This window comes from Zingiber officinale, chromosome 2A (genome assembly GCF_018446385.1).
Source record: "Zingiber officinale cultivar Zhangliang chromosome 2A, Zo_v1.1, whole genome shotgun sequence".
NCBI lineage: Eukaryota > Viridiplantae > Streptophyta > Magnoliopsida > Zingiberales > Zingiberaceae > Zingiber > Zingiber officinale.
This window is the reverse complement of record NC_055988.1, coordinates 100,436,230-100,580,408: the sequence shown is the minus strand read 5'-3', so window position 1 is coordinate 100,580,408 and position 144,179 is coordinate 100,436,230. Positions and strand designations below refer to the sequence as shown.

Below are 144,179 nucleotides of genomic sequence, written 5' to 3'. Positions count from 1 at the left end.
AGGGCTTCCCCTCGATATTAGGTCTTTCAGACCTATCGAGTCCAACTGCTAGGTGTTAGGTCCTTGACACACCTAGACTTCCTACCTGGCTTCCACAATCTACTAGGACTTTCCTGCCTAGCCATATCAGGTCTTTCAGACCTATCGAGTCCAACTGCCAAGTGTTAGGTCCTCAACACACCTGGACTTCCTACCTGGCTTTCACAATCTACTAAGACTTTCCTGCCTATCCATGACTAGGACTTTCCTGATTGAGTAAACATCTTGTACACTTAGTTAGTTCATCGGATCACAACAAGACTTAACTTGAACTTTTGACTACATCAAAACTCAAGTTTGATTCTGGTACACCTTGCACCAACACTACCAATACTGATTCCAACTATGCAAGAAAAACTCACGGAAGGAGGATGAAAAGCTACAGTGTTAGTATTGGTAGGTGTCGAGAAAATGGTTCTCTCATAAGTTTTGGGCCCTAATATTTAGAATGGCCCATCACTCCACACAATGATGCCCTATTGATATGTGTCCTTATAGCCAATTATAAATGTCTCGAGTGTTTGTAGACATAGAGAGCTCTGTCAATGTATTATACAAGGAAATTTTTGACCAGATGTAAATTTATTGATATGAGTTGCGACTCATGTCAACTCCCCTATTCATGTTCACGGGCCATGAACTGCAACCTCTTAGGCAGATTCATCTTTCCCTCTCACTAGGTGAAGAGCCTTTGAAGTAAACCAGAAGTACCATCTTCGTTGTGGTTGATGCTCCATCCTTTTATAATGTCATCCTTGGAAGACTAGCTCTAAGTTCATTCGACACAGTCATCTCCACCTTTCATCAAAAGCTGACATTCTTGGTTGTTGATCAGGTCGGCTCAGTCAATGGAGATCTAAGTGTTGTTTGTAAATATTGTGTGGGCACTGTCCAGACAAACAATTGAAAAAGACAAAGAACCCATAATAAGGAAGTACATTCCATAGAGGAAATGCCTGTGCCCCAATTGGCCAAAGAAAAAGAGAAAGTTTCCATTGTACCCAGTCAACCCAACTATGTTACTCAAGTAAAAAACCGATTTGGCACCAAAATTAAAGGAAAAATTACTTGCTTGTCTTGCCCATAATAAGGACCTTTTTGCTTGGTCGATGTGTGAGGTCACAGGAGTGTCACCCTTTGTAATGGAGTATCAACTCAATGTCTTCCAGAGTCTCGATCGGTCCAATAGAAGAAGTGAAACTTCAACATCTTACGGAGGTGTGGTCTCAAGTTGAACCCAACTAAGTGCTTAGTTGACATCAAGACTGATCGTTTCCTTGACTATGTTATTACCAAGCGAGGAATATAAGTCAACCTAGAGAAGGTTCAAGCTTTATAGAGCATGGTATCCCCGAGAAACACTAAGGAAATATAAAGACTAGTCCGGTGAATCACCACGTTACCTCAATTCATTTCCCAATTAACTAGTAAGAGCCTCCCATTCTTCAAGGTGTTGCACAAGGCCACGTGGTTCACATGGGATGAGAAGTGTGAACAAGCATTCATGAAATTGAAGGTTTATTTGATTAATCTGCGCATCCTGTCTAAGCCTGTGGCGCAGGAGACCCTATGGTTATACTTATTAGCTTCTAAAGGGGCTGTTGACTTAGTCCTTGTATGACAAGAAAGTAATACTCAATTATTGGTGCGGTTAGCACTGACGGTCTAACTTAGATTTTGATGAATGATAAAATAGGTTAAGTTAGTTTCGTTGTGATCTAACACTTTGACGAAGTGTGCAGAAGAAGCCCAGCTAGGTCGACGGGCTGACCTGATAGCTGGCACGAAGTCCAGATTGGTCGACGGGCTGATCGGATGTCTGGCACGAAGTCTAACTAGGTCGACGGGCTGACCTGATAGCTGGTACGAAGTGTAGACGGGTCGACGGGCTGACCGAATGTCTGGCAGGTAAGTTAAGGTAAGTCACTGGAGGAGAGTGACTTGGTGAGGATGCGTTACCAGTTAGGGAACTTAGGCGTCGATCCAACTTAGATCCATTTCAAAAATCTAAGTTGAGATCGTGACTAGATTCCGGTTCGAGGAGACGGAATCTAATTACTACTCTGTTTGATTATAAATTATGCTAACACTTTATTTTACAGAGTAACATAACTTTTATTTTGCCTTGGACTAATATTTTCTTGTAGGAAAAGGAGTTTTCTAGAAAATGGTGGTCTGGGCGCCTGGAAGGGATCCAGGCACCCGGAGTTGGTTTAGGCACCCGAAACTGGTCCGAGTGCCCGGAAGGCAAAAACTTATCTCGTCGTAATATGGAGCATGCTGATTGGTCGGGCCTACGTCACGGTCCGGGCACCCGAAAGGGATCCGGGCGCCCAGAGCACTCCTATATAAGGAGCCTACCTCTAGAGCTAAAAAATATAACTGCTTCCTACAATTGCTCTATTGCGCTCTACTCCTGCGACGCGACGACGCTTCCCCGACAACCTGTGGCTCAAGTTCTTTTTATTGTTGTCAATATTTTCTTTTTAATAGTTCATGTACTTACTATAGTTCATGTAATTACTATTGTAATTCGACGACGCTTCCCCGAACTATTAGTAATTTCCCAACGAAAGCACTTAACGAGTGCGAGCCTTGGAGTATGAGTCGACGAAGGCTCCGAACCAAGTAAAACTAATTTGTGTTAGTGTTGTATTTTGTGCTTTTTCTACTGCTTACTCTAATTTGATAACAAATTTTTGATCGCTATTCACCCCCCTCTAGCGACTTCTACAATCCAACATCAATAACCTGTCTATTTCTCTAGTCATTTATTAAAGGAGATTGAAACTAGCTACACAACATTGGAGAAGCTAGCTCTAGCTCTAGTGTTGACTATTTGCCGACTCTAACCTTGCTTTCTTTCAATCCTTTGCTCAACAATAGCATGTTAGGTTGGGTGCTGACCAATCTGGAAGCCTCTAAATGCTTGATCAAGTGGACCATTAAGCTTGATGAGTACGATGCCCAATATTTGTTAGGATCGACGGACGCGGCTAGAGAGGGGGGGTGTGAATAGCCGACCCCAAATTCGCATTTCTTTCTACAAATCTAGTTAGCGCAGCAGAAATACAATAATAGAAACGAGAACGAGAAGATCAAACCTTAGACGCAGCGATGTAACGAGGTTCGGAGATGAAACTCCTACTCCTCGGCGTGTCCGTAAGGTGGACGAAGCCTATCAATCCGTCGGTGGATGAGTCCCCGGAAAACCGGCTAATATAAACTCCTTATGGGTGGAGAAACCTCGCCACAAAATCTTTGCAACAGCAAAACAGAGGAGTACAACAATAGAGGAAACAAACAAGAACAATAGAAATTGTAAACACACTTGCTTGCCTTCTCGTCGGAGTCCGTTGATTAAGCAGCAGCTTCACAGCTCCAGCAGCTAGAAAACCAGCACGAAGCTCACGCGAAGCTTCAGCAAACCGAGAGCTCAGCAAAGCTCAAATCGCAGTAAGGAGGAAGAGCAAGAACTGTTTTTATAGAGGCCCTAGACCTCGATATATATCCTGCGAAGAAGAAGACACATAAACTAGCCGTTGTGTCGCAACGGCTAGGGCCTGGACCGATCAGGCACACTCCTGATCGGTCCAGGAGTGTTCTGATCGGTCTTGGGGACCGATCAGGCTAAGCCTGGACCGATCAGGCGATGCCCTGATCGGTCCAGGAGGAGTCTGATCGGTCCCTGGACCGATCAGCCTTTCTCCTTCTTCTTCTTCTGTTTGCTTTCTGACCGGTCTCCAGACCGATCAGATAATCCACAGAACGAGCTACCGAGCTACCGAGCTACCGAGCTACCGAGCTACCGAGCCCTCTCTGACCTAGTCCGGAGAACGAGCTGCCGAGCCCTCTCCGACTTCGTCCGGTCCAGAGAATGAGCTACCGAGCTACCGAGCTACGAGCTACCGAGCTACGAGCTACCGAGCCCTCTCCGACTCTATCCGGTCTAGAGAACGAGCTACCGAGCCCTCTCTGACCTAGTCCGGAGAGCGAGCTGCCGAGCTACGAGCTGCCGAGCTACTGAGCTACCGAGCTACCGAGCTACCGGGCTACCGAGCTATCGATCCCTCTCTGACTTCCCATGCCAAGCTTCCATACTTGGACTTCTCCCGTGCCAAGCTCCCTGCTTGGACTTTTCCGTGCCAAGTCTCCATACTTGGACTTTTCTCGTACCAAGCTCCCTGCTTGGACTTTTCACCAGATGTCTGGTCAACCTTGACCTATCAGAATTTCCCTTGCCTGGCTTCACTCACCAGGACTTTCCAATTGCCTGGCTTCACTCACCAGGACTTCCAAGCTGCCTAGCTTCACTCACTAGGTCTTTCCCCTGCCTGGCTTCACTCACCAGGACTTTCACTTTCACCTACCTTCACTCACTAGGATTTTCACCTGGCTTTACTCACCAGGATTTCTCGACTGCCTGGCTTCACTCACCAGGACTTTCCGAACTGCCTGGCTTCACTTACCAGGATTTTCCGAACTGCCTGGTTTCACTCACCAGGACTTTCCGAACTGCCTGGCTTCACTCACCAGGACTTTCCGAACTGCCTAACATCCCAGTTAGGACTTCCCAGTCAAGTATCCGGTCAACCTTGACCTACTTGACTCTTCTTCATCCAACCTGATCAGACCCTGATCAGTATCTCTCCGCATGGACAACTGCACCTGCATTGTCCATGTCTACATGTCTTTCTGTATTGTCAAACATCGAAACCATGACCAAGGTTTACGCTTGGTCAACTAGGTCAACCTTGACCTACTGGAAATTGCACCAACAATCTCTCCCTTTTTGATGTTTGACAATACCTTTAAGTTAGGCTAATCCAATAGCCTCAACTTTCTTCATGCCACTAGGTAATGAAACATAAGTTACAACCTTACATTCTCCTTCTAAGAAGGCAACCTCCTTCTTAGATAATGAAGGCCTAACTTAAACCCTTCATTCTCCCCCTATTGGCATACATCAACAAACTCTCCCCCTGAAGAGTAAGTTATCGTTGTTCACAACTTCACTCATCGTGATCAACAAACTCTCCCACTAACTCCAATGTTCTTCCTTGAACATTCTCTAGACATTCTTCCCCTCTCCCCCTTTTTGACACACATCAAAAAGAGTGAATCAAGGTCAAGAGTTTCTTCCTAATGAAAGTCCCATACCTTTCATCGAAACCCTTAATTTCCCCCTTGATACTAATGTCAATAGTCAATTTAGTGATAATCCCATATCACTCATGACAACTCCCCCTAAAGGTCAACTCCCCTTGACCAATAGGTAAAACTCTCCCTAAAGGTCAACTCCCCCTTGACCATTGCACCAACAATGTCTTGGAGAGTTTCAACCCTTTAGAAATCCAAAACTCCAACTTCATTGCTGAAATTTCAGAAATTTCAGACAGCACAGTCGAAACTGGTACGCCCTGATTGGTCACCAGACCGATAAGGTATTCCCTGGATCGGTCACAGTGACCATCCATAACTGCCTGGACCGATCAGACTCCCTTCTGACCGGTCCACAACCTCTGATATCAGTTTCTGAATTTCCTTCCGAAATTCAGAAACCCCTACAAAGTTCCAGAAAATTCCAGAAATTATAAAACTTTGAGGATACATTCCTCATAACATATACTATCAAGGAAAAATAGTTTTCTATGAAAATAGCTTCCGTTTTTCAATCTTGATACAAAGTTCACAAGTCTTTGAAATAACTCAAAGTTAACTCATCTTTGTATCACCTTGTTCAATGATGAATGCTATCACTAGAAAAGCTTCATCAAGGTTTTTCAAATCAATTTTGAAATGATTTTAAACCCTTTAATTTGGGACCACAATCTTAGGGCTAAATGTACATGACTTGTACACAAGCTTTCCCTATGATCCTCAATTAGAATTAGGCTCATCTAGGTACAAGAACTATGCACCTTGATCCTAACTCACAATCCTAATATCTCACACACATCTAAGGTGTATCAAACACATCCAAGTCAATTTTGATGTGAGATATGGGTTTAGGTTAGCTTAGTCTAAGTTCTCATGCATTTTTCTAAATAACAATTTGATCTCCATATCAAATTGTGTTTTAGTCCTTAAATCAATTTCATTGATCATTAATGCACAAGATGATGACATGGCATATAATTGTATCATAAATGGAAACATGTGCCAATGGCATGATGTCTTGGCATAAAGTATGAAACTTAAATAAAGCATGACATTTAACTAACCTAAGCATTATCATGACATTTTAAATGATCATAAAATAAATATGATGTCATGACATGGCATATGGCAAACAATACATGGCAAATAATATATAAAGGTATAGAAAATACCTAATTCTAGCCTTAGTTGTCATTTTTGATAATTTTGATCATTTTGCCATAGGTTCTATATTCCTAAGTGTAATAGACCTAGCATCTTATACCAAAGATTTTTAGATCACTATGTGCCAATTAGATTGACTCTAGAAAACTCCTCAAATTTGATTGGCACATTCTAACCACCTTAGGAATAATTCTTAATTTCATTTTCAAGGCTTGATTATACCTTGAAAAATCCTAAAGTGCCACCTTTTGCCATGATTAGGTTAACTACCTATTCAAGTAAGGTTGGCACACCCTAACTAATCTAGCGTGATGAAATCACGCTCCTAGGAACCCAATACCTATTGGAGCTCATTGGGTTCACTAAATATTCACTAGGGATGTCTTCCCTAGCAACCCTCCTAATGACCCTCCTAGGCTTTAAAGCCTTGGCCATTTGGGACTCATCAAGATCCACTCTAGGGGTGACTCCCCTTGTGACCTTGGTGATGGTCTTCCTAGCCCTAGATTTTGTTCCATAATCGAATGGAACATTATGATAAGTGGGCTTGACCACTTGGGACTTAGGTTTGTGACCCAAACCTTTCTTGTCCTTGGAGATTGGTTTTTGACCCTTAAACCCTAGAGATGACTTCTCCAAGTTCTTAAGAGCCTTTTCCAAAGTATCAAGTCTTGACCTCAAGACTTGATTCTCCTTCTCTAATACCTCAATTTTTAATTTGTCATTGTTCTTTGAGGTATACCTAGGCATATGTCTAGTTGTTTTGGGATTCCTATCTAGGTTTCCCTTAACCTTAGATGAGTTAATCCTAGGGTTGACATTTCTAGAGTTGTCCTTATTCAAGCTAACATGTTTAGCACCTAAGCACATATATTGATTCCTATAATTAACATGCTTATCATTATTAGCAATTGCAATAAAACTACTAGCATGTGTCTTATTAGAATTGCAATAATGTGCCTTAAAAGGTACCTTAGGGTTTGCCTTAGCTCCCCCTATCAATGTGCTCGGTCTCTTGTCCTTGTGAGGTTGCCTCCCCCTCGGACATTGACTCCTATAGTGTCCCCTTTGCTTGCATTGGAAGCACACCACGTGCTCCTTGCCCTTGCGTGTTGGGACTCCGGCTTCCTTGACCTTTGGCGCCGGTGGAGACTTTCTAATCCTCTTTGGACACTTACTCTTGTAGTACCCAAATTCCCTACACTCAAAGCACATTATGTGTAATTTGCTAGAAATTAAAATGCTTGAGTTACCTAGGTTTGAGGATGGATGAAAGCTCTCTTCTTCATCCCTTCCGGAGGTAGAAGCTTCTTCTTCTTCTTGCTCCGAACTTGAAAAGGAGCTCTCCTCCACTTCATCCTTAGATGTTGAGTGGCCCTCAACTTCTAATTCGACACTTCCATGATGTGAGCTACTTGGCTCACTTGACTCCTCCTCATGGCTTGAATTGGAGCTCTCCTCATGGAACTTCGCCAAGTTGTTCCACAACTCCTTGGCATCATTGTAACCACCTATCTCACACAAGACATCATTAGGTAATGAAAATTCCAGAATTTTCGTTACCTCGTCATTGATTCCGGATCGGTGGATTTGATCCTTCCTCCACTTTTTCTTCTCGATAGGTTTTCCTTCTTCATCCATTGGAGGAGCGAAACCTACTTGGACACAACTCCAATTCTCAAGATTAGTCATAAGAAAATATTTCATTCTTACCTTCCAAAACGCGAAGTCGTCGCGATCGTAGAAGGGTGGAATCGTGACGTCTTCTCCAAATAACTCCATTCTCTAGCTCGTGCTCCCCCGGGTGTTGATCCAACGAAGAGCGACCTCGCTCTGATACCACTTGTTAGGATCGACGGACGCGGCTAGAGAGGGGGGGGTGCGAATAGCCGACCCCAAATTTGCGTTTCTTTCTACAAATCTAGTTAGCGCAGCGGAAATACAATAATAGAAACGAGAACGAGAAGATCAAACCTTAGACGCAGCGATGTAACGAGGTTCGGAGATGAAACTCCTACTCCTCGGCGTGTCCGTAAGGTGGACGAAGCCTATCAATCCGTCGGTGGATGAGTCCCCGGAAAACCGGCTAATATAAACTCCTTATGGGTGGAGAAACCTCACCACAAAATCTTTGCAACAGCAAAACAGAGGAGTACAACAATAGAGGAAACAAACAAGAACAATAGAAATTGTAAACACACTTGCTTGCCTTCTCGTCGAGTCGGCAATTAAGCAGCAACTGATCCAGACTGGAAAGAAGCTCACGCCAAGCTTCGACAAGAAGAGCTCAAAAGCTCAAATCGCGATAAGGAGGAAGAGCAAGAACTGTTTTTGTAGAGGCCCTAGACCTCGATATATATGAAGAAGACACATAAACCAGCTGTTGTGTCCGCAGGGCTCAACTGATCGGCACACTCGATCGGTCAGAGGTTCGATCGGTCTTAGGGACCGATCAGGCCTAGACCGATCGGTGATGTCTTCGAGGTCCAGAAAAGGAGGGCTCCTGCTGCGAGCCTTCTCCTTCTTCTTCTTCATTTGCTTGTTCTCCGTTCAAGTGATTCAGAAAATCCAGCACGCTCGATCGGTCACCGGACCGATCAGCCGAGCCACCGAGCTACCGAGCCCTCTCGACCTAGTCCGGAGAACGAGCTGCCGAGCCCTCTCCGACTTCGTCCGGTCCAGAGAATGAGCTACCGAGCTACCGAGCTACGAGCCACCGAGCCCTCTCGACTCTATCCGGTCCGGAGCGAGCTCACCGAGGCCCTCTCGGCCTGAGTCAGGAGAGCGAGCCTGCCACAGAGCCGAGCTAGCTCTGCCACGAGCTACCAAGCCCTCTCGACTTCCCATGCCAAGCTTCCATACTTGGACTTCTCCGTGCCAGCTCCTGCTTGGACTTTTCCGTGCCAAGTCTCCATACTTGGACTTTTCTCGTGCCAAGCTCCCTGCTTGCTTAGCATCTCGTCAACCTTGACCTATCTGCATTTCCCTTGCCTGGCTTCACTCACCAGAACTGCCTGGCTTCACTCACCGGGACTTTCCAATTCTGTCTTCACTCACCGGGACTTTCCATCTGCTGGCTTCACTCACCATGACTTCGACTTGCCTAATCACTACTTAGGTCTTTCCCTTCACTCACCAGGACTTTCACTTTCACCTAGCTTCACTCACTAGGATTTTCACCTAGCTTTACTCACCAGATTTCCTTGCTGGCTTCACTCACCAGGACTTTGCCTGGCTTCACTCACCGGGACTTTCAGCTCTGGTTTCACTCACCGGACTTTCCAGACCTGTCACCAGGACTTTCCGAACAGCCTAACATCCCAGTTAGGACTTCCCAGTCAAGTATCCGGTCAACCTTGACCTACTTGACTCTTCTTCATCCAACCTAATCAGACCCTGATCAGTATCTCTCCACATGGACAACTGCACCTGCATTGTCCATGTCTACATGTCTTTCTGTATTGTCAAACATCGAAACCATGACCAAGGTTTACGCTTGGTCAACTAGGTCAACCTTGACCTACTGGAAATTGCACCAACAATATTAACCAAGGACAACTATCAAGGCCCAAGCCCTGGCAAACTTCCTGACCGAGATTCCCAGTCAAGAATTACAAGAAACTTGAAAGATTTTTGTTGATGGATCAGCTACCAAGAATGGGAGTGGAGTGGGGATTTTATTATGTTCTCCTTAAGGAGACAATATACAATTAGCAATAAAACTCCACTTTAAGGCATCAAATAATTAGGTTGAATATAAAACCTTGATCGCTAGCCTACATGTAGTCAAATATGTTAGAGCCACTTGAGTCCTTATTCATTTAGATTTATAGTTAGTAGCACAACAACTTGAAGGTGTTGGATCGAGACGCACGTAAAAGGAGAGAGGTGAATCATGTGGGGTTTAAAACTTTTCTTTTACTTTTAAAGAATAATGTAAATGTAGTGGAAATAAGAATAGAAAATAGAAAAGTAAAAGACAAGGTTCAGTTTTAGTTGGTTCAGAGATTTCGGCGACTACTGCTCCAAAGTCCAAGTCTCATGGACTGATCGACGGATAATCAACTAAAAATCTCTTCCAGAACCACCAAAAGAGGTGATCAAGTACAAAAAGTGTCAGAAGAGTGTAATAAGCTACACTTTATGTTTGAAATAATTAAGAATAGAAATTAACACTTCATTACTAAACACTTTCTGTATATAGTCGGTTGGAGCTCTGTGTTTAGACGGCTTCTCGGCGGTAGTTAGGCATAGTAGAGTCATAGCAGGACAGCAGTAGGAAGCCAGAGCAGTCGAGAAATCAAATGAATATATAGAAGCTCGTATGGAAGTTGATGTTGAATGCTTGGTTTAGATCCCCTTTTATGGAGGGTGGAAGGCGCCTTCCATAGCCTTGAAGGCTCCTTCCATAGGCAAAATCCTATCTCAAAATCGTTGCTCCTCATCTGCGATGAGGTCTAAATTTTATCCATTGGAAGGTGTCTTCTAGAACCTTCAATACTGTTCATAGAAGGCGCCTTCCAATGCTTAAAGGTACCTCAGGTACTGTTTACCTGAGGTCTTTTTGCTCCTTTTGCCTGCAAGTTAGGTTAGTCCAACACGATAATATCTAACTTGCAAAATAAAGTTAGTATAATAATAATAAGATTAATTTATGACTTAGATCCTATCCTTTATACCAGGATCTTGTCAAGGTCTCAATTTAAGTTTCTGAAATGGACCTAAATTAGATCGACGTCTATTGTTCCCTCAATCAGGATGTATCCTCACTTAGTCACTCTCCTCTAGTGACTTACCTCTACTTACCATATATCAAGTTACCTCCTTGACGTCAATCTAACCCACCAGGTCTTCCTACCGGAATCACATATCCAGACTTCACCACTCAGAAATTGCACATCCCGATCTCTTGTCGGAATCACACATTCAGACTTCGCCACTTGGGAATCGCATATCCCGACCGAATTTCCTGCCTGGTGTCAGGTCCTCTTGACACATCAAGTTAGTCAACCTGCACACTCAGTAACAAGGTTAGATCATGATAATACCTAACTTAACTCACTTACCATTCATCGAAATCTGAGTTAGACCGTTAGTGCAAATTATACCAACATAAGGTACTTTTGAAGTTCACAACGACTGGCTCAGAAGATATACTAAAGTTTTTGAGAAGTTGAAAACCGACTTCTAAAAAGTCATTATACAAAAGATATCTAAGGCATAGAACCAAAAGGCAGATGAGCTGGCTAAAATGGCTAACGCTTTGGCAATCTGGGATGTAGAAGAGCCTGTAATACAAGACCAACTGGTCTCTTACATCGATCATGGTTCTTACTCAAGTAACCTGACTGATTAGAGAACATCGCTTATTTATTTCCTACGATATGGGATCCTGCCCAATAATTCTAACCAAGCTTAGATTCTCAAAAGGTGTGTTGCGTGAATCACTTTGGAGGGTGATGTCTTATACAAGTATATCTTTTCTCGCCCTTTGCTTAAATGCTTAAGCTCCGAAAATGCTGATTATGTCATGAGGGAAACCCACCTAGGTTGCTGTGGAAATCATATTGGGGGTAGGAATCTAGCATAAAAGGTTTTCCTGTTGAGTTACTTTTTGCCTACACTGCAAGCAGATACAACCTGACTAGTGGGCATTTGCCTTAACTGCCAAAAATATCAACTTTTGACTCATCCGCCCACAAAGTTATTAAATTCCTCCACGGTGTTCTATCCTTTTGATGAGTGGGAATTAGACCTCACTAGAAGAAGTTTTTGTTGGTCAACGTGGACCATTTTTCAAAATAGATGGAAGTTGAGCCCTTAGCTCAAATCACAGAAAAGGTGTTGGTGTAGTAAACAAAAATGGTCAAACTCAGATTTTGATGAATGATAAAGTTAGATTTAAGGTTTAGGGATTAGGGTTTAGACATTCAATAGGCGTTTACCTAGGTCTATTACCCTTAGAGTAATAGTCAAATAGAAGTGATTAACTGAGAGCTAATATGAGGGCTAAGAGACAAACTAGAACATGTTAAAGGCGGTTGGGTAGAAGAACTTTCCAATATTCTTTGGGCCTATTAAATAACACCGCTCGATACATTCCAACTAGTCTATGGTGGAGAGGTGGTCATCCCAAGCAAAGTTATTCTTGAATTAGCCTAGGTCAGCACATACGAAGATGTTGAGATAAATTCAGGCAAGAGACTCCTAGAATTGGACCTAGTTACAGAGACCCAGGAGAAAAAAAATGTGACTCAAAGCCCACCGATAGCTCATGTGTTGGGTATATAACAAGTGTGTCATTCCTCAATCCTTCCACATTGGAGACTTCATCTAGAAGAAAGTAAAGCCTATGGGAGACATCAGTAAACTAAAGCCATGTTGGGATGGACTATACTGAGTCACTCACAAGCTCGAGAGAGGACCTTATTACTTGAATGATCCCTAGGAAAAAGAGCTCAAGCAACCTTGGCACGCTATGTATCTAAGGCCTTATCATATCTAATCTCGAGTACTATCGTTCTACATTTTTTTCTCTTTTTTCTATGATTCATCATTGTGTACCCACGATTTGTCAAGAAAAATTACTTCCCCTTGTTGACTTGTTCCTTCTCGCTAGGGCGACTTTATAGTCGGAGGAGCTCTTGGTATTTCTATCTCCTCATTATTAGTGTAGCTCACAATAGACTTTGTCTTATCTTTCATTACATGGTCGCTTAAATTATCATCTCAAGTCATATGAATGAATAAGCTTATCATCAATTCTATATAACATTTCAATTCACTACATTCTCTCTATCTTCTACACAGACTATTGTTATTTCGTGCTAGTATCTCAACCTATGATTGGCTTGGATTTCTCAAAGAGTAAATAACTCCCTTAGCCTTATTCGCTAATGGCTTAGACTCCCACTAAGTCTCAACGTCAGACTCTCTTACAATCTAGGTCACAAACCCACTCTAAGTCTCAACACCTTAGTCTCAATGCCATAGACTCAACCTTAGTTTCAACGACAAACTCTCTTGTAGTCTCGGCCACAGACTTTATCTCAGTCACAACGTCAAACTCTCTCATAGTCTTGGCCATAGACTCCCTCTAAGTCTCAATGCCAAACCCTATCACAATGTTAGCCACAGACTCCATCTTAGTCTTAATGCAGACTCTCTCATAGTCTCAGCCACAAACTCTATCCCAGTCTCAACGCCAGACTGTCTCACAATCTCAACCATAAACTCCCTTTCCGTCTCGACACCAAACCCTCATATAGTGTCAACCAATAACTCCATCTTAATTTTAACGCAAGACTCTCTCACAATCTTGGCCATAGACTCTCTCATAAATCTTAACACCAGACTCTCTGATATTTTCTACCATAGACTCCCTCTTAGTCTCAATGACAAACTCTCTCACATTCTCGACCATAAACTCCATCTCAGTTTCAATGTCAGGACCTCTCATAGTCTTAGCCACACTCCCTCTTAAGTCTCAATGTTAGACTCTCTCACAATCTCAATCATAGACTTTCTCATAGTCTCGGCCATTAACTCTCTCTCTATCGCAGTCTCAGTCGCCAACACTCTTAATGACTAATAATTTCTTATCTCAACCCTAGCCGCAATCTTAGACAATGAGCAAGAAGGGACAATCAACACATATAAATAAGACAAATCTCAAAAATGAATTCTATTCATTGTTGGTGTGGGAAGCATCCGACGATCGAACCTATGTTTTGATTATGTCAAAGGGATCAAAGTTAAGGTGTTTTGTTTTATGATGTGTTGAATAAGCTTTGCAGGAAAAGTCCTAGCTACGGTTAGGCAAGTGGAAAACCCTAGGGGGCAGTAACCATAGGTCCTGGGTGATAACCCTATGTGGAAAGCCTTGGCGGGTCGGATCTTCGAGCAAAAATCCTAGGGGGTGGAAACCCTAGGTTAAAATCCTGGTGTCGCAAACCGGGTAGAAGTCTGGAAGAGTCGTGGACCGGACGTCCAACATGAAGATCGGAAGCATCGGACGCTAAGTAAAAGTCTAGTCGGTCTGGAAGACCGAACTGGCAAAAGGTAAACTCTCCTGAGTGGAGTAGGTGAGGACGCGTTCCTTGGAAGAGGGAACAGTAGGCGTCGGTTCGACCTAGGATTTCCGGTAGAAAATCTGAAGTCAGAACCGGACAACTCGAAGGCTGTCAAACATTTTATTATGTTTATTCTGTTCTAACTTTGTCTTGCAGGGTATGTTGTTGTTTTGGGACTAACGTGTCTTGCAGGTACAAAAGGAACAAACTAAGCCTCAGATGAACAGTGTCTGAGGTGCCTCCATGGAGCTTGGAGGCGCCTCGGGTGCAAAGTAGAAGTTGGCTACGAAGAGGAGCTGGAGGCGCCTCGGACTAGGGCTTGGAGGCGCCTTGGAGTGACCATGGAGGCACCTCAAGTAGGATAAGAGGAGAAGATTTCAGCGCTGATCCACGCGGCTGACTCGGCAACTTGGAGGCGCCTTGAATGGGGTTTGAGGCACCTCAAGCAGGCTATATAAGGAGACTCGAATAACATCCTTAAGATAACAATACACAAGTGATCTAGTCATTGTTCGCTGCTCAAGAGACACCCTGAGTGCTGTTACAAGTCACCGACGACCCGGAGCTTCGAGATTCCTAATTTATGTTGTCGGTATAACTTTTTATTTGCACTTATTGTAATACACACTTGTAACCATTTTGTGCCATTATAGTTGTTGCCCACCGAAAGCGATCAACGATCGCGGGCCTTGGAGTAGGAGTCGCCCTAGGCTCCGAACCAAGTAAACCCTTGGTGTCTTTCTATGTTTGTGCTTATTTCGTTTATCATTTCCGCTGCTTTAACTCGAACGTTTTCCGAATACGAAAAAGTGAAAGCCACGAGCGCTATTCACCCCCCTTCTAGCGCGGTCTCAATTCAACATTCATCATACAATTTCTTAGTACAAGTAAGAACAACATAAAATTCAGTCCTAAAAAGCAAAGCAGAAGTTAAAGATATCAGGCCCCTTTTCGATGCATTGGTGGAGAGCGCCCTTAAAGACATACCTCAACATGTTGCTGCTCCTAGTCGAGACAAAGTCATGAAACTCTTCCGAGGTCAAGAAGGTTTTTTTCTGTTCTTCTCGATGACTCTCTTCCCCAACCTTATAATTACTTAGTTCATTTTGGCAATCTCCATCTTAGTCTTAGTGGTTTCTAATTAGTGGATATCTTTATCTCCCTCTCTTTAGCTTCATATACTTGCAACATCAACTTCTCCTTGGTTAAGATTTTAGTTTGAATATCACCTTCTCATTGGTTAAGATTTTAGTTTGAATATCACCTTGGAGTTGTAGGTGCTAAGTATATGAGGTAGCTAACTTCTCCATCACAACAACAAGTTCTTGTTGAGCTTGAAGTAGCTCCTCCTAGGCTTGTTTGCTCTATTCCTCTATGGCATGAGAAGTAGCCCGGGCTTAAGCCAAATCACCACCTAACTTTTGAATCCTATCAAAATAAATGTTGGCCTTAGTGAGTGTTGGCCTTAGTGACCCATTTTACTGCATCATCTTTGGCCTTTTTCTTCGTGATTATCAAATTGTCCACTAGATCCTCTAATCCTAATTGAGCAAGCTGCCTCTCCAACTTAGCCACTTGATTTTCCATCTGGGTATGCCTTTTGAGGAGATTGTCCACATAGCGATGCATCCCTTTTGCTTCCACCCCGCACTGCCGTTAAATTAGTAAACTACAAATGTTCCATAAAAGACTGAATTTAAATATAAAACTTACACACTGAATTGACTAGATTAGATTCTCGCTCAATTCCAGGTAATTCATCAGCGACATGATTTCTTTCTTGTAAACAAACAATTGCTTAGAGGGGTGAGGTGTCGCCCCATCTGAACTATCTTTAGTCCTAGGTTCTTGGGATGGCAGGGCTGGAATAGGGTTGGGTCTCACATTACTGGGTGTTGATTGCGCTTGATCAAAAGTAGGAGGAGCCATTAGAGCCTTTCCCTTGTCCCTTGAAACCCAGTTGTCTCCTTTTCACTCTCTTCAGGGGGAAACTTCTCATGGGTAAAGGCGCTAAAACTGTCTCCCCCAAATGTCGGACCAATTTCTTCTTCTTTAGAGATTTGGACCAAATGGACATTTTTACAATGTATCAATCTTGGAGATTGACTTCTATTTGCCACCTTGGGTTGTCTTAGAGGAACTGGCATAAGGAGGATACCTTAGGGGTTGTTTCTTCTTTTTGGATCTGACTTTGAATGGGGTCTCCATCCCCGCTAATTCAGTTAGATCAAAAACTAACCCTCATGTCCTTGTGGCTACTAGAGTTGGCACAGTAAGGGAAAAAGTCTCGATTGCAACTTCCAGGGTTGTAGCTGTTGGAGTGTATACTGAAAGCCTAAGCTTTGTAAACATTCATTATGAATAAAGAATCACATTTGGTCAAACTGTCTACATTTAGTTGTAGTTGTTCAATTAATTTATACTGTAGATAACATAGTATGTGGTGCCACATGCAGAAGATGATGTTATCAGTACCTTATAAATTATAAACAGTAGCTCACGACCAAAATGGAAAGGAACAAATCATTAGAAGGTCGTAGTGTAATTAGGTATCAGTTTATCTTGACTGTATAATTACACTAGTACACTTAGAGTGTAATGAGTAGGATCATTTGAGGTCGTTTCTTTTATATTGACTTTATAAAGAAACAAAGACCTCGGTTATTATGGAAGTGTGTGCTCTTAATCCTAATATAATAACAAGCACATATATTTGATATTTATTTCTTTAATTTATCAATGGGTGAGATTTAGTTCGATAAATCAATAAGCCCGATAAGTTGGGAAATGGTATCACTTATAGTGTGTGTTGTTGATTATAGAAGGAAACTGTGTCCTAGAGATACTAGGTTGATAATGTCCTCAAGAGGAGCTCATAAGGATTGTCATGTTAAACCCTGCAGGTGGACTTAGTCTGACATGACGATGAAGTTGAGTGGTACTACTCTTGGAGCTAGATATTAATTAAGCGAGTTGTCAGTAACTTACTTAATTAGTGGACATTTGTTATCTTAAACACAGGGAGACTAACACACTCATAATAAGAAGGAGCCCAAAATGTAATTTGGGATTGGTGCGGTAGTTCAATAATAGTTCTTTAGGGGAATGAATTATTATTGATGAAATTAAGTTGTGTGTTCGGGGCGAACACGGGATGCTTAATTTCATCGGGAGACCAAAACCAATTCCTCCTCTCGGTCCCTATCGTAGCCTTTTATTTATAGAGTACTATACCCACCTATACCCACTTTCTATACCTACCTAATAGGGACCGGCCAAGCTAGCTTGGGAACCAAGCTAGGGCCGGCCTAAGCATTAATTGGTGTGGCCGGCCCTAGCTTGAACCCAAGCTAGAGGGGCCGGCCATATTAAATTAAAAAGGATTTTAATTTTAATTTTTATTATGTGGAAGATATAATTTATTAAAGAGAATTAAAATTAAAATATCTCTCTTGTAAAAGATCTACAAAAGATTAAAGAAAGAGATTAGATCTCTTTCCTTATTTATAGATTAGTGAGATATTTTATTTTCTCTTTAAAAATTATTCACATGTTGTTAAATTAAAATTATAGAAATTTTATTTTATCAACCATGAAGAGATTTTTGAAGAGAAATTTTATTTTTAAAATTTCCGGAAACAAATTAGGAAGTTTTAATTTGTTGATTAAAACTTGTCTAATTTTTTTTTTTGATGTGGCCGGCTAATATTATTTTAATTGGAAATTTTATTTTATTTTTCTCAATTAAATCATGTCAAGGAAATTAAGGAAATTTTATTGTAATTAAATTTCCTAATTTGCCAAGGCCAAGGAATATAAAAGAAGGGGTGGGTGTGCCTTCATGGGTGATAACCTCTATTATTTCTCTCCCTCTTTTGTTCCTTGGTGTGGCCGACCATCATCATCCTCTCCCTCTCTTCCTCTTGTGGTGGCCGAACCTCTCTCTCCCCTTGGAGCTCTTGTGGTGGCCGGATACTACTTGGAGAAGAAGAAGAAGAATGAGAGAAATCTAGCATCTCTTGGAGCTTGGTTGGTGTTTTGATCTTCTTCCTTGGTGAAGCTTCCTTGTTGTGGCCGAACCTAGCTAGGAGGAGAAGAAGGTGGTTGGTGGTTTCTCATCTCGGAAGATCGTTACCCACACAACGTCCGAGGTTAGAAGAGGAATACGGTAGAAGATCAAGAGGTCTTTCTAAAAGGTATAACTAGTAATTTTTCCTTTCCGCATCATACTAGTTATTTATGAAAATAATACCAAATACAAGAGGCTTACGATTCTAGTATTTCGAATATGTTTTTCGATGTTGTGTTCTTTTGTTTTATTTTTCCTTGTGATTTGATTGTTCTTTTCGGTTAACCTAAAGTTATTTTAGGAAATTAAATATTAGCTTTCCATAAAAGGTTTTGTCTAGTCGGTGGTAGTTGCTCCCATATCTAAGAAGGCCGTGTGCCTCGCCACGTCAGTACTGGGAACCAATTATGGAAATTAATATTTAATGGAATTAATAACTTAAGGTGATTTGGGTCGAACGTGTTAAGTTCCGCAGGAGACCCAAGTCAAAACTTAAAAGAATGAATAGATTAAGTTTTGGATCAAACGTGTTAAGTTCCGCAGGCGATCTAAAATTTAATTTAAAACAACACATGGTAGCTGGGAAAAGGTTCAGATCTTTGTACAAAATTTTTGTACAGTGGAACCTCTAGGTTTTCCGAGTAGCAACCAACAATTGGTATCAGAGCTAGAGTTTTGCCTCTGTGTATTTGGTATTAGTTTAATTATGCACATGTCATATATAATTTAGGCAGGATAATAGTAGGATGTGCTAACTTTGTGGATGCAGGATCCAACTATTATGGCTTATAGTTTTATGTGTGTGATTGGACCCTTGGACATGTCAAGGGCATTTATATGTGTATGCATGATTGTATTATAAAATACAGCAGGAGTTGTATTTAGTTTTATTAGGATTTTATTTTTGATCTAGATACATGCACATTCCTTTTATGGAATATAGGATCAAAAATTGTAAAATTCTATTTATGTCGCGGATCGAATCTTGCAAAGCGTGGAACCTTCTGAGGACCAGAGGCGCAGCGGAACAAGGAGCAAGATGGATGCGACAGCTAGACCCGGTGGCGGTGGCCAAATATGGTAGTAGCTTGGGATGATAACACACGGAGGACAACTATAGATAAAAGCCATAATAGTTGAAAATTAGATTTTCTATTTATTACTTTTATATTGTGTTGTGTGTTCATGTTAGTATACATGACTAGTAGGCTAGCATAGTTAAAATTCCTCGTTTATAAATAACTAAGTGGGAGAGGGATTTTTAAATAAATCCCATGGTCTCCATTACTGGTTTGTAAGTGATGCAAACAAGCTTGCACGTTGGCTCTGAGTGCCTTCCTCCATAACAGATGAGCTTGTTTGTGGATCACTAGAACATACTTCCATTTTTGGATGGCTATAGGAAGTTAATTAAGAGCGTGTGATCTTCCCCAACGGAAGGGGCATAATCTTATTAATCGACTTAGTGTCAAGTAATGGTATACACTTAGACACATCTAATAGTATCCTCTCCATCGGAGCCACTGCTATTATTTGTGTGACCAAAAGACACCAACTATTAATTTTATTTGTCAAAAAGTTAGGTTGACAAGATAATAAAATTAATGGGTTTAAACCCTCCTTTTACAAATGTTGAATTTGTATACGTCCACACTAACGTGGCATACAAAATTCACGGTGTTTTGAGGTGTTGGTTAATTTAAAATAGTATTGTTTGAGGAATCAATATTATTCTAAATTTAGAGTTCTGACCAAAAGTTATTTGTGATTCTTAGGATGACTTTCAACCCACTATCCATCATACTTCAACAGAATAGACTTACTGGACCTAATTACATAGATTGGAAAAGGAACCTGGACATTGTCCTTATTGCTGAAAGCTATAAATTTGTACTGACTGAGCCTTGTCCTGAAGCACCTACTGGTGAATCTACCCAAGAGGAGATTGAATATCATAGGAAATGGGTAAAAGCATATGAGATGGCGCGGTGTTACATTTTGGCTTCAATGTCAAATGTATTGCAACATCAGCATCAAGATTTACCAACAGCTTATGATATTATAAACAATCTCAAGGAACTCTTTGGTCATCAGGATAGGGCTTCTAGACAAGAAGCCATGAGAAAGACAATGACAACCACCATGCAAGAGGGTACTCCTGTAAGGGATCATATCCTAAAGATGATGACTTATCTGAACGAGATACAGATCCTTGGAGGAGAAATTGATGGGGAAACCCAGATCGATATGATCCTCCAAACGCTACCTAGAAGTTTTGAGCAGTTCTGCCTGAATTATAATATGAATAAAAGGATTTATTCATTAGCGGAACTACTGACAGAACTTCAAGCAGCAGAAGGATTATTTCATCATAATTCTCAAATTCACTATGCTGAAAATGGTTCTACTTTTAAACCGAGAGGAAAGAAGAAGAAGAAACAAGCTGGCTCAGCAAAGAAAGTGAATAAAACTCAGAGTACAGGATTTAAAGCTGGAGTGAAGAAGTCGAAGGGCAAGTGCTTCATCTGCAAGCAGTCAGGGAATTGGAAGGCGGACTGTCCTCGTAGGAACCAAAACAAAGGTATATCTCATGCTCTAGTTCTTGAAACATGTTTAGCGGTGTTATCTACCAGCACTTGGTGTGTAGATACAGGAGCCACTGATCATGTCTGCAATTCCTTGCAGGGGTTCCAGGAAACCCGACGACTATCTGAAGGAGAAATTACCATCTACATGGGCAATGCTACTAAAGTGGCGGCTGTTGCAGTGGGAGACGTCTACTTATCTTTTAGTAGAAATAGAAATTTGATTTTAAGAAATTATCTTTATGTACCCAGTTTTAGAAAGAATTTAATTTCAGTTTCTAAACTGTTTTCAGATGGATATTCAGTTTCTTTCAGTAACGATGTAGTTATTAAGAGAAATAAAGTGATTATATGTTCTGGTACATTAGTTGACAATTTATATATTTTAAATCCAATTTCTCCCACAAAGCAAAACATAGAAATTTATAACTCATCTTCTAACTCAAATAAGAGAAAAGAACCTTTGGAAATGAACCAAGCATATCTTTGGCATCTAAGGCTTGGTCATATTAACTTAAGTATGATTCAGAGGCTTATGGCCGATGGACTTTTGGGTTCATTAGAGTTGGAAAACTTTCCAACTTGTGAATCTTGCTTGGAAGGTAAAATGACCAAGAGGTCGTTCAAGGCCAAGGGGTATAGAGCCAAAGAAGTGTTAGAATTGGCTCATTCTGATTTGTGTGGTCCTATGTCTGTCCAGGCAAGAGGTGGTTTTGAATATTTTGTCTATTTTATAGATGATTATTCAAGATACGAATACATTTACCTAATGCGCCGCAAGTCCGAGTGCTTTGATAAGTTCAAAGAATACAAGGCTGATGTGGAGAAACGACTAGGTAAAAGTATCAAGACACTACGATCTGATCATGGTGGCGAATACCTCTTAGGAGAGTTTAGGAATTACTTATCAGAGGCCGGGATTCAATCCCAATTATCTGCACCTGGAACACCCCAACAGAATGGTGTAGCAGAACGAAGGAATATGACTCTTATGGAGATGGTCAGATCGATGATGAGTTATTCAGAATTACCAAATTCGTTTTGGGGATATGCTCTGGAAACAGCAGTATACGTTCTGAACTTAGTACCTTCTAAATCAGTTTCTTCTACTCCCACAGAATTGTGGAATGGGAGAAAACTCAGTCTAAGACATATTCGGATTTGGGGTAGTCTAGCACATGTGCTGAAACCAGATGCTGATAAGTTAGAATCTCGTACAGAAGTTCGCGTGTTTGTGGGATATCCCAAAGGAACGAAAGGAGGTTTATTTTATAGTCCTAAAGACCAGAAGGTCATTGTTAGTACCAATGCCCAGTTTTTAGAAGAAGACTATATAATGGATCACAAGCCTAGTAGTAAAGTTGTTTTAGGAGAACTAAGAGAGGACACGTCTACTTTAGTACCAACAGTACAAGATGAAGTACCACAAGAGACTGCAACACGTGTCACACATGATACACAACCACAGACAGTGCCTCGTCATAGTGGGAGGGTTGTGAGGCAGCCTGAGAGATTCATGTTTTTGGGAGAGTCTTCGGACTTGATCCCGGGTAAATATGAACCTGATCCCCGGACATATGACGAAGCACTCCAAGATATAGATGCAGCATCTTGGCAAAAGGCGATGAATTCTGAAATAGAGTCTATGTACTCTAATAAGGTCTGGGAGCTTGTAGAACCACCTGATGGTATAAAAGTCGTTGGATGTAAGTGGATCTACAAAAGGAAAAGAGGGACAGACGGGAAGGTAGAAACCTTCAAAGCTAGGCTTGTTGCGAAAGGGTACACTCAGAAAGAGGGAATCGATTATGAGGAAACCTTTTCACCGGTAACCATGCTTAAGCCTATCCGGATACTCTTATCCATTGCTGCTCATATGGATTATGAGATTTGGCAAATGGATGTCAAGACAGCTTTCCTTAATGGAAGTCTTGAGGAAAACATCCATATGAGGCAACCAGAAGGGTTCATTGAAAAAGGCAAAGAGCATCTAGTGTGCAAACTCAATCGGTCTATTTATGGACTGAAGCAAGCTTCAAGATCTTGGAACATCCGGTTTAATGAAGTAATCCAGTCATTTGGATTTATTCAAAGTCCGGATGAGTCTTGTGTATATAAGAAGTGTAACGGAAACGTGCTGGTATTTCTTGTACTATACGTAGATGATATTTTGTTAATTGGAAACAATGTCAAGGTATTATCAGACGTAAGGGTATGGTTGTCCAAACAATTTGATATGAAGGACTTAGGAGAGTGTGCACACATTCTTGGGATCAAAGTAATAAGGGATCGCAAGAAAAGAATGTTGTGTCTGTCTCAAGCTTCATATATAGATACAATCCTTGCTCATTTTAGCATGCAGGATTCCAAAAAGGGTTTCTTACCTTTTAGGCATGGAATAGCTCTATCTAAAGAGATGTCTCCAAAGACATCAAAAGAGATAGAAGACATGAAAGCAGTTTCTTATGCTTCGGCTGTAGGAAGCCTTATGTATGCAATGCTATGTACGAGACCTAATATCTGCTTTGCCGTGGGCATGGTTAGTAGATATCAGAGTAACCCTGGACAAGGACATTGGACTGCGGTAAAGCATATATTAAAGTACCTGAGAAGGACTAGAGATTATAAGTTTACCAAGCAGACAATTTGCTCCCTGTGGGTTACACGGATTCAGATTTCTAATTAGATAGGGACAGTAGTAAGTCTACATCAGGCTATGTGTTTACTTTAGGAGGTGGAGCCATTTCATGGAGGAGTGTTAAGCAGAAATGCGTTTCAGACTCAACCATGGAAGCTGAGTATGTAGCAGCCTCTGAGGCAGCTAAAGAAACAGTATGGCTCAGGAACTTTCTAATGGACTTAAATGTGATTCCTGGTTTGCCCAATCATCACAATTTATTGTGATAATAGTGGTGCAGTCGCAAACTCGAAGGAACCACGAGCTCATAAGGCAAGTAAACATATAGAGCGCAAGTACCACCTGATACGAGATATCGTGAAGCGAGGAGAAGTTGTCATCGCCAAGATTGCATCAGCGGATAACCTGGCAGATCCTTTCACTAAGGCCCTTCCGGCGAAAGCTTTCGATCGGCATGTGAGAGGGAATGAGAATCAGATGTATGGTAGAAGATATGGCAGCTTAGTCATTAGTATAAGTGGGAGATTGTTGGAGTGTATACTGAAAGCCTAAGCTTTGTAAACATTCATTATGAATAAAGAATCACATTTGGTCAAATTGTCTACATTTAGTTGTAGTTGTTCAATTAATTTATACTGTAGATAACATAGTATGTGGTGCCACATGCAGAAGATGATGTTATCAGTACCTTATAAATTATAAGCGGTAGCTCACGACCAAAATGGAAAGGAACAAATCATTAGAAGGTCGTAGTGTAATTAGGTATCAATTTATCTTGACTGTATAATTACACTAATACACTTAGAGTGTAATGAGTAGGATCATTTGAGGTCGTTTCTTTTATACTGACTTTATAAAGAAACAAAGACCTCAGTTATTATGGAAGTGTGTGCTCTTAATCCTAATATAATAACAAGCACATATATTTGATATTTATTTCTTTAATTTATCAATGGGTGAGATTTAGTTCGATAAATCAATAAGCCCGATAAGTTGGGAAATGGTATCACTTATAGTGTGTGTTGTTGATTATAGAAGGAAACTGTGTCCTAGAGATACTAGGTTGATAATGTCCTCAAGAGGAGCTCATAAGGATTGTCATGTTAAACCCTGCAGGTGGACTTAGTCTGACATGACGATGAAGTTGAGTGGTACTACTCTTGGAGCTAGATATTAATTAAGCGAGTTGTCAGTAACTTACTTAATTAGTGGACATTTGTTATCTTAAACACAGGGAGACTAACACACTCATAATAAGAAGGAGCCCAAAATGTAATTTGGGATTGGTGCGGTAGTTCAATAATAGTTCTTTAGGGGAATGAATTATTATTGATGAAATTAAGTTGTGTGTTCGGGGCGAACACGGGATGCTTAATTTCATCGGGAGACCAAAATCAATTCCTCCTCTCGGTCCCTATCGTAGCCTCTTATTTATAGAGTACTATACCCACCTATACCCACTTTCTATACCCATCTAATAGGGACCGGCCAAGCTAGCTTGGGAACCAAGCTAGGGCCGGCCTAAGCATTAATTGGTGTGGCCGGCCCTAGCTTGAACCCAAGCTAGAGGGGCCGGCCATATTAAATTAAAAAGGATTTTAATTTTAATTTTTATTATGTGGAAGATATAATTTATTAAAGAGAATTAAAATTAAAATATCTCTCTTGTAAAAGATCTACAAAAGATTAAAGAAAGAGATTAGATCTCTTTCCTTATTTATAGATTGGTGAGATATTTTATTTTCTCTTTAAAAATTATTCACATGTTGTTAAATTAAAATTATAGAAATTTCCTTTTATCAACCATGAAGATATTTTTGAAGAGAAATTTTATTTTTAAAATTTCCGGAAACAAATTAGGAAGTTTTAATTTGTTGATTAAAACTTGTCTAATTTTTTTTTTGATGTGGCCGGCTAATATTATTTTAATTGGAAATTTTATTTTATTTTTCTCAATTAAATCATGTCAAGGAAATTAAGGAAATTTTATTGTAATTAAATTTCCTAATTTGCCAAGGCCAAGGAATATAAAAGAAGGGGTGGGTGTGCCTTCATGGGTGATAACCTCTATTATTTCTCTCCCTCTTTTGTTCCTTGGTGTGGCCGACCATCATCATCCTCTCCCTCTCTTCCTCTTGTGGTGGCCGAACCTCTCTCTCCCCTTGGAGCTCTTGTGGTGGCCGGATACTACTTGGAGAAGAAGAAGAAGAAGAAGGAGAGAAATCTAGCATCTCTTGGAGCTTGGTTGGTGTTTTGATCTTCTTCCTTGGTGAAGCTTCCTTGTTGTGGCCGAACCTAGCTAGGAGGAGAAGAAGGTGGTTGGTGGTTTCTCATCTCGGAAGATCGTTGCCCACACAACGTCCGAGGTTAGAAGAGGAATACGGTAGAAGATCAAGAGGTCTTTCTAAAAGGTATAACTAGTAATTTTTCCTTTCCGCATCATACTAGTTATTTATGGAAATAATACCAAATACAAGAGGCTTACGATTCTAGTATTTCGAATATGTTTTTCGATGTTGTGTTCTTTTGTTTTATTTTTCCTTGTGATTTGATTGTTCTTTTCGATTAACCTAAAGTTATTTTAGGAAATTAAATATTAGCTTTCCATAAAAGGTTTTGTCTAGTCGGTGGTGGTAGCTCCCATATCCAAGAAGGCCGTGTGCCTCGCCACGTCAGTACTGGGAACCAATTATGGAAATTAATATTTAATGGAATTAATAACTTAAGGTGATTTGGGTCGAACGTGTTAAGTTCCGCAGGAGACCCAAGTCAAAACCTAAAAGAACGAATAGATTAAGTTTTGGATCAAACGTGTTAAGTTCCGCAGGCGATCCAAAATTTAATTTAAAAGAACACATGGTAACTAGGAAAAGGTTCAGATCTTTGTGTAAAATTTTTGTATAGTGGAACCTCTAGGTTTTCTGAGTAGCAACCAACAGTAGCTACAATAACAAGAGCCTCGGCGACCACAGAGTCACCCACTACAAAATGATGAGAAGATGACGCTTCGAAAGATCTCCCGATGGCACCTTCTAGGGCGCATATGTCCTCCGTGGAGACTAGCTCTCACTTCAGTTTCTTGCTGATTAAGGCATTGTACATGACTTGTGTTGGTGCGGGAAGCATCCGACGATCAAACCCAAGTTTTGATAATGGCAAAGGGTTCAAAGTTAAGTCTTGTTGTTATCTAACATGTTGAATGAGTGTTTCAGGAAAGTCCGAACTGCGGTTAGGCAAAGGTGAAAACCCTAGGGGGTGATAACCCTAGGTCATAGGGGACGGTAACCCTAGGTGGAGGAAAGTCCTAGCTGCGGTTAGGCAAAGGGAAAACCCTATGGGGTGGTAACCCTAGGTCATAGGGGGTGGTAACCCTATGCGGAAAGTCTTGGCAAGTCGATGGCTTCAGGCAAAAGTCCTAGGGGGTGGTAACCCTAGGTGGAAAGTCCTGGTGTCGCGAACCAGGTGAAAGACTGGACTAGCCGGGGAAGCGGATGTCCAGTAGAAATTCCGGAAGCATCGAGTGCTGAGCAAAAGTCCAGTCGATCTGGAGGATCGACTGGCAACAGGTAAATCTCCTGAGTGGAGTAGGTGAGGGAACAGTAGGCGTCGGGTCGACCTAGGGTTTCCAGTAGGAAACCCGAAGTCAGACTCGGACAGTCCGGAGACTGTCTATACATCATTTATCATGTTTATTGTGCTAACTTTGTGTTGCAGGATATTGTTTGGGACTAACGTATCTTGCAGGTGCAAAGGAGCAACCTAAAGCCTCGGATGAACAGTGTCCGAGGCGCCTCCATGGAGCTTGGAGCCGCCTCGGGTGCAAAAGCTGAGCTGGCTGCGAAAGTTCATCGAAGGCGCCTTGAAGGGAGTATAAGGCGCCTTGGAAGGCGCCTTGAGCAGGGTATAAGGCGCCTCCAAGGGATGAAGTTCGACCAGTTCAGATCTGATCCACGCGGAAGACTAGGCAGCATGGAGGCGCCTTGAACAGCCTTCAAGGCGCCTTGAACACCCTTTATAAGGAGGTTTCGACCAGCACTTCAAGGAATCAAGTTTGAGGCTTTCCTTCTTCAATGTGCTGCTAACAAAATCATTCCGAAGCGCTGCTACAACATTCCAACGACCCGGAGCTCTGCTTTCTTCTTCTTTAAGTTGTCGGTATAAGTATAACTTTATTATACTTTCTTTGTAAGAAGCTTGTAATTCTTATCAAGATTATAGTTGTTACCCACCGGAAGCGATCAAGGATCGCGGGCCTTCGAGTAGGAGTCGATCAAGGCTCCGAACGAAGTAAAAATCCTCCTGTCTCTGTGTGCTGGTTTTGTTTTATTCCGCTGCTTAATTACTCCGATAATTCTTACGATTCCGATAATCGAACAAAATAGCCACGAGCGCTATTCACCCCCCCCCTCTAGCGCGTCTCGATCCAACAATTGGTATCAGAGCAGGGTTGTTTTGAATTGGTGCAACCACCATTCAAAACAGTTTTTTTTCGTGGTTTTGTTCGGAGTCAATTAGAATTTAGCCACATAGCTATATTCTAATTTTTTTTTCCAAATCGGAGTTGCTCAAAGTTGGTCAATACCACTTGGGCTCGTTTTTTTTTCTACCCGCACTACTAATCCAAGACTCAGTCTTGGAATAGATCTTATTGTTTCTGTTTCTGTAGATCTAAATGGCCCAACATGAAGGATATAGCACCGTTCGCCCCCCACTATTTTCCGGAGAAGACTTCGGATATTGGAAGGGGTGAATGGAGATATATCTAAAGATCCAGTTCGACACCTGGATGATCGTCAAAACAGGACTGCAACTACCAACTGATACAGACGGTAAGCCTACATCCTGTGAGAACTGGGAGCCAGCATTTATCAAAAGGGTGGAAGCAGACGCCAAAGCCACCTGCACCATTCAGTGCGGTCTTACCAAAGAAGAGCTCAACAGAGTCGGTCCATTCTCCTCCGTAAAAGAACTATGGGAGAAACTGATCGAACTTCATGAAGGCACCTCGGAAACCAAGGTAAGTAAGCGTGATTTGTTACTAAATAAACTATACAATTTGAAAATGAAGGAAGGCGAGACGACAAGCTCTTTACACGCCCGAATTCAAGATATCCTGAATTCTCTACATGGAATCGGACAGAAGGTAGAAAACAGAGATATAATAAGGTATGCCCTTAACTCATTCCCTAGGAGTACATTATGGGCATCAATGGTAGATGCCTACAAAGTCTCTAAGGATTTGTCCTCCTTAAAATTAGATGAATTATTTAGTGAATTTGAACTCCATGAACAAACTAATACACAGTCATCCGAGAAAGGGATTGCTTTGGTTGCAGGAACGAGTCGAACACGGGAATCAAGAGGACGGCGAAAAGTTGAATCGGAATCAGAAGACGAACCCGATTCAGAAGATTCAGAAGATGAACTGGCTAGCGAATTTGTGAATCTTGTAAAGAAACTCTACAAGAAGAAGAAGGGCTTCAACAAGAAAGATCTGAAGAAGGCAGTTCAATCTAAGGAGGCCCAATCAAAGGTAAAATTCGAAGTCACATGTTTCGAGTGCAACCAGAAGGGTCATATCAAGGCAAACTGCCCCAACCAAAAGGAAGCTAAGAAGCAAAGAAGAAAGAAAGTTCTAAAGGCAACCTGGGACGAATCTTCTTCAGAGGACGAAGACGACGAACTCGACCAAACGAGTTTACTCGCATTGATGGCCCGGGACCAGATCAGCGAATCCGAGAGCGAGTCAGAAGCCGACTCCGAGCAAAGCCACGGATCCGCATCCGTTTCCGAAGGGCCAAACTCCGCTGTAAGTATTCCTAGGCTTAATAATTTAGTCAATTATTTACTTCGCAAATTAGCCAAGTCAAATTTGAAAATTAAGTCACTTTTAAAAGAAGTAACCATTCTTAAAGGAGTAACTAACTCAAAATCTTCACCTGATCAAGTTCAAACTGAAGATTCAACTCAAGTACAACAACTTGAGAAAGAAAATTCAAATCTGAAAAATCAGTTAAAAGATTTAAAAATTACTTTAGAAAAGTTCTCTCTGGGCTCCAAGAATTTGGATCTAATTCTTGGGACACAAAGAGCCGTCTACAACAAAACTGGACTGGGATATACAAGTAGAAAGAAATATAGATCTTATTTATCATTAATAAAACAAAATAGTAAATCAGTCCAAGCATGGGTCCCCAAGTCCAAATTGATCAATCAAATTGGACTTGGCCAATATTGGGTTCCGAATGATCAAATACACTACCTCGACAGACCATATCGAGGCCATGATCCAGGAAAAGCTAAAATGAAAACGATCCTAAATTTTTAAATTCAAAATTAAATTACAAATCCAAAATTCGAAATTAAATTAAAAATTCAAAATTAAATTACAAATTCAAAATTCAACAAGTCGAAATTATAAAATTGAAAAATAGATGGAGGATCCAAACTAGCTGGCACCTCCAACTAAACTACCCGACAGGGTAACTGAACCTAATTTACCTAGAATGGGTAAAACATGAATAGATTACCCGGCAGGGTAATTAAGGTTAGATTAAAACGGGATAAGTTTAACTTGAACCACAGTACTGGTAAAGTTTTTGGATGATAGTACGTTAGGGAAGCTTGGGCATCGCATGTCTAGGAAGATATGGCTTCAACCTGGTGCATTTGGCCAAGTGGAACTGACCGAAGCTACCCTTAAATGGATCCTGACTAGTTAGACCAAGTCTTAGTATTAAGTTCAGTGGGTAGGACTATTTGGAAAACCTCGAAGGCATGGTTACTTTAATGAGTTCCTTATGACTCACCATAGCCCAGAAGTTTATCCAAAGAATGCATACTTGTTGAACCCAAAACTAAATATAAATCTAACACAAAGTTAAACCAAACCCTTAAATTGAACCTCAATTCATCTCACAAAAATTATAGGATTACTTGATTGAAAACTTAGATCGGGTGAGATGATTAAGGAATTTAAAATTCAAATTAAACTCATAACTATAATTCTATAATTAATTAATCAATTTGAAAAATCTTTTTTAAAAAAAAATTCTTTTCAAAATTCATTTTAAAATCTTTTTCAAAACATAATTTCAAAATCATTTTAAAATCTTTTCAAAATTTAATTTCAAAATCCTTTCAAAATTTAATTTCGAAATCATTTTAAAATCTTTGAAAAATCATTTCAAAATCATTTTAAACTAAATTTCAAAATCATTTTAAAATCTTTTCAAAAATCATTTCAAAATCATTTTAAACTAAATTTCAAAATCATTTTAAAATCTTTTCAAAAATCATTTCAAAATCATTTTAAACTAAATTTCAAAATCATTTTAAAATCTTTTCAAAACTTAATTTTCAAAATCTTTTAAAACTTCATTTCAAAATTCATTAAAATTTATTTGAAAAATATTTTCAAAATCATTTCAAAATATTTAAAACTTAATTTCAAAATTCTTTAAAATTATTTGAAAAATATTTTCAAAATCATTTTAAAAATCTTTTAAAACTTTATTTCAAAATCATTTTAAAATCTTTTCAAAACTTAATTTTCAAAATCTTTTAAAACTTCATTTCAAAATTCTTTAAAATTTATTTGAAAAATATTTTCAAAATCATTTTCAAAATCTTTTTAAACTTCATTTCAAAATTCTTTAAAATTTATTTGAAAAATATTTTCAAAATCTTTTCAAAATCATTTCAAAATCTTTAAAACTTATTTCAAAATTCTTTAAAATTTATTTGAAAAATATTTTCAATATCTTTTTCAAAATCTTTTAAAACTTCATTTCAAAATTCTTTAAAATTTATTTTAAAAATATTTTCAAAATCTTTTCAAAATCATTTCAAAATCTTTAAAACTTCATTTCAAAATTCTTTAAAATTTATTTGAAAAATATTTTCAAAATCTTTTCAAAATCATTTCAAAATCTTTAAAACTTAATTTTAAAATTTTATTTCAAAATTATTTGAAAAATATTTCAAAATCATTTTAAAAATCTTTTAAATTTTCATTTCAAAATTATTTGAAATTCAAAACTTATGTTTTATATCAACTGTAAAGACAACTCCATCTCACGTTCACTCAAATGTTAAACATGCTTGTTAATCTAGATTGAGTGAGATGGAAAATTAGGAAAATAATTTTTTAACCTCTCATGCTTGAACTTCTGAACTCAAAATTTTATTTAGGCATTAATTAAGGGGGAGTGATTTTGAGTTGATTTTAAAATTAGTTTTCCTTTAAAATAAAATTTTGACTTGACCACAAAATTAAAAACTATTTTTTACTTATCTTCAAAAATTCAGGTTATTTTTAATTTAACTTTAAAATTAAAATTATTTATAACCGGGCTTTTAAATTACAACTCTTTTAGAATGTTTTCAAAACTAAGCCTTTATGTAAAACCTCTTTAAGCTAAGTACTTAATCAAGTCTTCTTTAACTAAGCTTAATTAGACTATACTCTAAACTTAGCTATTTGACAAGAAGTTTTCTCAAGGCAATCATTTTTAAGCTAAATATATAGCTAAGTATTTTCAAACCTAGCTAAGTACTTGTTAAAGTTTTTTTTTTAAAAAAAAGGACAAAAATGAAGTATTTTCCAAACATTCTCAAAACTTCATCAAAATAATTTTTTTTTGAAAAACTAAGTCCTTTCAAAGTTAAATACTTAACAAAGCTATTATCTTCATAAGTTTAGCTAAGTCTTTGATAAAAGTATTTTAAAAGTAAAAATCTTAGTTAAACTGAGTCTTGATCAATTTTTTTTAAACTCCCTATTTAAAAACTAAGAATTTAAAGTGTTGTGATATCACAAAAATTTGCTTAGTTACTTGTTAAAGACAAAAATAATCTTATCTCAGCTAAAAGTCTCTCTCAAACTAAAGGAAATGGAAATATTAAGATTAAGCATGTTTGTACTTTAGGGCTCTGATACCTGATCAACACCAATTAGATAATTTGAAATCTATTGAACTTGACTCATGCTTGGACTTAAGAACCAACTAAATAACCTAAACCAAATTTTTAGCTACTTCACTCCCTCCTTGTCCTAAAATTTAATATTGTTTAAAATTATGCTAAGTTTTTTTAACCTAAGCTATAGTTTTCAAAATACAATACTTGCAAAGAGCTTAGCTAAGGTTCAATCTTTATTTTCAAAATTTTAAAACTTAGCCCACAAAAATGTCTTCTTAAAAATCACTTAGGCTCCAAATATTTCACTAACACAATCTATACATATAGTGTAACTAGCTTTTTCAACTTAGTTAAAGACTATCAAAAGGTTCCACCGTCTAGTGGTTTCCAAAGAGCTAACATCATCCATTCACTTAGCTAAAAGTAAGAAATGAAAAACTGTTAAGTGTTTTCAAAATCTTGTTATCCATCTTTAAAAATCAACTGCCTATTTTTGCTTATTTTTTGATATATGGCAAAGGGGGAGAGTAGGAAATTCAAAATCAAAAGTAAAAAGTGTTTTATTAAGGGGGAGAGTAGGTAATTCAAAAATAAAACTTTATTTAAAAAGGAAACCCTGTATTAAGGGGGAGCTTCACAAAAGTTTAAGTGTTAGCTTAAGTCAGGCGTTCATTTGAATTTACATACTTAAGCTTGCTCACTTAAAACTTTTTAATATACTTATGCATTTGTTTTACTTAACCTTGAATTTGGGTTGCCATAATCAAAAAGAGGGAGATTGTTGGTGCCGGAAGCATCCGACGATCGAACCCAAGTTTTGATAATGGCAAAGGGTTCAAAGTTAAGTCTTGTTGTTATCTAACATGTTGAATGAGTGTTTCAGGAAAGTCCTAACTGCGGTTAGGCAAAGGTGAAAACCCTAGGGGGTGGTAACCCTAGGTCCTAGGGGCAGTAACCCTAGGTGGAGGAAAGTCCTAGCTGCGGTTAGGCAAAGGGAAAACCCTAGGGGGGGTAACCCTAGGTCATAGGGGGTGGTAACCCTATGCGGAAAGTCTTGGCAGGTCGATGGCTTAGGCAAAAGTCCTAGGGGGTGGTAACCCTAGGTGGAAAGTCCTGGTGTCGCGAACCAGGTGAAAGACTGGACTAGCCGGGGAAGCGGATGTCCAGTAGAAATTTCGGAAGCATCGAGTGCTGAGCAAAAGTCCAGTCGATCTAGAGGATCGACTGGCAACAGGTAAATCTCCTGAGTGGAGTAGGTGAGGATGCGTTCCCCGTAGAGGGAACAGTAGGCGTCGGGTCGACCTAGGGTTTCCGGTAGGAAACTCAAAGTCAGACTCGGACAGTTCGGAGACTGTCTATACTTCATTTATCATGTTTATTGTGCTAACTTTGTGTTGCAGGATATTGTTTGGGACTAACGTATCTTGCAGGTGCAAAGGAGCAACCTAAAGCCTCGGATGAACAGTGTCTGAGGCGCCTCCATGGAGCTTGGAAGCGCCTCGGGTGCAAAAGCTGAGCTGGCTGCGAAAGTTCATCGAAGGCGCCTTGAAGGGAGTATAAGGCGCCTTGGAAGGCGCCTTGAGCAGGGTATAAGGCGCCTCCAAGGGATGAAGTTCGACCAGTTCAGATCTGATCCACGCGGAAGACTAGGCAGCATGGAGGTGCCTTGAACAACCTTCAAGGAACCTTGAACACCCTTTATAAGGAGGTTTCGACCAGCACTTCAAGGAATCAAGTTTGAGGCTTTCCTTCTTCAACGTACTGTTAACAAAATCATTCCGAAGCGCTGCTACAACATTCCGACGACCCGGAACTCTGCTTTCTTCTTCTTTAAGTTGTCGGTATAACTTTATTATACTTTCTTTGTAAGAAGCTTGTAATTCTTATCGAGATTATAGTTGTTGCCCACCGGAAGCGATCAAGGATCGCGGACCTTCGAGTAGGAGTCGATCAAGGCTCCGAACGAAGTAAAAATCCTCCTATCTCTGTGTGCTGGTTTTGTTTTATTCCGCTGCTTAATTACTCCGATAATTCTTACGATTCCGATAATCGAACAAAATAGCCACGAGCGCTATTCACCCCCCCTCTAGCGCGTCTCGATCCAACAACTTGATCTGCAAAGACAAAAAAGTTAGTGAAAAAGGAAACCTGATTGAAGAGTGTCTTACTCAAGGGGTTGTCTTGCGCCACTACAAAGGGGCTTAGTCCAGCCTGATACAACAAGGTCTTGCTCTTTACGAGTAGAGAGGCACTGAACTTTAGTCCGAACAAGATCCCAATTATCTTCAAGTATGCTGGTTCTGATTTATAGTTGCCCAGTAGAGGCGAAGCAAGCAGATCATCTAGCCATGGTGTGGGACAAGTATATGGTTGGGGTGACTTAATAAAAATGAAGAGACTCTTCCACCCCTTATGAGAAGAAGGATACTCGCCCAGGAAGGTACACCTAGATCTAGCTGCAAAGAAGAAAACTCCTTTTTTTTTTGCCGAAGGTAAAAAAGATAGTGGAAAGTGGTGGGGTCAAATGTAATTTGATATAATTGGAAAAGAATGACTGTACTACAAATCAAACGAAATGAGTTGTAGATTAATTGTGACAAAGAAATTTGAAAGTAATATGATAAGTCCCAGAAGAAAAGATGAAGGGGGAATCTAAGACCTCCGCCCAATTGGCCAAAGAAGCAAGTAATATATCCCGTGGGTGGCTCATAACGTCGGTGCTCTAGTAGGAGATCCTAATTTCATGTCTGAGGGTATAGCAAAGGTTTTATGGATCAGCGAGACTACGCCTTTGGTCAACATGGTCCATTGGGACTCATACCACCTATTCGAGAGTTCCCCAACAGCCATGATCTCAACAAGGAAGAAAAAGAACTAACATAAGAGGTCAAAAAATAGAAGGAGGCACGACAAACTTACTATATGGCTGGACGTGAAGAAGAAAATGAAGGAAAAAGGCTGTAGAAGACCAAACAAAGTGAATGAATGTGATGCTGCCTTTTGATTAACTTAATATACATTGGCGGCGGAACAGTAGGATTATTACGCCGACTCCCCAAACTGTTGGATGACAAGTTCTTTTCCTTACCGTTGGATTGTTCGGCTGAATGATCATGATCTCAACACAATCTTCACCATTAAAGCGTGGCAGCGATAAGTTATGAAGCATAACATCAATTCCTAAGGTGGTTTAAAAACAACCGTAAGATGTAAAGGACACACATGCACCAACACGCCTCCTTTGTTAGATGTAGGATGCCGCTAGTAGGAAAGCTTTGGTACACCTCCATAATTAATGTAGTATTGTATTCACACGGCTTGGAGTGGATAATGTATGCCCCCATTAATGGAACAGTATAGTGCACCAATCATTGACGTGATACATGACCCAGTGTTTTATGTCCCTAATTTCAAGGCTTTCTCTCCAGCAATTGATCTTCGGACAACTACCCCGATAAAATACAAACACATCATACCAACATTCTGAAGAAATAAGAGAGTGTAGGTGGTAAACAACTCAGCACAATCTAATCAATTGGATCATGCCTCCTTCAACTAGATTTAAAGGGGGAGATTTGTGATGCGAAAGTTCCTTTCTATACCTACATGTCCATAGATCAAGAGTCATATTGATATATCAGTTAAAGTAAAAATGAGTCAAACTTGACCTAAGGGATAACTAACTTTGCTTAGATGCGACTCAGATCTGATCAAATGGGCCCAGTACATTCATCCCCATAATTAAAGGATATACTGTTGATTATATCTTAGCCTTAGACTCCTCACACTACAAAAAACACAACATATAATGACGGAATTAACAACAACCATTAAAATTCCGTCGCTAAATAGCGATGGATATTAACATTCTGTCGCTAATTAACGATGGAATACAACATTTCATTGCTAATGCCTCTACATTTAACCATCGGGGTTGCTAAATCCCATTTTTGATGATGGATTAACAACATACGGACAAATATATTAACCGATACTATTAGTGATAGATTAGTTTAAAATTCGTTGCTACTAGTGACGAAATATATTAACAGATTAATCTATTTTCCGTTGCTACTAGTGACGAAATAGTTTATTTTCTATCACTAATAGCAACAGAATAATTTAGTTTCGATTGCTCATAGTGATGACTCAATTAATCTGTCACTAGCCCTTTGTATTTAACCAGTAGGAAGTGCTAAACCCTAATATCTGTATTTTACGATGGACTATATTTATCCGTCGCAATTAGCGACATATTTTTTAATTATTTGTCACTATTAGAGATGGATTTATTGATTTTCCTTCATTATTAGCGATGGATTATTTTAATTTTCGTTATTACTAGAGATGGATGAATTGATTTCCGTTTCTAGTCCTTAATATTTAGCTAACAGAAAATGCCATTTTCGACGGATTAGTGATGGATACTCTGTCACTAATAGCGACAGATTTGTTTATTTTTAGTCGCTAAATTTGGGATATTAGGTATCTCGTGCACAAAAACTATTCTCTACGCACAATCGACCATTTCTTCCCTTCTCCGGCGATTCGATTGCGGCAATATTTCCTTCCTCCTCTAGTTTCTCCTCTTCCCGCCTCTAGCTTCTCCTCCTCTGGCGTTGAGGTACTCCTCTTCTCCTCCTTCGTCACTACTCGGCTAAAGCTGGACGTAGCTAGCACTGCTCGACTAGTGCAAGCTATGACATTTCTGAGCAGTGCAGGCCACGATCAGCAAAGCAAGGTCACGACCGAGCAGTGTCGATCGTGACCCTTCTTTGCTAATCGCGACACTATTCGATAGCCTCAACTAGCACTAATCGAGCGCCGCTGACACTAGATGACATCCTATTTGCATAGTTCGATAACTTGATAGATAACTTGCATAGTTTCATGAGACCTAAATGATTTAAATATAATCATGCTTAGTTTGACATAATTAACCATGTTGAAGATTTTATTCCAATTAGGATACAATATATATGAACAAGGCTTGGATGTACAATAGGTTAGGTAATAGATTTATCAGTCAAAGATTTTTTACTAGGGTTGAAGAGTTTGTAAACTTCGCTAAGTCTCATCTAGAATGTTTGAATGATGCCAAGTAAAAGTGTCCATGTAATCAGTGCAGATGTAGAAATACAACTTTCCGTACGATCTTATGATCCGGAAACCCAAAATCGATCCAGGATTATACAGAATCACTTTTTACAATAAGATTGCAATAGGATCGGAACAGAATTAGTAGGATCATAACATGATCGGAGCAGAATTGCAACAGGATCGGTAGAAGCTTTGAGAGGACATAACTTTTGACTTGGATTGAACCACGAAGCATATAATATATCAAATCAAAGCTCGTTCAGAGATCTTTAATAAATTTCAAAGTTTATCCTTAACCACCCTATTTCAAACCCAAAAAATATCATTTAAATCCTTTTCGGATGTCTAGAAGATTTTATCTTTTTTTTTCATCTTATTAGTATTTTAAATTATTTAAACATATGTTTAATTATTTTTGAGTTAGTTTTTATCAATAATATTCTATCATTTCTTTTCCCCAAAATAATAAGTTTTTGGATGCCTATTGCTTAGTATTGTGTGACATCAACCTATCTTTAGAAGATTATTTCCGACGTTCATATTTGAATCAAAAGATTCAATAGCTTCTGTTATATACGTTAGGTGCTTTGTTGGCCTTTAAATTGAATTATCTTATAAACCAAGGAAATATTTTTGACATTGAATGTGTTATTATTATTGTGTTAATAGAAATTTTATATTCTTTCATTTTATGATATGAAAATATAAATATTATTACTATACGAGAATGATAGTTGAATTACAAGTTAATTTAAATTTGTACATGTAGTAATATAATTTGAGGTGTTGAGTGTAAATGATTGCATATATATACAAAATTAGTTATTTATTTATATGTAAATAAGTTTTTAGGTATTATTAATCATGTATAATAAGATTTTAAGGGGTTTTGGTAGGATCGTACGATTCTACGATCTAATCTTGATCGATCCGATCCTGGCCCTAAATCGATTCTGCGTAGGATCGTGATTCTACAAACTATGGTGAAAACCCATATATGTAGGTATGAGTTTATTCCAAATTATTACAACTGATATTGTCATAGAGAGTCGTATGTATTTAACCAAATTGGACCTTCCATTGCATCATCATCCTACCTAATTGCTCTAGAGGAATCATTAAGGTATGTGAATGCAATGCAATCAATGGTTTACTACACAGTGAATGCATATGATAAATCTAATATAGAGGAAACACCAAGCCTAAAGGTTAAAAAATGTATGACATGTTGAAGGCTAGTAAAAGAGAATTGTGGGGAGGCATTCCTTTTGACTATTCTCAACTATCAATTACTGTAAGATTATTGAACATAAAGGCAAAACATTATTTCTCTAAACGATATTACAATGAAATGTGTCAATTGATATCAGAGTTGCTCCCTATTAATAACTACATGACTGGTAACTTCCATAATACAAAGAAATTGATTAGAGATTTGGGGTTACCAGTAAAAAAGATTCATTATTGTATCAATAATTACATGATTCTTTGGAATGAAACTAGTGAACTGACTAAATGTAGAATGTGTAATCACCCTTGTTATAAGTAGAGTAGTTGCATGCTTGGGAAGAAGAAGAAAAACATTTTCGTAAACTGCTAGGCTACAATGTTTGTATGCATCTGCCATAATAACAAGTCACATTAGGTGACATCAAAACCATGTACACGAACGAGATATAATGTGTTATTCATGTGACTCACCTGCAATGAAACATCTTGATACAACATTTTTATCCTTTGCAATTAAACTATATGTAACGCCCGAAAATTCTCAAAACTATTTTAGAAATATTCTATAATTATTCTTGAATTTTTAGATATTTTTCCGGAATTTTTAGAGTAGCGGAAGTAGCAAAAATAATTAGAAAAGCAAAATAACTTAAGCGGGAATCGAACCCGGGACCCCTCGGGTCCGTTAAACCTTTAGACCGCTTAAGTAACCGGTTGAACCCAGCAGGGTCGTGCTGAAAGGAAAGGGAATCAATTAAATTTATATTGGAGTTAGGCGAATTAATTCCTAAATATAAATAGGAAAATTATTAAGTGAGGAGATTATTTTCCACCGTGAACTTTCTTTCCTCACCCTAGCCACGCCGCAACCCTCCCTTCTCCTTCTTCCTCTCGGCGCCAACTCTAGGGTTCCCTCCCTAGGGCCCCAAGGTCATCTTCCAGTGACAACTCCGGCACGAGGACGCTCTTCTTCGCGAGAGGAACGCATAGACGCGAGAAGATTATCGAAGGGGTCGTCTCCACCGGAATTTTAGCGAATAGAATTGTAAGGAAATTAGCGTACGAGGTAAGAAACCCCTCACCTGCAGTATAAGTAGCTTTCGTTTGATTGCATGCCTTTAGTTTAGCTATATGCATATTCTTCGGCACTCAGGGTGTGTTTAAACCCTCCTCGCAGATTAGGGATCTAGTTGAGCGCCTCTAGATGGGCCAGACACGTTGTTCTCCTTCAGTTAGAGGCTCTAGACGTTGTCGGGTGCCTAGAGATGGTCTCCCTATTAGAGGGGAGAGTTGGAGCACGCCAAGTGTTCGACAAAATGATTAGTGTAGCTAAGTACTACCCCAGGTGTTTTTAACAGCTCAGTTAAATGCATTAGTAGCATTTAAATCAGTATATTAGTCTAGTTTCAGCTTACTTGGGACTACGGTCCAATGGGTGAGCACCCACAGTCGCCTCTAGGTTTAGATAGCCTAACTCTAGGTTCAGATGACCTAGAAACAGCAAAATAAGAAATTCCTAGCTATATTCAGTATTTTATTTTCAATGGCACTGTACTGGATTAGATATCCATTGGGTTGGGCTCCCACAGTCGTCCCTAGGTTTAGCTAACCTAGTAAACCCTACTAGATTCGGAATTTGCAACCCCGGGTCTAGTTAGGGATGCGCGCACAGCAAGTACAGTTGTCGGGCCCAAACAGCAGCATGATTACTATTTTCACTTATTATGATAATAGCTTTCAAACTTATAATCTAGTTATGTGATTATAGTTTAAGATCAGCACTAGCTCAGTTTTAGCTCAGTTTTAGTTTCAGTTTCAGTTTAGTTTCTCCTAGTTGATACCATGAGATAGCTCCATGCTTAGATTTTATTATGCATGCCATGTTTCAGTATTTATGCCATGTAACTTCAGTATGCCATGCTTTAGCAAATTCAGTGCATGTTTTTAAATAGCATTCTTTAAAAACATGTTTGCATCGTTGCATGTTTTAGTGAGGTAGATGGTTTCTTACTAAGCTTAAAGATACTATTTTCCCTTATACTGCAGATAAAGGTAAAGGGAAGATGGACTAGCAGAGGAAGCTGGAGGTCAATGCAGAGATGGTGTGTGTGGCAGGAACTTGGAATGAAGATCCTTAGGAAGTTTAGCAAATTAAGAACTCAGTTTCTTTTCTTAAGACACTTTTATGCATTTCTAGTGGTTTAAATGCTAGGAATTAATAAACCTTGCACTATGTCATGTTAGAATGCTAGTTAGTGGATATTAGAATGTTTTTCATGCATTGTATAATTGTTGTGTGAGGTTTTGGCACGAACTAGTGCTAAAATCAGAGTTTCAGTGCGAAATCAGAAACTCCGATCGATCTATGGATCGATCAGAGTTGAGTTGTGCCACTGGATCGGTCAGCTGACCGATCCAGTCGCGAACAGAGAGTTTATGGATCGGTCAGCCGACCGATCCAGATGCGAACAGTGGTCCACTCCACCGATCGGTATGCGGCTGGATCGGTCTATCGACCGATCAGTGTACTCCTGGATCGGTCGGTAGACCGATCCAGCCACATACAGAAGGGAGATGGCTTGTGGATCGGTCAGCCGACCGGTCCAGAGCGTTTCTCCGTGCCAGTGTCAAGTTGGATCGATCACTGGATCGATCCGACAGCCCAATAGATTCATAGATCGATTGAAATGCCTGATTACAGCTAGCAGGACATTCGAGAGGCATAGATTACCTTCCCTAGCATGTGTACAACTCCTAGGTACACCTAGAATATTAAGTTCTGATTTTACAGTAATCAGTTTAGTAAAGTTTTAATCAATCCAGATTTTTCGCAATAGTAATTTAGCACAGCATTACGTAACGATCGGCCTCGCAGCCTAGTTAGTAGGAGGCGGGTCGTTACAGAGTGGTATCAGAGCAGTTTCCATACTTCCTACACACACATCAGCATTGTACCTGCAGCTTCTAAGTAAGAATACCTCTACTTTATTTATGTTTCTTGCTTTCTTGTTATAGCTCATGTTTATAGATAACTGATGCAGGTTAGTATGTGATAGTATATAACATGATAACAATAGTTATACGATTATGATTGTATTAGTTATGCATGTCCTGTCCTCTATGTCTTTAGAAATGGCACGAGAACGCCCAGCTAAAAGGACACCAGCTACTGAGCCCCAGCATGAGGCAGGCAGTTCAGTGCCTCCCCCAGACCTTACATCACTAGTGGCTCAGTTACAGCAGCAGCTAGCTGAACAACAACAGGAAATAACCACCTTAAAGGCTAGTCAGCAGAACACTCCCACTGTCACCCCGGAGCCTAACTTAGCGACACCAGTGGTCTTAGAGGTTCCACCAGTCCAGCCTACGGCACCAGTAGCCCCAGCAGCAGGAACGCAGAGAGAAGCCTATCTGATCCAGTGGCAGAGAGTTAAGCCAGAGAACTTCTCAGGCAGCAGTGAACCATGGGATGCTCAGGCATGGTTCAAAACACTGGAAAGCACGATGGAGCTTCTGGACTGGCCAGAACATGAGAAGGTGAAGTGTGCCTCCTTCTGTCTGACAGGAGATGCACGTATGTGGTGGGAGAGAATCAGAGCGAAGCGCCTAGTAAATCAGATGACATGGGTTGACTTCGAGAAGGGATTCTTTGAGGAGTTCTTTCACGTGCGGGTCACCAATCGTCACTACGACGAGTTCACTGAGTTTCGTCAGGGCAACCTATCAGTTGAGGAAGCCGTGAAGAAATTCAACAGGTTGGCTCGTCTATGCCCTGAATTAGTCAGCACAGAAAGGGAACGAATCCGGTTGATGCTCAAGATGCTAAGGCCGGAAATAATAATGAACGTGGCTGGTGGCGTTCATAGGCCACAAACCACAGAAGAATTAGTGAGCAGTGCTCTAATCACTGAGCATTACCAGAATAGCATCAAGCAGCAGAAGCAAGTCCTTTCAGAAGCTAAAGGTCAAGGAGGCTCAGGCACTCAGAAACAGTAGGGCCACAGTTCCCATGGCTCTAACTGGAAAGGGAACTCCAGCAACAAGCGCAAACCAGGGAGTTACCCAAAAGGAGGACCAGCTAGCAAGCAGCCCAGTTATCCAAAGTGTGCCACTTGTGGGAAATTCCACCCTGGAGTTTGTCGTAAGGGCACACGAGGATGCTTTGAATGCGGACAGGAAGGGCATATGGCCAAGCAGTGTCCACACAAGACCAGTCTTCCTCAGCCACAGCCGATTCAGTATGGAGGCCAGCCAGCTCAGTTACATCAGATGCAGGCCGCTTTAGATGGTCCACATATCAGCCAGGGCAGGTTAGAAGCCCCTCCATCTATGACCAATGCGAGGATCTACTCACTCACCAGAGAGGACGCAGCAAATGCCTCGACAGTTGTTACAGGTTATATTAGTATTTTACAGCAAAATACAACTGTCTTATTCGATACTGGGGCAACCCATTCATATATATCCAGGGCATTTGCTGAGAAGTTAGCAATACCTCCAGAGGTACTCAGTAGTCAGTTTTTGACGACATTGCCTTCAGGAGAAATTATGGCATCTACGCACTGGCTCCGAGCAGTGCCAGTCATTATAGTAGACAGAGAACTCTTTAGTGATCTGATAGTGCTAAATATGACTGACTACGATGTTATCTTTGGGATGAACTTCCTGATCAGATACGGTGCTTCCATAGAGTGCCGTAAACAGAAAGTCATATTCCAACCTGAAGCAGAAGTGCAGTTTGAGTACATAGGAGAACCCAAGAGAAAGGCCAAGAAGTTTCTCTCAGCTATGAAGGCACAGAGGTTGATGGATTCAGGGTGTACGGGATTCTTAGGGGCATTCAAAGATCTACCTCTAGACATAGAAGCCTAGCATTTATAGTCAACAAAGGGGCAGAACAAGAACGTGGACACCGTGAGATTGAATTTGAGATAGAGCTCATTCCCGGTACCAATCCGATCTCCAAAGCGCCTTATCGCATGGCTCCAGCAGAACTGAAAGAACTTCATGAGCAACTACAGGAGCTGCTTGACAAAGGCTTCATATGCCCTAGTCACTCACCATGGGGAGCACCTGTGTTGTTCGTGAAGAAGAAAGACGGGAGCATGCGCCTGTGTATAGACTACCGGACACTAAATCAAGTCACAATCAAGAACAGGTATCCTCTTCCCAGAATAGATGACCTGTTCAATCAGCTAAAGGGAGCAGCAGTGTTCTCTAAGATAGACCTCAGATCAGGTTATCATCAGGTGAAAGTTAAAGAAGGGGATATACCCAAGACAACATTCAGGACTAGATACGGACATTACGAGTTCGTAGTCATGCCCTTTGGCGTGACAAATGCTCCAGCTACTTTCATGGACCTCATGAACATAGTATTCAGGAAATATTTAGATAAGTTTGTCATCGTGTTCATCAATGATATTCTTATCTATTCAGGAACTCAGGAAGAACACGCAGAGCACATGAGAACAGTATTGCAGACCCTTCAGCAGAACCAGTTATATGCCAAGTTCACAAAATGTGAATTTTGGTTAGATCAGGTGTCCTTCCTGGGTCACATCATCTCAAAGGATGGTATCATGGTAGACCCCAGTAAGATAGAAGCTATGAGCAACTGGAAAAGACCCAAGAACGCCAGTGAGATCAGAAGCTTTCTGGGATTAGCAGGCTACTACAGGAAATTCGTAGAGGACTTCTCCAGGATAGCCTCCCCACTGATAGCTCTTACCAGAAAGAACAGAAAATTTCAGTGGAGAGAGGACTGTGAGAATAGTTTCAGCGAGCTGAAAAGGAGATTGACCAGTGCACCTATTCTGACTCTACCAGAGAACGCAGATAGCTTTGACATATATAGTGATGCTTCGAAGTTGGGACTAGGAGCAGTGCTGATGCAAGATGGCAAGGTGATCGCCTATGCCTCCAAGCAACTTAAGGATTATGAGAAGAACTATCCTACTCATGACCTTGAGCTTGCAGCAGTGGTGTTCGCTCTCAAGATTTGGAGACATTACTTGTATGGAGCTCAGTGCAGAGTGTATACAGATCATCAGAGTCTGAAGTACTTCTTCACTTAGAAGGATCTGAATATGCGACAGCGCAGATGGCTAGAACTGGTCAAAGACTACGATATAGACATCCTCTACCACCCAGGAAAAGCGAATAGGGTAGCAGATGCACTTAGCAGAAAGTCCAGTGCTGCTCTATTATCTCTAGCAGCCATGCCACCACCCCTACAGAAGGAGATCTCAGATTTCGGTCTCGAGCTCATAGTCGGACAGCTCTCTACTATGACATTAGAGTCTACCTTGCTCGGTGACATCCAGACAGCTCAGGAGCAGGATCCTGAAATTCAGAGGATCAAGCAAGGCTTAGCAGAATCAGAAGGTGGAGAGTTCAGAATATCAGATAGGGGGGTATTGTATTTTGGTGACAGGCTATGTGTTCCGGATCAGGAGGAACTACAGAGGAAAATCCTAGATGAGGCTCACAAGACTCCCTATGTGATGCATCCTGGCTCCACCAAAATGTACCAGGACATGAAGAAACGTTTTTGGTGGCCTGGGATGAAGAGGGGCATCGCTCGATATGTTAGCACCTGCCTAACCTGTCAGAGGGATAAGGCAGAACATCAGAGACCAGGGGGAGTTTTGCAGCCCATACAGATACCAGAATGGAAGTGGGAAGACATTTCTATGGATTTTATAGTGGGATTACCCAGAACCACGAATGGTTTTGATACCATCTGGGTAATAGTCGACAGATTGACTAAATCAGCCCACTTCTTAGCTATCAGGATATCCTACTCCATGGAACAGCTAGCACAGTTGTATCTCAAGGAGATCGTTAGATTACATAGAGTCCCACGAACCATTATTTCAGACAGAGACAGCAGGTTCACGTCACACTTCTGGGAGTGTGTACAGACAGCTTTGGGCACGAAGTTAAAGTTTAGCACAGCCTTCCATCCACAGACAGATGGACAGACGGAGCGAGTAAATCAGGTACTCGAGGATATGCTCCGAGCATGTGCCCTAGATTTCAAGGGAAGATGGTGCAAATATCTGAGTTTAGCAGAATTTGCATACAACAACAGCTATCAGGCCACTATCGGTATGACACCTTATGAGGCTCTCTATGGGCGGAGGTGTAGATCTCCAATCTGCTGGTATGAGAGTGGTGAACAGAAAGAACTAGAACTTCAGACAGATCTAGTGGCAGATACCACAGCAGCTATACAGAAGATCCGTCAGAGGATAGAGACAGCTCAGAACCGCCAGAAAAGCTATGCTGATACACGACGCAGACCCTTAGAGTTTTCAGTTGGGGATTCAGTATTCCTTAGAGTAGCTCCCATGAAGGGAGTAATGCGTTTTGGGAAGAAGGGCAAGCTAAGTCCCTGATATGTGGGACCATACCTTATCAACAAAAGAGTGGGCAAGGTAGCATATGAGTTAGAGCTACCCCAGGAAATGTCAGCTGTCCACAAGGTATTTCATGTCTCTATGCTGAAGAAGCATACCCTAGATGCCACCCAGGTGATTGAGCCCCAGTTCGTACCAGCTATGACAGTCGGCCTATTCAGATAATAGACCGAGCAGTTAAGAAATTGCGGAACAAGGAAGTACCATTAGTCAAAGTTATTTGGCACAGTCACACAACAGAAGAGGCAACTTGGGAGACAGAGGCCAGCATGAGACAGAAGTACCCAGAGTTATTCTAAGTTCGAGGATGAACTTTTTATAAGGTATGGGGGATTGTAATGCCCGAAAATTCTCAAAACTATTTTATAAATATTCTATAATTATTCTGGAATTTTTAGATATTTTTCCAGAATTTTTAGAGTAGCGGAAGTAGCAAAAATAATTAGAAAAGCAAAATAACTTAAGCGGGAATCGAACCCGGGACCCCTCGGGTCCGTTAAACCTTTAGACCGCTTAAGTAACCGGTTGAACCCAGCAGGGCCGTGCTGAAAGGAAAGGGAATCAATTAAATTTATATTGGAGTTAGGCGAATTAATTCCTAAATATAAATAGGAAAATTATTAAGTGAGGAGATTATTTTCCACCGTGAACTTTCTTTCCTCACCCTAGCCACGCCGCAACCCTCCCTTCTCCTTCTTCCTCTCAGCGCCAACTCTAGGGTTCCCTCCCTAGGGCCCCAAGGTCATCTTCCAATGACAACTCCGGCACGAGGACGCTCTTCTTCGCGAGAGGAACGCATAGACGCGAGAAGATTGTCGAAGGGGTCGTCTCCACCGGAATTTTAGCAAATAGAATTGTAAGGAAATTAGCGTACGAGGTAAGAAACCCCTCACCTGCAGTATAAGTAGATTTCGTTTGATTGCATGCCTTTAGTTTAGCTATATGCAGATTCTTCGGCACTCAGGGTGTGTTTAAACCCTCCTCGCAGATTAGGGATCTAGTTGAGCGCCTCTAGATGGGCCAGACACGTTGTTCTCCTTCAGTTGGAGGCTCTAGACGTTGTCGGGTGCCTAGAGGTGGTCTCCCTATTAGAGGGGAGAGTTGGAGCACGCCAAGTGTTCGACAAAATGATTAGTGTAGCTAAGTACTACCCCAGGTGTTTTTAACAGCTCAGTTAAATGCATTAGTAGCATTTAAATCAGTATTTTAGTTTAGTTTCAGCTTACTTGGGACTACAGTCCAATGGGTGGGTTCCCACAGTCGCCTCTAGGTTTAGATAACCTAGCTCTAGGTTCAGATGACCTAGAAACAGCAAAATAAGTGTTAGTTAGAGCCCTAGAGCCAATCATTTGATGATTGTATGGACTCATGTATATCATATTCTTATATTAATAAAGGCAATAGTTTGGTTATTATGCTTATTTGTTTTAGTGCCAAATAAACTAAGTATAGTAACGTCCTTGAGTAGAGCGTTCTTACCTATATCAATCGATTGGTTGAATCGATAGTGAGATGATATAGGGAACACTACTCTTAATCATTCCTAGTCGAGTATTAACATTCAGGGACGATGTTAATGCAATAAGACTAGCATGTAGGTCAACTCGATGACTTGATCTCACAAGTCATGGATATGGAGATATCAAGTTGACACATGGGTATATATTGGAGAATGTATACTGAATGACCCGCCATGAGAAAGTATCATGGATCGTTATATCAGTGTCATATACTTTCTCATGTGGCTATTAGTATGACTATTAGTCCTTAGACCTGAAGTCACCATGGATCCCTACATAAGGAGTTATGTACTTTAGTTTCGTCAAACGTCACCCGTAACTGGGTGGACTATAAAGGCGATTACTGGGTATATAACGAATTATGCAGAGGGATGTGAGTGATGTAGATGGGATCTATTCCTCCCATATGACGGGAGCGACATCGCTATTCTTGATAGAGTGAGACCACTAAGTGCATGGCCATGCCCAAATGAGTACATTAGATGTTGAGCTCATTTAATCGAGTGCGTCTACTTGGAGTTCAAGATTTAGATTGATTAGAGGATGACACGGTCTATGCCTCACATTGATCAATCTAGATGTCTAGGATAGAAGGACAATGTCACATATTGTGAGGAGTCACAATTAGTAGTCACAAGGTGATGTTGGATCTCAACATTTCTTGTAACTTGGGTAGCAATGATGTATTGCTAGATGCCGCTCATTGCTTATGTTTCTAAAAGAGTTTAGAAACATTGCCAACGTTACAAAAACCTATTGGGTCACACACAAAGAACATGTGGATGGAGATTAGGTTCATATGATGAACCAATAGGATTAGGTTCATATGATGAACCAAAGATTGGATTCGAATTAGACTTATTGAGTTAGACTCAATTAGATTCAATTGTTGAATGAGTCTAATTTACATTTGATTCATTGAGTCAATTTATATTAATGAATTGAGATTCATTAAATTAAAATTGACTTGAATCAAAGCTTGGATTTAACTCAACAAGGAAGAGATTGGGTCAAGTTTGACTTGACCAAGTTGGAAGTTGAAACATCAAGTTTGACTTGATGCATTGCCACATCATGTAGGTTGACTCATCCTACATGGCATGACACATAGTTGCCACATCACCTCCACCTCATGAGGTGTGCCACCTCATTGGAGGTTACACTCTCCTTTTCTTTAATGTGGCCGGCCACATTAATGAGAGGAGTTATGTGGCCGGCCACACTTAATGGTGTGGAGTTTTTTCATTTGTGTGTATTGATGTGGTTTTATTGTATCATCTTCCTTCTTGCTTGCTCTCTCCATGGCTGATGGTTGCCGTGCACTTCATTGGGAGGAGAGGTGTGAGTTAAGTCCAAGACAATAAGAGAGTGTGAAGGTCACAAAGGAGAAGACTACTAGAGGAGTGGTGAGATTCTTCTTGTTTTCTCTTCTTTTCTCTTCTTTCCAATCCCATCCGAGAGCATCTAGAGAGTGCTAGCACACTTGTGGTGCTCTCTCTTCCATCCTTGAGAGTTAGAGAACCCTCCTTGTTCGTGTGGATACCGAGAGAGGAGTGTCTACATTGACACTCTCGAGATCCAACGCTTCCTTGGACGAGCGGGACTAAACGAAGGGCACGCTTCAAGGGTAAACACCTTTTTCTCGTAGATCTAAGTAGTAGATCGATTTTTGAACTCGTACAAGAAATAGTTTTTCGAATTTTGTATACGAATCTTTGCACGGATCTACGGCTTTGGGTGACTCAGGGTTTCCGCGACGCTAAAAAGCGGTTTTTGCGGCCCGACGAACCCAACAGTGGTATCAGAGCCACGTGCAAAGACTTGTACGAGTTAGTTTTTGGTTTTTGGAAAACAAAAACTTCTGTGATTTTCTGTAAAAATTCAATTTTTATGTTTTTATGGGTAATTTTTCCTTATAGGCGAAGCACAAGTGTCTCGGCACTTGTAGGCTTCGGCTATCGGGAGGAATTTTCCCAAACGGCTTCGTTTCGACCCAAAATCTTTTGGGACAGCGGACTCGGGTGCCTTTAGATCGCAACGGAGCAACTCACGATGGTTAGATTGTGGGTAGGGCCAATGCCCCTAACCCCGCAAGGGGATTTGCTCCGCGATTGCACCCGAAATCGCTAAAAACGAACCCGTCGGGAAGATTTTTCCGAAATGATAATGTCTCGGCCCAAATCGTTTTGGGACAGTGGGTTTGGGCGCTGTTGGATCGCAATGGGACCCTCACGATGGTTAGATCGCGGGTAGGGGCGCTGCCCCTGGCCCCGCAAGGGGATCCGTTCCGCGATTGCGCCCGAAACCGCTAAACGGGACCGCCGGGAAATTTTACTCGTAAAAATTTTAAAAATTAATTTTAAAATTATAGAAAAATATGAAAAATATATAATTTTGGATTATATATTAAATTTGTGATAGTCATGGCTCAAAGACCCAATTTGATTGGACAATGTGTTGTAATTCATAATACGGCCTGCGTGCCGTTATGTGATGTGCGTGCTTGTAATTTTATTTTATTTTCGCGACCTGCGCGTCGTGCCTCGTCTTTTGTTCTTGTTGTAAATTAGATTTAGACTCGAATGTAACTCGAGTTTCAAATTGTAATGTACAAATTGGAGCGGTGGAGGGTCCACACGAGACGGAGTTCCGAGGCGGGCACGAGCAACACAAGGTGGTCAAAGGGAGGAGCTTGGAGAAGCTGTTGACCCTAGGTTGACCATTCGATCTTCTCATTGGCTTGAGAAGATCGTAGTAGGGCCATGACTAAATCACAAATAGATTAATTAATTAATTGTTATGTATTTGATGCATGTTTAATAATTAATTAATTAATTAGTGCCTTAACGATTAGATTAGATCTAAGTCGTGCACATGATGCACCCTTGCGATTAGATTAGATCTAAGTCGTGCACAAGATGCATCCTTCTCGATTAGATTAGATCTAGATCGAACCAACTCTAAAATGCCTAACTGTGCCGTGATACCTATCACTACCTCGATCACATGTATTGTTGAATCTGCCAAAGCAGAGCAATACATATTATCTTGGTAGGGTACGGAGGGACAATCTTGGTCCCGCCTATCAACGCATGGGTGAATACAAACTCAATTAGATTGAGTATTCCTAGTTACTCGGTTGGATCGAGTCAACTATAGGCATTATTCCAAAGGTTGGAAAAGATAGGTCAAAATCACATCTATATTAACACTCGGGCGTATTAGCCAAAGCTAACTCGAGTTTTAATATAAATGCGGATATTGATCCTATAAACAAGAGTTGCATAGAGATGTAATTGGTAATCATTACCTATCGATCATACTAAGCCTTGGGCGTATTAGCCAAAGCTAACTCAAGGGTTAGTATGATGTGGATCTTGTCCCACAAGAATTATAGAATTCAGTGGAAGCATCATTTAATTAAAGGCCTAATTAAATGATTTTTAAAGAATATGATATTTATTTCTGCAAATTTTTATTGTAGATAACCATGACGTCAAATACGAACATTTTCTCTCTGCGATCCGTCTTAAGAAGGACAAGCTCAACGGAGCAAATTTCCGGGACTGGTCAGGAATCGAGAATAGTTCTCACCCAAGAATGTAAATTGTCCTCGAGCAGCCCATTCGAGGCCCCTCCCGCCACTGCCATGCGAGCGGATCGAGATGCTTACAAGAAGCATCAAGATGACGATTAGATGTGTCTTGTCTTATGCTCGCAACCATGAACTTTGAGCTTGAAAGCAACATGAGTTTGAGCGCTTACGATATGGTTGAACATCTTTGTCACCTATATCAAGGACAAGCAAAGCATGAGGAACTCCAAAGAATACCGAAGATCTTAAGAAGAAGAGAAATAAGATTTCTACTTGTATAAATGTTATAGAAGTCAACCTCTCTATTTCTTCATCGTGGGTATTAGATACCGGATGTGCCGCACATTTGTACTAATGTACAAGCACCGAGGAATAGCGAGCATTGACGAAGGGTGAGATAGACCTACGAGTAGGCAATGGAGCACGAGTTGTTGCTATTGCTGTAGGAACTTATCATCTATCTCGCCCTGGGCTAGTACTAGAATTAGACGATTGTTGTTATGTGCGCCTTGACAAAGAACATAATATCAGTTTCTTGTTAGAGAGGATACTCGCTTATAATAAAGAACAAATGTTGTTCCGTCTTTTTAAACGATATGTTTAGTGCACCTCCGATAAACGGACTCTACATTCTAGACCTAGAGAGCCCTGTCTATAACATAAATACCAAGAGGATCAAGTCGAATGACTTGAACCAAACTTACCTCTGGCACTGTCGCTTAGGTCATATAAATGACGAGCGCTTATCCCAGCTCCATAAGGATGGTTTGCTGGACTCATTTGATTTTGAATCATATGAAATATGCGAGTCATGCATACGAGGCAAGATGACCAAGACTCCCTTTAGTGGGCACGGCGAGAGAGCGACTGATTTGTTAGGACTCATACATAGTGATGTATGTGGCCCTTTCAATGTCGCTGCTAGAGGCGGTTATAGATACTTCATCACATTTACTGATGACTTCAGTAGATACGGTTATGTGTACCTGATGACACATAAATCTGAATCCTTTGAAAAGTTCAAAGAATTCAAGAATGAAGTACAGAACCAGCTTGGCAAGAGTATTAAATTACTTCGATCCGATCGAGGTGGAGAATACTTAAGCCATGAGTTTCGTGACTATTTAGCTGAGTGTGGGATTCTATCCCAACTCACTCCTCCTAGAACACCACAGTGGAATGGTGTATCCGAAAGGAGGAATCGTACCCTATTAGATATGGTACGATCTATGATGAGTCACACAGATCTTCCGACATACCTTTGGGGCTATGCTCTAGACACGGCAGCTTTCATTCTCAACCGAGTTCCATCCAAGGCCGTGATAAAGACACCATATAGGATATGGACTGGGAGAGATGCCCAGGTGTCTTTCATGAGGATTTGGGGTTGTGAGGCTTACGTTCGACGTCAAGTCTCAGACAAGTTAGGACCTAAATCCGACAAGTGCTATTTCATTGGATATCCCAAGGAAACTAAGGGATATTACTTCTACATTCCCATCAGACAAGGTAGTTGTGGCAAAGATCGGGTCTTTCTAGAAAGGGACTTTGTTTCTAGAAAGACTAGGAGCGCGTTCGATCTTGAAGAAGTTCAAGATGCGAACAATAGCACCGATGCCTCGATGGAAGTTGAATCGAACCACAAAGTGTTGTGGATGATGTTGTTCCACAAAGAGTTGAGGAACAACAACCGCACTCAAGTAGAACACCCATATAGGGGCGGTTACTGTTAAGAGAGATTCAACCACTCTTGCACTTTTACCAACGGTTTGAGCCTACCACCCATCGTGAGCTGTGATGAGACCAGATTCAGAAATGGTGGAAGCCATGAGATCCGAGATGGATTCCATGTACACCAACCAAGTATGGACTTTGGTTGATCCACCAAGGGTAAAACCCATTGGGTGTAAGTGAGTCTTTAAGAGAAAGACCGACATGGATGGACTTATCTATAAGGGTCGCTTGGTAGCTAAAGGTTTCAAGCAGATTCATGGTATTGACTATGATGAAACCTTTTCTCCAGTAGCGATGTTTAAGTCCATTCGGATCATGCTAGCTATGGCAGCATACCATGACTATGAGATATGGCAGATGGATGTCAAAACCGCGTTTCTGAATGGAAACCTACTCGAGGATGTGTACATGACACAACCTGAGGGTTTTGTAGATCCACAGCATACTAGCAGAGTTTGCAAGCTACATAGGTCCATTTATGGACTAAAGCAAGCTTCTAGTGGAATCTTCGATTTGATGATGCAATCAAACAGTTTGGTTTCATAAAGAACGAAGATGAGCCTTGTGTCTACAAGAAGGTTGTAGGGGATATAGTTGTCTTCCTCATATTGTATGTGGATGACATACTACTCATTGGGAAGGACATCCCTATGCTTCACTCTGTCAAGACCGGCTAGGGAGTTGCTTCTCAAAGGACTTAGGTGAGGCATCCCGCATTCTAGGCATACAGATCTATAGAGATAGATCTAAGAGGTTGCTTGACCTAAGTCAGAGTACATACATTGACAAGGTATTACTTCGGTTTGCCATGCAGAACTCCAAGAAGGGATTTCTGCCGATGTCACATGGCTCTTTCGAAGACTCAAGGTCCTTCTTCTAGAGAGGAGAGAGACCGCATGGATCAGATCCCTTATGCCTCAGCCATAGGATCTATCATGTACGCCATGCTATGTACTCGTCCTGATGTCTTGTATGCTTTGAGCATGACGAGCGGATACCAGTCAGATCCGGTGAAAGTCATTGGATACGGTCAAGAATATTCTTAAGTACTTGAGAAGGACTAAAGAATATTTCTTGATATATGGAGGCAATGATGAGCTAACCGTAAAGGGTTACAGTGATGCTAGCTTCCAGACCGATCGTGATGATTACCGATCGCAATCTGGGTTCGTGTTTTGCTTAAATGGTGGTGCTGTGAGTGGAAGAGTTCGGCGAGACACAGTTGTCGATTCTACAACAGAGGCCGAGTATATTCGCATCGGAGGCAGCAAAGGAGGCGCTTGGATCCGCAAGTTCATCACTGAACTTGGGGTGGTTCCTAGCATCGCCGACCCGCTTGAGCTCTATTGTGACAACAATGGAGCTATAGCACAGGCAAAGGAACCTCGCTCACACCAGCGGACCAAGCACATACTACGGCGCTTCCATCTCATTCGAGAGATTATCGATAGAGGAGATGTGAAGATTTGCAGAGTACCTACAGAGGCTAACATCGCAGATCCCTTGACCAAGGCTTTGGCACAGAGGAAGCATGACGGTCACACTAGGTCTTTAGGCCTTAGAGGCTAGACTGATTGGCACTAGTGCTAGTGGGAGATTGTTAATTAGAGCCCTAGAGCCAATCATTTGATGATTGTATGGACTCATGTATATCATATTCTTATATTAATAAAGGCAATAGTTTGGTTATTATGCTTATTTGTTTTAGTGCCAAATAAACTAAGTATAGTAACGTCCTTGAGTAGAGCGTTCTTACCTATATCAATCGATTGGTTGAATCGATAGTGAGATGATATAGGGAACACTACTCTTAATCATTCCTAGTCGAGTATTAACATTCAGGGACGATGTTAATGCAATAAGACTAGCATGTAGGTCAACTCGATGACTTGATCTCACAAGTCATGGATATGGAGATATCAAGTTGACACATGAGTATATATTGGAGAATGTATACTGAATGACCCGCCATGAGAAAGTATCATAGATCGTTATATGAGTGTCATATACTTTCTCATGTGGCTATTAGTATGACTATTAGTCCTTAGACCTGAAGTCACCATGGATCCCTACATAAGGAGTTATGTACTTTGATTTCGTCAAACGTCACCCGTAACTGGGTGGACTATAAAGGCGATTACTGGGTATATAACGAATTATGCAGAGGGATGTGAGTGATGTAGATGGGATCTATTCCTCTCATATGACGGGAGCGACATCGCTATTCTTGATAGAGTGAGACCACTAAGTGCATGGCCATGCCCAAATGAGTACATTAGATGTTGAGCTCATTTGATCGAGTGCGTCTACTTGGAGTTCAAGATTTAGATTGATTAGAGGATGACACGGTCTATGCCTCACATTGATCAATCTAGATGTCTAGGATAGAAGGACAATGTCACATATTGTGAGGAGTCACAATTAGTAGTCACAAGGTGATGTTGGATCTCAACATTTCTTGTAACTTGGGTAGCAATGATGTATTGCTAGATGTCGCTCATTGCTTATGTTTCTAAAAGAGTTTAGAAACATTGCCAACGTTACAAAAACCTATTGGGTCACACACAAAGAACATGTGGATGGAGATTAGGTTCATATGATGAACCAATAGGATTAGGTTCATATGATGAACCAAAGATTGGATTCGAATTAGACTTATTGAGTTAGACTCAATTAGATTCAATTGTTGAATGAGTCTAATTTACATTTGATTCATTGAGTCAATTTATATTAATGAATTGAGATTCATTAAATTAAAATTGACTTGAATCAAAGCTTGGATTTAACTCAACAAGGAAGAGATTGGGTCAAGTTTGACTTGACCAAGTTGGAAGTTGAAACATCAAGTTTGACTTGATGCATTGCCACATCATGTAGGTTGACTCATCCTACATGGCATGACACATAGTTGCCACATCACCTCCACCTCATGAGGTGTGCCACCTCATTGGAGGTTACACTCTCCTTTCTTTAATGTGGCCGGCCACATTAATGAGAGGAGTTATGTGGCCGGCCACACTTAATGGTGTGGAGTTTTTTCATTTGTGTGTATTGATGTGGTTTTATTGTATCATCTTCCTTCTTGCTTGCTCTCTCCATGGCTGATGGTTGCCGTGCACTTCATTGGGAGGAGAGGTGTGAGTTAAGTCCAAGACAATAAGAGAGTGTGAAGGTCACAAAGGAGAAGACTACTAGAGGAGTGGTGAGATTCTTCTTGTTTTCTCTTCTTTTCTCTTCTTTCCAATCCCATCCGAGAGCATCTAGAGAGTGCTAGCACACTTGTGGTGCTCTCTCTTCCATCCTTGAGAGTTAGAGAACCCTCCTTGTTCGTGTGGATACCGAGAGAGGAGTGTCTACATTGACACTCTCGAGATCCAACGCTTCCTTGGACGAGCGGGACTAAACGAAGGGCACGCTTCAAGGGTAAACACCTTTTTCTCGTAGATCTAAGTAGTAGATCGATTTTTGAACTCGTACAAGAAATAGTTTTTCGAATTTTGTATACGAATCTTTGCACGGATCTACGGCTTTGGGTGACTTGGGGTTTCCGCGACGCGAAAAAGCGGTTTTCGCGGCCCGACGAACCCAACAATAAGAAATTCCTAGCTATATTCAGTATTTTATTTTCAGTGGCACTGTACTGGATTAGATATCCATTGGGTTGGGCTCCCACAGTCGTCCCTAGGTTTAGCTAACCTAGTAAACCGTACTAGATTCGGAATTTGCAACCCCGGGTCTAGTTAGGGATGCGCGCATAGCAAGTACAGTTGCCGGGCCCAAACAGCAGCATGATTACTATTTTCACTTATTATGATAATAGCTTTCAAACTTATAATCTAGTTATGTGATTATAGTTTAAGATCAGCACTAGCTCAGTTTTAGCTCAGTTTTAGTTTCAGTTTCAGTTTAGTTTCTTCTAGTTGATACCATGAGATAGCTCCATGCTTAGATTTTATTATGCATGCCATGTTTCAGTATTTATGCCATGTAACTTTAGTATGCCATGCTTTAGCAAATTCAGTGCATGTTTTTAAATAGCATTCTTTAAAAACATGTTTGCATCGTTGCATGTTTTAGTGAGGTAGATGGTTTCTTACTAAGCTTAAAGATACTATTTTCCCTTATACTGCAGATAAAGGTAAAGGGAAGATGGACTAGCAGAGGAAGCTGGAGGTCAATGCAGAGATGATGTGTGTGGCAGGAACTTGGAATGAAGATCCTTAGGAAGTTTAGCAAATTAAGAACTCAGTTTCTTTTCTTAAGACACTTTTATGCATTTCTAGTGGTTTAAATGCTAGGAATTAATAAACCTTGCACTATGTCATGTTAGAATGCTAATTAGTGGATATTAGAATGTTTTTCATGCATTGTATAATTGTTGTGTGAGGTTTTGGCACGAACTAGTGCTGAAATCAGAGTTTCAGTGCGAAATCAGAAACTCCGATCGATCTACGGATCGATCAGAGTTGAGTTCGACCGATCAGTGAGCCACTGGATCGGTCAGCCGACCGATCCAGATGCGAACAGAAGTAAGCTCACCGATCGGTCACCGACCGATCGGTGAGTTACTGGATCGGTCTACCGACCGATCAGTGTACTCCTGGATCGGTCGGTAGACCGATCCAGCCGCATACAGAAGGGAGATGGCTTGTGGATCGGTCAGCCGACCGATCCAGAGCGTTTCTCCGTGCCAGTGTCAAGTTGGATCGATCACTGGATCGATCCGACAGCCCAATCGATTCATGGATCGATTGAAATGCCTGATTACAGCTAGCAGGACATCCGAGAGGCATAGATTACCTTCCCTAGCATGTGTACAACTCCTAGGTACACCTAGAATATTAAGTTCTGATTTTACAGTAATCAGTTTAGTAAAGTTTTAATCAATCCAGATTTTTCACAATAGTAATTTAGCACAGCATTACGTAACGATCGGCCTCGCATCCTAGTTAGTAGGAGGCGGGTCGTTACAGAGTGGTATCATAGCATTTTCCATACTTCCTACACACACATCAGCATTGTACCTGCAGCTTCCAAGTAAGAATACCTCTACTTTATTTATGTTTCTTGCTTTCTTGTTATAGCTCATGTTTATAGATAACTGATGCAGGTTAGTATGTGATAGTATATAACATGATAGCAATGGTTATACGATTATGATTGTATTAGTTATGCATGTCCTGTCCTCTATGTCTTTAGAAATGGCACGAGGACACCCAGCTAGAAGAACACCAGCTACTGAGCCCCAGCATGAGGCAGGCAGTTCAGTGCCTCCCCCAGACCTTACATCACTAGTGGCTCAGTTACAGCAGCAGCTAGCTGAACAGCAACAGGAAATAGCCACCTTAAAGGCTAGTCAGCAGAACACGCCCACTGTCACCCCGGAGCCTAACTTAGCGACACCAGTGGTCTTAGAGGTTCCACCAGTCCAGCCTACGACACCAGTAGCCCCAGCAGCAGGAATGCAGAGAGAAGCCTATCTGATCCAGTGGCAGAGAGTTAAGCCAGAGAACTTCTCAGGCAGCAGTGAACCATGGGATGCTCAGGCATGGTTCAAAACACTGGAAAGCACGATGGAGCTTCTGGACTGGCCAGAACATGAGAAGGTGAAGTGCGCCTCCTTCTGTCTGACAGGAGATGCACGTATGTGGTGGGAGAGAATCAGAGCGAAGCGCCCAGTAAATCAGATGACATGGGTTGACTTCGAGAAGGAATTCTTTGAGGAGTTCTTTCACGTGCGGGTCACCAACCGTCACTATGACGAGTTCACTGAGTTTCGTCAGGGCAACCTATCAGTTGAGGAAGCCGTGAAGAAATTCAACAGGTTGGCTCGTCTATGCCCTGAATTAGTCAGCACAGAAAGGGAACGAATCCGGTTGATGCTCAAGATGCTGAGGCCGGAAATAGCAATGAACGTGGCTGGTGGCGTTCATAGGCCACAAACCACAGAAGAATTAGTGAGCAGTGCTAGGAAAGTGACTCTGATGTTAATTACTTGAAAACTCTGATTCAGTAAAAAGTGACTCCGAGTGGTCCTACGTGTCAAAAGGAGTGTTAGTGATCGGGGTAGGAAAATGGTCCTCGACGTAGACCCTCCGACACTCAAGTCAGTGATCAAGTTGAATAGATGAATAGTAGAATGAATAGTAACTATGAGTGTGTAAAATTAAGTAGCATCACGCCCCTTCTCCTATAGATGGAGACCCCCTTTTATAGTGTTAGTATTTGTTTGTGCACGAATCTCAAAGCCTTTCTAAAAAAGGATGGACCATAAAGATGTTTTGATACCTTTCCTAAAATGGATCCGTAATCTCTACGTTTAGTAGAGAGGAAGCTTCTAATGTACAGCTTGCATACAAAATATTCTCTGTCATCCATGACACAAGACGCCAAAAAGGAATATGAGATTGTTGGATTGAGGGACCCATAATATACTTATATGACAAGCCTACTAAGTTCCTCCTGTGACTCAATCAACAATTGCTTGTAAGGGTCAGTCGATCAGATTTATAGTGTTGCTAGGGACTCATCCCTCACTCGGCCTATCTGTTGTTAAGCTTGCTTTTCCATCTTTAAATTCTTAGATTTTAATTTTTCATTTGGTCCTTGAGTATTTCTATTTCTATGCTTATATCTAAAATCCATAGAATTTTTGCCTAGATTATTATTTACCTTCTTAACCTTATATAGTACTAGAAATATTACATATTACGACAGTTTCTTCATGACATTTAATTTAAAATGTCACTATAAATATTTTTTAAAGAAATTTATCAAAAATTATTATTTTAAATATAAAAATATCATTTTAGATAATATATAGTGACAAATTTCATCAATGTCACCCTATACCATCCTAATAATAACTTAATTAAGGCATATTTTTGTTTTTTCCCTACTGTAACCTAACGCTAAGCCCTCACATGCACCGATCAATTTCTTTCTTCTCTATTCTCGCTATCCCACCGCTCACCCACGCTTAAGCGCCGCTCCTCTCCCTTTCTCCTCCCTAATCTGCTCTTGTTGTTGCTGCTCCTTGTTGGTGAAATATTCCCTAGGTCAAGGTTGACCTGGTTGACTGAGCTTGAATTGGTTCAAGCTCGAGTCTTGATGTTTGAGTTTTGATATTTGACAATACTTGTAGACAAGACATGAATATTACAGGTGCGATTGTGCATGTGGGAGATTGTGAAGAAGAGTCAAGTAGGTCAAGGTTGACTGGAAAATCCTGGTGAGTGAAGACAGGTGAAAGTCCTAACTGGGAGATTAGGCAGACTGGAAAATCCTGGTGAGTGAAGCTAGGTGAAAGACCTAGTGAGTGAAACTAGGCAACTAGAAAGTCCTGGTAAGTGAAGCCAGGCATATGGGAAGCCCCGGTGAGTGAAGTCGGGCAGCTGGAAAATCCTGGTGAGTGAAGCCAGGTGAAAGACCTAGTGAGTGAAGCTAGGCGGTATGGAAAATCCTGGTGAGTGAAGCCAGGAGGAAAATCCTAGTGAGTGAAGCTAGGTGAAAGTCCTGGTGAGTGAAGCCAGACACAGGAAATCCAGATGGATCAAGTTTGATCAGACATCTGGTGTTGGGAAGCCCAAGTAGGTCAAAGGGATTGACTGGATACTTGGCATGGGAAATCCAGGTGGATCAAGGTTGATCGGACACTTGGTGGAGATAAGTTCACGTGGGTCAAGGATGACCGGACACTTGGCACGAGGAGAAAAGTCCAAGTGGGTCAAAGGGATTGATTGGACACTTAGTAAGGGATTCTTAGCAGGTCAAGGGTGACTGGATGCTAGACATGATGGACCAACAAGTCATGGATGACCGAATGTTGGTCTAGGGGGCTTTGGACGAAATCATGAGCTGGATCGATCAACCGATCGATTGGCTCATGCCCAATCGATCGGCTCATCGATTGGGTGAGTCTTTGCGACAAGCCCCCTCCCAATCGATCAGTGGATCGATTGAGAGAAGTATCACACCAACAGAAAGCCTCCCAATCGATCAGCCAATCGATTAGGAGCCTCCAATCGATCGGGCGATCGATTGGGAGGTGCGATTTCGCACAATAAGCCCTGGATCGATCCGCTGATCGATCCAGGCAATTCCCGAGAGCACAGAGCCACTCTGGATCGATCGGTCGATTGATCCAAAACCTCCCCGATTGATTGGGAGCAATCCAATCGATTGGGATCCGACCGTTGGCGCAGGATATAGCTGTTGGCGTGCGTTCGTCTTCGGCAGAACTTCCATGGCTCCGATTCTTTCTCCACGCAGATCTTCACAGCAGTTCTCCACAGCTCTCATGCCAGATCTTGAAGGTTCTTGGAGGCTTGTGCTGGTGCACGTCCAAGTCAATAGGCGAGGAAGAAGCTAGGGTTAGGGTTTTCGTGCATATCTTGTAAGCTTTTACTTGTATTGTATTTCCCTTCCCTTTCTTCTTGTACTGTGAGTTTGTAGGGTTTCTCCACCTTCGGTAGTTATCGAAAAGGAGTGTTTTCATAGTGGAGGGTGTGTGAGTGTGTGGATCCTTGGATTAGTCACCTCTTCTTGAGGTGGATACCAACTAAATCTACGAGTTAGCGTTGTGTATTTGTTTCTTTGTATTTTCCGCTGCATTTCATCACAAGAAGCAAGCAACGACGAGCATGAGATCGCGCCGAGCTATTCACCCCCCTCTAGCTACATATTTGGTCCCAACAAGTGGTATCAGAGCGAGGTCGCTCTTCATCGGAGTCATCGTCGGAAGGGGCAACAAAGATAGAGGGTGAAGAAGTTGAAGCAAATTCATCAAACTCAAAGAATTCAAGAAGCTCAACTTCAAGATGGAATTCCGAGATGGACTCGGATTCGATACGAGGGTGCCTCCACCATTCACAATGATAAGCTTCGATCTTTGGAGATCAAGGATCGAGAATTTCTTGATGGTGGAGATAGAGCAATGGTTTGCTCTAATGTAAGGCTTCGAAGTTCCAAAGAATTCAAAGGGCAAAATTCTCAAGAGGAGCAAGTGGAGCCAAGAACAAATCTAAAGATGTGAGGCCAATGACAAAGTGACCAAGCTTTTGGTCAATTTATTGCCAAGCAACATCTTGGAGCAAATTGGAGATTTTGAAGATGCTAAAGAGCTATGGAGCAAATTGGCCAAGATTCATGAGATCCCCTCCACTGTACCAAATCAAGAAGAAACCAAAGAGGGTGACTCATTGGATCAAAATCAAGAGGAAGATGAAGAAGCCTCCACCTCTAGGATTGAAGGGGAGCGACTTTTGTTGACATCGGATCAAGAAGAAGAAGAAGCTTCTACATCTGGGTCAAATGGAGAAGAAGACAATGCATCATCCAAAAATCAAGAAACATCAAATGGAGGAGCAAGTGCCATCCCTACATGTGAAGGTATAAATATTTCAATTAGAAATAAAAATCACATCATATGTTTTGAATGTAGGGAACATGAGCATTATAAGAGAAAATGCCCTAAATTGGCTAAGAAGAAGGGTCAAGTGGCACCAAAGGGCAAGGAGAAGCCCATAGAGACCGCTCCCGGAACAAAAAAGAGCAAGGATCACATTGTGTGCTTTTCTTGCAATCAAAGGGGACACTATCGTAGTTAATGTCCCAAGGGGAAGAGAGCGGTCAAGGCTCAAGGATGAAGCACAACTAATGGGGGAGCCTCTAAGGTAAAACGAAAGGTATCATTTATTGTGCCTATCCCTTTAAATAATGGTAAAAAGCATGTTAGTTCTAATTTATATCATTTTAATGTTATTTACCATAGAAATAGGAAGCATGATAGCATTAAAGAAAAACATATGACTCTCCATGCTAAGACTACCGCACCTAAGGTTAGGAAGGTAGATAAAAGTTTAGGCAATAACACTAAGGACCATAGTTATAAGCCTAGAAATAAAAATGCTCAAGTATTTAAAGGAAAATCAAAATCTAGGGAGTTATGGGAAGAAAATCAAGCCTTGAGGTCAAGGCTTGATAAAATTGTTGGTTATCCTAGAAAAACGTATCGGTTCCACTGTACAAAAATTTTTGTACAAGTGTCGAACTTTTCCTTAAATAACCTATTGTGTTCTTTAGAAGTTAAATTAGGAATCACAGACGAAACTTAACATCATTGATTCTAAATTTAACTTATCTGTTCTTAATGGTTTAGATTTGAATCGCAAGCGGAACTTAACACTATTGATTCAAATCTACCTAAGTTATTAATTCCATAAATATTAATTTCCAAAATCGGCTTCCAGGACTGCATGTAGAGGCACATAACCTTCTTGGATATGGGAGCAACCACCACCGCCTAGGCAAAGCCTTTTAAGGAAAGCTAATATTTATTTCCTTAAATAACTCTAGGTTAACCAAAAAGAACAATCGAATCACAAATTCAAAAAAATAAAATAAAAGAAACACAACTTCGAAACAAATCCGAAAACTCTAGAATCATATACCTCTTGTGTTTGGTATTTCCAAAAATAACTATACAAAGAAAACTAGTATGATGCAGAAAACAATTACTAGTTATACCTTTCTTTGTAAGCAAATAACCTTTTGATCTTCTACCGTATTCCTCTTCTAACCTCGGACGTTGTGTGGGAAACGATCTTCCGAGATGAGAACCACCAAGCACCTTCTTCTTCCTTCTAGGTTTCGGCCACCAAAAGCTCCTCCAAAGATGAAGAAATTCGGCCACTACCAAGCTCCAAGGGATGCTAGAAATATCACCTCCTTTTCTCTCATTCTTCTCCAAGCAAGATCCGGCCACCACAAGGACTCCAAGGATGAGATGAGGTCCGGCCACAAGATGGAGAAGAGAGAAAGAGGAGGGGCCGACCACACCCAAGGAGAAAAAGAGAGGAGAAAAATAATAGAGTTGTTCGCCACGAAGGCACCTCTACCCCTTCTTTTATAATCCTTGGCCTTGGCAAATAAGGAAATTTTAATAAAAACTTCCTTAATTCTTTTGCCATGAAAAGGAAAATTTATTTAATTAAAAATAATTTTCTCTTCTCAATATGTAATGGCCAGCCACTTTTAAAAACAAAACAAGGAGAGTTTTAATTAACACAAGAATTAAAACTTCCTAATTTGTTCTCGGAAATTTATAAAAAAATTCTCCAATAATTTTTTCCCTTCATGGTAGATTATAAAAAGGAAATTTTATAAATTAAAATCATTCTTTTAAACATGTGGATGATTTCCAAAAAGGAAAGTTATCTTTAAAAATTAAAATATCTTTTCAATCTACAAATAAGGAAAGATATCAATTCTTTTCTTAATCTTTTGTAGAAACTTATAAAAGAGAATATTTAATTTTTAAACTCTCTTTTAAATCATGAACATGGTTTAAAAAGGAAAGTTTTCTTAAAATTAAAATATACCTTTCAATCTACAAATAAGGAAAGATTTCAAATCTTTGCTTAATTTTTTGTAGAAAGCTATAAAAAGGAAAGATTTAAATTTTAAACTCTCTTTTAAAACCATGGAATCCACATAAGAAAAATTTATACATAAAATCCTTTTTAATATGATGTGGCTAACCACCTAAGCTTGGGCTCCAAGCAATTGGCCGACCACCTTAAGGCTCAACCTTTAGGCTTGGTCGGCCCTAAGCTTGAGCTTCAAGCTTGGCTTGGTCGGCCCCTATACGTTGGGTAAGAAGGTGGGTATGTGGTGGGTATAAATCTCTATATACAAGAGGCTATGATAGGGACCGAGAGGAGGAATTGGTTTTGGTCTCCCGATGAAATTAAGCTTCTCGTGTTCGCCCCGAACACACAACTTAATTCCATTAATAATAATTCATTCCACTAAAGAACTATTATTGAACTACCGCACCAATCCCAAATTACATTTTGAGCTCCTTTCTTATTATGAGTGTGTTAGTCTCCCTGTGTTTAAGATATCGAATGCCCACTAATTAAATGAGTTACTGACAACTCACTTAATTAATATCTTAGTCCAAGAGTAGTAGCACTCAACCTTATCGTCATGTCGGACTAAGTCCACCTGCAGGGTTTAACATGACAATCCTTATGAGCTCCTCTTGGGAACATTCTCAACCTAGATTACTAGGACACAATTTTCTTCTATAATCAACAACACACACTGTAAGTAATATCATTTCCCAACTTATCGGGCTTATTGATTTATCGAGCTAAATCTCACTCATTGATAAGTTAAAAAAATAAATACTAAATATATGTGTTTGTTATTATATTAGGATTAAGAGCACACACTTCCATAATAACTAAGGTCTAGTTCTTTTATCAAGTCAGTATAAAAAGAACTTACCTAAAATGGTCCTGCTCAATACACTTAGAGTGTACTAGTGTAATTTATTAGTCAAGATAAACTAATACCTAATTACACTATGACTTTTTTGATGGTTTGTTCCTTTCCATCTCAGTCGTGAGCTACTGTTTATAATTTATAAAGAACCGATAACACGATCTTCTGTGTGTGACACCACACACTATGTTATCTACAATATAAATTAATTGAACATCTACATTTGGTATATATAAGTGTAGACACTTGACCAATGTGATTTTTATAAATGTTTATACAAAAGCTAAGCTTTTAGTATACACTCAAAAAAAAATGGAAAAGACCCTAAAAATGATGGAAAATATTCTAAAAGGGCAAAATGAGCAAAATCTAGGTTTAGGACAACAAGCGTCATCCAAGGGTCAAAGAGTTTTGGGATACAAACCAAAAATCAAAAAGGATGTGCCTTCTTATCATAGGGTTTCATATAGCTATAGAACTAACCCTAGGTCAAATGGTCAAGTCAAAAATACTAGGAAGGTTATTCCTAAGAGTATTTTTATAACAAAAGTGACTAACACTTCTAAGAAGTCCAAGAAAGTCACAAAGAAGGTCACAAGGGAAGGAATCTTTAGAGTTGATCTAGAAAATGTGATCAAGGCTTCTAAGAAGCCTAACAAGGTCACTAGGAATGTATCTAGGGAAGTAATCCCTAGTGAATACCTAGAGCATTCAAGGAGCACCAATAGGTTTTGGGTTCCTAGGAGAATTTTCTCTACCCCTTAAATGGGTTAGAGAGTGTCAACTCTAATTGAAAGGGTACTTAACCCAATCATGATAAAATTGACACTCGGAGAGCATTTTCAAGGTTATTGTTAACCTTTGAAAATGATAAGGATTAATGGCTCACTCTTGGAAAGAGTAAGATGTGCCAAAATTTGAGTATTTGGATATAATTTTAATTGGAACAAGAGATCAAGTGTAAAGAAATACTAAGTTGGGATGTTGGCATTTTATTGAGAAATTAAAGGTAAGCCTAAGCCTTATTTTAATTTGTTACTCTTTAAAAAGAGTAATATGTGTCAAAAATTTGAGGAATTTATTTAATTTAAATTGGCACAAAATTAGGAAAATCAAAATAAATGTCAAAAATTGAATTTTGGCATTCTCTTGGGAAATAGTGGGCTATCTAGGTTTTAAATTTTAATTTAGCTAAGGATTAAGGATACTTAGATAGAAAGTCTAAGTATTTCATTTATACTAATTTACCATGCGTTGTTTGCCCATCATATGCCATGACATCATATTTTGCATTCATATTCTATTATGAAAAACATAAAAATATCATGTCATGTCATACATACATCATGTAGTTCTAGGAAATTTTCTTTTGAAAATTAATTATCTTCTTGATGTATGTCATAACATCATCATGCATAACCTTTAAATTCCTTGCAATGAAGGACAAATGACATTCATTAATAAGTAACATCCTTGGTGGATGTTTATAACCTCAAAATGCCTAGATAGATATGTATGATCTCTAGATTAGGGCAAAACCAAAATTTTACATCTCACAAGAACTATAAGGTGACTTGTATGTGGTTTTGTACACATTAGATGCAAGTGAGATGTTAGGATGATGAACAAAACTCAAGATGTTGATTTAGTGCATTCTTTTGAGTTTTAGGTTTATGAAAACACATAGTTATGTGTTTTCCAATCATTGGGAAAGCTAATGTACAAGTCATGTGCATTGAGTCCAAAGAACATGGTTGGATATTGGTTTTGAAAAATATTTTAAAATGCTTTTGGAAAACCTTGATGAAAACTATCTTTTGATAGTCATCATCATTGAAAAGTTAGGCACAAACTAGAAGAAAACACTAAAGTTTTTACGAGTTTTCAAGTTTGTGTCAATATTAGAAAATAGAAAGTATTTTCATAGAAAACTATTTTTAAATGATAATATATGCCCTAAATAATGTCCACAACAATTTTCATTATTTTTTGAATTTTATAGAATTTTCCAGGGATTTATGAAATTCACTGAAATTGAATTTCAGTTTTTCAGTGCTTCAATTGATCACCCGATCGATTGAAGTGCCTTAATCGATCGAGCGATCGATTGAGAGGAGTTTTCGCGCAAGCAGAAGCTCGCTGGATCGATCAGTCGATCGATTCACGCAGTCTGAATCGATCAGTGGATCGATTCAACAGGGTTCAATCGATTGGGACCCAATTTCAATCGATTGGGAATGCTGATTTTGGCTGGAAAAGCTTGATTTCAGCATTTTGAACCACCTTTAGTCTAGATAACCATTCTTTACCCCTCAAAACACATTTGTATACATTTAGGGGGAGTTTTCGTGATGAAAATAAGAACGAATTGGCTAAGGGAGACTAAGTAGAGGTTTAGGTTGATGTTTGGTTTCAATATTGAATTTTTGGACCTTAAAACTTCTAATTTTGGGTTTCCTAAAGGTTTAGGGATTCCAAGTCATTGTTGGTGCAATGACAGAAGTTACGTGCATGTCTTTAGGGGGAGTTACTCTTTAAGGACATGAAAATCTATTTTTCATACACCTTGGAAGGTGGTTAACCTTCTTTAGCGAGTATGCTCAAGGTTGGGCATTTGAATATAATGGAGAGTGGATATCTTCATTATTCATGTGAAGTATGCTCACGGATGAGCATTTGATGACAATGAAGGGTATGGGACCTTCATTGGAATTGTATGTGAATATACCAAGTGGTATATGCTCAAGGATGAGTGTTAAAAATAATGAAGGGTATGGGGCCTTCGTTACTGTGTTGTGAACAACGAGTGAAATTATAAACAACGTTGGGTAACTCTTCAGGGGGAGAGTTTTTGATGTATGCCACTAGGGGGAGAATGTGTGGTTAGGTTAGGCCTTCATTACCTAAAGAGGGAGTTTGCCCTCTAGAAAAGAAGGAGAATGAAGGAAATCATCATTCATATATTGGCATAAAGGGAGTAGAGACTATGGGATTAGCCTAACTTAAAAGTGGTATTGTCAAACATCAAAAAGGGGGAGATTGTTTGTGCAATATTCCCTAGGTCAAGGTTGACCTGGTTGACTGAGCTTGAATTGGTTCAAGCTCGAGTCTTGATGTTTGAGTTTCGATGTTTGATAATACATGTAAACAAGATATGGAGATTGCAGGTGCGATTGTGCATGTGGGAGATTGTGAAGAAGAGTCAAGTAGGTCAAGGTTGACTGAATACTTGATTGGAGAATCCTGGTGAGTGAAGCCAGGTGAAAGTCCTAACTGGGAGGTTAGACAGACTGGAAAATCCTGGTGAGTGAAGTCAGGTGAAAGACCTAGTGAGTGAAGCTAGGCAGCTAGAAAGTTCTAGTAAGTGAAGCCGAGCAGCTGAAAAATCCTGGTGAGTGAAGCCAGGTGAAAGACCTAGTGAGTGAAGCTAGGCGGTATGGAAAATTCTGGTGAGTGAAGCCAGGAGGAAAATCCTAGTGAGTGAAGCTAGGTGAAAGTCCTGGTGAGTGAAGCCAGACACAGGAAATCAAGATGGATCAAGTTTGATCAGACATCTGGTGTTGGGAAGCCCAAGTATGTCAAAGGGATTGACCGGATACTTGGCATGGGAAATCCAGGTGGATCAAGGTTGATCGGACACTTGGTGGAGATAAGTTCACGTGGGTCAAGGATGACCGGACACTTGGCACGAGGAGAAAAGTCCAAGTGGGTCAAAGGGATTGATTGGACACTTAGTAAGGGATTCTTAGCAGGTCAAGGGTGACTGGATGCTAGACATGATGGACCAATAAGTCATGGATGACCGAATGTTGGTCTAGGGGGCTTTGGACTTGATTTTGGATGAAATCATGAGCTGGATCGATCAACCGATCGATTGGCTCATGCCCAATCGATCGGCTGATCGATTGGGTGAGTCTTTACGACAAGCCCCCTCCCAATCGATCAGTGGATCGATTGAGAGAAGTATCGCTCCAACAGAAAGCCTCCCAATCGATCAGCCAATCGATTGGGAGCCTCCAATCGATCGGGCAATCGATTGGGAGGTGTGATTTCGCGCGATAATCCCTAGATCGGTCCGCTGATCGATCCAGGCAATTCCCGAGAGCACAGAGGCGCTCTGGATCGATCGGTCGATCGATCCAAAGTCTCCCCGATCGATTTGGAGCAATCCAATCGATTAGGATCCGACCGTTGGCGCAGGATATAGCTGTTGGTGTGCGTTCGTCTTCGGCAGAACTTCCACGGCTTCGATTCTTTCCCCACGCAGATCTTCACAGCAGTTCTCCACAGCTCTCACGCCAGATCTTTAAGGTTCTTGGAGGCTTGTGCTGGCGCACGTCCAAGTCAATAGGAGAGGAAGAAGCTAAGGTTAGGGTTTTCGTGCATATCTTGTAAGCTTTTGCTTGTATTGTATTTCCCTTCCCTTTCTTCTTGTACTGTGAGCTTGTAGGGCTTCTCCACCTTCGGTAGTTATCGAAAAGGAGTGTTTTCATAGTGGAGGGTATGTGAGTGTGTGAATCCTTGGATTAGTCACCTCTTCTTGAGGTGGATACCAAGTAAATCTACGAGTTAGCGTTGTGTATTTATTTCTTTGTATTTTCCGCTGCATTTCATCACAAGAAGCAAGCAACGACGAGCACGAGATCGCGCCGAGCTATTCACCCCCCTCTTGCTACATATTTGGTCCCAACACTCCTCTCCCTTTCTCCTCCCTAATCTGCTCTCTCCATTGCCGCTCCTCTCCCTTTCTCCTCCCTAATCTACTCTCGTCGTCGCCGCTCCTCTCACCCATGCTCATGCATACCTGTGCCGCCGCCGACCTCCATCGCGTGTCACCACTACAATTCCTCCACAACACTGCCTCCACCGTGATTCTGCCTTTCTCCTCCCTAGCCCATTCTTGTCGTCGCGGCTCCCTAATCTTCTCTCACCGTCACCGCTCCTCTCACCCATGCTCACTCATCCTTTTATCGTTCCTCTCCTTTTCTCCTCCCTATCCTGCTATCGTCGCCTCCTCCTGTTGGTCCCTTTGGAGGCCAGCAAGAGGGGAGGAGTGAATTGCCTACAAATAAAAGATACCCTCCTCAAACTTTCAACTCAAAAATAACAACACTAATAATAAGAAAATAACATAAATAAAAGTAAGATGGGAAAGAAGATTCAACAGTTGATTTGGTTACAACCAAGAAGGTTGTTAATTCAAGACGGTTGGAAAGTGCACTAAGAAAGACTCCTTCTCTGAAGGCGGAGAAGCCTTTTACACGCTAGAAGCTCAGACAGTTGCTTAGAAGTTGAATACAGAGTTGATTACAGAGATGATCTAAGCTTTTGGACTAAGGCTATATTTATAGCCTTGGTCGGGGCGCCTGGAAGGGTTCTAGGCGCCTGAAAGGGGATAGAGTTTTATCTCTTTCGTACGAATCATGGTTTGACCATGATCTGGATAAATTCACATTCCGAACGCCCGGAATGGTTCCGAGCGCCCATACCTTAAAGTCAACTTCGTTGACTTTTCCAGTCTGGGCCCTCTGCTCCGATTTAGCTCGCCTCGGTCCGAGTCTTTCGCTCCAGCTCTGCTTGCTTAGGTGATCTCGGCCATCCGGAATAAGGCTCACCCGAACCCAACTCCCGACCTTCTCCTCGATCCTCGAATGTCACACATGTTCTTCTCATCCACCAGTGTACTCTTCCGCAACTCTTTCATCCTTCAGACACATTGAGCCCGTCAGTTCCCTTCCTGTTTCGTCCTTCTCGCTAGCTGCATCTTCTGCTCGGCTTCCTGCGCTCCTAAGCTCCTACACACTTAGACACAGGGATCAAATAACAAACAGAACCTAACCTAACTTGGTTGATCACATCAAAACAATCATGGGGTCCAACAATCTCTCCATTTTTGTTGTGCATCAACCCAAGTTCCAGTTAGGGAAAAAATATACAAGTAATAATTGTTCTAAGTAAAAGAACTTTTTAAATTAACATTTTAAGCATAAAGATTGCAATAATAAAAATTTGCAACTAAATTTTTTTAAAAAAAAATATTAACTCCCCCTAAACTGTACTATCTCTCCCCCTTTGATCATATAAAAAAAAACAGGTACAAATGGTCAAGTTTTAAAAACATTTTTCAAGTTAATTGAACATTTTTAAAACAATTATAGTTGATAAAATATTTTCAAAATTAATTCTAAGTAAAAAATGTTTTAAGAAGAAAAAATTTTGAGAAATTTTTCTAAGTTTTTTCTAAAATCATTTTTCAGCATAAAAAATTTTCAAGCAAGGAAAAAATTCAAACTTAGGTAATTTTTTTTATAGACAATTTTATAAAAAATAACTTTTTAAAGCATTATTTAATTTTAATTTTAATTCTTTACGAGAAAGTTAATTAAATATTTTATTTCAATATTTTGGCTTCCAGGTAGTGGCGAGACACTAGGCTTTTTTGGTTATTAGAGCAACAACCACTTCTTAAGACAAAGCCTCATAAAGAAATTTTAGCGTTTAATTTTCTCGCTGAAAGCTTTAACTTAAAAAATTTAGTCTAGGAAAGATTTTAGAACCTAGTATAGGTTCCTTCCTACTGGATTAATCAAAAACTTAGGGGGTATATAGTTTCTGAGAATTTTTCTAAGTTGTACCTGATGTTTTCTAATGTACCAATTTAATTTTCCATAAATTCTAAGTTTTGATTTTTGAAATTTATTTAAGCATGCATGATTGTTTTTCAATTTTTCAATTTCAATTTTCAGTTTTTCATTCTCTATGTTCAAATTCTATAACAGTATTTTTAAATTAGCAATTTTTTTTATTTGACTAAGTCTTTAGTAAGCACTTTGATAAACTGACAGGACTGCTTGGGAGTTAGATTATGTACCTAACTTGCCTCTATTTCTGATACTCCCCCTTCATCGTAGCTTTCTTCTTCTGATGATCCTCCCCCTTCTATGCTCATCTCTGAGTTGGTTTCTTCGAAAAGATAGTTGGCCATCAGTTCTAATCCCGAGAAGGCTTCGACTTCTAATTCTGAGGATGATGATTCATCCCATGTAGCCTTCAGACTCTTGCATTTAGAGGATGTCGGTCTTTTGTACTTTTCTTTTTCATTGTTCTTTTTCTTCATTTTCGGGCAGTCATCCTTGATATGTCCTTCTTCGTTGCAATTGTAGCAACAGACCGTCCTTTTGTTGCGTTGATGCCTTTTTGGGTGTCATCTAAATTTATTAGTTTTAATAAATTTATTCAATTTTCTTACCAATAGCATCGCTTTAGTTTCGTCGATTGACTCTTCAGAGATGGGATTGTCCATCTTAGCTTGTAAGGCAACATTGAGATTTAACTTCACTTGATTTGGTTCTGCAATTCGAGACTCGTGAAGTTCAAATGTAGAAAACAAATTTTCTAAAGTACTTACCTCAAAGTCCTTAGAGATGTAGTATGCATCTACTAAGGATGCCCATTCTGGAGATCTTGGGAAGGTGTTGAGTGCGTACCAAATTGAGTCTTGGTTTGTTACCGATTCTCCGAGGTTATTTAGTTGAGTTATCAATTCTTTGATTCTCGCTTGGAGTTGCGCTACCTTCTCACCGTTGTTCATCCAGAGATTCGTCAACTAAGTCCGGAGGATGTCCCGCCTTACTAACTTCGCTTCTGATGTGCCTTCGTGGAGCTCCAGGAATTTTTCCCAGAGGTCTTTAGCGGAGTCGTAGCTTCCGATCCGACTCACCTCCTGGGGCGGCAGAACACTGAGCAGATGGAATTCTGCCTTTTCGTTGGCCACGAAATCGGCTTGCTCCTTCTTCGTCCAATTGTATTCTTCTTTGTCTTTTGGAGTTGTATATCCATATTTCATTATTAAAAGGATTTCAAATTCTGTTTTGAAGAATACCTCCATTCATCGTTTCTATGTAATGAAGTCTCCGTTGAATTTTGGGGGATGAATGTGTAGGATCGAAAAGAATTTAGATATCTCCACAATTACATGATATTGTCCACTTTGGGCCTAAGCTCTCATGGTTTTGCTCTTGGGCTCTCCCCAAAAGGCCTCATGCCGATGGAGATATCTTTTCTCTTATAAACCCATGATCTTTCCCATGTGTTTTTAATATGAGACTATGTTTGTAACCTTGCAACCCCAACAATCCCCCCTCAAACAAAGGACCATAGGCTTTCAACGTTAGATCCTCGACCCACCAGGTCTTCCTGCCCCTCGGTCCACCCGACCTACTAGGACTTCCTTGCCTAGCCGTAATTAGGACTTCCTGCCTGGTGTCTGGTCCTCTTGATCTGAACACAGAAGCCCCTACTTTTTTTTGTTCAAGGTCAATATTGTATCCACATGGCTCAATCAGACCATAGCTCTTGTACACAGTCGACGGTTAAACCTTCTGACAGTCCGGGCTCTTATACCAATTGTAGGATCGAAAAGAATTTAGATATCTCCACAATTACATGATATTATCCACTTTGGGCATAAACCCTCATGGTTTTGCTCTTGAGCTCTCCCCAAAAGGTATCATGCCAATGGAGATATATTTTCTCTTATAAACTCATGATCTTTCCCATGTGTTTTCAATATGGGGCTATGTTTGCAACCCCAACAGAATGTTGGCACTGGCCATTGTCTTGATCTTTGTTGCTTCAGAAGGCGGTTAGTCCTTCTGAGACTGTCAGGCTCTGATACCACTTATTGGTCCCTTTGGAGGCCGGCAAGAGGGGAGGGGTGAATTGCCTACAAATAAAAGATACCTTCCTCAAACTTTCAACTCAAAAATTGTAACACTAATAATAAGAAAATAACATAAATAAAAGTAAGACAGGAAAGAAGACTCAGCGGTTGACTTAGTTACAACCAAGAAGGTTGTTAATCCAAAGCGGTTGGAAAGCGCACTAAGAAAGTCTCCTTCTCTGAAGGCAGAGAAGCCTTTTACATGCTAGAAGTTCAGACAGTTGATTAGAAGTTGAATATAGAGTTGATTACAGAGATGATCTAATTAGCTTCTGGACCAAGGCTATATTTATAGCCTTGGTTGGGGCTCTTGGAAGGGTTCTAGGAGCTTGAAAGGGTTCAAGGTGCCTGAAAGAGGATAAAGTTTTATCCCTTTCGCACGAATCATGGTTTGACCACGATATGGATAAATTCACATTCCGAACACACGGAATGGTTCCGGGCGCTCGGACTTACGGGCGCCCGAACCTTAAAGTCAACTTTGTTGACTTTTCCGATCCAGGCACCCGAACCTTAAAGTCAACTTCGTTGACTTTTTCGATTCGGACCCTCTGCTCCGGTTCAGCTCACCTCGGTCCGGGTCTTTCGCTCCGGCTCCACTTGCGTGGGTGATCTCAGTCATCCGGAATAGGGCTCACCTGAACCCAACTCTCGGCCTTCTCCTCGAGCATGCTTCCTTCCCGGCTTCTCGTCCCTCGAACATCGCACACGTTCTTCTCATCCACCGGTGTACTCTTCCACAGCTCTTTCGTCCTTCGAACGCACCGGGCCCATCGGCTCCCTTCCCGTGTCATTCTTCTCGCTAGCTGCGTCTTCTGCTCGACTTCCTGCGCTCCTAAGCTCCTGCATACTTAGACACAGGGATCAAAAAATAAACATGACCTAACCTAACTTGGTTGATCACATTAAAATAACCACGGGGTCCAACACCTCTCACCTACACTCATCCATCCCTGTTACTGCTCCTCTCACCATCGCCGCTCCTCTGACCAACACTGCCAGTCGTCGCCGCTGCCAGTCACCTCTATATGATCTTAAATAGAGGAACAATAGTTATGGAAGCTGACTCTATATAATTGGAAGAAACACTGCTGGTTGGTTGATGTTGATTTGTAATTTATTTTTTTTAGGTTGTTTATTGGAAGTTTTGTTTTGTATATGCTCCTAACTCATTTCTTGTTTTTTTAGGTTTGTGGATTGGAAGTTTTGATAGTCACCTCTCCTTTCTACGAAATCAAACAGGTATATATAATCATAGTTTTAAGTTTCAGTCCTTATCTAACAAGCTTCACTTGTATGTGTGGTTGGTTTATTTTCTTTGAATTTCGATGGATATGTTTCTTTCTTATGTAACGTGTTCAATCTTAGTGGGTGTTATGAGATCTAGGGATTCTTTAGTTTGCTCCACTTGGCTAATCATGTGTCATGTGCATTTTATTTTTGATAGCCTTTTGTTACTTTGTTAATTAATTTGATAGTATATATTAGTTTTTTCCCTTGGTATAAATTCAAAATTGCTCTACTGTTACTTAATTGACTTGAGTACATTGGGGGGGGGGGGGGACTAAGGGGAGATTCTATAAAGTTAGACACTCAAGTTTTATAAAAATAATTAGTGATAATATATTTATCTCTACCAGGTATTTCAATTTCTTTAGTTGTTCTTTCTTGTACAAGTATACAATCACTCATTTATATATTTATGTGTAATGTATTCATATTTCTCGAGTTAGATTTAAAGTATTTGAGTTAATTATATATAAAGAATTCAATAATTTATGCATTTGAGAAATCAATAAAAATTTGTTTATAATAAATATAGTTCATATTTCTCAATATGTTTATAATATTTTACTAGATATAATCAATAAACATTTGTTTAGCCAGATAGGTAATATTGTTTGAGAGGGACCTTTTTTAAAAATTCATTTGAGGTCTAAAAAATGTCAGCTATGACCTTGCTCATCACCTAAAGGTACTACATTACCAAATTCACCCTTATATCTTGTTCTTTGCACAAAATATAACTAGCTTAAAGACATCCTTTGAAAGGTTCAACAATAGAGCCATGGAGTGGTTGTATCGCTTGTAGTTGTAATCATAATTTAGTTGATTTGCACAAGAAGAGTAAAAATATTTGATCTTGTGAGACTTTTAGAGATTCTTAATTTCTTCAACTTGGTCACCTCTACATCTCATGTTTATTCTCAATCCTTCTACTTCTCAACATTGAGCTCAACCTAGAGGTGTTGGTTCTATGAAATTACCTTATTATTATGGCTGAGTTGGAGACTTCTAATAAGTCAGTTTTCTACTCATCCTAATCGTCCTAATATTAGCAAAAATAGTTCAACTATATCCTTGGATAAAAAACATCATCTTCCAATTAACTTGAGTTGTTAGTTTTGTTCAAATATTTCTTCCTTCAAGCATTCAACTTCAATAGGGTCAAGTTGGTTTTCTTTTAGACCATTATTATCAAGTTGGGTGAAATCATGGAACCTATATCTTGTTAATATTGAAGAAAGATAGAAAGTAGTGACAACTAAGTACTAGGTGGAAGATTTCAAGTGTATATGATTTTAAGGCTTTATTTAATGGGGTGTTCATAGTAAACTTTAAGGCTTTATAGTTCATTTCCGTTAGACACCACTTTAGTCCATTATTTAGTAATCCACTTTTCATTCTAATCTACAATGTGTATATGCATTTTTGGTATAAAATTATGAGTGGACACTGTTCATTTAAATTTATCAATGGAAATTGAAAGCAAAGTGCCTAAGAGAGATTGAAAAGAATTAAGAGAAGCAGAAATGAGATTGATTGTAAAAGAAAGATTGGTAAGATACTTTATACTCTTCATTTATTTTATTTTAAAGTATTTTTTAATTATCATTATGTATTAAATAAGTATTAACATGTCTTAAAAGCTACAATGAAAGAAATAGAAAATCAACTTCCTGAAGATTATAATGATCAAGTGAGTTCGAATGATATATTTGCTCAAATCATGGGGCTAGATAGACCTGGTCAAGTACGTATGCTTGGTGATGGTATTAGCCCATCTGATTTATGGGGAGCAATTCCTAGTCATGGCACATGCAATCGACTAGTTATGGAACAAAATGCAAAGTTAGAAAAGATGAGTGAACAAATCAAAAAGCAAGGCCAACATATTACAATGTGAGAAATAAAGATTTCTGATCAATCAAGCACAAATCCTCTTTCAAATTGTAATAATAGTCAACAAACTTCATCGAGTAGTAGTCCACAAGGTTCTATTCCATCTCATCCAACCTTATGGGTAAGATTTTATTTTAATTTCTATTTTATTATATATTCCACACATCTTGAAAATTTTTTGTTATATTTTTCACTTTCATGTAGATTGGAAGTTCTGTCTTGATCAAAAGTTTATTTGATTCAACAAAAATTATGGCAAAAGGAGTGCTCCTCAACATGGATCCAAATAATATAGTAGGGAGACAAAAACTAGGATCAAATTGGTGTGTAGTACAAGTACTAGTTGTCATAGAATCTGAAGAAAATTTAATTAGACCTTATGATCTTTTACAAACGCTTGAGGATACACTTGGAGGAATGATAGCTTGACCTTATCATCTGGTACAATCTAAATCTTTTAGTGAAATATTATTAATTTTTTATATTTATCATGTTATTAAAATTTTAAATAAATATGAAATATATTTACAGTTGGCAATAAGCGAAGATTTTTATTAGTGCATATAGAATGATACTTTATCTGTTTCTCGTTTGGTATGATTTTCAATCTTTTAAATTATGTTTATTAAATTTATATTTTCATTGTTTAATTTACTTATACAAATTTATGGATTGTATTTGTAGGTGACAGGTACTTGAATTTTGCATATGATGGTTGAAGATGGTTGATAGTAAATTAGTTGAGTTTTTATTTTATAAGACTTTGTTAGTTTTAAAACTCAATGATTTGTTAGTATTTAGTTAGCATTGGATTCAATACTTTTACATTAGTATTGCATTTGTACTTTTGTGATGATGGGATGAATTGTGATGATATGGTAAAAGAATTGGATATTTTGGATGTAAAACGTTTATATTCTTATTGTGGTGAATTGTGATGATGGTTAAATTGTGATAATGTGTAATTTTTTCTATTATGTAATGAATGTTTTGTATTCTTAATAAATATCAGTAATTTATTATGGTGTATTCTAAATGTTTCTATTTAATGTCTTTATAAAATATTATAACTGACATTTAATAATGTCATTATAGGTTATATAAGATGACAATTTAAAGTATCCTTATAAATTATCATTACTAACATATTTTATTGTCCTTATATAAAAATTTAAAACATTTATAATTGTCAATATAAATTAGTTTAGGTGGCATTTATATTTGTCCTTATTTAGATAATAAAAAGGCATGCATAAATGTCCATGAAATATTTTTTCGTGGCATTTTTTATTGTCAGTATATTTGTATATTTAAGACACTTTTGAAGTTAGCATAAATATTTTATAATGACATTATGCAAATGTCAGGAATACTAGAGGGTCTATGTTAACACCACATTTCAATACATTTTTTTTGGTGATGTCACCATAATTTTAATGTCACAAAAAGTATACTATAAGGGTGTTTATGTGTGTCCTTAAAGACCTTAATTTTAGTAATTAGGTGAGGTGATCCTAGCATGAAAAGCTACATATTTTTCTTTAATCCTATCATGTCTTCTATTTTCATGATAAATGACATTGAAATGATATAAAATATTTCGAGCATGCTTTTTATTATTACTTAAAGCTAAGGAGTTGGTTCAATAAATGATACCTTAGGTTTGCTCTTAAAAACTCCCCTTGACTTGTGCTTCCTCCTTTGACTTTGGTCGGATTCTTCCCCTTTGGACACTAGCTCCGGTAATGTCCATTTTATTTACACAAGAAGTACACAATGTGCTCCTTGCTCTTATGTAGCATGGGGTCAACCTCCTTGGGTTTCTCCTTGCCCTTTGATGTCACTTGGCCCTTTTTTGGCCAATTTAGGGCACTTTCTCTTATAGTGTCTTTTTTTCCTACACTCGAAATAAATGATATGATCTTTATTATTTACAATTGAAATTTCTATACTTTTACTTATAGGGGTGGCACTTTCTCCATTTGATCCCGATGAAGAGACTTCTTCTTGTTCCGACATTGATGTTCCATGCTCCCCCTTAATCCTTGAGGTGGAGGCTTCTCCACCTTCATCCTTTTGTACATGAAACAAAGAGTATGCTCTATCTTTGCCTTTTTCGTTGCACTCCTTTAAGAATGAAATTTCTTGGACTTCTTTTTCTTTCGATGTTGAGTACCTCTCAACCTCAGAGTCCTCTTCTTATTGATCCAATGAGTTGTCCTCTTTGGATTTTTCTTGATTTGGTGTAGTGGAGGGTTCTTCATGGATCTTTGCCAACTTGCTCCAAAGCTCCTTAGCTCTTTGTAGTCCCCTATCTTGTTCAAGATGTCGCTAGGCAATAAATTGACCAATAACTTGGTCACTTTGTTATTGGCCTCACATCTTTGAGCTTGCTCCTTACTCCATTTATTCTTCATGATGATTTTACCTTTATTATCCTTTGGAGCTTCAAAACCTTCCATTAAAGCAAACCATTACTCTATCTGCATCATAAAGAAGTTTTCGATTCTTGATTTCCAAAAATCAAAGTTTGTCATTGTGAATGTGTTGGTTGCTACTCGGAAAACCTAGAGGTTCCACTGTACAAAAATTTTGTACAAAGGTCTGAACCTTTTCCTAGCTACCATGTGTTCTTTTAAATTAAATTTTGGATCGCCTGCGAAACTTAACACGTTCGATCCAAAACTTAATCTATTTGTTCTTTTAGGTTTTGACTTGGATCTCCTGCGGAACTTAACACGTTCGACCCAAATCACCTTAAGTTATTAATTCCATTAAATATTAATTTCCATAATTGGTTCCCAGTACTGACGTGGCGAGACACATGGCCTTCTTGGATATGGGAGCAACCACCACCGACTAGACAAAACCTTTTATGGAAAGCTAATATTTAATTTCCTAAAATAACTTTAGGTTAACCAAAAAGAACAATCAAATCACAAGGAAAAATAAAACAAAAAAACACATCATTGAAAAAACATATTCGAAATACTAGAATCGTAAGCCTCTTGTATTTGGTATTATTTCCATAAATAACTAGCATGATGCGGAAAGGAAAAATTACTAGTTATACCTTCTAGAAAGACCTCTTGATCTTCTACCGTATTCCTCTTCTAACCTCGGACGTTGTGTGGGCAACGTTCTTCCGAGATGAGAAACCACCAATCACCTTCTTCTTCCTTGCAAGTTTCGACCATCAAAACATCTTCTAGGATGAAGAGGTTCGGCCACCACCACCATGCTCCAAGGGATGCTAGAAACGAGGCTTGCTTTCTCTCCTTCTTCTCCTTCCTTGATCCGGCCACTAACAAAAGCTCCACCAAGAGATAAGTTTCGGCCAACAAGAGGAGAGGAGAGAAATAGGGCCGGCCACACCACCAAGGAAAAGAGGGAGAAAAATAGAATAGAGTCATTTTTTTTTAAGCCTCCTCTACCCCCTCTTTTATAATCCTTGATCCTGGCAAATAAGGAAAATTTAATAAAAATTTCCTTAATTCTTTTTCCATTGAAAAGGAAAAATTATTTAATTAAAATAATTTTCTTTCTCAATTTTATTTGGCCGGCCACATAAAAGCTACAAACAAGGAGAGTTTTAATTAATTAAAACTTCCTAATTTGTCTCCAGAAATTTATAAAATTTCTCCAATAATTTAATCCCTTCATGATTCGTTTATAAAAAGGAAATTTAATAAATTAAAATCTTTCTTTTAAACATGTGGATAAAAAGAAAGTTATCTCTAAAAATTAAAATCTCTTTTAATCTACAAATAAGGAAAGATATCAAATCTTTTCTCAATCTTTTGTAGAAACTAATAAAAGAGAATTATTAATTTTTAAACTTTCTTTTAAATCATGAACATGGTTAAAAAAGAAAGTTTTCTTAAAATTTAAAATCCTCCTTTAATCAACAAATAAGGAAAGATTTCAAATTTTAAACTCTCTTTTAAACATGTAGATGATTTACAAATAAGGAAAGTTTTTACCAAAAATTAAAACCATCCTTTTAAACTACAAATAAGGAAAGAGATTAATCTCTTCTCTTAATCTTTTGTAGAAAACTATAAAAGGAAATTTTTAATTTTTAAACTCTCTTTTAAAATCATGATATCCACATAAGAAATAATTTTAATAAAAATCCTTTTTAATATTCTAGTGGTCGGCCACCTAAGCTTGGGACCCAAGCTTTGGCCGGCCACCTACATGGCTCATCCACTTGGTCTTGGCTGGCCCTAGCTTGGGTTCCAAGCTAGCTTGGCCGACCCCATTGGATGGGTAAGAAGGTGGGTATGCGGTGGGTATAAATCTCTATATATTAGAGGCTATGATAGGGACCGAGAGGAGGAATTGGTTTTGGTCTCCCGATGAAATTAAGCATCCCGTGTTCGCCCCGAACACACAACTTAATTTCATCAATAATAATTCATTCCACTAAAGAACTATTATTGAACTACCGCACCAATCCCAAATTACATTTTGGGCTCCTTCTTATTATGAGTGTGTTAGTCTCCCTGTATTTAAGATAACAAATGCCCACTAATTAAGTAAGTTACTGACAACTCGCTTAATTAATATCTAGCTCCAAGAGTAGTACCACTCAACTTCATCGTCATGTCAGACTAAGTCCACCTGCAGGGTTTAACATGACAATCCTTATGAGCTCCTCTTGGGGACATTCTCAACCTAGATCACTAGGACACAGTTTCCTTCTATAATCAACAACACATACTATAAGTGATATCATTTCCCAACTTATCGGGCTTATTGATTTATCGAACTAAATCTCACCCATTGATAAATTAAAGAAATAAATATCAAATATATGTGCTTGTTATTATATTAGGATTAAGAGCACACACTTCCATAATAACTGAGGTCTTTGTTCCTTTATAAAATCAGTATAAAAGGAACGACCTCAAATGGTCCTATTCAATACACTCTAAGTGTACTAGTGTAATTATATAGTTAAGATAAACTAATACCTAATTACACTACGACCTTCCAATGGTTTGTTCCTTTCCATCTTGGTCGTGAGCTACTGTTTATAATTTATAAGAAACTGATAACATGATCTTCTGTATGTGACACCACACACCATGTTATCTACAATATAAATTAATTGAGCTACTACATTTATCATAAATGTAGACATTTGACCAATGTGATTCTTATTTCTGGATAAATGTTTATACCAAAAGCTAGGCTTTTATTATACACTCTAACAGAATGATGGAGGCACCCTTGTGTCAAAACCGAGTCTATCTCAGAATCCATCTTGAAGTTGAGCCTTTGATGAAGTCTTTGACTTAATGAAATTTAGGTTTAACTTCTTCTTCCTCTAGCTCATTGCCCTTCCAGCGATGAGTCCAGTAAAGAGCGACCTCGCTCTGATACTACTTGTTGGGATACTTCGGAGCTAGAGGGGAGTGAATAGCTTCTCGCACTTCGATGATGATGATTTATAGCGGAATATACTCGAAGTAAGCTCCCAATGCTAACACAAGGATTTACTTAGTATTAACCTCAAGAAGAGGTGACTAATCTAAGGATCCACACGCACTCTTCACTATGAACACAAACTCCTTCTCAAAACAACCGGAGGTGGAGAACCTCGTACAAGACTCTCACAAGCATACAACTCAAAACAAAAGTAAATACACGATAAAACAAATGAAACCCTTCTTGCTTGATCTCTTGTAGCTTGTAGATGCCTTTGGACCAATTGGAAAGTGCAGCAACACTTGTCTTCCAAGGCTTTAGGTCCAGCGAACAGTAGCGAAGAAGATGGAGTCAAGAGCTATCTTGTTTGAACCTCGATGTCACCTTTATATCTGTGTGATATAGGGCTCCTAATCGATTGTCACGTCAAATCCCAATGATTCCAACTGTCCAAAACCTACATTCTACGTAACAGTCATATCCTAATCCATTGACCAATCTATTGGGTATAGTTGGATCGATCAGATGATCAATCTAAAGGCTTTCTATGATTTCACAGAAAGCTCCGAAATTGATTGACCAATCAATTTTGTCTTTTCCTCGAGTCACTACGAGAAATCGAGCCCTAATCAATCGAGCGATCGATTCGTGGTACCCAATTGATAGGTTGATCGATTGGGAACCTCTCTGTGCTTGTGAGAATGTCTCCTAATCGATCACCCGATCGATTGTGCCCTTTTTTCTCGTAGCACTCTCCCAATCGATTGGTTGATCGATTTGGCTCTGGTTCCATTGATCTCCTCATCAACTTAACCAACTCTAACTTGCCTAACTCAAGTCTAGGGTTCTCAAATCCAACATCCGGGCAACCTTGACCTGTTGGGACTTCTTCACCAAGTGTCTGGTCAATCTTTGACCCACTTGAACTTTTCTCTCCGTGCCAAGTGCCCGATCCTTCTAGACCCACCTGGATTTCCACGTGTCTGGCTTCACTCACCAGGACTTCCTTACTATCTAGATTCTCTTACTAGGGCTTTCACCTAGCTTCACTCACCAAGATTTTCATCTGCCTAATTTCACTTACTAGGGCTTTCACCTGGCTTCACTCACTAGGATTTTCTATCTGCTTAGCTTCACTCACTAGGTCTTTCATCTGGTTTCACTCACCAGGATTTTCCATATGGCTAGCTTCACTCACTAGGTCTTTCACCTGACTTCACTCACCAGAATTTCCCTTCTGCCTGGCTTCACTCACCAAGACTTTCCCACCAAGTGTCCAATCAAGACTGACCCACTTAGATTTTCATCTTTTGCCAACCTTCCCGTTGGACTTCCCAATCAAGTATCCGGCTAACCTTGACCTACTTGACTCTTCTTCACATTAAACTGGTCAACCTTGACCAATCTCCCCAAATGGACGATTGCTCTTGCAATCTCCATATATTGTCAAAATAATTTTTATATATTATCAAACATCGAAACTCGCACATTACGACTCAAGCTTGAGCCAATTCAAGCTTAGTTTACCTGATCAACCTTAACCTAGGGAAATTGCACCAATATATGCCCTATACAGGCTCGCTAACAATGACTGCAAATATTCCTAGACACGTGGCATGCTGAGTATGGAGGAGCGGTTGCATGGTTGTCAGACCTGGTCCGCTAGATATCCCTACTGACATGTGGTGGCTGACGAGTGGGAAGATAACCAATAACCGTTGGATCTGGTCCCCTCCTCAACCCTTGCAATGATGATATTCTAGTTGACGTGGAGATGCTCTTGAGAAGATCATATAAGTGCTCACGAATATAATGAGAAGGATTCCTATTTTTCTCCAACTCCACCATATTCTACCTTTATTCTCCACCTTCATCATTCAATATATCACTTCAAGCAAATCCTAACTTGAATGTTGGAATAGCCCTGAGATCCGTCCCCTGGCCAATCTAACCCTCTCTCCTTGAGTGTATTTCAGGTCCTTTTATGTCCTTCACCTACAATCTCCAGAATTCGTTGATCGGTAGTTTGACCGTCCATGATATTTAACCGGGACAGTTGAGCATTTATGATAATGGACTTCATATGCTTAGCGCTCAAACATGTGCAAAGACCACCAAGATGAAAACATGGTCTCAGACATACATGTTTATTGTTTATTATGACTCGAGAACAATAGTCAAAATAGTTGTTCTAAAACAAGCTGCATGATGAACATAAAAGAACATTTCCATAGATATACCTCGAAAAAAACTTTAAAATCATTTTGAAATCAAAATTTAAAGGTTCCATTAGAAGATAAATCTATCTACTCTTTCACTGCAGGTTCAAGTGAAACAGACTACAATGTTTCATCCAGCATTGCTTAACGAATCATAGGAACTTATCAAGATATAGCTTGTTATCTTTGAACATAAACAGAAGAAAGAAAATTCCAATCAATTTATTACCGAGCCAATGCTTCCAACTTCGGCAGCACGAGGTCGATGGCTTCTCTTTTTGAAGTATATAGAACGGAAGAAGAAGAATATAAGAAGAAGAAGACGACAAGATTACAATGCGAAGAAACTTTGAGGAGGATGAACAATTGAAGCTCGAGACATGGAAAAGTTTCCAGTTAGCTCACTCTGCGCTACGCTGTCGAGTATTTCAGCAGGATTTACTTCCGTGATCCTCTCAGGGATGACCTTTCCATTCTCCTCTATCCGAGAAAGAACCTCGAAGTGAGCCGTGGATTTCTCCGGCCTCGTCCTCCATTCCGGATAACTGGACCAGTCCACCTCCCCTTCCGCAATCTGCTTCTCTATTTTGAATCCAATCTTCATGTAGCTTCTCGCTGCTACATCTGCTTTCAGCAGCGTGAACGATCCTTCTTCCTCGCCCTTCCGCCCGAGCAACGACGCCAACAGCTCCTCGAATCCTTGGATGTTGGAATTGGATCCGTTCAGCGATATCAGTGGCCAAAGAGTCGGGTTTTGCGCTCCGGCGGTCGACGGGAGGGAGCGCGAGGAGAGCTCGACGAGCCCCGGGGCGAGCCGCTTGAGCTTGAGCTTGTCGTGGGGTGACGCCGATGGAGAGGAGGTGAGGGATGTCGGACCGACGACGCGGAGGGAGAGGAGGGGTTCGCCTGATGAACGGGCGGACTGACGTGCGGCCTCGGCGATGGCAAGCAGCCCCGACGCGGGCCGGCGGCTGTCGGGATGGGTGCGGTTGAGAGGGAGGGGGAGTTGCAGCGGCAGCCGGAGGCTTACAGACCGCGCGCCCTTCACGGTGACGGCGACATCGTCTGTTAAAATCACTTTCCTCAACGTTCCGGCTTCGACCTCGTGCTGCCGGAGAGGAAAAAAGAAAGCAATTTTATTAATCTCTCAAACCGGAACATCACGAGTCAAATCACAGTTGAAACCTCACCGGCAATGCAATTCTCAGGCTATCGGCGTCTTGAATCCACAGCTCCAAAGGGCCGGCGAGCTGAAACGGCGGCAAGGTCGGCGGAGCCCTAGAATTCGACCACCTCTCGATGTTCACCAACTCTGTTCCATCTCCTTCCTTCTCTGCGTCCTCTCCAAATGTCGGAAAATCCGCAGCCTCCCATCGGCTCACGTCCTCCAACAACTTGATCGGAATAACCTTCTTATCGATCTCGATCTCGAATTCGTACGCCAGCGAATGCCCCACCTGCGCGTCACGGGCCTGGAACCCCGAGACCTCCACGTCCTCTGCCTGGAACCCCAGCGCCCTCACAATCGAATCCTTCAAATCCTGCAATGGCAAAACCATATACAAGAATCAATTAAGGGAGTCCAAAGCCAGGGGAGAAAATCAAGAAACCTAGGGGTTTGCCTACCGAAATAGCTAGTCCGGGAGACGCTTTCGAGGAGATTAGAGCACCTGAAGAAGCTCCCGCCGTGAGAAGTACGAGGAATCCTGTGAATAAGAGGGAACGATCCGCCATGGATGCACAAAAAGGAAATTAAAAAAAGTGTTTTTTAATCGAAATGGGAGACGAGCAACGGGCCTTATTTAAATAAAAGAGCAAGAATATTAATCGAAGAATGACGTGGAAACAATGGACCAATGAGAAGCAAGAGAATGATGCAAGCCGAGCTGCTATTGGTCGAGACACGACAAGCCTAAGGAGGGAAGGCGGAGGATTCGCTCTTTGGATCGTGGCCGCTCGATTTTTATTGACAGGCTGGGCTCCGATGGGCCTAAATATCAAGTCCCTTTAACTATCTTTTTAAAGCCCGTGGACTTCTTAGTCAACTACTCCAATTTGGCGTTTTATATATCAAATAATATTAAATATTTTTTGGAAATTAATTTATCAAATTCAGTCTAATAGAATAACAAAAGGAGCTCGAAATACATTTGTTTATTTAAGAAAAAACAAAAAAAAACATTTTGAAATTGAATTCTGATAATAATACGCACAGCTAAAACGTTAAACTTTGGAGGGGGGACCAACACGTGCCTCAAAATGGGACTCCCGAGGCAACATCTCATGACACCGCCCACGGGGCCCACTAGGTCGTTTCAACGTACCGCAAAATTTACCCACGGCGAAAGGACCGTTGACATCTGCCATACGTCCAATGTCCTTACTGGTATATTGAATGGTGGATGTGAACGAGTCGATGGCATTTCTGTTCTTCCTCATCGTACCTGCCCCTTGGAGTGCGACTCACTCCACAACCGACCCCGGAGTTTAATAAATGAGTCTTGGCTGGATTACTTTTGTTATAAATTCCTCCACTTAATTTAGTTTATTTCAAACTGCACCCTCAACCCAAGCAAATTGAGATAAATTAAAATTTTGAAAGTTGATTAATAAAGTGATCAGAACAGAGCCGCTGGATGGCCACTCCCCGCTTTTCCCATTCTGTAACGGATTCGATATAGCGGGGTTTTGTGCCTGATATAAAACACGTAACACGTCGTGCACGACAACTCTACAAATTCCTGCCGGCCTAATCGACACAGTCAGATTCACCCACCAGTATCACCTAGCGCTGGGGCCCGCTTAAAGAGAGTGGCGACAGGTGGGAGGTGGCGGGTCCACAGCAGCTGTCAGCGACGACCACAAAACGACGAGTAGGCTAGTGTAACGGAGCCCAGCTCGGGCGCTTCTTTGCTTCGTAACAAATCGCTTTCGGGCCCGTTTTATCCGGGATTAAAGATCTGTTACGTACCTTCCTCGGCTTCTTTCCCTTTCTAACGCTGCATGTATCAGCCTGCTGAAGCTAGTAAGGAAGAGAGAGGGCAGGGAGATCGAGAGAGGAGGGAGGACTACAGTCGACGATGGCCATCCCCGGACGGCAGAGTGCGGCGGCGGCGGAGTCGAGGGCGGCGGTTGGCAGGGATGCGTTACTGGCGCCGCCGCCGCCCAAGGTGTCGCGGCGGGTGCTGCTCCGGGTGGCGTCGGTCGCGTGCGGCGTGCAGTTTGGATGGGCGCTCCAGCTTTCGCTACTCACCCCCTACGTGCAGGAGCTTGGGATTCCCCACCAGTTCGCAAGCCTCGTGTGGCTCTGCGGGCCCCTCTCGGGCCTCCTTGTCCAGCCCTTCGTCGGCCACATGAGCGATCGGTGCGCTAGTTCGCTAGGCCGCCGCCGGCCCTTTATAATCGGCGGAGCCTTGTCCATTGCTTTCTCCGTTCTCTTGATCGGCTACTCCGCAGACATCGGCCGCATCCTCGGCGATCGCGGAGGCGGGGAGACACGGTACGGGGCGATCTCTGTCTATCTAGTAGGGTTTTGGCTTCTCGACGTGGGGAACAACACTACCCAGGGCCCCTGCAGAGCCCTCCTCGCAGATCTCACAGGTTGGTTAATAATCATCTCATTCGTTCTAGTTTCTTTCAAAGTGATTTTTCGTTTGCCAGAAGTTCCTTATTGTGATTTTGGGTTGTCCACACGCGCTCAAATTTCACTTAGATTATACAAGTAAAACTGCCAAGTTACTTCCGGTGTTTTCGATCGACATTTATCCTTCATAAAGCGGTTCGAGTTTGGAAGCAGAGAAACTGTTCTTGATTTGGTGCAATGTGTGTAGCAGCGTCGGAAAATAGTACTTTAATCTGCAGGATTGTGAATCACAACAATACAAGAAGTGACATCTTAAGGACCACTTATCCCAAATACTACAAAAATTCCTCTCGCTGTTGGTGGGCGACATCGACTGCCACTTAGCGGCTTAGCCACTTTTCTGAATGTCTATTCTTTTCATATGGACGCGCATTATTGACTTTGGCCACAAGAAGTATCGGATCAGATTATAATAAAATCATCATCATTACATCGGTAAACATAAACTCGAGATGAAAGCCTAAACCTAGAAGTAGTAAAATGAGATTACCCACTGCACCTAACACTTAGCACTTCTCTCAAGTTAGGGCATGGACACTATCTGTTGGGACCGAAAAGTAGCTAGAGGGGGGGTGAATAGCTCGTCGCGTGCTTCGTGGTTGACGTTGCTTGTTTCTTCAAAGATATGCAGCGAAAATGTACAAGAAACAAAACACACAACGCTAACAAGGAGGGTTTACTTGGTATCCACCTCAAAAGAGGTGACTAGTCCAAGGATCCACACACACACACACCTCCACTAATAAACACTCCTTTTCGGTAACTATCGAAGGCGGAGAAGCCCTACAAGTTCACACTACAAGAAGAAAGGGAAAGGGAAACAAAATGTAGCACAAGCTTACAAGAAACCCTAACCCTAGCTTTCTTCTTCAGCTATAGATCCGCCTCTTGACTTGAAAAACCTCCAAGAACCTTCAAGAACTGGTGATCTGAACTTTGTGGAGAAGCTGTGGAGTCGCTGAGATGAATCGTATGAAGTGTCGGAAGATCTGCCGAAGGAATCGAGCGCCTACAGCTAAATACGACGCCAACGGTCGGATCCCGATCGATTGGAATGCTCCCAATCGATCGGGGAGGCTTTGGATCGATCAATGGATCGATCCAGAGCGCCTCTGTGCTCTGGGAATTTTCCTGGATCGATCGGCTGATCGATCCAGGGCTTATTGCGACAAAACGCACCTCCCCGATCGATCCACTGATCGATCGGGGTCTCTGGATCGATCAGCTGATCGATCTAGAGGCGTTCTGTGCTCGTGACTGCCTCCCAATCGATCCACTGATCGATTGGGACGAAGACTTCTCGCGGGGACGCCTCAATCGATCGGCCGATCGATTGGGCTCCAGCCAATCGATCGGCTGATCGATCCAGCTTCTAGTTTTTGCCCAAAACCAAGTCCCAAAGCCCCCAAACTAACATCCAGTCAATCCATGACCTGTTGGTTCATCATGCCTAGCATCTGGTCACCCTTGACCTGCTAGGACTCCCTCACCAAGTGTCCGGTCAATCCCTTTGACCCACTTGGACTTTCCTTCATCATGCCAAGTATCCGGTCACTCCCTTGACATACTTGGACTTTCACCATATGTCTGGTCAACCTTGACCCATCTGGATTTCTCCGTGCCTGGCTTCACTCACCAGGACTTCCATTCTGCCTAGCTTCACTCATTACGACTTCTCTTCTGCCTGGCTTCACTCACCAGGACTTTCACCTAGCTTCACTCACTAGGATTTTCACCTGGCTTCACTCACTAGGATTTCCATTCTGCCTAGCTTCACTCACTAGGTCTTTCACCTGGCTTCACTCACTAGGATTTTCACCTGGCTTCACTCACCAGGATTTCCATTCTGCCTAGCTTCACTCACTAGGTCTTTCCTAGACAAGTATCCAGTCAACCTTGACCTACTTCTTCTTCAATCAGCCTGATCAGATCCTGATCAGAGGGGAATTGCACCAAACAATCTCCCCAAATGACAACTGCACCTGCACTTGTCCATTATCATCAAAGTCTTGTATTGTCAAACATTGAAACCCAAACCAAGACTCAAGCTTGGTCAACCAGGTCAACCTTGACCTGAGGGATATTGCACCAACACTATCTATGCTCAATTTTTGTTTCATGAACTAGAAATGTAGATTAAGATATGATCATAAGAAAACAAAAAAAAATTAATATTAGGGAGGCGAAATGCAACTTAAGGAGTCAATGGACCATTGAACTGAAGATCTGCAGTGGCAGAAACAACTCAACTCATCGAACAAAAATAATAGTATTAAGTAAAAGATGATTCAATACAATGGATTTGAATCCCTTTTAGTTATAGGTTGGCAGTTGGATCAATTCTTCATAAACATCTAACTTGATTATTGATATGGGTTATGACGGATGGACTCAGAAGGTGACGTGACGGTCAAAGTCAAGATAACATGGCAGTCCTACTTTAGGAGTAGCATCCCCTCCTTTGGCCTGGATTAGCTGCATAGTGTTAAGGTTCTTAGGTTGATCAGATAGGGGTTTAAGTCGATCGGAGAAAGATGGCCATCCCTTAGGCAGAGCGAATCAGGGAATTTATTGTCCTAAGGATGGTCAGACCTTGAGGCAGCCAAGATCAAGGCCAGCCAGCCTTACGCAATAGCCAGAATGATTGACTCGCTCTATAACAAACCAACTATAGAGGGTAGCATGCACGTGTATCCATCCGGTCTTAAAGTCGGGCGAACATGTATGCTCTGATCATACAAATATCCGATCGGGAAATGCCACAGTGTGGCTGCATCTCTCTTAGTAACCCCTTATAGGCCCGAGCAAATAAAGGGACGACCGGGTGTGCAACACTTGTCCTCATATTATCACCCGAGCGGGATTTCAGTAAAACATATAGTATCATAAGGACTTCTAGGAAGCATGAGGCACTATATTATTCCTTGAGCGGATTTCCAACATGAATAAGACATTATATCATTCGTAAGCGAATGTCTCGAGGCCACGCAAAATATTCAGCAAATATATTCAGCAGATATTCTAATCAAGCGGTCGGCTTAAGGACCGACTGAGATATATTCTGCAGGTATTCCAATCAAGTGGTTGACTTAAAGACTGGCCGAGATATACTTATCAAATAACATCAACCCAACAGGGAAGTTGGTCGAGACCTATTCAGTCAACGACATCATCCTAATAGTGGTCAGCTTAAGGACTTGTCGGGTTATATTCAATCGATAATAGCATCTCAACAGGGCGGTCGTTTTAAGGACCAACTGAATCATGTTCAGCAGATAATATCATGATAACTTATCACAATAATAACTTTGTGTTGGATAATATTCTTCTGAAACCTTCTTCAAGGGTCATCGTGTCTCCTATCAGTAGACTAATAATAACAACATATTTCTTCATCAACCTCGACAATAACAGAAACTATAAATGACAAAAGAGGTATATATGTGAATAAGAAAAAGATTCCTCAAATAATTATGGTGCATTGCCTAACAATCTTTGACCCACTTTGCTACCTCATGATTGCGGAGGTTATGTGAGGTGGTATACAAAAGGGGAGTCCTCTTCGTGACGAAAGTACGCTCGTTGACCTCTGTAACTCTACTCGCGCATGTGTTCTGACTGTTCTTCTATTCATTCGGACTAGGACTGACTTGAGCGTCGGAGGGCCTTCGCTAGGGACTCCCCGTGGTTTCTAGGCACTGACATTTTGTTGGATCGTCTCATTGTGCGCAAGATTGAAGGAGAAGCTTCTTTCGGAGAGAAAGGTCTTCTAACGATCAATCATTCATCTACCGTGCCTAGCGCGTCATCTCCTCAAGTCTCAGACAGGATCAAATTTAGCGTTGTGTAGGGAAATCTCTACTGAATCTGAGAATTGGAGATGAAGGAGGCTGGAAAATTCACCACTGTTACTTTGACGTAAGAGGACCTAAATTAAATCATCAACACTTGAGGTCAAATGACGTTGCAACAACAACAGCAACGGCAAGGAGCTCCCGACGGTGTTTTATTGCCATCTAATCATGTTGCTTCAACGACGGCTCACTAGCGGGAAAGAGGAGTATAGCAGGAAGGTCCAACCCATTTGTCTAGGTCATCTCGTTCACCATCTCCACACCACCGAGTTCTTTTCTGCACGGCACCTGAGCATATGGATCAAGAAGAACCTCACCGGGAGTCTTATGGAGAAGTACCTGAAAGGCGAAGGGGAAAAGTTCCGATACGCTATAGCTCCCTGAAGAAATTAGCACGTCGTTCTCTTAGAAGGTGTTAGAAGATAAGTTGTCAAAGTATTATCATAATTTGGCAATAGGAGAATACTCAGGATTGACTTACCTTAAGGATCATCTTGTCAAGTTTGAGTACGCCACCCTCTTTCACCAATTTACTGATGGGTGATGTGTCAGGTGTTCCTCACCACCTTCGGTGGTTCTACATAGAGATGGTTTAAGTAACTACCCGCTGGATCTATTCGATGTTTCAAGGATTTTCGTAAGATTTTCCTTCATCACTTTGCAAGCAGTCGAAGCTACCAAAGGATTCCCCTGAGTTTTCTAAACAGGGGCCTAAGGAGTCACTGAGGTCCTACATTAAAAACTTCAACCAAGTGGCTATGGACATTACTTCTGTCACTATCGAAATCCTAATGAGCGTCTTCTCCCAAGGGTATGTCAATAATGATTTCTTCAACTCCTTGGTCAGGAGACCCTCGAAGAATTTTGATCATCTGTTGGACCGAGCGATCGAATTCATCAATGTTGAAGAGGTGCAAGTCGCCCGGAGGAAAGACACCCCTGCACCAACACCGGCTTCGGCGCCCGAGCGCCAAGCATTGCCCGCTCCTCCGCCTAGAGGACCCCAAGCAGCCCCTCAATCTCTTCATCAAGAACCACGACCACAAGCCGTGCAACATGTGAGGGTCGTGCAAGAAAGATACCAAGAACCTCCTCAAGAAGCTCTAAGACGGTGGTGCACTGTTTATCGGTCAACCACTCGACACGGGTAAGTTTAATTTATTTAAAATTAAAATAAATTTAATAAATTTTATTAATTAATATTCTAAAAATAATAATGCTTTAAATTTCATTTAAAAAAATTTAAAAATATATAATAATTCTTATTTATATTCTAATACCTTTTTTATTATTTTAAATTTCATTTAAAATTTTTAAAAAATTCTCTAAAAATTCTAAAAAAATTTTAAAAATTCTATTTTTCAAAAAAATTCTAATTTTTTTTTAAATTCTAAAAAATTATAATAAATTATATTTATATTCTAATATTTTTATTATTTTAAATTTTTTTACTTAATAGTTTTTTACTATTTAAAATATATATTATTTAATTAATAATTAATTAAATGAATAAATAGTTAATTTATATAATAATTATTATATATAAAGTAATATCCTGTATTAATTTTTATACTTATTATTATTATTATTATTATTATTATTATAGATAGATCCATTTTAATTTGAATTATTGATATATTAATTCTATTTAAATAAAATTATAATTATTTTTTCTAACAATATTAAATTATTTAATAATTGAGAACTTATAATAAATCAATATACAACTTATTTATATATACACCATAAATATATTTATCTTATAATTACTATATATAAATAAAAAATACTGAAACTGTATCGGCATGACACGATACGATACTGAAATCGTATTGTTCCGGTCTAAGACCAAAATCTCGGCACGGGTCGAAATTTTAAACCTTGGTCCAGGAACTTAAAAAGGAGTTGGTTGCGTGTCTTACACGTAACAACGATGTTTTTGCCTGGTCATCTGCAGAAGTAACTAAGGTGTCACCAACAGCCATGAAGCATATGCTGCATATATATCCAGACGCTTAGATGGTCAAGCAAAGGAAGCGGAATTTTGGAGCCGAGCAGAATAAGATCATCAAGGATGAGATAGATAAGTTACTGGAGGCAGGCTACATTCGTGAAGTTTAATTTCCGACCTGGCTGGCTAATGTGGTCTTAGTTTCAAAGCCAGGAAATAAATGACGGGTCTGCATCGATTTCAGAGATCTTAACAAGGCCTGTCCAAAAGATTATTATCCGCACCCTCGCATCGATCAAGTGGTGGATTCCACTTCTGGGTGTGAGTTTATCTGTATATTGGACACGTACCAAGGATATCACCAAGTTTCGCTCGTCAAGGATGACTAGGAAAAGGTTGGTTTCATAACTGCCGAGAACACTTATTATTATAATGTTATGTCGTTCGGATTGAAGAATGCAGGGGCTACCTACCAACGGCTCATGAATAAGGTCTTTCGAAAGCAAATTGAACGGAATATGGAAGTGTATGTGGATGACATCCTTAGTAAGTCCCTTTGAGCGGTCGATCTTTGTGTGGATGTGGAAGAAACCTGTAACACCCTAAGGCAGTATGGATTAAAGCTCATCCCCAGTAAATGCCTGTTTTGAGCCAAGAGAGGGAAGTTCCTGGGCTATATTGTGATCGAGCAAGGGATTAAAGATAATCCGAGCAAGGTGGGAGCGTTACAAGATATGGCCCCTCCACGCAATCTGAAGGACCGGTCGGATTACTGCCTTCTCTCGTTTCATCTCCCGCTCGGTCGATCGAAGCTTACTTTTTTTTCAAGATACTTCGTCGGATGACTAAATTTTAATGGGATGCCGACTGCGATAAAGCCTTTGAGGAGCTGAAGAATTATCTGTCTGCCCTGCCTATACTCGCCAAGCCCATAGCGAGCGAGACACTGTGGATGTATTTGTCAGCTAATGATCATGCGATCGGGAGAGGATTAGTGAGACAAGAGGGGAGGGAACAACCTGTATATTTTTTAAGTCATTTAATGAAAGGAGCCTAGTGTCATTATACCACACTCGAGAAGTTAGCCTACGGATTAGTTTTAGCTATCCGGATATTACATCCTTATTTCTTTTCTCATTCGATCATAGTACTCACTAACAGTACTTTGGGTCGGGTACTTGTCAACCTGAAGGCCTCTGGTAGGTTGATCAAGTGGACAGCTCAATAAGTATGATATACAGTATCAACCTCGAGCAGCCATCAAGGCTCAAGTTTTAGCAGATTTTCTAACAGAGGTTCAAAATCCCGAGTTGGAGGTGACTTGGAAAATCTATGTGGATGAGCCCTCCACTCGACAGGACAGTGGAATAGGTATTCTTTTGATATCCCCTCGGGAAGATAGAATGTAGTTGTTTGTTCAATTGAATTACCGAACCACCAACAATAAGACTGAATATGAAGCATTGATAGACGGCTTACAAGCTGCAAGACTGGTGAGCTCCACTCGAATTTTAATTTATTTTGGCTCTCAACTAGTGGCACGACAGTTATCGGGCAATTTTGAAATTAATAACGAGTGGCTTAAGCTCTATGCGGAAGCATTCGAGAAACTCAGAACGGAATTCCAAGAGGTAGTTATCCAGAAGGTTCCCCAATCAGAAAATCAAACGGCGGATAACCTGGCCAAGCTAGCTTCTGCCATCATTTCCTAGAATATAGACAAGCCGGTAGAGCAAACACTGTTAGTAGCCTGCATTGAAAGACAAGCCAACTTGGAGTTACAGAGTGATTGGAGAACCCCAATTATATTATTTCTACAGCAGGGCAGTTTACTAGCCGAGGGTGAGCAGGCGCGTATGATTAAGAAGAGAGTCGGTTGGTTCACTTTGATTGATGATCAACTTTATAAGCGGTCGTTTTCATGTGTTTTTCTCAAGTGCATTGGGTCGGAGGACATACAATACATTTTACAGGAGATACAGCAAGGTTCTTGCGGAAGTCATGCGAGCGGGCAGTCTCTCGCTCGGAAGGTATTGTTGGCCAGGTATTTATGGCCTACCCTGCAGGTTGACGCTGCTCGGCTAGTAAGAACCTGTTTATCTTGTCAGAAGCATCAGAATATCCCTCATCATCCCACAGAACTGTTAAAGACTTCTTTTGTGGGTCTTTTCCCTTAGCACCTGCTCAAAAAAGATTTTTGCTAATAGCGGTGGATTATTTTTTCAAATGGGTGGAGGTCGAGTCATTAGCCAGGATAACCAAGCAAATGGTTATCAAATTCTTAAGGCAGCATATTATTTGTTGGTTCAGGATTCCACATAGATTAGTCTCAAATAATGGAAGACAATTTCAGGACAGAAAAATTAGAGAATGGTGTTCAGACTATGACATTACACAGGCCTTTATATCTGTGACATACTCTCAAAGTAACGACGAGGTAGAAGTAACCAATAGGGAGATCATCCAAGATCTTAAAATCAAATTAGACCATGCTGGAGGAAGTTGGGTCAATGAACTCCCTAGTGTACTATGAGTATATCGTATAACTTCCCGGGAAGCGATAGGTATAACTCCATTTCATCTAGTTTATGGTGGTGAAGTTGTTGCCCCGGTCGAGATTGACATGGAATCTGATCGGAGGCGACTGTATGAAGACAATGACGGCCGACGTTTAATGAAGTTCGATCTGATAAAGAAAGTCAGAGATAAGCGAGAGCTCGATTAATGGCGTACTGGTAAAGGATGAGACAAAATTACAATAGAAGAGTTAGCCCTTGATTTTTTCAGGTCGGCGATCTGGTTTGTAAGCGAGCCAAGCCGGTCGGGGATGTAAACAAGCTAGAGCCACAATGGAGAGGACCATTCAAGGTGGTACAAAAGCTCGTCTCTGGCTCCTATTATCTTAAAGATGCAAAAGGCATAAGATTAGACAGACCCTGGAGTACAAATCATTTACAGTCCTATCGGGCTTGACAAGTACACCTGTAATTTACTCGTGCATTATGTAAATTTTTTTATACTTAATGAGAATGCAGGCAAATTTATCTGAAGATTCTTACAAACTATATATTATAACCCCCGACTGAAAGACTGAGCAAATCCTAGACTCTCGAACTATTCGGTCGGATTATAAGCGAGAATACTCTCGCGACTCAAATAAATCCAGAGCGGCTTAAAAACTGAAATCTTATAAATCCTCGAATCATTCGGTCGGGTTATAAGCGAGCATGCTCTCGCGACTCAGATAAATCCAGAGAGACTTAAAGATTGAAATCTTATAAATACCCGAACCGTTCGGTCTGATTATAAGCGAGCATGTTCTCGCGGCTCAGATAAATCCAGAGCGGGTTAATAACTGAATTATTTCTAGACTCCCGAATCGATCGATCGAGTTATAAGAGAGCATGTTCTCGCGGCTCAGATAAATCCAAAGCGGCTTAAAGACTGAAATCTTATAAATTCCCGAACCGTTTGGTCAGGTTATAAGCGAGCATACTCTCGTTACTCAGATAAATCCAAAGCGCCTTAAAGACTAAAATCTTATAAATCCTCGAACCGTTCGGTTGGGTTATAAGCGAACATGCTCCCGCGTCTCAGATAAATCTTGAGTGGCTTAATGACCAAACTATTTTCAAACTCCTGAATCGATTATTCGGGTTATAAGTGAGCATACTCTCACGGCTCAGATAAATCCATTGTGGCTTAAAGATCGAAATCTTATAAATTCTCAAACCGCTAAGTCGGGTATAAGCGAGTATGCTCTCGTGGCTCAAATAAATCCAGAGTGACTTAATGAACAAACTATTTCCAAACTCCCGAACTGTTCAGTCGGGTTATAAACGAGCATGCTCTCGCGGTTCAGATAAATCCAGAGCGACTTAAAGACTGAAATATCATAAATTCCCGAACCGTTCGATCATGTTATAAGCGAGCATGCTCTCGCGACTCAGATAAATTCAAAATGGTTTAATGACCGAACTATTTCCAGACTCCCGAACCGTTCTGTCGGGTTATAAGCGAGCATGCTTTCGCGGCTCAGATAAATCCAGAGCTGTTTAAAGACCGAAATATCATAAACTCTCGAACCGTTCGGTCGGGTTATAAGTGAGCTTGCTCTCACGCCTATAAATTTTTAGTTCCCAAGCTATCGGGTTTATCCTAAGCCCTTAAGTCATGGGCTAGGTCACAAGCAAGCATATATTATGGGTAAATTTTCTTTATTCAATCTGAGTCAGGGCTAAGCTTATTACTCAATCCGGCAATCAATTATGGCAAATTTCTTTGAAGGTAATAATTTATATGTGGGGAGCTCGTTGAGAAGTCAATTTTGATCAATAGCTTGTTGGGAAGGATTTGTTGGTAGATAGTCGCCCTCCTGTAATTGTTGGACTACCCCTTTAACAAAATGGTTAAGTGTTCTTGCGAGTCGATTGCCTAGTTCTCTTTTAAAGTCAATAGAATCTAAATAAGCTCTTCTCCCCGCCTCAAGGCATCCATTCTCTCCATCTTTATAAATGGATAACTTGGTCTGAGCAGTGTCCGCTTCAACCTCTGCAGCATTTAACTCGGCTTGCATGGACTCTAACTGGGTTTCTCGTGTTTTCAACTCCACCTCTTGCTTCAGTAGCAAGAAGTTCTTAGTAGATAGTTCCTGGATTAGGTTAAGGGATCTGGATGCATGTGAAAGACTTAGCTCTTCTAGCAAAGTAATCTTGTGAGTTAGGTCTAAAATAACTTTATCTTTCATTGCTCTTTCTACCTAGAGCTTGGACTCGCTGCCTTGCAGCAAGAGATCTAATTTTTGCTTGTCCATCTATTGAGACTTCATTAATTGATAGCATTCTTGTAAAGTATTTTCCATACCAGAAATGAGCTCAGCCTGCTCCTCTATTTTTCCTTGCAAGTTGGTCATCTCATTATTAGGAGCAGTAGAAGTGACCTCTAGTTCTTCCACGCGATCCTTCAAAACTTTGTTGGTCTGCTCCAAGTCCACAACCAATTGGCCCAAATGTAGTCCAGAAGCATAAAATTGAATGAAATAACGACAAAGTTATAGTTCACAAAGGTAATTTAAGAAGACTTAATCATGGACTCATCGCAGTAGCATTTCGGGTGTGTTCGTCGACACACACTGAAAGTGTGGTCTCTTGTATTTGTCTATGTGCTTGCACCCATGACTCGGCCAGTGAACCCTTCTACTTAAGTATCCCGAAAGGTGAGGAAGAAGTGGTATTTAGCCTTTGTTGGGAGGGCAACCCATAGGACTGCTTGAAAAGGCTTTGAGAACTAGTTGAAGAAGTAGGCCTCGAAGGAAGTGCAAGAGAGATCTCAGGGTTGAACGGGTAAAGATTCTGATATTTGCTCAACTGGCCCAGAACTTTCCTCGAGTATTGATCGATGAGATGTACGATCGGCTAATCTTGTACTAGGAGTTCGTTTGGCGTGAGGGGTAGTTGAAGAAACACTCAAGGCTTAGTGGAATTGGTTGAGTAGGTATAGGGGTTAGCATTGTCTCGATGGGCCTGATATCTAGGGTGGTCGCACGAGACAGATATAAGAACGTCTAGCTTCATCATAGTAATTGTAAAACGAGAGTGACTATGTTTTTGAGATCCAGGCTCTTTACCTCGAGCAAAAGAGATCTCGGCCAAAGCAAAAGGATCCTGTTTTGCGATGGGTTGCTTTGCTTGGGTCCTTTTGTGCTTAATTATGAGAGGGGCATCCGAATTTGTAGCGCTGGAGGAAGAACTATGGGAAGGTTCGGCCGGAGAGAGTAGAGACGCTCCTGTAGTAGGTTCTCGCCTATTCGGGTTAAAGCTTCTTTTGTTAGCCGCTTATTTTTTAAGAGGAAGGCGGGAGTAATGGCCTTTGCTATAAAAATAAGTGAGCAAATAGAAATCATTATAAAAGGTGACTAGGAGATAACAAATGACTAAGGAAAGACAAAGATTTTTTCTTACCAAAGGTGGTGCTTAGCTCAAGGTTAACCGGATTAAGCCCAAAAATATATAATAAACTTTCTATGGTCAACTCTGGCAAGCTAAACTTCAAACCTCTCAGTTGATCTAGAGCTTGGCAAAGGGTTGGGTTTGTGCGAAGGTTACCCAAGTCAGGAATAGGGGAAAGGTTTGGCTGCCAGGTTGTGGAGCAGGACAGAAAGCTCGGAAGGTGTATGAAAAAATATTTATCTCTTCATTCCTCCTGGGTTGGAATTCTATTGAACAAAATCACCTTAGAGCGAGCCTGAAAGAAAAATTGACCGTCCTCTACTTGTCGGGGGAAGAAATAATAGTGGAACAAATGAGGAGAAGAGGAACATTGAACAAGCGAAAAATAATACAGCACCACTTAAAATGCGAAAAGATTGGGGAATAAGTTGATGAAGTGGAATGCCAAAATATTGGCTAACATCAACGAAGAACGGATGCAGGGGAAACGGAATTCGACTATAACTTGTTCTCTAAAGACAGCAATACTCTTTGGCGGCGGAAGATCAGGGCGGCCTTGGCCAGTTGGAATAACCATGCAAAATGGAAGCCCGTAGTTAATCGTGAGTTCATAGGCATCATCAATAGTAAAGTTGGCGGAGCATTAAGTGTACCACGCGTGAGCTTCAGCCATGGTGAACAAGAAGATGAGGAGAATGAAAAGTGTGAAAATACTGAGGAAGAAGAAGAAGAGGGCAAAGCCTTAGGGTTTTTCTTTTTTTCACAAAGTTTTTATATGGATTCTTCGAAAATGTTTTTTTAGTCAAATTGTCGGATCATAATAGTGAAAAGGCGGGGTCACCTGTGAACGTTGGATGGTTAGATAAAGCAGTGAGTAGATGAAAGGTTATATATCTAGGATGAAGTGCGCATACGTGTCACCAATAAAAAATTTACAGCGGTAACTAATTTGAGAGGCAGTCATCTCGAAACATCGGTGATGTTTTTGAGGTAAGCTTAGTTTTTTTGTGCAACTCTTTTAGAAGCATGGCTAGTCCCAAGCTCGAACGAGCCTTTATGACTTGACCTGGGGAATAATAAGTTAAAACCCGAACAGATTTGTACGAGATTGATTGTTTACCCAGATAATGTTGTACCAAGCGGCTTCAATTTCGATTAGTTTGGAGTTAACAATATTTGCCATTGTTCGTCTTATCCTAAAGCATAAGGTATGGACAAGTGTAAGCTCGGGCAAAAATAAACTTGAACAAGTTTTAATTATGGTTGGCCATAAAGATTGGCGTCCTTAGGTGAATAAGCGTTAGGTGCTATAGTTCGGTCGGCCTAGATGGTCGGCCCTAAGCATTCTTGTCCTGCCCAGTCTGAATTTTCGCCTGGACAGATTCAGATTATCCTTAATGTAGGGCATATGTGTTAAGTAAAATCATAAATGGATAGCCAATCAAATTTTAAAGAAAAGACATCTGATAGGTTCAACCAAAACTTACATTAGGGCATACAACATAAATTAATACCCAAATCATCAAGTAAGACAAATAAAGAAGAACGAGATGGATCGCAATAGGTTTCGAAATAGATCGGGAGGAGCACTACAGGTTATCTTTTTGTGATCCAAAAAACTGGCGGGAGGATTGGAGGTTAGATATCCACCTTTTTTTAATTGCTCCTTTGCTCCTTCCGCTTCAAGAAAAAGTGCTTTAGTAATGGAGTCAGCGATGGGGGCATTGAAGTCTCGTGTTAGGAATAGAGCTTTTTTCTTTGCTTCAAATCGCTGGTCCTCTCCCGCTTGATAGGCTCCTAACTCCGTCCGAACTACGATTGATTCAATTTGAGCAGTCACCAAATCTGATAGCATGGAATCCTGCTCGACATTTTGAGCCATCAGTTTGAATTCTTTGGTAGCTAGTGCAACATCATATGTAGCCTTCAATTCCTGTAGTTGGGCGGACAGTTGTGCGTTCTCTACCGTTTGTTCGTCCAGATTCGTCTTTTTTTCTACTCGGAGACTTTTCGATTGAAGTTGAGCTTCAAAAGTATCCAAGGTAGCTTTCCACTGGGTTGCCCTCTCAAGCTCGGTTTTAGCTAGCTTTGAGCTTCTTGTAGTTGGGTATCTAGCTCTTTTATCCACTCAGAGGTACGCATGGAAACTGCCTCGATAACTCGTTGCTTTAGCGACTCAATTTCCCGAGATAGGTCGTACAATTGTTGAGCAACACTCATACTAATTGCCCAATGCTGAAAATGGGTGAAACATAGTTATAAACATCTAAAATGGGTGAAAGACAGTCAATTAAAATTACATTACCTTAGTCTGCTCATATGAGAACTCGTCTGCTAACTCTGTAGGAGTAAGCTCACTGAACTAGTTTTTTGCATCCTCCCAAGCACTTATTAACAATCTCCTAATAATATCGGAAGGGTAGGAGAAGGGGTGGATGCTGAAGAGATCAAAGGTTGGGCAGAGGGTAAAGAAAAAAATGATTGATGAGACAACTCTAGGGCGACAATGGTGGTCTTTTCGTCAGGAGATGCGGAGAAGTCGGGGTTTGAAGAATCGCCCGGTAAAGAAAGGTCCTTTCGAGTTCGCATGGAAATAGGGGTAGAGAGAGCCGGATAAAGAGCGGACAGGGTCTGCTCAAGAGATTGCTCTTGTGTATCCTCCAGGGAAGAATCTTCCTGGGTAGAGGACAAGGGTAGAGAAGGTGTCACATGGAGACCGCTAGCCTCTTGGGAGGAGGGGGCAAGGGTAATCTTTCACCCTTTGCGTTTTTTCTTTGGAGAGGCACCCTTCTCCACTGGGCAATCCTTCGACATTGGAAGCGCATTAGGGGCAATTCTCCAGAAATGATAATCGTGATGGATTCAGTTCCATGACTTCCGAAAGCTTCATCAGAGGAGACGGTCAAAGGTAAATCCCGTTCGGCTAATAATTCTTGCTCGCGTGAATCTCTGATGTGTTCAGGTCGATTGCTTTATCGACCAAAGCCTTCAAAATAGCATCCACTGCACGAAAGAAAAAACACCTTAGTCAGTAATAACGTAAGGATTGAATTACCAAAACTTACCAAAGGAGCTGAATTGTTTCTTGGGATGTGGCTTAATCCAAACAGATATAGAAAGTCTTCGTGTAACCACCTATGAATTTTAAAACATTGATTATTCAGTTTAGGAAGATAAGAAACAAAAATGTGATCCTGTTTGAATTGGTCGAGGTTAGGAAGAGGAGGAAAAAAGGATTGTCACTCAATAGGCCAGGTAGTCGGCTCAAGAATTTTCATGAAAAAAAAATGAGATTTCCAGCCTTTGTTCGAAGACCGAATACCCTCAAAGAAGACCGCCTTTGGTTGGGACTAGAAAAGAAAGGCATCGGGTTCTGATTTCTTGGGATAGGAGAAGAGAAAAAGATTGAGGTGTTGAGGGAATGTTGAATAGGCAAAACAACATGAACATCCCACATATACCGAAAGGCATTGGGGATGAACTGTTGTAAGGGGATTTGGAAGTATCGACTTACTTCCGAAAAAAAAGGTTGGACAAGAAAACGTAAACTTGTCGCTAACGTTAGAAAAGAAGGTGATGTTGATTAGGGGGAGGAAGGCGAGGTCGATCGTTGGAAGAAGGCAGGACAATGGTATACCCTTTAGGGATTTCATACTTAGACCGGATGTAAGCCTCATTAGAATCGTCAAAGCTGAAATAGGTAGAGGTATACTAGGGGGCGAATGATTCTTGAGCCATAAGAAGAATTGATTGGAAGTGAACAACTTACTAGATCATTTAAGGCGCAGGAGGAGAAAAAATGGAGGAGGAAGGTTCACTGGAAAAGAAACTGTAGACGATGAAGTGCAAGTGCTAAGAGTATCGACTGCGTAGGGTTTTTTTATAAAAACTAGTTTAACTGCGGCTGCTTGATTAAAACAACATGCGCTCTTAAGGACCGTTGATATGCAAGGAAGGCATATCGTTAATTCGTGCAGATTAGCGTGCGCCAGAAGTCGTTTCGGAAAACAGAAAGGGAAGTCACGTGGCATCAACCCATGAATGGACATTTTTGATGGAAGTGACAACCACATTATTCCTCTGACCATGAACCTCTTCACGTAGCCTCGGTAATCACATCTTGAAAAACTGGTTGCGAGTACACAGTTTTTGAAAAAAATTGCCAAGTCTCCAAGGTACAAAAGGAAGGAAGCACGGAAAGGTTGAGCGGGCAAAGTTAAGACTTGAGTTCAATCAGTCGGTTACACCTCCTTCGACTAGACTTAAAGGGGAGGCCAGTGATACGGGTTATGACGAATGGACCGAGAAGGTGACGTGACGGTCAAAGTCAAGATGACGTGGCAATCCTACTCCAGAAGAAGTAACATCCCCTCCTTTGGCCTAGATCAGCTGCCTAGTGTTAATGTTCTTAAGTTGACCAGACCGGGATTTAAGTCGATCGAGGAAAGATGGTCATCCCTTAGGCCTAGCGAATAAGGGAATTTTTTGTCCTAGGGGTGGTCAGACCTTGATGCGGCCAAGATTAAGGGCGACCAACCTTACGTATTGGCCGGAATGACTGACTCGCTAACAGACTAACTATAGAGGGTAGCATGTATGTATATCCGCTCGGTCTTAAAGCCGGGCGAACATGTATGCTCTGATCATACAGATATCCGGTCAGAAAATGACACATTGTTGTTGCATCTCTCTTAGTAATCCCTTATAGACCCAGGCAAATAAAGGGGCGATCGGGTTTGCAGCACTTGTCCTCGTATTATCACCCGGGCGAGATTTCAGCAAAACATATGGTATCAGAAGAACTTCTAGGAAGCATGAGGCGCTATATTATTCCTTGAGCGGATTTCCAACATGAATAAGACATTATATCATTCTTAAGTGAATGTCTCGAGGCCATGCAAAATATTCAGCAGGTATTCCAATCAAGCAGCCAGTTTAAAGACCGGTCGAGATATATTCAGCAGGTATTCTAATCAAGCGGCCAACTTAAGGACCGGCCGAGATATATTCAGTAGGTATTCCAATCAAGTGGTTGGCTTAAAGACTAGCCGAGATATACTTATCAAATAACATCTGCCCAACAAGGTAGCTGGCTTAAAGACCGGCCGAGACCTATTCAGTCAACTACATCATCCTAGCAGGTGGCTAGCTTAAAGACTGGTCAGGTTATATTTGATCGATAATAACATCTCAATAGGGCGGTCGGTTTAAGGACCGGCTGAATCATATTCAGCAGACAATATCCCGACAACTTGTCACAATAACAACTTTGTATTAGAGAATATTTTTCTGGAACCTTCTTCAGGGTCATCGTGTCTCCTATTCGTAGACCAATAATAACAACATATTTCTTCATCAACCTTGGCAATAACAAAAGCTATAAATGATAAAAGAGGTATACATGTGGGTAAGAAAAAGATTCTTCAAATAATTATGGTGCATTGCCTAGCAACCTTTGACACACTTTGTCACCTCATGATTGTGGAGGTTATGTGAGGTGGTATACAAAAGGGGAGTTCTCTCCGTGACGAAGGTAAGCTCACTGACATCTGCAACTCTACTCGCGCATGTGTTTTGACTATTCTTCCATTCGTTCGGACAGACTGACTTGAGCATCGAAAGGCCTTCGCTAGAGACTCCCCCCAGTTTCTAGGCACTGACGTCTTGTTGGATCGTCTCCTTGTGCGTAGGATTGAAGGAGAAACTTATTTTAGAGAGAAAGGTCTTCTGATGGTCAATCATTCATCCACCGTGCCCAACACGTCATCTCCGCAGGTCTCGGGATCAATTATCATTTTAAAAAAATAAATAAATCTAAAATATTTAAGCTTGAGTGCAATATGAATTTCAAGTCAATTCTTGAGTGTCCTAGTTTTGTTAGGGTCTATTGAAATATCCACTGGAGAAAACAAATCCAAGAGAGCATACGGCTTTAAAAAGGACCACTTCTCTAGGTTAATGTATAACTTCTTGAGGACTAAGCAAATGTGTTAGTGTTACTACTAAAAATTTGTTGTCAAATATCTTTTACGCATTCAAGTCATGAATATGAACTTTGATCCGATGACTCACAAGATTGAATTTACTCTCAAACCGGATCAGACTCTAACCCTCACTCGGATTTCCTAGGGTAAAAACTCTTTCTCAAAAAGAGGTTGAAACTCAAACACCAGTAACAATGCACAAGGCGGTAAGTAGGGTAAGGCAATCACCAACGTCAGAAATGGCTTGGTCAAGCTTGGCACAAGTAAAACCATATTAACGCAAGTCAAGCCCGCTCAAGCCAGCTCAAGCCTGAGTGAGGCAAGAGCAAGGCAAACACCGATGTCAGAATGGTCAGATCAGATCATGCATAACAAAATCAAAGAAAGCTTGCGCCTCTAAGACTACACCCCTGAGCTTTCTCGGTCTTGGAGGTTCCCCGATCATGAAGTTTATTAAGGCTAGGAGGGTTTGGGCGTAGGCATCAGGAACATGGCGAAACCCCGAATAGTCATAATAGACTGGCTGATCAAGAGCTATCTTTCCTTGACTTTTGTTATGCTTGACCTACTTGAGCTGGCCCCCCTTAAAGATTAGCTGATCCTTTGTATTGTTCAGGGTTGTGTCCTTGCGTGAGTAAGCATAAATTATAATTCAGATTTGATTCAGTTAACTATTAAGCCATGGTCAAACGAGCGGTCATCAATCACCCTTAGCAGTTCATGAGCATTTGTTTCATTTGCTTCCTAACAACTTGGTCAACGTCTAATTCTAGTTAGTCCATAGTCCTCTAACTGAATCTGGCATGGTTGGTCCACTCCTTTGATGCAGTGGTTGAGAAAACCTCTATTGAGGAAATTGTTTACAAAGTCAAGATTCCACAGTAGCATTATTTATTAAACCTATATTTGCTCCTGAAAAATATAAATCCAGCATGGTCAGTGCTCAAGTTGTTTCATAAAGCTCAATAAGCTAGTTACTCTCAAATTTTTCATGTTTCTCCTGCAATTTCAGGGAAAGATCACAGACGGACACGTGTAGCTAATGCTTACTTTTCACTCTTCATGGCACTGGGAAATATACTTGGCTTTGCTACTGGTTCCTTTAGCCATTGGTATAGCATATTTCCCTTCAATGTCACTTCAGCATGCAGCATAAATTGTGCCAACCTCAAATCTGCCTTTCTTCTTGACGTTGTTCTTCTTTTGATGACCACATGTATTAGTGTGTCATCAGCGAAGGAAATTCCTCTTTCTTCTGCTAACAAAGTTATGACTTCTGTCGAAGATTCAACCGCACAGTCAGATAATGGACATGAGGCTTTTCTATGGGAATTATTTGGTTCTTGTAGGTATCTTACGCTCCCTGTTTGGATGGTTCTCATTGCGACTGCACTTACTTGGTTAGGTTGGTTTCCCTTCACCCTTTTTGATACTGATTGGATGGGCCGGGAAATTTACAAAGGAGACCCAGACGAAGGGCAAATGTATCAAACTGGAGTGAGAATGGGGGCTATTGGTCTCATGTTAAATTCTATTGTTCTAGGTTTTACTTCAGTGGTTTTGGAAAAACTCTGCAGGAAGTTTGGTGCTGGCTTGATTTGGGGAATTTCCAACATTATCATGTTCTTTTGTTTTCTCGCAATGCTTATAATATCTTCTCTGGCAAAGAATATTGATTACCCACCAAATGGTCTTCCTCCAAGTGGTCTTGTTATTGCTGCACTTGTTATTTTTACAATCCTTGGGGCACCTTTGTCTGTAAGTGATTTCTGTAATTATTTAGTGTTGATGGAAATATATTGCTACTTGTTTAACTATTATTTTGCAGGTTACCTACACTATTCCTTATGCAATGATTTCTGCACGTATAGAACCTTTGGGGCTTGGCCAGGGTGAGTGGCCCATCACTTTCTTGTGCATTTTTCTTGTTATGCGTAAATTGTTTAGCGTAACACCTCTCATTGCTACAGGCTTGTCAATGGGCATTTTGAATCTGGCAATTGTTGTACCTCAGGTAGACATTTTCCATCTTCTATATTTTTCTTTATTCACAGGACAATGACTAAAGTATGACAAATTTCAAGCAGGCTTGGGCCAAGTAGCAAACAATGCTAGTGTGTGAACTTGAAACATTTTGTTTTTGTATGTTATGTTCTCATCCTTGATTTTGTTTAGAATTTAAGATAATCAAGTGTCAAAAGTCTATGACACGTCTCTTTTATTTGATTTAGTGTGTCATCTTGCTAGAGATGTTTAACACAAATGATGACTTAGTTGTAGAATTTTGTCGATAAGAGAAGCTTAACGTCCTTTCTATTTTTGTAATTTCCAATTTTTTTTATCCTTACCATTGTTGATAAAGGTAGACAAAGGTAGAAATGGCCATGGAAAATTTTTAAGAACCTTTGACTGTTTTTTATACAATCCTCGGGGCACCATTGGTCCTACATCTCAGTTAAAAATTATTATATCAATGCAGTAGGTAAAATTAGAAGCAGATCGCCTTATGATTTACCTCTTATCACTTATTTAAACAATAATTTTCTAGAAAGAAAATACTTGAATATTTGTATAGGGTTGATACCCTACACACCACCGTGGGCGACCCTCACAGATTGGGGCATCCGGATCACTTCCGGTTGCCCCGATCAATTTGCTTGCGAGGGCGGTCGCCCATGGGTGGGTGTGTAGGGTAAATTCCATATATATATATATATATATATATATATATATATATATATATATTATCTTTGATATGTTACTGATGCAAATTGTCCTATATCAGATGGTTGTGTCTGTGGGAAGTGGGCCTTTGGATCAATTATTTGGGGGTAGCAATTCACCAGCTTTTGCTGTAGGAGCAATTGCAGCTTTTGCTAGCGGTCTTGTGGCAATTGTTGGTCTGCCTCCTCAATCCATCACTATTCGTGCCACTACTGCTGTCCGAAGGGGTCAAAGATAAGTATTTCTATTTTTTAAACAGTTCGATCTAGATTGCCAAAGGATAGCTGCTACGCTCAGAATTTACGTGCATATATTTTCTAACTTTCAAGGAATGTGTTCTTCTCTAGATTTCTATTTAAAGTTGTCTGCTGTAGTTAACTTGGGGTGAAAGAATAGACAACCAAAAAGTAGGTTGATTGATTGTTGGGGTAGAGAAAGACCAAAGAAATTTACTTTCTTAAAAGATATTTAAGTGATGTAAGTATTAGCAATTACATAGGACTAGTTCATGTAAAGAGGCAATGCCAATCCTGAGGGATTAGTTCATATATATATTCAGCGAGCTACATTCTCAATCCCATGGGACATTCTTTTATACATGTATGGACATTCTTGTTCTTTTACTATCTGCGGAAAAGCCAATGTTAGTAATGAGCCCATGTGATTGAAACAGAGAGTAAAGGTTAAGACAATTAGGTCACATCACAACAAGCAATGCATTTGGTCCTACTTTGAGTCTAAGACGAACTGATTCTGTCCAAAATTATGACGGAAAGCTTACATTTTTTCCCCATGTTTCGTCCTGAGACTTTTAGCGATTGAAGGCATCTGGAAATATATGGTTATATCAAGTATTCTCAATTTTACCTTAAGTTGATATTCAGTACACGCAACCATACATCCGTAAATCTACTGTAAAACCAAGTAGTCATCCTGCTGGAATTGCATGCATGATCAAGTATGCTTTCTTCGAGTAAATATCTTTTAATCCCGACAAGGTAAGACTATAGGCTTTTCTTTGACCAGGTCGTTTTCATCTTCTGCTTTACTTTGCGGTTGATTATGACAACTGATAAAGCGCTTAATCTACAGGATTTTGAACACATAATTGGCGTTTCTATCAATTATTATTCTTCCTTCAATTGGCTCATTTACATTGAGATGGCAAGGAACGTCGTGGAAGCCCTATCGTACCTGGAGATTGTCATTCAGGACTTGTTAAGTTATTATGGGTGATTGGATCAATTTTAGTCAGACGCGATGGCCTCCAGCCCGAGATGGTAGTGGCCATTATTGATTGCACAACATAAAACATAAAAGAGTGAAAAAAGAGAGAGATATGTGAAATATATATATACATATTTGTATTCTCATCTTGCTCGCAAACCTCATTACATTCTTCATGGTATTGCCTACATTGTAATCTCACACACAATAAGAAAGTGGAATTTACTTGTAAGTTAACTCGCAAATTGCTTACATTCAATAATCATTTTTCTTTGTGCTCAGCCAGAAAAGAATCTCTGCATCAACTTGTGCTCTTTAATCATCTTTTCTAAATTGCATGTTCTTATTGTGTCATACGAATTGTTCTTGTTGAGCTCACTGCTCAAGAATACTTTTAGTTCAGTTTGCGTCAAGTTCTCTGGAAAATAAGAGCAATCACTACATAATTGGAATTTTGTTTTCACCCTCTTTATTTTGAATTGTGCAAATATAAAAATGGAATTTTTTATTGTTTTGTTTCTTTTACCTTCCCATCAAAAGTCCACGAGAGTAAGATAAATCTATTAATTAATTAATTTAATTTACTTAATATATTTTAATAGATTAATAACAAAAACAAAGATTATGTTGAGTTATTTATTTTTCATTTTAATAAGTGAACGAGCACACTTTCAAACTGTTCGGACTCGTAGCAACAGAAAGTTTAATATTTATTGGTAAGTAAAATAAATAATACTGGAAATAATAATTATCGATCTATTTATTATATCATTAACACACAAGCTATAAGGATAACGAATTTATTTGTAGTCAAGATAACCCCAGTTGGGACAACGGATATTTTAGAGATCGGGCTAAAGTAAATGTGTATAAATTGTGCTCCGAATTTACCGATGGATGAAAACTAACTTCAGGATTATTCGAACGAAACTTGGGCAAGCTAGATTATAAGATAAAAAAAAAAAAAACATTGAGAACAGTTCGAAGTCTGCTTGCAAGCGTTACACTTTGCAGATGTCAGCAGCAGCAAATCCCAACCGTTGAAAATTAGTTATTATGGCCCATTGGATCCAGTGCAAAGCTACAGCATGGTACTTGGCAGATCCTCTCCTCATCTTCGTTCCTTGCGTTGTAGAAATAAAACCTTTACTTGGAAGGAGAAAAACCAGACAACATGTATAAAAAAAACAACTAAACTCATCCAAGGGGTGTCAACCTAACACACAACCTTGAAGGTCCTGAAAGCTATTCTTCATTCTAGGGGTCTTTTCTTCTTCTTCTGATTTCCTCAACTGAATTAAAGTAGTTAGAAGCTATCTCATACGTGTAGGCCTTCTGTAGCAACTTACTCAGGGATAAAACCTATGCAATGTGATCGGTGAGTTTATCAGGTACCAATTGCGTCTAGGTTTTGCAAACACAGTTATTAAGATAGACAGGTGATCTTTTTATTTTTCATATTTTACATTGTGTTATTCAGCTCCATCTCTTGCTCCATCATGAATCTCAAAATTAGTGTGCTCTAAAGTTGTCTTGAATACTCAGAGATCCAATGGAAATGAAATCATACGCTTTGTTCAATAGAGGAGAAAGTAGGCCAAGATTTTAGGAACGAAATATTATGATATGTTGTTCGCTCCAAGAGAGTGTAGGAAAGATGTAAAGTGGGAAGATCAAAATGTTATTTGACAAAACTAGATTATGATTCAATATTTCATATCATAAGGCATAGTTGGACCTAAATCACATCTCAATTGAACTGATAGGATTTCTAAACAAAAAAATTTCTCAATAAAATCTGAGAGAGATGAGACAATTGGTTGGCAAGTGGTTGTTTACCAAGTAGTAGCATGGTTAAATGATTTGATCTTGACAATCTCAGGTAGCAGGTAGCGAAGTTAAGAACTTAAGTTAAATTTAAGAAAGAAATCTCTCTCACACACACTCCCATGCCAATTTGTTAGGAATCCTTGAGTTTACTAGATCAGCAAAGAGTTTACTAGATCCTTGAGTTTACCAAATCAACCTATTCAGCCAAATTTCAAAAATCTCTCAATTTGATCAAATTTCAAAGATCTCTCAATTTGATCAAATTTCAATTGTTTCCATTTATTTTTTAGTAAAATCCAATTCATTTTTAACTAATTTCTTTGAGTCTGAATTTTTTTAGATTTCTTCAATGAAATCTTCCTGAGATAACCATTTTTTCAAAAACAATTGGATCGACCTCTACTGATATCAATGCAACTCGGACAAGCCGATTCAGTATTAGTTGATCTTGACAGCCATGCTATATACATATAATATATATCATTAGAAGGGGCTAATTGGAGTGATTAACCCTAGTCTTTTCCATCTACACCAATTTTTTGAAGGAAAAAAACACTTAAGAGTGAAAAACATCCAAGAAGAAGATCGACTGTTGAGGAAGCAGGAGACTGAAGGAACCGCGGAAGAATATGCATATAGTGATGACTTGCTGAAGAGAGAAGACAAGTGGCTTTCCAGCTTGTGTGAAGGGTGAGATCATGAGGTTTGACGGAAGGACAAACGTATGAATTAGGTATTGATTCTGATACCATGTGAAACTTGTAAAAATCTTACATATATATTATCTTTACATCCACATCCACGTAGTTTGTACATCTACAATGATGTCCACACATGTTTACAATTAAGTTCCAAACAAATGCCAATGAGGTCAATTTATGGGGAAAAAACATGCTTCCACACCTATATTTCCCAAATTCACATCATGAACCATAGTTAGTCTAAGCCACTAGCATTTAGAAAAAAAAAAGTCATTGTTCCTAATATCACAATAGGCGGCTTTAAATTCGTGAATAGTTACTCCGCGACATGAATTCAGTAGACTAGAATTCTAGCAAGCATCAAACAAGAAAGAAAATGTTTGCGTACATAAATATAACTTCCTACAGAACCAAGCACATGCTGACATGATCTAACAAATGCTGGTCCCAAGCCCAACCATGGATGAAAAAAGTGGAGGATGGTGTTAGGTCCAGAAATCATGTAAAGGTATGCAAACAATCTCATGAAATATGGAACTTAATATTGGTAGGATATGACCTTATATAGAGCCAACAGTGTTTGTTATAAAATTAGTTTGTCATATTGGTGGAGAAAAAGCAATATAGAGTTTAATTATGGAATAAGATGTGTAATGGTTGCCACTCTATTTGTTCTTGTTATAGGAAAATCAACATTGAACAATGTCAGATGCTTTGGTTTGATTGATAAAGATAGTAAACTAAAACAGAAATTGCATATCGCTGTGTTATACAACAAGATTAACAAATTCAGAAGTTGTTAAATAAATGATACTAATAAGCAGTTGCTCAATCTGCATGAAAAAAATATACTAAAACTAACCTGATAACAACAATGTCCTGGCAGCTTCTATGAAATATTTCTTAAATCAAGTGGAGATCTATTAGCACGCCTGAACCATGTTCTGAATGCAGATGTCAAGTGGGGGCAGTCGTCAAGATTGCGAGTGGAGAAGCACAGACACTGCTGCAGCAGTTCCTGAGCACTGGAGAGTGGCAACGTGGATATAATCTTTAGGAATGTTTCCTCAAGGTCAAGGTATAGTGTTTTATCACCAACACTCTCATTTCGAAAGATATAACCGACAGGGTGTTCTTGTAAAAATATATCCTTGAGCACATTTAACACAGGAAGCCAGGTCTTCACAAGTCTCATTCTCACCTAAGACAAAGTAGTACTATGGTTAGCTAACTTCGTCAACTTCGATAGTGAACGCAACTATCCACAAAAATTTGATAGTGACAATACATGAATTCTGCAAACAATTCTATTGTGGCTTAAACTGGGAATGTGTTTATTTATAACATGTTAGAGGTGATAAGTGTTTAAGTTCGTTCATTCCAGGGGCTAATAGTTTTCATAATGTTTGAAAGTTTAGAAGATCTTATCAATCTGTCAACCATGACCAAATAATCATAAACACTTATCAGACTCAAATATGGTATGAAAGGCAAGAGGAATGTGATAACAGACCTGTTGAGGAGCCAAAGTAATGCCAGAAGCAACAGCATCAGCCAGGCGGTAGCTGCACCTTGTGACCAAAAAAGCCAATCCAGGCACAATATTTTTCCAAGTATCATCCCTGAAGGTCTTTATCAAGTCAGCTGCCAGGGCCTCCTGCTCACTCCACTCCCTGACTACCTTGTCTGCGACCCTCAGCTCCATAATCCTATCAATCAGCCAATGTAGATGCTTCACATTGACCAGCACGGCGTGCAAGTTCACCTTCTGGATGGCTTCTCTTTCATTACTATTCTCGGCGATCCTGACTTCAGGGCTGGCATACTTCCCCATGTAGTCTTTTACCCTCTCCAAGCTCGACAAGAATGCCTGGCCCAGCACCTTCTCCACCAATTCCCGAGATGGGAAATCCTTCAGAATCCTCGCCACAAAGGCCTTCACGGTCGCCCCATTCAGATTCCGGCGGATCGCAGTATCAATCAACCCACGGAGCATAGACTCCGGTATGCTATCGCATTCCCTAGAAGCTGACACCACGGGAAGAACCCTGGAAAGGAGCTCCTCGGACTCCTCTTTACCAAGAAAAGGCATCAACTTGAGGACCCTTTCTTCCTCATCCTCAGTCCACGGCACAGCCTCCAGAAACCGGACGCAAGCCCGGACGCAATCGTTGAAGACGAGCTCCAACGCGACCGGAATCATGTCCAGCGCGTCGGAAACGGAGGCGATCGATCCGGAGAAATCCAGCGTGTGCAGAAGCCGGAGGACGGCGACGTGGGCGTGGAATGGGCCACGGCGGCGGAGATCGTCGTCCCGGGAGATCTTGAGCGTCAATCGGACAGGAAACTCGTCGGAGGAGCCGTCAGGTTGCTTCCAGCGGTCGGAGAGAAGGCAAGAAAAATAGTGGGAGCGGCGGAGGGCGTCCGACCGAACGGAAAGGTCGAGGAAGGGGATGGGAGCGTCCAGATCGGGTATTAGGTCGTCGTAAAACTCGAGGCGGAGGGTGACGTCCGCGGTGACGGGGTCGTTGAAGCTACCTGGCATGGCGGCAGGAGGAGAGGAGGACTCATCTGCAAGAGCACCGTCGATGGAAGAGAGGCGGCCGCTGCTTCCGTTCCGTTGCCGTTTCCGGTGAGACATCTACGCTGTATGTCTACGGGCGGTGAAGACAAGTCGGTGGAGGGCAATAGAGAAATGAAGGTTCCAGAAGCAAACGACATAACAAGTTTAGGCCTCTCGAAAAATATTCACATGAATATTTGATAAATTTCTTTTCAGATATATAGTCATGACATACATATGTTACATACATGCACACATATTGTATATATTCAAGAACTCAACAGCAAATTATAAGAAATTCTTCTTCCTCGTATAAAATTAATTTAATTTTTTATATTATAATTAATCTTAATCAAAAGACCAATAAAAATATATTTTATAACTTCTCTAGATATTATCAATTCTAAAATATAAAACTATAAAAAATTATGTGACTACATATTTTTTATATAAAAAATAATTAAAAAATTACTAATAAATAATCACCAAAATTAATTATGATTCTTAATAAAATAATTGATCAAAGATAATCTAATTACTATTATTCAAAATTAAAATATACATGTTATAATAATTATACTCTTGTAATTATTATAACAACGCCTAACAAGAATATTTTCAAAAACAAAAAAAATTAAAACGAAATGAAATATTATTTTGATAATAAATAAAAAATATCATTTTTAATGATTCTGATAAAAAAAATTCTTAATTTTTGCTCAAATTTCTCATTCTCTCAATGTCAATAATTAGAAATGAAGTTCTGTAAATTTCATTTTGCTCAAATATGCTAATACGTTTGCATGTTTAGAGGCTTGATTTGTAGAGTACATACTCATAGAATATGAGAGGGCCTTTAAATGAGTAAGCAGCAAGTTATAGGAAACTCGAAAATTAATAAGATGATAAAGAAGAGGTCTTAGTAACTTCACCGTATGACCTACATGCCATCGTGAAATTTTCACAAAGTTTGAAGTGACAACTGAATCAATTCTGCAACATTTTGGCGATTTCTTGTAGATTGTTTATAAAGCAACTATGCCAATCTGAAACGCGATTGCAAAGAGGTGTAACTCGGACAATTTGACAAATCTGAAATGGAGTACAATGTAAAATCATCTGAGCGCTGGACGAACCGCATACTGATGGTTAGAAATCCTCCTCCAGAATGCCAGTGCTCTTTTGATGGAGTATCGGATTGGATTTTGAGAGGACTTCAAATGTCAGCTAGAAAAATTGACAATGCAAGGGGGGATGTCACTTTGTGCTTCGATTTGCTTGTTTACCAAGCTCTGCTCGTGCGGTCTTGTTTTCTTAGTTTGACAAAGAAAATTAATATGAATCATCATGTTCGAAGTCTATTCCATAAGTAAGAAGTTCGTCTGATGATGGGATCGGCAGAAAAGCCTTCTGCATATGCTCCAATGGCTCTCAGGAGACCTATAAATTTTTCTCCACCATCCTGTAGAAGCACCGCAGATATCAGATGGCACATTGAATTGAATCACCAAATTGACTCTGAGAAGTGAGAATGTGTAAGGAAAGACCAACATACCTGTGGTTTTCGAAATACAAGATCAGGCGTCTCGAATGGGACCATATAAGATGGGAGATCAGAACGTAAAGTTGCCTGCCACAACATAGAATGAACATTAGCCTATTCTCGAAGTAGAAACACATGAATACAATGCAAAGGGGACAAGATTAACAAGTGGGAATGAAAGAATTGGTTCCTTCAGGTGATTAAAAATGACATAAGAGGGCAAGCTATTACCAAGTTCTTGCAAAGACGAGCAAGATCAGCATTAATCATTAAGGCCTGAAAAGGTAGTTGAGAGTTTTTTTGTTAATTTCCATGGTGCTAAACAAACGAATTACTTGGTGAATGTTCAAAGAACCTGTTTAATGCGTTCGTCTTCAACTTTATCAACGCAATCTAACAAGTTCTCCAATGAACCTGCAGTGACAAAGATGCAAATGCATTCAGTTCATTTAATAGAAGGTATTTATCAAGCAAAAAAGTTTTGCACGTTACAAGACATCAAATATCCAGAAAACAAAGACAGTACTAATGCATCAAAATACAAAGGTTTGCAATATAAAATAACAATGTTTAATACCACAACCTTAAGCGTGCTCTACGCGTGAAGGAAACCAAAGAGGAGATAAGATGATAGAAATTTTTCCCAGCAGCACTAGATTAGTAAACTATTCTAAGAATTACCATTCTGCATTGGATTTGTGAGGATGACATTAAATTCTATGAAGTGTGCCTTAACTATCTAGGAATTGAAGTAACCATTTACAAAACAAATGTAAATAGGTTAAAACATTTAGATCTTGTATATTTTTTTATGAATATAGTCTTTTATTTAACAATACATAAGTTATTTGATGCAAAGGCCAAGGATATGTAGTACATAGAAGAATTCAAAGCACAGGGCTTCCGACATGCTGACCCAGAAGTTTTCAGTTTAGTTGCAATTCAATTCATTTACTCCAAATTGCTTTTTGACAGTCAAAACAGCCTAGTTAAGTCCATTTACAGTAAACTGAAATCTAAATATCTGAACTAAATTTAGACTATTTGAAATCAGGAAACAATCTAGGTCAGCTTCAGGCAAAATTTAAAAACTTGTCTTTTGATTTTAAGTTTGCAATTCAATATGTTATATGACGGAGAAAGACAAACATACCAAACTTAGTGATCAATTTCAATGCATTTATTTCCCCAATACCTTCGACTCCTGCAAATATTGGCAAAGTTTGAAATCATAAAACTATACAATCACACGCCCAAATGAGAGAGACTACAAAAGAGGATAAATAAATCAGTCCCCTATCTCTTTGAATTGGAGTATGAAGAGAAACAAAAAATGAACGTGCCATTGCAGTAGGAAAACATTCTAGGCAAACTATAAGGTGATTTTATCCTATACCTATGGTGTCAGTGCCTACACTTATGGCATCAGTAGTCAAATTTTCTTTAAAACTCAGAGGCCAAAATTTAATGTTAATTTTTTTAAAAAAATAATAATAATAACCAAATATAGGCTTTTTTGTTTTTTTAAAGACAAAAAAAATAGAAAAAATAATAATAATAGTAAAATTAGCTTAACTTTGATAATCTGTGGCATTTCATTAAAAGGATTACATTAATTACTAACCATATTCTGGAAATATGTTAAACAGAAAAAAAAAATCATCTATCTAAATGTAGACTTTTTAAAAAAAAACAGAAAAAAAACAAAATTACCTTAACTTTGGTATTCTGATATTTCATTAAAAAGATCACATTCACCAAGATAATAAGTTTTTCACAAACTAATAGCAACTACTGACTGGTGTAACTAAGATTAAAAGGGCTGTCTCTTTTTCGTTCAGATAGGAAGACAAGTAATTGTATTCCCCCTTGCAAAGATCAGAAAAAGCACACATTTGTGATTAAGTCAAAGCAATTCAATATCACCACCATAATAGGCTAAAAATAATTTGCTTAGAAGTCACCAAACTAAGAAGAACGGTTCCAGAATAGCTAGAAATTTTGGACATAAATATCAATCAAGGCAAAGGTCTTCATGTGTTTGATATATAGAATCATTAAAAGAAATTGCAGATATTGAAATCCATGCATACAAATAAAACCTGGGATGTTGTCAGACTTGTCGCCAGCAAGGGCAGCAATATCAACAAACTGGGAAGGCTTTAAATCACCATACCTTTTAGCAAAATCTTCTAACCCAAAGGAGACCATCCTATTCAATAAAGACGACAAATTAATAGCTATAACTATGTTGTACAAAAAAATTATAGCATAGTAAACTAAAAGAAATGAATGCCTTATAACTACTGTGTTATTTTCTTCTACAATGATGATTAGATATCTAATTTAAATTAGTCAAGAGTTCCAAAATGGAATTCTGCCAACCAGAAGCCCAGTTGAGAAAAAGTGGTGCAATAGTGTAGCGAGAAAAAAAAAGACAAGCAGCTGCAAAGTGGTGGAAGACTTGCTGCAATAAACAATGGAGAGAAGACAATTTGCGTGCGGTAAAAGAAGAGAGAAGACAATAATAATAATAACACACTGACAAGGCAGTTGACCTATTAATGTAACATGAGAAAAATCTGCATGCCTCATTTGGCAATCTGTAAGTCTTGTTCAACGATTTCATGAGAGAAGAGAAAATATGAAAGAGAATTATGTATTATTGGTTGAATAAATCAGTGGCCACTCTGATACATCTTATAGCAACTTAGCCTTATAGAGTAGGCACTGAAAATAGTAAAAGTAGCAACAAGGGAATAACTATATTAATATATTCAATAAGACAAAATCAGAATTTAAATAGGAGCTCAGTTTATCTGGAGTACCTATTTTCACCATCAAGCATTCTACTTGGCAAGGTCATTGAAACAATTAAACCTTGCATTGGATGCATTTAGAAGCATCAAAAACTCAACTAATGCTCATTTTAGGGTCATTGAGGATCATAGCAAATTGTACAACTCAATCTCCATGAAAAACTGCAACAACTTCACATTTTGCCAGACTTAGCATTGGCAGTTCAGCATTCTATGGTTTAATGCTAGCTCGTACTAAGGTGGTCGGGAAAGAGAAGCAGTTGGTCGGACCTAGAAGTAGTTAGTCAAAAGACATCCAAGAACCTAAAGGTCTTCTAGATAACGCCATTTGATTGGTTTGTGTTGAATACTTCCGAAGATTCCCTTAATTGTAGGAATTATGATTGATTTAGATTAGCTTGAATATAGAGATTGTGATTGATTGTAATTAATGATTGATAGACATACCATAATTTTAGAATCCTCTTTCCCTTCTTATGTATATAAATACCTACATGTAAGTGGATTATTAAAAGTGAGAAATATATTGTCTCTTTCTCTTTTACATGGTATAAGGTTCTCCTTCTCTGACCAAATTTTTCTACCGCCCCTGTTGCTACTTCTTGTTGCTATTGCTGCTCCTACTGCTGCAATTGATTTTGGCGTTGACATCCTTTTTTGCTGATTTTGGCATCGATGTCTTATGCTGCCGATTATTTCAACACCGACGCCTGTGCTGTCGATTTCTGTGTCGACGTCCTTTTACCTCGGGTTCTTCGTGTGACCACGGGTCGTCCTGATACTAGTTTTTCCCCATCTTCTGACACTTCGGCTATGGCTGCTCACGATTGTGGATTCTTTCAAGGTCGTAATAGTAGTAGTGGTCATGGTCGTGGAACTGATACCACCAAAAGTAGTCATTCGTATGTTCACTGTGATCATTCCAACCATGCCTCCGAGAAGTGTTGAATGAATTTTGATAAGCCTAACTAGGCTAATAATGCATCTATCGAACTATTGACTCCATCACCAGACACTGACGGTCATGATGATATGATCTCTGTTTCTCGTACTGATTATGGGAAATTGCTTTGCTCTTCTGCTAGCATTCCCTCTACTTGCCTCATCCTCTTCAGCTGCGTTTGCTGTGTCTCATGATAAGTCTTCGATGCTAGATTCCGGTGCGTCTGCTCAAATTACTAGTAACAAGTCTATTTTCTCTTCCTCTTTTGTTTTCTCATCTTTATCCTCTGTCCGTCTAGCCAATGGTACCTATCCGTCTAGCTAATGGTACCTATTCTCTGATTATGGAAAGAGTTGTTGTCAAGTTCATTGCAAATATCACTCTTGATAATGTTCTCTTTACACCTAAATTTCCTATTAGTTTACTATCCATAGTCAACTAACACAAACTCACAACTGCTCTGTATCTTTTTATCCATCCTATTGTATTATTCAGGACTGCACAAGAAGAGGATAATTAGTGGAGGACATAAGAGTGATGGCCTATACTATCTGGATTCGGTTACACCTGTAAGTTCCCGAGCCCTCTTAGCAATTGTCTCCTTATTAGTGGTGTTGTCGTCTAGATCACCCATCTTTTTCTGCTCTCAAAAGTTTAGTTCCCGTTTCGTCTACTAATTTCAAGTGCGAGTCTTGTGGTAGAGTTGAGTCGAGAGGAGGTTTTCAGTATTTTAGAATTTTTATGGATGATTATTCTCGCATGACTTGGTTATATTTACTCAAAAATAGGAGTGAGGTTCTTGAGGTGTTAACATAATTTTATAACAAAATAAAAACTCAATATTATGTTGTCTTGCATATTCTTTGTACCGATAATGCACTTAGAGTTCACTCAGAAGATAGTGTCTACATTTTGTAATTCTCATGGCATAATTCATCAAACCTCTTGTTCATATACTTCCCAACAAAATAGAGTTGTTGAATGCAAACACCGACATATTTTAAACATAGCTCATACTCTCTTTGTCAAATGCACATTCCTAAGTTTTTGTGGGTGATGTTGTACTCACAACTTACTTTCTCATAAATAGGATGTCTTCTACTGTGTTACATGGGGATATCCCCTTCTCTTGTCTTCATCCTGACAAATCTTTGTGCCTCCTTGCATATTTGGTTGTGTTTGTTTTGTTCATAATTTTTACTCATAGCTTGGATAAATTGTCTCCTCGCTCTATTAAATGCATCCTGCTTGGATATTCTCGCACACAAAAAGGATATTGTTGTCTTGACCCACTCACAAAACGCAGTTACACCTGTATTGATGTTACGTTTTTTGAGTCCAACCATACTTTCTCCCAATGTAGCTCAGACACATGATACATTAGCATCTCCTCCATTACCTATCCCACTATCCATGTCTCCCACTACAAATGCTCCACCTCCTAAACCATTGCAGGTGTAAACAAGGCGTGTTCGACATAACCAGATTGATGTCCCTCACCTCCTTTTTCTTGTAGATCCTAATGTTCCTCGCCCCTTCGATATTAATCTACCTATTGCTCTTCGTAAAGGTATTCGGTTTTGCACTACTCATCCTTTGTCTAATCATATTTCCTTATATTACCTTGGTCCTGCATTCCACGCTTTTGTTGTTTCTCTATTATCTACAAAAGTTCAAACTTCCTACTTTGAGGCTTATCAACACTCGGCTTGGCGAACTGCAATGGATGAGGAAATGTCTGCCCTTATCTCTCGTGGTACTTGAGATCTAGTGGTTGCACCACCTTCTGTTGATATTATTGTCTGTCGTTGGCTATTTACTCTGAAATTTAAAGCTAACGGTACTATTGATTGATACAAAGCTCATTTGATGGTCAAAGGATTTACACAGACTTATAGTGTTGATTACTTTGAGACGTTCTCTCCTAGGGCTCGCCTGAATTTTATTAGAGTTTTATTCTCCTTGGTCGTCAATCAATCTTGGTGTATCAGCTAGATGTGAAGAATGTTTTTCTTTATGGCGATTTGCATGAGACCGCATTTATGGAGCAACCTCTAGGGCATGTTGCTCAAGGGGAGAATGCTACTATGGTTATAGACTTAAATAGGCTATTTATGGTATTAAACAAAGCCCCAAAGCCTAGTTTGATAAATTCAGTAATATAATCAGTGTTGTTGGCTTCAAACAGTGCAAATCAGATCATTCTGTGTTTGTATGACAGAGCACGGATTATCATTCTTAGTGTTTATGTTGATGACATCCTAATATCAGGCAGTGATATATGTGGGCTAGACGAAATTAAGAAGTATTTGCAAAAACACTTTGTGACGAGGGATATGGGGCGTCCTAAGTATTTCTTGGGAATTAAAATTGCTTCCCAACAAATCTGAAATTTCATTAAGCCAACGGAAGTATGCTACAGATTTATTCGAAGAAACTGAATTGCTTGGAACGAAACCGATTGATTCACCTATGGATATTAATTCAAGTGTTTGGGATGATACTATAGAGTTCTTTGAGGATAAGGCAAAATATAGACAGACGACTTGCTGGGAAACTCATTTAGTTAACAGTAACGAGATATGACATTTCTTTTACAGTTGGAATAGTCAATCATTTTATGGATAAGCCGAAGCAAGTTCACTGAATGTCGCTATCAGGATTCTTAAGTACATTAAGAAATCTCCATAAAAAGGGTTGTCATTAAGAGATATGGGGACCTAAAGATCGAAGCTTATTTTGATGCTGATTATGGGATCTAAGACCAACAGACGGTCCACTTCTGGGTATGGCACTTATGTAGGGTAAAATCTAGTAATATGACGAAGTAAGAAATTGTTGCTAGGTCGATTGCTGAAGCTAAGTACACAACCACTATTCACACTATAATCAAGATGTTATGGCTGAAGAATTTGCTTGAAGAATTAGGGTTCACTTATAAGGAACCACTGCCAATGTACTGTATTAACCAATAGCTATCCACATTACAAGTAATCCAATTTTTCATGAGAGGACTAAGCATATTGAGGTTGACTGTCACTTTATTCGTGTGTAATGAGCTAGAAAATTGTCACTCCATTCATATCATCATCCAACCAAATTGTCGATGTCTTCACTAAAGCATTAGGAGGAAAACAATTCTCAGAACTTTGTGACAAGTTGGATATGATTGACATATATGCTCAAGCTTAAGGGGGAGCGTTGAATACTTCCGAAGATTCCCTTAATTGTAGGGATTATGATTGATTTAGATTAGCTTGATTATAGAGATTGTGATTGATTGTAATTAATGATTGATAGATATACCATAATTATAGGATCCTCTTTTCCTCCTTATGTATATAAATTCCTACATATAAGCGGATTATTAAAAGTGAGGAACATATGATCTCTTTCTCTTTTACAGTTTGGTTTCAACTCAGGCACATAAAACCATAAAGAAAATTGAATCTAGTTGATTCTTGGAGAAAAATGACAATTCAACAAAGGCCAAAATTTGATAAAACATACTGACCCTGAACCACGGGAAGCAAGCCGTAGAATACGCAATGAAGGTGATAACACTTGAAAGAAATCTTTATCAGGAGAAACAATTCGGACCTGCAATGATGGGGGAAAACAATATTCATACAGATTTGACACCTATATATAAGGCACGTAACACATGAGTAGCTCATCTAGACATGTGTTAATTGCTAGACATGCATCAAAGGTGAGCACAAGTACTTGTATCGCAATTGAGAAAGTCACAGAAGTAAATCAGAGACTTAAAAGGTGGTTGGTTGTTTTAAATTTAAAATAGTCATAACAACTACTAAACACTAAAACAAGGCAAAAGGCCATAAAAATTATTATTTGTAGCAAATTTGTTTTGAAGACAAGTCACGATTCATTTTTCTACTATCACTAGGCATCTTATATTTTCTTGTTCTATTTGTTTCAGTTGTAATAATACACAGGCCTTCAGTTAAGGTATCAACCTTTTCAAAAGAGCCGTCTTACTAATCTAGTAGCTTAGTACTTCTACTGCTCACATTATTACACTACTCTGCTAGATGTACATATCTCAAGTATTCTAGCACAGAAAATTGCATATGAAATGAAGAACATATTGAAAAGATAATATCCACAGTATATGCCCAAACAATTGAACTCATTCGCCAAAAAGTTTCAGACTCTAATGTCATTGATTAGCCCTCAAGCACTTTCGATTGAAATTCTGTGCTACAAGTTCTTGCTAGTTATCTACACTAGAGGTATATTAAGCTTCATGTCAAATAAGATCTACATAGCACTAAAAAGATTAGTCGATTAAAATTTGAATTTCTTTGTACATTTAAACCACATCGATATGTTGACTGCTCAGTAGATTGAGTAGTTTATCTACAAATTTAGAGCTTTAATCATGCACACCAGTGATAGCCAGCCAAGCAATACAATAGAGCTCTAAACAAACTGACCCAATGAGACGATCAACAATGATCTAGATTGTTTTTTTGAAACTTAATCAAGCTTGAGCAAACCTCAAGTTCAATCAAGCTCAAAAATTCATCAAAAAGCTTCTTGAGCTTAAGCTCTAGTTGAACTTTTACTGAGCTTAGCACAATCCAAAGTTGGATTTTCAAATCAAATATACAAAGAAGATTTAGTTTTAGAGAATTTATGAAACATGTTATAGTTAATTTCAGATAAAACTTAGAAAAACTAGTTAGTAGATTTTCTTATGAGAGCAAATAGAATGTAGTAATGGATCATAGCAATTCCGACAAAAAGCATTAACCAAATTAGTCTTGTAAACCTAATGTGTATTCACTGATATGCATATTATGTTAATTTTAAAATCATATTTTATTTATAAACAACTTTTTTTTATCAAATATCTAACCAAATTAATATGCACAAACAATATGTATATAAAAATAAATATTTCATATCATTTAAAGCTCCAAGTGTATGTGCGTTGTTGTATTAAATAGTTAAACCAGAGTGCAAATAAGTGTACAAGTGAACCGTTTTTAGGATCACTGTTCATAACTTTTCACGTTATTCATTTATGAACAATGTTCACCAGCAATCACAGGCTTTATTGAAAACATTAATGAGCTAAGTTCTAATGCCTTAATGTTTATCTTGCTTATGAAACTATGTTCAGCCTTGCTTACTTCTCATTTCAAACATACAAATAAAATACCAAGCTAGTTTCCAAAACTTTCGTTCATTTATGACCATAAGTGAAGATATATCAATACAGACAAAGCAAAGAGCAGGGGAAAGAGGATGTAATAGCTCTTAACATAAAGAACAATTCAAACAGTACTTAATGCTCAATTTGGAACCTATAGAAGCCAAGATGCGTGATTAAGGCAAAGACGGAGAACCAAGCTCTTCAATAACTCTAAGATATCAACCAGTTTCATGTTCCCCTCCTGTATTTAAGTAATGCCATCAAACTAACCTTGTAACCAGCAGAAACGCTATTTACAGCCAAAGTGCCAACTACATCATCAGCCTCAACACCAGGAACCTACAATTGACAAAATTTAAAGATAACAATACAAATCCTTAATATTGTATGATCCACTGTGTTCTTACCTCAATTACTTTTATAGACATTGCCTTTATAGATGCTTTGAAATATTGAAGGGCCTGGATTACTGTATCAGGTGTGGGAATGCGATTACTTTTATAGGAGGGATATATCATGTGACGGAATGTGATGCCTTCAAAAATGATATTGTAGTCAGAAGCATAAAAGAATAACACATAAAAGTCAACAGAATCACACTGGTAGGAGAATAGTTAAAAACAGTAGTGCATCAGCAAGGTAAGAATGAACAAATGGTGAAGCCAATAAAAATATGGACTACGCAAGGGAAGTTAACAAAACACCTATCCCATAAAGAAATGTACCATCGTTTCCAATATTGAGTTAATATCTAGATGCTGCTGACATAGACTTGCAGTCCATGATGCTTGTTTCCAGTATCTTTATCAGGAAATGTCATTAAAAATATATTTATATTGTTCTCCATTGGATATATTCAAAATATTAACTATGATGAACAATCAAGAAAGCACACAAATAAATCAGAGTAGACAGCATACACTGTGCTCAGAAGAAATTTCCCCTACTACGAGAGCACAAGTAGATTTAGATAGAAAGAAGACTATAAGACAACAAAGCTAAGCTTCCTAAACCAAGCACCTAGACATGAATTCAGTTTCTTATATAACAAAATATAGTTGATTTGTGCTATTCTATAAAAAAGTCAAAAGGCATATCTCACCTTTACCCATGTAAGGTTCTTGGGATGGCATGCAAGACGACTGACCAAATGGAAATCCTGAAAAACAAAAGTTGGGCCGCTGTACATCACTTAATTGAAAATCCAAGTCCCACTAAAGAAACTTTGACCTAGGATGGGGGAATATGGGAGATGAAATATACTATATGCAAAGCAAACTACACCAAAAAGTCAAATTAGAAGGACATCCCTCAACTCCTTGAACAATTTCACAATAGCAAAGACTGGCAATTTAGAACAATTTCCCATCAAGTCTGGATGTCATGAACTCATAGATCACACACATAGCTTGTGATGCAAGGAACTCAAATTAAAGATTATGTAGACCAGCAATTAAACACTAAATTATAGCAGACCATCCCATTACTTGCTTAACGCCTGTCTAAAAAATGGAATAACCTTCCATGACAATAATAGCACCAAGAAAAGGTGGATACTGTGCAATTGACTTGGAAGTAAGTCCAAAGCAATCAATAAACTGAATTTTGCCCCAAGTTGGAAGAAAAATATCTAATTTTACGAACACAGCACTGAATTATACTCCGGAAGCATTTGTGAAAAGTAATGACTGAGCAAGCATTCTCACTAGAGCACATACCATCATGATCAAAAACCACCTGCAACAAGAAAGACCATGAGCAAAAATCACAAGCTTTAGAAAACAAAATGAAGATGAATAAATATAAATAAAGCAAGTTAGGGATGACATTATGAATTAACCCCATCTCATCAGCCTTCATTGATCCTTATTCAAACCAGTGGATTTGAATCATAATCAGCCAATTTGAAACAAAACAACAACAACAACAACCATAATGCCTAAAGTTCAATTTCCTTCTAAGATCGAAATGAGACATATTGTGATGTATAAAACATTAAATTCATCGAAACCATTTCTAGTGTCTGAGAAAACATACCGCGACATGGGAAGGAACAAATTCCAATGCATCTAAGAGCTGCAAAAGAAGAGTAGACCAGTCTTACAATAAGGAAATCAACTCAAAGAATAGGGGAACTCCATATTAGATATAGTTAACAATAGAGCTTAACAAATATCAATCAATCGTTGACCTAATGCACAAACCACAAAGAAACAAGAGTAGGAAGAAGGAGGCACTGATCATTGCTATGTAAACCAATATGACATAGGTATGTCATAAAAGCTAAGAAAATGAGAATAGAAGTTACTTGTAACATATTAAAATTAAACTTTACAGATTATTAAACTCGGCTAGTAAGGAAAAAGAAATTAATTTACTATATTCTACTTCCAATTTTCTTATGCAGCAAAAAGCAATAATAAAGTACGCTCATTATAGCAAGCCCATTCCACTACATCAATAACTTCTTGCTGATTGTTGCAAGTATGCAAGTCTCTTGGAGATGGATTTTAGTCAAATCATTTGAAAATAAACAATCAGAAGAGAATATATACTATAATCCATGTATGGTCATTAAGATCACAAAAGAATTACATGCGGAAACACAAAAGAAGTAAATAGTAGGACAGCAACAGATGTTCAATGCCAACATGCTTTGAAGCATATTAGAAATAATACAAGAAGGCATACATGAGGTTTGCAATAAAAGTAGCCCAACATTACTCAAAAGGGATAAAGCTGTAGTTAATTTGAGATACAAAAGAGTACCTCCTTTATTGAAGAATAGACATATTTATATACAAACTAGAATCTATCTTAGGAAACTATAATTAGGCTAATTGACAAATTTGCCTAATTGACCTATATATATATTACCTAATATATAGTTATAATATGGTAACAAATAGTATATGCACAAATATGGTAACTATTATATATAATACTCCCCTTCAAGTTAGAGCATGGATATTAATCATACCCAACTTGTTACAAAGATAATCAATCCGAACCCCAATTAAAGCTTTTGTAAAGATGTTCCCAAGTTGTTCTTCGGCCTTCACATTTCCTGTAGTAAGCAAGTTTTGTTGAATTTTCTCACAAACAAATTGACAATCAATTTCAATGTGCTTAGTTCGCTCATGAAACACAGGATTCGATGTAATATGAAGAGCAGCTTGGTTATCACACCACAATTTTGCTGGTACTGAAATTTTAAGTCCTACTTCAGTCAAGAGTTGATATATCCACATAATTTCACACAGACTGTGTCATAACCCTGTATTCTGACTCTGCACTGGACCGTGACACAACATTTTGCTTCTTATTCTTCCGTAGACTAAATTTCCTGCAATAAAAATATAATAACCTGAAGTAAATCTTCTATCCATTTTGGAACCTACCCAATCTGCATCCGAAAAACATTCAATATGAGTGTGCCCATGATTTTTATATATGATACATCGTCCCGGTGCTCCCTTCAAATAACACAAAATTTATTTGAACGTTGCCCAATAATGAATGGTTGGAGATGACATAAACTGACTAACAACACTAATCGAATATGCAATATCCGAACGAGTTACTGTAAGATAATTCAACTTCCCAACCAACCTTCGATATCTCTTAAGATGTTCAAATAGTTCCTCTTCTCCTGTGAGATGCATGTTTTGAGTCATTGGAGTATTACAAGGCTTTGCCCCTAATTTTCCTGTCTCAGTTAATAGGTCGAGAATAAATTTTCTCTGAGATAAGAATATACCTTTTTTACCCCTCATAACCTCAACAATCAACACCTAAGAAATACTTTAGCACTACCAAGTTTTTCGTATGAAACTGAGTATAAATAAAAGATTTAAGATATGAGATTCTCGTCGTATCACTTCCACTTAGAACAATATCATCCACATACACAATTAATAGAATAATATCAGTTATTGGCTGCTTACAGAACACAGAATGGTCAACCTTACTCTTTATCATACCAAATTTTTCAACAATCTGACTATATTTTCCAAACCAAGCACGAGGACTTTGTTTCAAACCATACAAAGCTTTCTGAAGACGACAAACTTGCCCTGACTCCCCCTAAGCAACAAACCCAGGAGGTTGCTCCATATACACCTCCTCTTGAAGATCAGCATGAAGAAAAGCATTCTTGATATCAAGTTGGTATAAAGCCAATTATGAGTAGCAGCCATTGAAATAAACAATCGAATAGTTGTCAATTTTACGACAGGAGAAAAAGTATCAGAATAATCCACATCATAGGTCTAAGCATAGTCTTTAGCGACAAGGCGTGCTTTTAATCTAGCAATTGACCCATTCGGATTGACTTTAACTGCAAATACCCATTTGCATCTAATAGCCCATTTCCCTGAAGGTAGATCGACCAAGCCCCAAGTGGCATTATCATCTAAAGCATTCAACTCCTCTATCATTGTATCTTTCCAACCAAGATGAGATATGACCTCACGGACAATTTTAGGAATAGAGACAGAATCGAGTGAAGCAATAAAAGAGCAAGAGGAAGATGATAAGCCGTTATAAGAAACAAAAGAAGAAGTAGGATAAGTACATTGACGTTTAACTTTGCGTAACGCAATAGGAAGATCATCACTTTGGACTGGATCTGAATCTGATAACGAAGTAGTAGGTGCAAGACATGAATCAGGAGATTGACGCCTAGAATAAACTTTAATAATAGGTTGCTTAACAGGAATCGGTTCTAGGACGTGTAGAAGATGTGACAGAATATACCAACAAATTATCCTCCTTCCTTTGACGAGTTGGAGTAGCTGACGATGGGAAATAAGATGAGTCTTCCGTGAAAGTAACATCAATTGAGACAAGATATTTGTTAATACTTGGGCAATAACACCTATAACCTTTCTGAAGACAAGAATAACCAAGGAAGATAGACTTCCAAGACTTGGGATCTAATTTCATGACATGTGAACGAACATCCCGAACAAAACAAGTGCTACCAAATATCCTAGGGTTAATAGGAAACGATGACTTATTGGGAAAAAAGGACTTTGTAAGGGATCTCGCCATGAAGAACTGTAGATGGTATGCGGTTAATGAGAAAACATGCTGTAGAAACTGCATCGGCCTAAAAAAAATTCGGGAACATTCATTTGGAATAAAAGGGCCCGTGCAGTCTCAAGGAGGCATCTGTTTTTACATTCAGTCACACCATTTTGGGATGGAGTATCAACATAAGAGGTTTCATGAAGCATGCCATTTTGACTCATATAAGATTGGAATAAACCAGATGTATATTCCTTGGCATTATCACTTCGCAAAGTACAGATAGATACGTTGAAATGAGTTAACTCAGCGCAGAAGAGACAAACCAAAGAAAATAACTCTGAGCGATTTTTCATTAAATATAACCAAATTACACGATAATAGTCATCTACAAAAGTAACAAAATACCTAAAACCGGGTTTAGGCAAAATAGGACAAGGTCCCCAAATATCAGAATGAACTAATTCAAAAGGAATAGTAACACGTTTATTTACTCTTGGATTCGAACTAAGACGGTGATGTTTTGCAAACTGACACGACTCACAATTTAATGAAGACATCTTTCCATATTGTGGGCAAAGCTTTTTGAGCAAAGGGAGAGATGGATGTCCCAACCTACAATGATCCTTGAAAGGAGAAGTGACACTTGAGCAAGCAAAAGAATTTGGGAGCAGTGTGTCAAGAATGTAGAGACCTCCAGACTCATGCCCTTTACCAATAATCTTCTTCGTTAAAAGATACTGAAATAAGTAATGATTAGGAAAAAATGAGATGCACCAATTAAGATTACGAGTTAGTTGACTAACAGAGAGCAAATTAAAGGATAAACTAGGTAAATGTAAGACAAAGGAAGTAGAGGGTAGGATTGATAGTGTCAGATCCACGAACACAAGACGGAGATCCATCAGCTAAAGTAACAATAGGAGTATTAGCTTTGGACTGAAAAGTAGAAAATAGACTATAATTACCTGTCATATGATCTGTGGCACCAGAATCAATGACTCATTTGGAGGATGAAGAAAGAAGACATGCATTTTGTTTACCTAAATCAATAATAGCAGTGATAGAGGAAGATGAAGACTTGAGTGATTCCTGATATTTTGAGAACTTGGCAAATTCATCCACAAAGATAAGAACTGATTTATCAGAGGTTGTTCCCCGGAAGGAACGCGTTGCAGGGTCCGACTGTAACGTCTCGACAAGGACCGCTACATCTCCAGAACTCGGGTGTAGTGATAAATATGCAAGAGTTCACGTTACAGGGTCCGACTGTAACGTCTCAGCAAGGACCGCTATATCTCCATGAGAACTTGGGTGTAGTGTTAAATAGGCAAGAGTTCTCACACCATAGGTTAGATAAGAACAAATATGATAGGAAAACTAATAATCTAAGATTTGGAACATGGAACATAGGAACTCTCACTGGTAAATCAATGGAGGTAGTAGACATGATGATTAGGAGAAAAATTAATATTTTGTGTGTACAAGAGACAAAATGGACAGGTGAGAAGGCAAAGATGATAGAGAACTCGGGTTTTAAGTTATGGTACACTGGAAAGAGTAAAACAAGAAATGGAATGGGTATTATTGTAGATAGTTTGTTAAAGGATGAAGTTATAGGAGTAGTTAGAAAAGGGGATAGAATTATAGCCCTTAAGATAATAGTGGCGAAAGAAACTATGAACATAATTAGCGTATATGCACCACAAGTAGGATTAGATGAAGCTACCAAATTAAGGTTTTGGGAGGACTTAGATGAAATATTACAAAATATTTCGTCAAATGAAAGGATTTTAATAGGAGGTGATCTAAATGGGTATGTCGGAGTGAAAAAATGAGGAATATGAGAGGATACATGGGGGTTATGGGTTTGGAACGAGGAATGAGGAAGAGAAAACTATATTAGATTTTGCGATAGCATATGACCTTATATTAGCTAATACGTTTTTTAAGAAAAGAGAAGAACACTGTCACGTTCAAAAGTGGGAATAATAAATCGCAAATTGACTTTCTTATGGTTAGGAAGAAGGATAGAAAGATTTGTAAAGATTGCAAAGTCATCCCTGGAGAAAGCTTAACTACCCAACATAGCGTAGTAGTGTTGGATATACGCCTTAAACATAGTATCAATAGAAAGAAAATATATACAATTCCTAGAATTAAGTGGTGGAAGTTAAAGGATGGGAAGCAACATATATTTAAAGAGAAGGTAGAAGTACAAGCATTATGTGAAATATACGATGACTCTAATACAACATAGGATAAGTTGAAAATAGTAGCTAAGAGTGTCCTCGGTGAGTCAAAGGGGCATGCACCGCTAAGTAAAGAATCTTGGTGGTGGAATGAGAAAGTACAAGAGAAAGTGAAGGAAAAACGAATAACTTATAAGGAATTATATATTTGTAAGAATGAGGAAAACTTAAAAAAATATACAATAGCCAAGAAAGAAGCTAAGAAAGTGGTGAGTGAAGCAAAAAATGAAACTTTTGAACGGTTATATCAAAAATTGGATACAAAAGAAGGGGAAAGAGACATTTATAGAATATATAAGTGATAAAGAAAAACAAGAGATCTTAGTCAAATAAAATGTATTAAAGATGAATGTAATAGGGTATTAGTAAGCGATGGAGAAATAAAAGAGCGGTGGAAGAGGTATTTTCATTAACTTTTTAATGAAGGTTTAGGAGATCAACTTAACTTGGGTAATTTAATTAGATCAAATGAGCATCAAAATTTTAATTTTTATCGTAGAATTCAAACTTCAGAAGTAAAACAAACTTTAAATGAGATGCAAAAGGTTGGACCAGATGATATTCGATAGAGGTGTGGAAGTGCTTAGGAAACAAGGTATTGAATGGCTTACAAAATTATTAACATGATATTGAAAACGAAAAAAATTGGAGGATAAGTACTCTAGTTCCTTATATAAGAATAAGGAGACGTACAATATGCAAACTATAGGGTATTAAACTAATGAGTCATACTATGAAACTTTGGGAAAAGTAATAGAAAAAGATTAAGGAAGGAGACCATGATGACGAAAATCAATTTGGGTTTATGCCTGGAAGGTCAACAATAGAAGTTATATATCTCTTCAGGCAATAAATTGAAAAGTACTGCGAGCAAAAATAAGATTTACACATGATACTCATTGATTTAGAAAAAACTTATGATAGAGTCCCAAGAGTAATTATATGAAGAATTAAAAAAAAAGTTGTTAGTGTAGTATATATTGAACTAATTAAGAATATATATGAGGATGTAACAACCAAAGTGAAGATTTCAAGCGGATTAACTGAAACATTTCTAATAAAGATAGGATTACATCAAAGATCGACTCTAAATCCTTATTTGTTTTACACTAATTATAAATGAACTCACTAGACACATTCAAGATAGTACCGTGTATGTTGTTTGTAGATGATATTATTTTGGTAGATGAGACACGTGAAGGAGTAAATGCTAAATTAGAATCTTGATGGGAAACACTAGAAGTGAAAGGTTTTAAGCTTAGTAGATTAAAGACAGAATATATGGAATTTAAGTTTAGCAATATTAGAAGTAATGAAACAATTGTTAAGATAGGAGAGGACGAGTTGCCTGGAACCGAGCGATTTAAATATTTAGGATCATTTTTACAAAATGATGGAGGGATTGAGAGAGATGTCTTACATAGAATACAAGCAGGATGGGTGAAATGGAGGGGAGCGTCGAGTGTTTTATGTGACCGTAAAGTAACTCTTAAACTTAAAGGTAAGTTCTATAAAACCGCAGTTAGACCTGCTATATGGAGCTGAATGTTAGGCTATGACTCGAGCACACGAGCAGAAGATGAGAGTTGCAGAGATGAGGATGTTAAGGTGGATGTGTGGGCATACGAAGATGGACAAAATAAGAAATGAGAGCATTAGAGAGAAAGTCGGAGTTGCATCTATTGAGGAAAAACTCCGAGAGACACGTTTAAGATGGTACGGACATGTACTTAGACGACCAATAAATGCTCCAGTTAGGCGATGTGAAACTATGATAAATATGCATATCAAACGAGGAAGAGGATGACCAAAAAAGACTTGGTTAGCAACAATAAAACAAGATAAAATTTATTTAAATATAGATGATGATATAATAGGAGATAGAGCTCAATGGCGTAAAAGGATTCATACAGCCGACCCCACCTAGTGGGAAAAGGCTTGGATGTTGTTGTTGTTGTTGTATCATCAGTGGATGCAATATGGGCCAAGTGTTTTTGCTGATTTTTATACTGAAGTTTTCTACATTCAAACTTCGTATGCCCCGACTTACAACAATAGTTACACATAATACCGCCCGAATTTGTCCTTCGAGTATTAATGTCCTGTGAGCGACCTCCTTTGTTTACACTGCAACCAATTGATCTTCCAGACACAACTATTATTGTGACTCACCAAAGCACTACTAAGCAGAATGGGTGCAATATTTTCTGTACGGAGAATACGACTAAATAGATCTTGTAAAGAAGAAGCCTCAGAGCCAGAGAGAACTTGTGACTTAGCAGACTCAAATTCAAGAGATAAACCAGCAAGGAAACTTATGATAGCCATCTGCTCTTGTTGGCGTTGTTGAACCTTCACATTAGGGCTAAAGGGCAGCAACATATTAAACTCCTTATATGTCTTCTTGCATGCTATGAAATAATTGATCAGAGGCTAATCTTGTTTTCCCACAGGATAAAATGTTTTGCAAACCTCATACATGCAAGAGAGATTCCCTTTTCCAGAGTACAGAAATTCCAAGCAAATCCATTAATTCTTCAACAAATTCATAGTGATTAAACCAATTACCTCACTATCAATATAATTCTGAATCTGAAGAAACAAACGAGCATCCTCTCTAAGTCATGTCTGCTTTGAATCATCTTGAGGTGGGTCATCAATCAAATGACCATCTTTGTCAATACTTCGTAGATAAAGACGAACAGTTTTACTCCAATCCAAATAATTTGAACCATTTAGCTTATATTCTGTGATTTTAAAAAAACATCACAGGCACCACATCCGTCAAGACTTATTTTCTGTCATAAGACTTTATCTCAAAGAAAGTTAAATAGAAGAAGAATCTGAGATGGTCACCGGGAATAAGGCTGATGCAGTCGCTGCTCTAGAGAGTCGGCACTTGGTGCAATGATGAGTACGAGAGCAGTAGGCTGCGGGTAATTTCTGATGGACAGTGGCGACGGGTTTAGGGCACTTCGGCAACTCTAGATCTGCTCGATCTAGCAGCAAAAGAAAATAGAGAAGGAGCAGGGGCTTCAATCAGCGGTAGCAGCAACCATCACGGACAGTGTTCGAAGCTGACGGCAGGGACAAGCTGCCGAGAAGAAACCTGCTGTGTGTGTCTAGAAGTTGGTGCCAGCAGGCAGAGGAGGAACGAAGCCCCAATTTGTCACTCTCTGTTTCTGCCAAAGGAAATCACAGCAACTGCTGTTGTGCTGTTGCTCGGAAAGGAAGCAGCAAAGGAAGATTACGCTCTCTGTTTCTGCTGAAGGAAATCGCAGCTGCTGTTGCTCGGAGAGGAAGTAGCAAAGGAAGACTTCTCTAAGAGATGTGCACGGCGTCGGTGACCACAGTCAAGGTCGGCGTTGGCAGAGGAACATGGCACGACACAGGTCATGCACGCGCATGAAGCTACATTGTGTGGCAGAGAGGAGTTCGAACGCAGATCTTTCTGTCAGCGAAATAAACAGAATCAGGGAGAGTGGCAGCAGCGTTGGCTGGCTTTGTCGCAGACAGGAAAGCCACCAGGCCGTCAACGCGACGAAGACGGCAGTGGGCAGGTGCTGGGGAGGCAACAAGTTGCCCTTGGTCGGTGGAAGAAGAAAAGGGGCAGAGCCTTTTTTTTCCTTCATTCGCGATCAGGGACAAAACAAAGGGCAGTAGATTAACCCTAATTTCGAATTCTAAGGCTATGATACCATGTCAATTTGAGATACAAAAGAGTACCTCCTTTATTGAAGAGTTGACATATATTATATACAAACTAGAATCTATCTTAGGAAATTATAATTAGGCTAATTGACAAATTTACCTAATTGACCTATATATATATATATATATATATATATATATATATATATATATATATTACATAATATATAGATATAATATGGTAACAAATAGTATATATACAAATATGGTAACTATTATATATAATACACTACATCAATAATTTCTTGCTGATGATTGCAAGTATGCAAGTCTCTTGGAGATGGATTTTACTCATATCATTTGAAAATAAACAATCATAAGAGAATATATACTACAATCCATGTATGGCCATTAAGATCACAAAAGAATTACATATGGAAATACAAAAGATGTAAATAGTAGGACAGCAACAGATGTTCAATGCCAACATGCTTTGAAGCGTATTAGAAATAATACAAGACAGCATACATGAGGTTTGCAATAAAAGTAGCCCAACATAACTCACAAGGGATAAAGCTGTAAATATAGTTAGAACCCAATCTCCATTGCCATCGGCATGCCCTAACAAACCATGATGTAGCTTTGCTGCAGCAATGCAAACAATAAGTTAGAAACACAACAACTATGATAAAACCTTGGCACATAAATGGTAAAAATAAATGAGAATCAGGAACACTATGGGACTGCCAAAGAAAGGTTTAGGTATATCATTGGGTTAAAAAAGTGAGAGGAGTTAGGCTTGAAGGTAAATCACTTTCCTGAGTCCAATATTAAATAAACAGTGGACACAATAATCATATGGTACAGAGAGACAATAAAACAATTATACAGACACCATCTTAGAAAGGGTTAAAAAAATTGGCACAAAATGAAAAGAATATCATATAAAATCATACACGGATTCAACTCTTATATATAATGAAAAATCTTTGCACAATATAGAATCCAAACCGTCCAATCATGCCTGTGAGAACTTTGTAGTCATATGAGCAGAAGATTTATCATAGTAGGAAAAAAACCAAGGATTTGAAGGCTGAACAAACCAAAAATATGTTTACAATTTGCACATAACATAGTTTGTTTTCAGCCAAAATAAAGGGCATCAAGGAAACAAGTACTGTTCCAAATGACACTGAACAAGAAACTGCCAATGAATAATCTAATGAGGTACTATTTGACAAGATATCAGTTAAAACACCTAGGGCTGTAAATGAACTAAACGTTCATGAACAAGTTTGGTGTTTGGCTTGGTAAGATCTTGTTTATGTTCATTCAATATATACAAGATTAATTAAATAAACAAACTTGAACAACTCGTTAAACTAAAAAAACAAGCTTTAACGCATATGTGTTCAGCTCGTTAACGTTCGTGAACAGTGTTTGTAAATCATGTTCATTAATAAAACTCTTATCAACATGCTAAATAAACAAAAAAAAACTTTTAAAATGAACAAACAAGTTTAAATTACAAGCTCAAAAGCCAATCAAACAAGCAAAATTTTCAAAAGTGAAACAAGTTTGAATTGAGAGCTCGATAGCATCTAAACGAACCAAGCTCAAGCCAAACTTGAACCAAGCTCAAGCTCATAAAAAATAAACCAAGCCACACTCGAACAATCATTTCAAAGGTTTGATTCATTTTAGGTTTGGCTCGGCTTGGTTTGGTTTGGCTATCTTATCAAACAAGCTTGAATACCCCAAAGTTTCACTCGTCTTGGCTTGTTTACAGCCCTAAAAACACCATCTTGTTTGCATAGTATTCAACTAATTTTGAAGAAGGTTGGCAATAAAACCATAACATGGTGATTCTATTATCTATTTGTGGGGGGAGGGGAGCATGGCTTTTCTTGCCAGTGTGATGCAGCAAATAAATTCTTAATAACAATCTGTCATTATAAATTCAGTAAAATAATAGACATGAGAGGCATTTAAAGATATTGAAGATATAACATTCGAGTTGAGTCAAAATAAAATATATTCAACGTGCTTTAAATAATATAAATACACCTTACCTAGAAGTTTGTAGTAAGATCGGTACATAATTGCAGTTCCATCAAACAACATCACACGATTATTCAAAGGATTGACAGTAGGTCCACTTTTTGTAATATTTGAAGAATCAGTTTCTTGGCAGTGCAATGATTTCCCACTGGTAGTGTAATTTAGTAGATCATATTTAGAAGGCACTTCTTCAGTAGCATTTGATGAATCTGACTTTGTCAAAGTGTGTTGCATGGAGTAACCCTGTCACATGGACTTTCGTCAAAGCAACCAAACATGATAGATGAAGTCTAATTGTTCAAGTAGGATTCACAAAGATGCAACTTCTACAAGTGGTGTTTGGGAATTGGCATTAGCGAAGTAAAAAACTGTACTTCACATAATTGTGCAATTAAGTAGCTTTCGCAAAGAAAAAGACCCCATGCTTGTAGATCACAAAAATTTGTATTTCTAATCCATTTTTCATGATACTTGAAGGGTTGTGAGACAAATGCAGTATATCATTTTAGCTCAAAATAAGCAAGAAACACAAGGATGATTAGGAGGAAGCCTCCGGAGTGCTAGAGTTATAAGTAGGCAAAACAAGATACATTTAACTTGGCTATTTTATAGTTCAAAGCTTCTTTATTTTTGACAAACAGAACCTAGGTGACAGATTAACCAAAAAAAAAAAAGTCTCAAAACTCAGTCAAGACTAACTTTTCAAGCACGTTAAGTAAGAACAACAAGGAGGAGATCAAGAATGGTAATAATGGAAGATGAAAATCAATTACCATTTTGGACAATAATGCAACAGGACCATGACTGTTATGAATTAACATAGAGCAGCACTGAACACTCCCACCAACTCGCGGGTTTGTACCAAGACATCCGCGCAGCACATGGAAATCCCTCCAGAACGTTAGGATGCGATGGTACGTCATTTGGCAGCAAAGCATGATGGCATCATAGTTGTTTCATGTCGAACTCATCATTTTGCTCGCCGAGCATCCAGAAACCAAGAATCCTTTCCTTGGGAAAGAAGAACCAAAAATAGGTGTCGTTTTTTGAGACAAAATTTATGAAAGAAATAGGGTTCGTAGATTTGAATCTACCTTGACTATCGCTCTAGCACAAATCCAAAGAACACACGACGAACAGGTTATGAATCGAGTGCCACCTTTGGCGAAGAAATACAGCTCGCTGGATCGAAAGAGCAGTGAAGGTCGAAGCCGAGCTCAGAAACCCGCTCACCAGGAAACGAAACGAGAGGATCCGCCAAAAACGTGCGTCAGTGGATTTGGGGATAATTTATACCGAATTATATCACACTGGGCAAAAGCCCTAACATGCTCTTAAAATCAGGAAAGAAAAATCTCCTAAAAAAATCCAAAAAATAATAAATTTAGAAGATAGCATTTTTAAAAAAAAAAAACCCACCAAAAGTTTTCACTAATTAATTGATTGATCACTAAGCACTTCTATGAAAATTAAATTTAAGTGAGGTCTATATTGAAAGATGGTTAAACTTTTAACGCTTGACCGTAACCCTAATGCTAAGTTGCCTTTGAGTAGAGTTGTTAATTTGAATTGGGTCTTTCATGTTGACTCGTCCTACTAAATAATTTAAATAAATTGAATTAAAATTTTATTAAACTATTTAAAGATGGGTCTAGGTGGGTTGACACACCTAAGTAAGTAGGGATGGCAATGGGACGGGACTGGGACGAGTTTGTCATTCTCATCCCCGCCCCGTTCTCATTTTTTTGGGTTCGGAGATTCCCCGAACCCGAACCCACGGGGATCAAATCCCCATCCCCGCCCCCATCCTCGCCTCATTCCCAAATTTAATTTATATTATTATTATTATTATTATTTAATAATTATTATTAATGATATGATTAATATTAATATCAATATTAATAATATTATTATTAATAATATTTAAAAAAATATTAATATTAACATTATTATTAATATTTTTTAAAAAATTATATTATTATTTATTAATATTAATAATAATAATATTCGGGCGTGAGTTCGGGGATGGGGATAGTATTCACATACCCGCTCCGAACCCGTCCCATCCACGAAAAATCGAGGATCCCCATCCTCATTTTGGGTTTTCCCCGCGGGGCCCCAAACCCGCGAGGAAAATTGTCATCCCTATAGATAAGCGACTGACGTGGATTAGCAGATTTGGGTTGACACATAGTTTGAGGATTAAACAAAACCCTCAAAACTTAAAATAAAAATAACAAATTTAAGAACTTCGAAGACAGGACTTTAACTTAAATCGGATGAAACTGTTAATTTTTGTACTAAAATCAAATAAAGAACAATTGCCAAAACAAGAAAGAACAAATGCTTTGAAAGATAAACTGTATACACTCCAACTAAACTTTGGATATGAAAAATACTTATTTAACATCATCATATTTGTGTGCTAAATCCTGGGTTTAACTCGTCTAATTCGTAACCAAATTTAAATTTTTAAATTTGTTTATACATAATTTTATTTTTTATTTTTTTTAATAAGCTCGTGGGTTGGCCCGTCTAACCCACAACTTGCTTTGAATTAAGTTGGGTTGGAGATTTTTCAACCCACCAAGATGATAAGTTGGATCGCCCTCACCTCGCCAAATGGTCGGCCCACCACGGATTGACCCATCTGATAGCTCTACCTTATTAGATTTGTAATACATCATATATGAACTAAAGTATGTATCTATAACAAGATCTAGCTTCTATCCATCTCTAAAGCACAACACAAATTGAAATAATAGCACATGAATGATTGACTTGAATCCATCCTAAGGCTAATGCTTCTTACTTGTCGCCGGAGTTCTTGCTATTGCGAAAAAGTCTTCTACAGGAGTGGGTGGCGTCAATCCGTTACTTTCTCTTGATGAGGAAGAGAAGAGGTTGAAGAGACTCTAGAGCATGCCTTAATTCATGAGTTTCATCCTTTACAAATCAAGTCCATCCTATAGGGACTATCTTCCTTAAAGCTCATTCATCATTAACAGCCCATCAATGTTAATGAACCGGGTTTTGGATCTACACATAGAACTCACATCTATTTAGACCAAACCCTCTTTATATGCTTGAAGCATTAGATCACTTAATTGGATTTAGTTACTTTAATGACAATTAGTCGTGTGTGTGTGTCTTAATCAAGGGTAACCTTATGGAGATTAAGTCCACCCATGTGGACTCAATTGGATCTAATCCACCATGTGTACTTAATTTTACAATCTCCCACTTGGGCTATACTTGATTCCTTATACACCACACAACCCCTTAGTTGAGCTCAACATGCTAAACTTTATGGATTAAATATCCCTTAAATAATCTCGTCTATTAAATCAATTAGTACAAGACTAATGAAGTCATAGCTATTATAACTGTAATAAGACCCAGCAATAATCACAGTACTAATATCATTAATGACATAGATCAAATGTGGATGTATAGTACAAGAATGACACTAAATGTGATCTACAAGTGTCTATTCTCAATAATTATATTCCTCTTTATGACCCAAACGGATCCAAATCATATTTACCAAAACCTTATGCTAAACTGCAGTGGTAAATCATGATTCAATTTTATGATTCCAAATGGAGTTCACATCATATTTACAACAACCAAATGCAAAACTGCAATAGTAAATATGAAATCCATATGTCAAAGAAAGTCAAACTCATACACACATATAAGAAAAATTGCAGTATATACAATGAGCCAAAAAAAATATGTGTTCATGAACATAGAACATCACATAAAATACAAATTCTTACACAATGGGTACTTCATCAAAAAGAAGAACCCCCATATTCAGCATATGCTGATGAAACACCTTGGGTGATAAACCCTTGATGAGTGGATCCATTAACATAGAATTTGTTCTGATATGCTCTATCATTATTTAACCATTTTGAACTCTTTCTTTAACCATAAAAAAATTTATGTCGATGTGTTTAGACTTCGATGAATTGTGATTGTTCTTGGAATATAATTTTGTAACTTTGTTATCACAGTTGATCCTCAATGGTCTATCAATGCCTCCAATGATATGTAACCCTATGATAAGGTTCTGCATCCATACTAGTGGTTGGAAGCTTCATAGCAGGCTATGAACTCTACCTCCATGGTAGAAATGACAATTAGCATATGTTTGACGCTTTTTCATGATATAGTCCCTTCTGCCAACATAAAGACATAACCTGAAGTGGACCTCCTGCTATCTAAGCATCCAACAAAATTAGAGTCTGAGTATCCAACGATCTCTAGATGACCTGATCTCCAATATGTGAGCATGTAATCTTTCATTCTTTGTAGATACCGCATAACCCTCTTTACAACTTTCCAATGCGCTGGTCTAGGGTTACTCAAATATCTACCCAACATCCCCAACGGAGTGTCGCCGGGAGCACAACTCTGCATGCCCTACCGAATGAGCACCTTTTCAATATAGGCATTTTGTGATAGTCTAAGTGTATACCTTGAATGATCATAAGCAATCTGTATGCCTAAGACAAAAAATGTTTCACCAAGATCCTTCATTTCAAACTCATCGGATAGAAATGACTTGGTTTCTAGCAGCAGACTCATATCATTGCTTGTAAGCAATATATCATCCATGTAAAGAACAAGTATAATGAACTTGCTCCTACTGAACTTGATGTACAAACATTGATTAACTGGATTCTCCTTGAAATTATATGAAGAAACCACTTGATCAAACTGCAAGTACCATTGACAAGATGCCTACTTTAAATCATAAATAGACTTCCTTAGTTTACATACTAGGTGCTTTAAGTCATCTGACTCAAAGTTCTCTAGTTGCACCATGTATATAGTTTCTTCAATGTTTCCATTGAGAAACGTAGTTTTAACGTTCATTTGGTGTAGCTCTAGGTCACAAGAAGCTACAAGTGACATGATTACCCTAAGGGAGTCTTTCGCCGAAACCAACAAAAAAGTCTCCTTGTAATCGATGTCCTCTTTTTGAGTGAATCCCTTGGCGACTAGGCGTGCCTTATACTTTTTGACATTGCCATGTGAATCCCGTTTGATCTTAAATAACCATTTACAACCTATTGGACCAGTTAGGGCCGGCAAGAAGGAGATTGAATTTATCTGTCAAAAAGTAAAACAAACACCTTTCTCGACCGTTCAACT

At 39.3% G+C, this 144,179-nt stretch overlaps 4 protein-coding genes across 7 annotated transcripts; 1 reads left to right on the top strand and 3 right to left on the bottom strand.

The window, feature by feature from the left end:
• Positions 1 to 85,258: 85,258 nt before the first annotated feature.
• LOC122041731 lies at positions 85,259 to 86,875 on the bottom strand. Its single transcript, XM_042601516.1, has 3 exons — positions 86,730 to 86,875; positions 86,294 to 86,644; positions 85,259 to 86,211 (listed from the first exon to the last, which is right to left on the bottom strand). Exons 1-3 carry the CDS (start codon positions 86,835 to 86,837, stop codon positions 85,435 to 85,437), a joined length of 1,236 nt encoding a protein of 411 aa, XP_042457450.1. The 5' UTR covers positions 86,838 to 86,875; the 3' UTR covers positions 85,259 to 85,434.
• A 1,201-nt stretch (positions 86,876 to 88,076) lies between these two features.
• Positions 88,077 to 110,715, top strand: LOC122041729 (sucrose transport protein SUT2-like). The gene is made up of 6 exons (XM_042601513.1): positions 88,077 to 88,703; positions 107,496 to 108,241; positions 108,312 to 108,375; positions 108,454 to 108,497; positions 109,269 to 109,441; positions 110,300 to 110,715. Exons 1-6 carry the CDS (start codon positions 88,184 to 88,186, stop codon positions 110,313 to 110,315), a joined length of 1,563 nt encoding a protein of 520 aa, XP_042457447.1. The 5' UTR covers positions 88,077 to 88,183; the 3' UTR covers positions 110,316 to 110,715.
• Positions 110,716 to 111,170: 455 nt separating this feature from the next.
• Positions 111,171 to 115,719, bottom strand: LOC122041730 (BTB/POZ domain-containing protein At3g05675-like). 2 transcript variants are annotated; one of them, XM_042601514.1, is made up of 3 exons: positions 114,479 to 115,719; positions 113,828 to 114,166; positions 111,171 to 111,557 (listed from the first exon to the last, which is right to left on the bottom strand). In XM_042601514.1, the coding sequence occupies exons 1-2, from the start codon at positions 115,604 to 115,606 to the stop codon at positions 113,855 to 113,857; spliced, it is 1,440 nt and encodes a 479-aa protein (XP_042457448.1). In that variant the 5' UTR covers positions 115,607 to 115,719; the 3' UTR covers positions 111,171 to 111,557; positions 113,828 to 113,854. The 2 variants fall into 2 exon arrangements, with proteins under 2 accessions (XP_042457448.1, XP_042457449.1); XM_042601515.1 differs by lacking the exon at positions 111,171 to 111,557 and adding an exon at positions 111,586 to 111,796.
• Positions 115,720 to 116,404: 685 nt separating this feature from the next.
• Positions 116,405 to 140,320, bottom strand: LOC122041728 (DNA polymerase I-like). Of its 3 annotated transcripts, none has more exons than XM_042601510.1 (16): positions 140,108 to 140,320; positions 139,787 to 140,024; positions 139,025 to 139,256; positions 137,518 to 137,597; positions 128,056 to 128,094; positions 127,737 to 127,755; positions 127,121 to 127,177; positions 126,426 to 126,553; positions 126,289 to 126,357; positions 124,348 to 124,433; positions 119,174 to 119,283; positions 118,225 to 118,275; positions 117,427 to 117,485; positions 117,303 to 117,347; positions 117,084 to 117,158; positions 116,405 to 116,990 (listed from the first exon to the last, which is right to left on the bottom strand). In XM_042601510.1, exons 2-16 carry the CDS (start codon positions 139,949 to 139,951, stop codon positions 116,874 to 116,876), a joined length of 1,332 nt encoding a protein of 443 aa, XP_042457444.1. In that variant the 5' UTR covers positions 139,952 to 140,024; positions 140,108 to 140,320; the 3' UTR covers positions 116,405 to 116,873. The 3 variants fall into 3 exon arrangements, with proteins under 3 accessions (XP_042457444.1, XP_042457445.1, XP_042457446.1); XM_042601511.1 differs by having other exon boundaries at positions 139,787 to 140,019; XM_042601512.1 differs by lacking the exon at positions 127,121 to 127,177.
• Between the last annotated feature and the right edge of the window lie 3,859 nt (positions 140,321 to 144,179).

What these genes read in the sequence shown, in the direction of transcription:
- LOC122041731 (XM_042601516.1), bottom strand. Translation starts at nt 86,837, where the DNA reads ATGGCGGATCGTTCCCTCTTATTCACAGGATTCCTCGTACTTCTCACG. An exon ending in CTCCCGGACTAGCTATTTCG is followed by an intron (nt 86,645 to 86,729) that starts GTAGGCAAACCC and finishes TTGCCATTGCAG; the next exon opens with GATTTGAAGGATTCGATTGT. An exon ending in GCCTGAGAATTGCATTGCCG is followed by an intron (nt 86,212 to 86,293) that starts GTGAGGTTTCAA and finishes CCTCTCCGGCAG; the next exon opens with CACGAGGTCGAAGCCGGAAC.
- LOC122041729 (XM_042601513.1), top strand. Translation starts at nt 88,184, where the DNA reads ATGGCCATCCCCGGACGGCAGAGTGCGGCGGCGGCGGAGTCGAGGGCG. An exon ending in TCCTTGGGGCACCTTTGTCT is followed by an intron (nt 108,242 to 108,311) that starts GTAAGTGATTTC and finishes ATTATTTTGCAG; the next exon opens with GTTACCTACACTATTCCTTA. An exon ending in ACCTTTGGGGCTTGGCCAGG is followed by an intron (nt 108,376 to 108,453) that starts GTGAGTGGCCCA and finishes TCATTGCTACAG; the next exon opens with GCTTGTCAATGGGCATTTTG.
- LOC122041730 (XM_042601514.1), bottom strand. Translation starts at nt 115,606, where the DNA reads ATGTCTCACCGGAAACGGCAACGGAACGGAAGCAGCGGCCGCCTCTCT. An exon ending in TTACTTTGGCTCCTCAACAG is followed by an intron (nt 114,167 to 114,478) that starts GTCTGTTATCAC and finishes ACTTTGTCTTAG; the next exon opens with GTGAGAATGAGACTTGTGAA.
- LOC122041728 (XM_042601510.1), bottom strand. Translation starts at nt 139,951, where the DNA reads ATGCTTTGCTGCCAAATGACGTACCATCGCATCCTAACGTTCTGGAGG. An exon ending in TATTTACAGCTTTATCCCTT is followed by an intron (nt 128,095 to 137,517) that starts GTGAGTTATGTT and finishes CTTCTTTTGCAG; the next exon opens with CTCTTAGATGCATTGGAATT. An exon ending in CTTGCTTCCCGTGGTTCAGG is followed by an intron (nt 119,284 to 124,347) that starts GTCAGTATGTTT and finishes TTTATTGAATAG; the next exon opens with GATGGTCTCCTTTGGGTTAG.